This window comes from Azolla caroliniana, unplaced genomic scaffold, assembly GCF_043228905.1.
Source record: "Azolla caroliniana isolate FFs.n. ecotype wild unplaced genomic scaffold, voAzoCaro1.0.p SCAF_15, whole genome shotgun sequence".
Lineage (NCBI taxonomy): Eukaryota > Viridiplantae > Streptophyta > Polypodiopsida > Salviniales > Salviniaceae > Azolla > Azolla caroliniana.
In genome coordinates, this window is record NW_028230450.1 from 509161 (window position 1) to 652624 (window position 143464).

Consider the following 143464-nt stretch of genomic DNA (forward strand, 5'->3'; position numbering starts at 1 on the left):
GTGTGGGGCCGGTTCATGCGCCTTGCTTCGTCGATTCCGGTTCTGGCCGGTTTTCTTCACGACAACGCATTATTGCGTAGCGTCTTCAGTATTCCCCCTCAAGCTTGGCATGTCAGGGATCATCAATCTGAGATCGGTCATAAATTGTCATAGCTTGTCGGCTCCTAAGGCTTTAGTGAAGATGTCAGCCGTTTGAAGATTTGTGCTAATGTGTTGTAGGTTGACATCGCCAGCTAGAACGCGCTCTCAGATGAAGTGATAGTGCACTTCGATGTGCTTTGTCCGCGCATGGAACACCGGGTTCCGAGCCAGATAGATACTGCTCATGTTGTCGCAGTAAAGGGAAGTCGGATCCTCGATGGGTACGCCCAGATCCTTCAAAATCCTCTTGAGCCATACGACTTCACACGCAGCTACGATTGCGCCCGTGTATTCCGCCTCCGTACTCGAAAGAGCGACGATAGGAGGCTTCTTGCTACTCCAGGATATTGCTCCGCTGCCGAGGGAGAAAACAAATACGGAGGTTGATCTTCTATCGGCTTTGTAGTTGGCCCAGTCGGCGTCTGTGTACCCCTCGAGTCGTATTGGCACTGTAGTCTTGTAGAGGATGCCGCAATCCATTATGCCGCTCACGTATCGTAGAACTCGCTTAGCGCAATCCAAGTGAGCATCACGCGGTGTTTGCATGAATTGGCTAAGGAGCCCGACCGGATAACTGAGATCGGGTCAAGTGATCGTGAGGTAGATGAGACTCCCGATGAGTTGCCGATACTGAGTCGGCTCACACGCTTTGGTGCCGGAGTTCGCATCTAGTTTTAGATTGCGATCGAGTGGGGTTGCCACCGATTTTCACTCAGCCATACCAAACTTGTATCACAAGTTGAGGATGTAGTGTCGTTGAGAGATCAGGATTCCGGCCGGAGTTCGAATTACCTCGATGCCGAGGAAGTAGTGGAGCTCCTTCATGTCCATCATCTTGAACTTGTCGGAAAGGAGGGATTTGACCTTATTGATTTCGACGAGGTGCTCACCTCCAATGACTAGGTCATCCACATATAAGATGATGACGATCAGACTTGCGGAATAGCTTCGTATGTAGAGGGAGTTGTCCGATTTTGACATACGGAAGCCAATTTGATGAAGATATTGCGTTATCTTCGAATGCCAAGCACACGGTGCTTGCTTGAGGCCATAGAGTGGCTTCTTGAGTCGGCATACAACTTTCAGATGGGTGCTCAAGTTGAAGCCGGGTGGTTGTATCATGTACACCTCCTCTTCTAATTCTCCTTGTAGAAAGGCGTTCTTGACATCCATTTAATGGAGGTCCCACCCTTTCGTCGTGGCAAGCGCAATTACAATTCGTACCATCGTCATCTTTGCCACCGGGGCAAAGGTCTCTTCGTAGTCAATTCCGTGCGTTTGTGCGTAGCCTTTCGCTACGAGTCGCGCTTCGTAGTGGTTGACGGAAGCGTCGGCATTGTACTTCACTTTGTAAATCCATCTGCATCCAATCACCTTTTTGTGTGGTGAGGTGGGAACAAGATCCCACGTCTCGTTCTTGTGTAGTGCCTGCATCTCCTCATTCATGGCTTCGATCCATCGTGGATCCTTGGCTGCTTCGGAAAAGGTTTCCGGCTCCCGTACTGTTGCTACCTTCATCATAAAGGTGTAATGGTACGCCATATAATCGTTGTAGCCGAATCGGCTTACAGGGTTCTTTTCACGGGTGGATCGGCGGAGCTTTTCATTTGCAGAGATCGGGGCTTTCTTAGCTCCAATTGGTACATCGAAGCCGCCGAACTAACTGTCGAGTGAGTGAGTCGACTCATTGTCGTCGAAGCGATCATCTTCGTATTCCGACATTTTCGCCTTGCCTTTGTCCATCTTCGGGCTAGGCCGTGATGTCCTTTGATCATTCAAAGGCTCTTGTGGTCCGCTCAGTCAGATTGTGATCGGATTGTCTTCGAACATGCGCGTAAGGCGATCTTCATCCTCTATTTCTTGTTCGGCGGATTCCAGGTTGAGCGGAGGCAGAGTCGAAGTTGTCTCTTGTGCGTACTAGGATGCGGACTCGTAAAAAACGACGTCTCGACTTACTCGAGATTTTCGAGTTGAGGGGTTGTAGCACTTGTACCCCTTTTGCTCCACTAAGTATCCTACGAGGATACATTTCTCCGACTTCGGGTCAAGTTTTTGACGCTTCTCGTCGGGGATGTGCACGTACGCTATTGCGCCGAATATCCAGATGTGCGATAAGTCCGGCTACTTTCCGAAGTATTTTTCGTGCGGAGTGATCTCGTGCACGTCGGATGTTGTGCACCGATTCATTAGGTAGACGTCCGTATTTGCAGCTTCGGCCCAATATGACTTGGGCATATGCTTCTCGTTCATCATGGCCCGTGCTACTTTGAGGATGTGCCGATTTTTGCGCTCGGCTACGCCGTTTTGTTGCGGAGTGTGTCAGCAAGTGAATTCTCGCCGAATTCCTTCCTTTCGGAGATACGCCGTGAAATCGTCCGAGAAGTACTCCTTGCCGCCATCCGATCGAAGGCAACGTATATGTCGGCCCGTGGCTGTCTCGACTTCATTCTTGAGTGTTTGGAAGTATCTGAACACTTCGCTCTTTTGCTGCATCGGGTAGATCCAAGTGTGCCTAGAGAAGTCGTCGATGAAGAGCACGTAATATCGGCATCCGCCGAATGTAGCTGTCTACATTGGTCCCCATACGTCGGAATGGACTACGTTGTCGTAGTGTATTTCGTACACTACGTGAAAAAGTAAAAATAATATAACCGATTTAATTACATATAAATAAATAAAATAAGAATATTAAGATATTTATCACCAATAAATAAAATAAGAATATCAAGATATTTATCACGTGCATAGGGCAAGATTCGAACCCTGTACCTCCACATAGCCAAACCTCAACTTTACCATTATGCTACCTTATCTTTAGTGTTCTATAAATAGATTTAATAACTATAAGTGCTTTATTTGCGCCTACCTTTATTAAAAAGGTAAATCATGCATTTTTAGAGTGCGTGAATATTTTATAGAAAAACGCAAGCAACTAAAAAGTGACTCATGCACATCTAGCGTGCATGAGCACTATATTTAGCAAATAAAAGCAAGGATTAAAAAAGCATGTAGTTATGCTTAGTCTCTCCCATCACTACATAAGGATGGGGAGCACAATGTAATAGGTGTGTGAAATATTTGGAAATTGGATATATTTCCGAAAACACCAACCGATTAATATAATCGTGGGATTCACGAAAATAATATAATCTATACTTGTGGGATTCACAAGTTTCTTATATCTTTCTTTCAATCTAAATACATATTTTTATCTAAATATTGATTAATCGAATACAATACACTCGTGGGATTCACGAAATTTCTATCTCTCTTTCTAATAATCTATTCATTACTAGCCTCATCTCATATTCTTCTTTCTCCTAGTCCAAAACCCCAGTGGTTCCCACCCGACTCACGCAACGATCCGGAGCCGAAAGGCACGACACAGTTGGTGAACCCGACGTGAAGGCGGGTGGCAAGGAGATGGAGAATCAACAAGAGGCAATGAGCATAACGATGATGATGATGTTCGAGCGGATGCTAGAAGAACAACGAGTGATGTCGGAGATCACGGGGGCAGTAAAGCGGCTCGTACAACGAAACAGACAATTCAACGGAAACGATGTGTCACGCTATCTACGTGACTACAAGGCGGAGATGATACGATGTGGGATACCGGAAGGATTGCAAGTGACATCCTTCAATCGGGTGGCCACGGATGAGCTACAAGAGAGAATCCACAAGATACGGCAACAAAACTCGACATGGGGGTCATTCGAAGAAGCTTTACGAGAGGCATATGATTACAAGAGATCAAAGGGACAAGATCGGCGAAAATTCGACGAATGGGTGGCATCGGAGAAGACCCACCAAAGTGCAACACAAGCATTCCTAGAGTTCGAGCATCGTTTTGCTCGACTCTCGGAGCAGGAACAAAGATTGGTGGGGGAGGACAAAGTCCTAATGTTCGTAAGATCGATTGATCGGAAAGAAAGGAAGGACATCGGGATTGAACTCGAAGACGATGACGGTGCGAATGGTCTTACCGAAGATTGGGCCGAAGTCCAAAGGGTATGCCGGAGACATGATGAGAGGAAGATGAGAATCTTGTCAACAACATGGCCGATGAAGGATGGTCGATTGAAGACAAACGATGGAGCCGATATGAAGGCCGAAATACAACATGATGGTGCGACGGAAGAGGGTGTAAAACAAGCTACCCTCTTGTCTTGCGAAAGAACAACGACAAAGGATAAGGCCGATAACCCAAGTGTAGAAGAAGATTTCGGAATACAAGTGTCCGAAACATCGGGTGAAAAAGGGGTAAGCATAATTGATGTTTGCATAATTGATGCAGTGAAAGAGAGCAAGGAGGACTTGATTGAGGAGGTCGCCACGAAACATGACATCGAATCGAAGGTGGCTATGGACGAATCAATGGCGGATGGCCATATCGAGACTTCCCCACCACTGATTCTAGAGACTCCGGCGGTTGCGTTCGAAAGGCAACGTGAGACCGAAGAGACGGAAGGTGGCGGAGAGAAAACAAAGGTCGAAGTCGATGCATACGAAGGAGAGATAGCCGAGAATATGGCTATGGGTGAAACAATGGAGGATGATAATACCGAGGATTCCTGCCCACTAATCCTAGAGACTTCGGCGGTTGTATTCGAGAACCAACGTGAGACCGGAGAGACAGGAGGTGGCGGCAAGAAAGGTAAAGTCGGAAGCCGTTTCGGATGGAAGGTGATCCGGACAGGATTCCGATCTGAAAGAAAGCCGAACCGGGTAAAAGAGGATTCGACCAAAAGTCGACCCGAAAGAAAGCCGAACCGAAAGGAAGAGAATTCGGCCGAAAGACGACACAAACGAAAGCCGAACCGGGCGAATGAGGATTCGGCCGAAAGACGACCCGAAAGAAAGCCGACCCGAAAAGGGGTCGACTCGGTCAAAACCGATCGACTGAGTCTGACTTGGTTGAACGCGAATATGGATGGAAGCCGACCTAGCCGAAAGCCGATCGGACAGAAGCTAATCCGACTCAATTGGAGGTTGGACCGGTCGAGGCTGGTGAAAACGAGGAAAAGAAAGCCAACCAAAACCGAAACCGATAGATCGAAACCGAGCCGGAAGGAGACCAACTCAATCGAAACCGAACAACCGATTCCGATTCGGCCGAATACGAATCCGATCGGAAGCCGATGAAACCGAAAGTCGATCGGACGAGAGCGATCCGGAAAAAAGTCAAGGTTGATGAAGACAAGAAAGAGGCCAGTAAAAGACACTACCACGAATGACAAGGGCCAAGAATATGACGAGAGAGAACAAAGAATATGGTGGATCGGATGGCGACAATGGTTCGGGTGGAAAGAATGGGTCTACTCAAAATGGAGAGACAAAGTTGACATAGCGGGACAAACGGAGGATGAAGGGGAGACAACGAGCATCGGCAACTTCGGCACATACCAGAGGATGTGCGGGTTCGGAGGGGGCGAGTGTCGTAGTGTATTTCGTACACTACGTGAAAAAGTAAAAATAATATAACCGATTTAATTACATATAAATAAATAAAATAAGAATATTAAGATATTTATCACCAATAAATAAAATAAGAATATCAAGATATTTATCACGTGCATAGGGCAGGATTCAAACCCTGTACCTCCACATAGCCAAACCTCAACTTTACCATTATGCTACCTTATCTTTATTGTTCTATAAATAGATTTAATAACTATAAGTGCTTTATTTGCGCCTACCTTTATTAAAAAGGTAAATCATGCATTTTTAGAGTGCGTGAATATTTTATAGAAAAACGCAAGCAACTAAAAAGTGACTCATGCACATCTAGCGTGCATGAGCACTATATTTAGCAAATAAAAGCAAGGATTAAAAAAGCATGTAGTTATGCTTAGTCTCTCCCATCACTACATAAGGATGGGGAGCACAATGTAATAGGTGTGTGAAATATTTGGAAATTGGATATATTTCCGAAAACACCAACCGATTAATATAATCGTGGGATTCACGAAAATAATATAATCTATACTTGTGGGATTCACAAGTTTCTTATATCTTTCTTTCAATCTAAATACATATTTTTATCTAAATATTGATTAATCGAATACAATACACTCGTGGGATTCACGAAATTTCTATCTCTCTTTCTAATAATCTATTCATTACTAGCCTCATCTCATATTCTTCTTTCTCCTAGTCCAAAACCCCAGTGGTTCCCACCCGACTCACGCAACGATCCGGAGCCGAAAGGCACGACAACGTCGAGTAGACCTTTGCTCACGTTCCGCTCTTTCAGGAATGGGTGTCGGTGTTGCTTGCTGAATTGGCACACTTCGCATACACCTTCAATCTCCTTCTCTTTGAATGTCGGGAGTCCGATGACGACTCCTTTCGATTTTATTGCTTTGAGCTTTTGGAGATTTATATGGCAATCCGCTTGTGCCATAACTCTATGTCGGAGTCGGCTTTCATGCCCATTGTAAACATGGCCGATTTCATTTCGTGTGAGTCGAGAATGAACATTCGACCCTCTCTTCGTCCACGTGCGATGAGTCGGCCCTCTTTTTCGATGAAGCGACCGCCTTGATTAAATCGAACTTGCATCCCTTGCTCTACAATTTGGCCGACGGAGACCAAATTCTTTGTCATGGTCAGTACATGCAAGACATTTTTAATGTAATTTTGCTTACCTTCTTTTCCGAACAGAACATTGCCGATGTGCCAAATCGGGTGCATAGTGTCATCTCCGGTTTCGACATAACCGAGTCGCTCCGGCTCTCGAAGTTCGAGAAACCATTCTTTATGGGATGTCATATGGTTTGAGGCTCCGGAGTCAACAAACCATACATCCTCCGGATTGAGGGCACTAGTTGAGGTAGAGGCTGACATAGAGTTTGCTCTATGTTTCATCATGAACATACCGCCACGGTTAGAGTTACGTGCATACATTCTGCCACAATCTTGGTAGTCGGAGTTGTTCACGTACATTCCACTATACTCTTCATAGTCGGAATTGTGCGCGAAATTCGTGAGTTGTCGGCATGTCGGCTTGTGGAAGCCGATTCATGCATCTTCTTTCGGCACTCTTCTTCGTAGTGCCAAGGTTTCCGCAATATCCGCATTCGGTTGCGTTTTGACAGCTCGAGCCGAAGTGGAAGCTCCCCCTTCTTGCGAAGGTTCCTCGTTGGCTTCCGTTTTGCGGCCGAAATTGGGAGTTGTTATCATAGGTCGGACCTCGTCCACCTTGTCCTTGGCCGAATCGGCCTCTCGACCGAGTGTGTGTAGAGCATGTGGCCTTCCGACTCATTGCTCCTTGTACGCACGTGGTTTTCTTCGACCAATAGCATTGATTGGAGCTCGAAGAAGGAGGGAGATTTCTCCCGTGCTAGAACGGCGGTTCGCATCGCGCCGAACCGTGGTGCGAGGCCGCCGAGGTATACTTGAGCCATCTCATCATCATCGATATTTATGCTTATTGAGCCGAGCGAATTGCAAAGCCCCTTGATCTTCGAGGTGTATGTCGTAATGGACATGTCCCTTTGTTGAATGTTGTTCAACTCTTGGCGAAGTTGAAGCCTTCTTGTAGTTGTGTTCGCGGCGAAAATCTTTCATAGATTTTCCCATGCCTCCTTCGGCGTCTTGGTTTCGCGAATGTAGCCGAGCATATGATTGTGAACACATGTCGTCAAGCAATACATCATGGGCTTGTGGCTTGCTCCCATGTCGCGTATCATGGAGTCGCTTCGGCGGGTCGGTCTTCATGCGCTCCTTTGATGTAGCTCCAATAGCCTTGTCCGACAAGGTATTGGTGCATCTTGTACTCCCAAGATGCGAAGTTGTTTCGATCCAACTTCTCGGTAGGGAGAGCGCTCCCCATTTGAGTATTCATTATGTCGATTCTTCTTCTTCTTCTTCTCTCTTCGAATGCGAGCTAGGTAGCGAAGCTACGATGGCGATGAGCCGGTTCTTGGTCGTCGGCGTGGAGCACAACACACGATCACCATGAGGTGAATTGGCTAGATCGAACTACCAAACCTTGCTCTGATACCATGTAAAGAATCGGGTAAGATTCTTGTGTAGCGGAATAGGTGTGAACTCTGTGTGTGTGTGTGTGTGTGTGTGTGTGTGTGTGTGTGTGTGTGTGTGTATGACAAAGAGAGAGAGAGAGAGAGAGAAGGAGTGAAAACACAGAGTATACGCAAGGGTAAGTATATTCACAAAGGAGAAAGACTCAACCAAATAAAAGGTGGGAGGAGGGTGCTTTATATAGTCACCCTCTCTCTTCATTAACTACAAGACTCATGGAGCATGGGGAATGTGAAAGCTCATAAGTTATGTGTCATAGAATATGATTCTATGACTCATACTAAATGCTAGAATACAAAGTGGTGACATAATGGTGACTCTTGACCGTTGGAGTGTCTATTCACTCTCAGGGTGAGTTCATGTTACCGGCCGACAAAGGAGTCCACAGTGGGAAACAGAGAGTTAATTAAGTAGTAGGAATGTGGTTGTAATTAAGCTATGAGTGTGGACGGACGGACCGGAAACGGTATGCCGTTCCGAATCCGGACCGATCCCGAACAGGTGCGGATGGCACCGTTGTCGAGGTATTCCTCGTGGATGTGTGGAATGAGGCGGGGCCTCGGGAGAAGGGAAAGGACCCACTACGTGTGGGCGTAGATTCACAGGCACACGGCCCTTCGACACAAAGACGCGAGTGGGACACGACGCAGAGAGACACGAATGTATGTATATATATATTAACAAGGACAAACAACAAGAAGCACGAAGTCGGTTACAATCGAACAGGCCAGCGAACAGATGCCGATACCTGTTCGTAAACGCTCAGAAAGAAAGGAGTAGGTTGGAGGTGCTGCCGGAAGCACTCGGGCATTCCTCAGAGCAGCGCGAGCCTCCCGAAACCCTGCACAGAAAGAAGCTACGGAGTATGGAAGAGAGAGAAGCCTTCGGCCCACAACCCGACAGTACTTCGTCCTCTCCAACCGCGATTCACCACTCCTCGTCTCCCTCGTTTTATGGGCAAGAAAGGAGCCGTTTCCCATTAACTTCCTACCTACCGAATCTATGTACCTAATTCTCTCTTATGTACTACATGAGACGCACGTGCATGAAGAGCCGGTTCCTACGCTCCGGTGCATCGATCCCGCTTGTGGACGGTTTTCTTCACGACATCCGCCCCCACCTAACCGCGCATCCACCGGCATGCGCCAAATTGAGTTGGGACGGAGAAAACCGGTCCAGCCTTCATTCCCCGCCCGTCGGTTCTTCCTCGGTTTCAGATCGTTCATCGTCGTGGTACAGGTTAACCGGATCCGGCTCGTCGTCGCGACGCTTCTTGAACGATTTGATCCGCTTCCCAGCTACCGGTATCGCCATTCTCGTGCCGTCGAGCTCCGCCAGATGGTACGTCCCGTTGTCGTTGGCGCTTTGTACCACGTAAGGCCCGAACCACCTTCTTGCGAACTTCCGTGTCGCTCGGTGCTGGTTGTCGAGGCTGCTGTCGTAGACTAGCACCCAGTCGCCTTCCTCGATCTTCTTTGGTCGGAGCCGGTGCGTTCGGTCGAACCGGGCTTTGTTCCTCGTCCTTGCCACCCGAAGCTTTCCCGCAGCCTGCTCCACGTCCTCCGGTCTTCGCTCGAGCTGCCGTATGCGCGCCGCCAACAGTTCCTCCCGGCTCATCTCGTCTTTCCAGTCCATGGTTGCCCATGAGGAGATCGTACGTTCCATCGGCATGATCGGCTTCTGCCCAAACATGAGCTCTGTCGGCATGAATACGGTTACCGAACAGTGCGTAGTTCGGTCCGCCCACAACGCGTAAGGCAGCAGCCGCGGCCAATTCCCGACTTGACCTCCGCATGCACAAACTAACGCCTTGACTATAGGTCCGTGTCCGTGCTCCACCTTCCCATTCGCCTCCGGATTGTACGCAGTGGTAAGCGAGAGCTTGACTCCTAGCCGGTCGAACAGCTCCTTGGCCTCTTCGGCATCCAACTCCCCACGATCAGCCACGATCTTCCTGACGCACCCGTACCGGCATATCACGTCCTCGATTAGGAACCGACATATGGCCGCGGTCGTTTTGTTCTGAAGGGCTCAGCCTTCCACCTAGTTCGTCAAATCTTCCCGAGCCAGGACCAGATACCGCATCTGTCCTACACCCATCGGCATCGTCACCAGATCTACCATCCATTTGAAGTGGATGGTCGGAGGGTACGTAGGGTGAAGCTCATCCCGATGTCAGACTATGGAGTGCATCTGACAGCTCTCGCAAGTTGTCATGAACCGTTGCACGTCCCGGTACAGTCCTGGCCACCAGTACTTCCTCTTTATCTTCTCGAACGTGGTCCACGTTCCACGGTGTCCAGCCCAAGGGCTGTCATGGTAGGCCGTCAGCAGCTCCTCCTGTTCTTCCTTCATCGCCACCACCCGGAGCGGGACGCCGTTCCTCTTCTTCGGGTGCTTCCATAAGTATCCGTCCCGGAGAAAGAATCGGTATGTTTTCTTCCGGATCTGGTTGGCCTCGTCCCTCGTCCACGACGCATTCGGCGTCATTGTTCTCAAGAAACCACCGATCTGGAGCCACTCGCCGTCGTACTTGCTCTCGTCGAAGCCGTTAAGCGCCGGAGTGCTCGTCCCATCGGTCGTCACGTACGTTGCCTCGAAGAAGTCCACGCCGACTTCTTCGTCCTCCGAAACCATGCCGCCCTCGTCATCAAACCTCGCCCTTGAAAGCATGTCGGCCATGGCATTGTCCTTTCCGGAAATGTGTCGTATTTCCGGGTCCAGGGACTTGATGTATGCCATCCATCTGAGCATCGCCAGGTCCGGTCTCGCGCATCCGGAAACCATGCCGAGAATTGGGAGGCAATCCGTCTCGATAATCACTTCTATCCCGATCAAGTAGTCTTTGTCGGCCTTTACTGCCGAAACGATACCCCAAAGTTCGCGTTTAACCTGGGCGTACCCTCGTTGTCGCTCACTGAGGACCTTCGTGCCGAATCGGATCGGGAACCGAATGCCGTCCTCTTCTTCTTGGTTGACGACCCATCCGATCCCGGTCGGACTCGTATCCACCGTTATGTATACCGGGGTATCCTTCTCATAGACAGCTTTCCGGAGCGCCGGTGCTGCCGCAAGAGCTTCCTTCAGCTTCCGGACCGACTCCGTGTGCTCGTCTCGCCACTCGAATTTTCGTCCTTTCTTCAGCAACCCGTATAGCGGCTCCGCAACGTGGGCGTAATGCGGGATCCATATGTGGTAGAATGTGCACGCCCCCAAGAACCTCCGAACTTCCGTAACCGAGCTACAGTCGGTCTTCATCACGGAGATGGCTTCTACTTTTGCCGGAGACGGCTTCCGGCCATATGGTCCGCATAGGTGTCCGACCACTAGGATTTCTGATTTCCCGAAGGCCGATTTCTCCCCGGAGAAGGTGAGCCTCGCAACCTCTAGCCTTTGTAGCACCTTCTCGCAGTCGTCGATGTGTGTTACCACGAATCGCCGGCATCCGTCCGGCCCGAGTGTCTCGTCCTTCTCTTCCACCGGGCACCCCTTGATCGGGATGTCGTCTAGAAATGGCATGGTGATGTCCGGGATGCAATCCCTCAGTACCTTGTTCATTGCATTCACCATGTGGGCCACCGAGTTGGTCCCTCCTTGTGGCAGGGTACACATTCGCACTAGGCCGAGGGGAGTTCGCATCGTCGTAATGTCTCTGCTCTCCACGGCTAGCTGGAACTGGTCGTACCCCGACTACAGATCACCGACCGAGTAAATCGACCTTCCGGCGAAGGCTTTCTCGTGCCTTCCGAGCATTCTCCGAAACCGGTCTTCCTCTGCCGGCAGTAGGAACCCGCCCCCACCGATTTTGAGCTCTCGGAGCGTCCCCTCGGTGAAGGTGTGTCCTATGCAGACTGGATCTCATAGACTGGGGTCCGACGCAACCCCTCTGATTCGGGACTCGCTGCCCTCCGGTAAGGGTGCCGCGACTGGCCTTACCTTCCGGTCCACCGTCTTGTACTTCGTGCTAACCCGGGCCGTCCGATCCGACCCGAGCCCCTGACTGAAGTTCGCGATGACTTCGTACATCTCTTCGGAACATACCAGTATCGTCCGGTCTTCGTTAAGGTCTTCTCCGGCTACCTCCCTCAGCATTCCCAAGGTGTCGTCGAAGGAGACCGCCTCCATGGCTCCGCTGACTTCCTCGTCCGGGCCGAGAACTCCGCACGCTCGAAGTCGCTCCTCCGCCCTTGCCCTTTCTCGGCCAACAATGCTGACTATCATACACCCTCCGTCGTTGGAGAAGAAAAATTTTCTACCTATCATACAAGGTTTCTTCGGTTTCCCGAGTGTCTGGACTGTCTCGGCCCCCCGCCTTGGTAACCCTCTCTAAAAATCCTCTCGGTTCTCGCCACTGAGGGATTCGCGGTTTCGCTCGTGGTTCGGCCGCACCGTCAGAAATTGGACCGAATGGCGACCATCCTGGCTTTTGACCCTCGCGTAGGCCGAACCGTTGTCCAGCACCTTGGTCTCCATTCGCGCCGCCGTGATGTATGGTTCCCCTAATATGACTGGGTGCGAGGACGTCTCCTGTACGAAGAAGTGTTGGTCAATCTCGACGTCGCCGATCTTGACTCGCACTTTCGGGCAGGCCCCGTGCAGTTCCTCGGTGGCGCGCGTCGCAGTCCGTATCTTCCACTCATGCTTGGTGTTGATCGGCCACTTTCCCTTCTTATAGAAGTCCATGGACATCAGGTTTATTTCCGAACCGTGGTCCACCAGTGCCACCACGGGTTCCTGAACATCTCCGATCTTTACCGGGGTCTCCGTGGTCGCTCGGGCCCAGTGTGGCCTCGAATAGTGGTTCTCCGCCCACTCATCTTCCAGCGCCAAGTCGTCGATGTGCGTCGTCCGCACCTCCACCGGTCTTTCCGGTTCCGTCTCCGTCGACAGCCTCTTCCGCTTCACCAAGTCCACAATGGAGTCGTGGAACTCCTTCTTAGCGATCCCTAGCACCTCCCGCAATGACAGCTCCACTTTGCTGTCGAGGATCCGTTCTTCTAGGACTTTTTGTAGGTCCGTGGTCCTTTCTATTTCCGTCCCCAGTCGGTATCCGCCCTTCCTGGGGTTATCTTGCGCACTGGACCCACCGGCATCGTTCCGTCGTTGCCCGAATCGGGTCTCGTATCGTTGTGAGGGACTGGCCGCTCCGGCTTTCCCTACTCGTTTGTCTTCTACCAGGGCCTTGTAGTTCCGGCAGGCGGCTTCCACGAAGCCCGTCTTCTTCTCAACCGGGTCGCTCCACCCGGTTATTTCCCGGACCCGTCTCTCAGCGCGGTCCGCTTCATCTTTCCTCAGCCGTGCGCCGGCGAGGCCTTCCAGCATTGCCGACCAAAATCCGTCTTCGCTCTCCTTTCGGGCCTCGCTGCCCCCGACCCGAATACCGGCCGACGCCGAGTAGTGGATGGCCTCCACGTGTCGGGCCGCTGCCTATTCCATCAGTCCCTGCATACCTCCTCGCCCGTCGTTCCGGTTTAGGGCCCTTTTGGTATCGCCGGCGTGCACCTGGCTTTCCACTAGGTGCACCACCCGGTTCCTCAACGCCTCTGCGAAATTGCCGCAGTCCTTCCGAATGTGGCCGACCTCGTCGCACCACATGCACCTGTTCCCTGCTACCGGTCGTCGGTCACGAGCCGGTTCGCCGCCTTCCCTTCGAGTCTGGGCGATCTGGAGATCCTTTTTCGCTCACGTCAACTCCTCTAGCGCTGCTCCTCCGGACGAGTCATTGACCATGCCGATCGAAGCCAACCCGGTTTCGAGCCACTCCCGGGCTTCTGCCCTTCGCCCTTGCGGTGCTGGTTCAAGCCTCCTTGCTGTGACAGAGCCCGCACCGGCCGCCCCGTTATTAGCCCATTCTCGTCGTTTGTCGAAACGGCCACAGACTCTCTTAACCGCAGCCCAGTCGGTCGTCAGCTCGTCCTCGGTTTCCAGCAAGGAGCCGACTTGATCCCGGTCCCGCTTGTCCATCGACTTGACGAACAGTAGGACCCGGCTCGTATCCAGAATGGTTCGGTCAAGCGCCGAAAGGCGCGCAAAGCGTTCTTCGAACTCCCGGAGGAGTGCTGACGTGTTTCTTCCCTTGCCGGGGGACTCCACCCATTCCATGAAGTCCCGTTTCGAAAGCCGGAGCGCGTCGTCCAGCCCGTATTTTTCTAGGAGTCGGCCTTCGAACTCCTCCCAGGTACGGCTCTCCGCCCGTACCTCGAGCACCTCTGCATGGATGCTCGGCATCGCCACTCGAGGGAACCCGGCAAGACGCCTCTCTTCCGGAATGTCCCGCATCAGCATTTCTGCCCCAGAGGACGCCAAATACTTCGTGGCATCCTTTCCGCTGAACCGGCCGATCGTACCGACGACCGCCTCAATGGCTCTGTCGAGGGCGCCGGTGTCGCGAAAATACGACGAGGATACGCGAACTTGAGGCAGGACCCCGGGGCCTCCGACCGAAGGATAATCACATGTGTACGTTTATATTTTTAACAATTAACAAAAAGAAGAAATTTAAGAATTTTCATTAACAAAGGAAAAAGAAATTACAATATGTCCCAAGATTGGGATTTAGAAGTTTTAGGTTTACTAAGATTAATAGAAAAGAAAAATTAGGGGTTTTGGTAGATATGGCTTTTGTAGGGAAGATTAGGATTAGGTTATATGAGTATTATGGCTTCCGTAGGGAAGATTAGGGTTTTTGAGTGTTATGGCTTCTCTAGGGAATTTTTTGGTTTATGAGAGTTATGGCTCCCTAAGATAAGGGAGTTGAGAAGGACAAGAAAAATTAAGATAATATGGAGAGTCTCCCCTAGTGTAGGAAAAAAAAATGGAATAAAAATGGAGTTCTCTCTTGATCATAGCCTTTTCACTTTTTGTTGCATGGCCTCTACTTTTAGTTGCCTAGCTTTTTCTTTTGGTTGCATGTGACTGTCCACATGACCTTTACTTTTTCCATGCACTCCCTTCTTTAGTTGCTTGCGTCCACATGGCCTTTACTTTAGTTCTCTTCACTTTACTTTAGTTTGTTGCATGATCCAATCTTTCGTCCGTCCGCGTCCAACATCGTCCGGTAGCCGGTTCCATTTTACTTGCCGGTCGGTTCCGGTTCCGATTTTGCTTGCCGACCGGTTCCGGTTTGCTTGCCGGTTCCGGTTCCGGTTTTGCTTGCCGGCCGGTTTCCGGTTTTGCCTTCCTATTCCGGTTCCAGTTTTGCTTGCCGGCCGGTTCCCGTTTGCTTGCCGGTTCCGATTTGCTTGCCAATTCCGGTTCCAGTTTTGCTTACCGGCCGATTTCCGGTTTTGCATACCCGTTCCGGTTCCGGTTTTGCTTACCGGCCCGTTTCCGGATTTGCTTACCGGACCCGTTCTCCGGATTTGCTTACCGGCCAGTTTCCGGTTTTAGGGATTTGGCCACCATCATCCATCAAGACAAAGTGGCCAAAGTTCTCTCAGCACAAATGAAAAATGAGGGAGCTCAAGGTGTTTATATAGCCAGGGCCTTAACTTTCCTATCTATGTGGGATAGTTCTAATTTCTCTATCTAATCAAACTTCATTTTCCCATAACTTGATATGTATTTCTCCATTTTGTATATAGTAAAATACATTTTGAAGCTCTTGAGTATATCCATCTTTCTATAGTAAGCTACTAATCTAATCTATAATAATTATTTCATTATTTTTTTACCTAGTGTGTGAAGATTCACACGACACCGGTGCCCTTGCATGCGCTCAATATCCGATCCACGGCCGAAGCCATGGTCTCTGCAAGATCCGACCCCCTCGACACAAAGACGCGAGTGGGACATGACGCAGAGAGACACGAATGTATGTATATATATATTAACAAGGACAAACAACAAGAAGCACGAAGTCGGTTACAACCGAACAGGCCAGCGAATAGATGTTGATGCATGTTCGTAAACGCTCAAAAAGAAAGGAGTAGGTTGGAGGTGCTGCCGGAAGCACTCGGGCATTCCTCAGAGCAGCGCGAGCCTCCCGAAACCCTGCACAGAAAGAAGCTACAGAGTATGGAAGAGAGAGAAGCCTTCGGCCCACAACCCGACAGCACTTCGTCCTCTCCAACCGCGATTCACCACTCCTCCTCGTCTCCCTCCGACACCGGAAGTCGAAGAGGAGAGGCCTCCGTCACCAAAGGAAGAGGAAAAACAACCGACGACGGAAACTAATCGGGAAAGACCACCGACGCCGGAGAAAATTCCGAAACAAGCACCAACACTACCAACCCGCACACTGATACCGGACGACGACATGCCGTTCCAGTACTCCAAGTATAGAGATGATCCGGACGTGGAAGCTCATGTGCACGCCTTTGAACAGACATGGGAAGCCAACCATGTGTTCCAGCGATTGACCCCGGAGGAAGAAGAACGCTCTAAGATAGCGGAATTTGGCGTCACATTGGAGGGACCGGCAGCAAGATGGCGCCGGACGCAGGACCCGTCTACCATCAACACCTTTGCAAATTTAAAAGCTAAATTCTTGCATTTTTTTCAAAAGGAGGTGGACCAGACCGTAATGGTAGGCTTATTTTATACCATCTGGCAAGAGGCAGGGGAGAGCATTCCCCAATTTGTCATCCGGTTTCAACGGATGCATAGTCAGCTTGCCCGCGCACCCCCGGAAGAGGAATTACGGACTATATTCCTAAACGCGCTCCGGGAACCCCTACGCACGGTTTGCCCGGTAATCGACTTCCGCACAAGTACCATCGACCAGGTCATTGACCGGGTGAGAGATGAAAAAGACAATCTCCTGGCTCACACTAGGAGCACTTCAACGGGCGTTACCGTCCGATGAAGACCTCCGGTTTCGGCAAGCAATACAATGCACAACTTGCTTGAATTCCGAACACTCGGCTCTAGAATGCACTATGAGGACGCAATGTGTAATCTGTCAATCCAAGAGCCATACGACGGATAGGTGCGAGTATAATCTATTGAACCGGCAAGCGCCGCCCGTCCGACAAATTGAGCCACGCAGCAGCCGGGATGAAGAAGACGAACGTTGGCGGCGAATGGACCGCGACCGACCGGCACAGGATGTCCGGTATGGCGATCGACGGGAAAATGATGTCCGGTACGGTGATCAGCGGGATAACTATGACCGGCATGATCGGTACCAGGATTACAATAGACGATACGAACATTACGACCGGGAGCACTCCCCCGGGTATCGTTAGCAACGGGAGGTATACGGCAGATATAACGGACAACCCCGTCAAGAGTACCGTAATAAGAAGAGCTATAACAAAAAACGACATTTTAAAAAATGCGGCTATCCCCGGGATCCGGAACAAGGAGCTCCAAGCAGCCAACCGGTACAAAACCCCGCCCGTACCGTAGGACCTGCCCCGGGTACAACAGACAATGCCGAATCTAGCAATACCCGGAAGGCCTACTGCTACTACTGCCGACAGGAAGGCCATTATAGTAACCAATGCCCGGTGAAGAGCTATGAAAAACGACCGGCGGTAAATATGGTAGTCCCTGAGGTGGCAGATCTGCAGCAGGTGACCACAAGGTCGAAGGGCATGGCCAAAGAATGGGAGACACAGGAGACCATCCGGAAACAAGCAACGGAATGGGTAAAGAAAGCAAACGAGCAGAATGTCACAGACTTACAGCGGCAAAAGGAGAACACCGCAGGGCTTGCCGGCGGTAGTCACTCCGAGAACGAGACATGGCAGGCGTTGCAAGAATGCTAGATTACGTTACCACTAGGAAGACTCCTACAACTCGTGCCAAGATTCACGGAAGGACTGAAGACGGCCATGACGGCCATGACGGCAGGAGAACCATCACCGGCACCGGTACTCTTCTCGAATCTGGAGGAGGGACCAACGGTGGTGGACACCAGCAGTCTGGTAATCACTCCCATTGTAAAAGGGAAAGAACTCCCCGGCACAGTTATAGACGGAGGCTCTGGGGTAAATGTAATAAGCCTCCGGACGTGTGATGACCTAGGAATCCACGAGTGGGAGCCGTGTCCGTTCTGGTTGCGGATGGCCGATACAAGCTCAGTGCTGCCGACAGGATTAATACGGAAATTAGAAGTCACCATCGGCGGTCATACATTTCACATCTCGGTCGTAGTGCTACAATTACAGGCACAAGGCGCATACCCGCTATTGCTAGGGCGGCCATGGTTGAAAACGGCACATATCAAACAGAATTGGCGAAAAAATATAATTACCTTCCGGCGAGGAAAAGCCAAGGTACGGGTACCAACACAGCCAAGGACGAGCACTGGCAAGGAATGTACACCGTTGTATGCGGAATGCGTCAACATGCTAGAAGGGTTAGCGGACGAAGAAGAAGCTCAGTACTTGCAGGAAAACCCGAAGATCATACCCCTCTTCGAAATTGACATTGCTGAAGCAGTAGCACCATACTTACCGCAACCGGAAGAGGCTGAACCAGAACCGGATAAAGACGCAATCCGGGAGTTACGGCAAGCGCAGGAAGCGTTGGAACGGGAAATGGCCGTTTCACAGCACGTGAAAGCGTCGCAACTGGAAGAGGTGAACCTAGGCACCACGGACGAAGCAAAACCGGTGCACATCGCCAAGGAGATGAAGTCCGAAGACAAAACAGCGATGATAACACTTCTCACGGAATTTTGCGATGTGTTCGCTTGGTCATACGAAGATATGCGAGGACTCGACCCTCAGTTATACCAGCATCAAGTGCACTTGAGCAAGGACGCAAAACCAGTGGCACAAGACGGTACCGGATGAATCCTAATTATGCCGCCAAAGTCAAGGAGGAAATCGACAAACTGCTAAGAGTTGGCTTTATCCGTCCAGTAAAGAAAGCAACATGGCTGAGCCCGATCGTAGTCGTACCGAAGAAGAACAGAAAAATTCGAGTTTGCGTAGACTATCGGAAACTCAATGCGGCTACGGTAACGGATGTGTTTCCACTTCCATTCATAGATGGAGTGTTGGATGCCGTCGCCGGCCATGAGGTCTATAGCTTCCTAGACGAATTCAGCGGGTATAATCAGATCCGGATGCACCCCGACGACCAAGAGAAAACGGCATTCGTCACCGAATGGGGGGGTCTTTGTGGCCATGGTGATGATGTTCGGACTCAAAACGGCATCGGCAACATTTCAACGAATCATCATTTAAATCTTTGGTGAATATATACCGGCTTTTATGCAGGTTTTCCTTGACGATTTCGCCGTCTATAGCTGGGAGGAGGACCATTTTCAACACCTCCGTCTTTGTCTAGAAAAGTGTAGAACGTACCGGCTAAGCTTGAATCCGGCAAAGTGTGTATTTGGCGTGTCCAGTGAAACTTTATTAGGACATATTGTGAGCTAGGAAGGTATTGCAGTTGACCCGGACAAAGTGAAAGCCATATTAGAAGCACCGGCGCCGGCAACGGCAAAGGCATTAAGCCGGTTCTTAGGCCAGATCCAGTGGCACAGCCGGATGCTCCGATACTTGGCCGACCTGGCTACACCGTTGCATGCCGCCGTACATCGGACACCATTCCAGTGGACCGACATTGAGGATAGGGCGTATAAGGCCCTCAAGGTACTATTGTCGCAGGCACCAGTAGTGCAGCCTCCGGATTGGAGTAAAGAATTTCATGTGTTCGTGGACGCCTCCGACATCGCAATCCGACACCAGTTTCTGAGCACAGGATTGCCTCCGGAAGAGATGAATCGGGACGAACGGAAACGCCTGGCGGTGCAAAGCCGACATTTCTGCTTACTGCAAGACACACTGTACCACAAGGGCGCGGACGGCATATGGAGACGGGCGGTGCGCAGCGATGAAAAGGAACTGATACTGAGGGAAGCCCACTGCGGAGTTGCCGGCGGTCACTATGCCGGAGATGCGACGGCCAGAAAAATATGACAAAGTGGCCTATGGTGGCCAACGACATTAAGAGATGCGGTACAGTACGCAAAAGAATGTGACCTATGCCAGAGAATGGGCCAGCCAACGGAGCAGGCTCGTATGCCACACCAGCCGGTACTACCACTCGAGCCATTCCAAAAGTGGGGGCTGGACTTTGTAGGACCGTTCAAGCCACCGGCAATGAGAACGGGTAATCGGTACGTTATCGTTGCTACAGATTACTGCACGAAATGGGTGGAGGCCAAAGCTTTACAGGATAACACCGCTGCGTCAACGGCGAAGTTTCTATATGAGTACATCTGGTGCCATTACGGATGCCCAATTGAATTAATAAGTGACCAAGGGGGGCACTTTCTAGGCCAAGTAGTGGAAAGCCTGACGACATTCTATGCCGTTGTCCACAAACGGAGCACACCTTACTATCCACAGGCGAACGGTTTAGCGGAATCAACAAACAAGACGCTCCAGAATATCCTCCGGAAGATCGTCAACGAAAACCGGATGGATTGGGACACAAAGCTACATAGCGCGCTTTGGGCATACCGGACGGCATACAAAACGAGCATCCGAACAACACCGTTCCGGTTAGCGTTCGGACTAGAGGCGGTCATGCCGGTAGACTTCCAAGTACCTAGTTTATGGAGCCAGCTACGGGAACGGCTGAACGAGAAGGAGTCGGAGGCAATAAGGTTGACAGCGTTGTGTGAGCTCGAGGAACAACGACTGGCCAGCATCCTACATTTAGAATTGGAGCAACGGCGACGGAAAGCATTTGTCGACCGGCACAGGAAAGGTATCGAAAAAATGTTCGCAATCGGCAAACCGGTGTTAGTATTCCAAACCCGGATGGGCAAGATGCCGGGTAAACTACGGTTTAGATGGACCGGACCGTATTGGCTAACACGGGAGTATAATGGGTCCTACCAGTTAGGGACACTTGCCGGCGAAGTGCTAGGCAAATGGGTCAACGGATTCCGGTTGAAGGCATATAGAGGATCGATGCCTAAGAACCCATTTGAGCAAAGGACCAACACCAGTCAGGGAAACGGCAACCACCAAGACGGCAGAGAAGGCGAGCCGGTAACTGGGGAGAATGAGGCCGGTAAGGGTCCGAGAGGACCAACGGACAAGTGACGTCACACTAATAATAATAATAACTAAAATAAAAATAATAAAAAACAATCATGCAAAAGCGAGGAATGAATGGATGAAAGAGCGAGGAGCGAAAAGGTACGTAGTGGGCATTTAAAGCGCCACCACAGGACATAATGCTATTTTAGTACACGACATGCACACACTCGAAAAAGGCGCCAGAATGCACAGACAAAAACCACTGCGCGTAGAGACCCTCTACTTTCGCGAACCCAGGAGCACAGAAGCACCAAGACGCTGCAAGATCATCAGACGAGAACCTGCGCACAGAGAACCCCCGCCTTCTGAACTCTCTCTTTCTCAACCTCACTCTCATCACCATCCAACCTCGCCACCACCATCCGACCTCGACACAGACATGGACCCGCAAACGCTGTCGGAAGCCGCCAAGACATGGCTAAAGCAACACGGGCTCGAGGGCTTCTTGATGGTGATGGAAGTACCGCCACACAAAGAAGCCGACAAAGTGATCAAAGAAATCGATATAGAGGTCATAATGGCAAAGGCGATTCGAGCATTAACAGGCCTTCCGGAGGGAGGCATACTCACGATCGACAATCCAACCCCGGAGCAACTCATCAGGTATTTTGGTGAGTACTCTCTAGCCAGCAAGGGCTACCGGACACAAGGCGGCGGAGATATGATGTTCCGCAAAATTGCTCGTGTGCTCCATGAATACGGCCACGTGTACCCTAGACCCCCTGTCATGCCGCAAAACCGGGTAGGGATGATCATCGCCACCTATGAAGGGATCAAGGTGGATTGGCCGGTATTGATCGCAGACGGGTTGTGTGCGGCGATCGAGATCGTCAGAGGCAAAGACGGCAAAGAAGGCCGAGACGGACGGAGGATATGGCACGCCGTAACGCAGTGGCTCACCTTGCTTGTGCCACCCGTCCAGACCATCCAGCCCAAGAAGCAAGGAAGAGTGGCGGACGGCACCCCAAGGACGGCTTCCAAACGGCAACAGTTGTTGGCCTCTAAGGCCACTAAGCGAAAGGCGGCGGATGCAGAACAGGCGGCAGCAGGAAGCGGCAGCCGGAAGCGACAAACGGAGGCGCAGGAGGAACCATCGGCACGCCCCGTAAAGGTCACACTCCGCTGACCGGTGAATAGAGAAGCGGACCCCTTGGCAGCAAAACTCAATGCCAGAGCTCAGGAGGAGGAAATAGGAGCAGCCCACGGAGCACCTCCAGCAACGGTCGTCGGCAAGGACCGTTCAGACGGAGGGAACACCGGCTCCCCTTAGTGAGACTCCCACGCCAAGGAAGGAACCGGAACCGGTGCATATGGCACCAGAAATAGAAGCCCCGGCACCACCGGCAACACCGGCAAGTCCCATCCCGCCAGAGCCGGAAAGGTCAATGCAGCCTCCCTCGGTCAGCCAAGAAGCAGCGCAAGGGGAACCAGGACAGCAGGGTGGTCCACGGGCGGAAACGGAACTGCAACTCGGGGCAACCAGGCGGGACCACCCCTCTACAAGTGAGCCCATCTGTCAAACCTCCGTGCAAGCACAACAAGGTACCGGTAGCTTGTGGCTCCGGTGGATAGGCGAACAGATAGCCGGAGCAGTGGGGTATATTGAGGTGGAAGAAAGAGCGCAAAGCGAACGGTTGCTCGTCACAACCGAACAACTAGAGACGGCCCGGTCCAGAATCCGGTGCCTTGAAAAAGACTTGGATCAGGTCACGATAGAGATGGCCAAAATGGCCTTAACGGCAACACAGATCCAATCACCGGTGACTCCGGCAAGTCTACGGAATAAAGAAACGGAACGACCTGTACATAGCAATAAGACCCCGGCAACGAAAACAGTTCTGGCGAGAGATGCGGCGCAAGCCCAGGAGTTTGCGGAATTGACAGATGAACTTGCTGCACAAGAAGCGCTAAGGAGCCGTGAACGAGAATTGAAGACGGCGGCCGAAGCCAAATTAAAGAAGACTGTTGAGAACCTCCGCCGGGCAGAGGAGAGCCTCCGGAAAGGCCATCAAGCGTACGACCGGCTAAAGGAGGAGAAAGACAAAGTGCTGCAGGAAAAGGACAAGCTACGGAAAACGGCGGAAACAGAGATTGAACGGCTAAAGGAAGAGCTCCGCCAGCAGAAGGACCGCGAGGACCGGGCCCGTCGTCAGATCAATGCACGGCTCAAGCAAAAGACAGATGATTTTGAGCACCTGCACCGGGACTACAAACGGCTGGAAACGGAGCATAAAGAACGGATGGCCGAGCTCCAACAGGCAGTTGATCGGGCCGCGACGGCGATCGCCGACGAACGGGCGGAAAATACAAGACGCTTGGACGAGGCGGAGAAGGTCCGGATGGAGCTCCAGAGGCAGCAGCAGGAAGACAAAGAGAGCGTCAACAGTATTGCAGAAATTACAAAGCACATATCAAAGGCAATTGACGCATTACAAGGCGTAGGCGGAGGACAACGTCAAAATCATCAAACAACTGAAGGAGGAACGGCAAGCGGCGGAATCCAAATCGCAATTGGGAACGAGCCGGATTCAGTCCATCCTCCGGGCATGGCTGAATTAGACAAAACACTTGATTGATGAAAGCTCCGTAAAATGGTGGACAAAGTGGGCACAAAACGCGGCGGAACTCCAGTTGCTACGGGCAGATGTGGCAAACCGGCGAAAGGAAGGATATGACTGTTATACGTTGACTTCCGAGGACTTCACCACCATACGGGACGAGCTGGTCGACGACTTCCAAGTCCTGGCAGATGAACAGCTGGCGCAGGTCAGGCAGCTCGTAGCTCAGCTAGACGATGATAGGCTGGACGCTCAAATCCAGTTTGAAAGCTACGAGCGGTCCCAGGTGCGGGAAGAAAAAGCACGAGAAGCGGCAACGGTTAACCTTAGTGATGAGGAACCGTCGCCGGCTGAGGGCCAGCCGGGTACCAGTCAACCGGAGACCACTACGACGCAGGGAGCAACGACGGAGACGCCGGTGTCAGAGCAACAAACGGAGGAGCAGCCGCAACAACCACCAACGAACCCACCGCAGCAGACATCAACAGAGCAACAACAACAACAACAACAACCACTTCCAGATGAACCATTGGAGCCTCTCGAACAAAGCATTCTGGACATTTTGGACGAAGAATAGCAAGGGTCGGTTGCGGATTCGACGTACAAGGTACTGTCCCACGGGCATGCCATGTGTTACCGGCCGACAAAGGAGTCCAGAGTGGGAAACGGAGAGTTAATTAAGTAGTAGGAATGTGGTTGTAATTAAGCTATGAGTGTGGACGGACGGACCGGAAACAGTATGCCGTTCCGGATCCGGACCGATCCCGAACAGGTGCGGATGGCACCGTTTTGTAATACAGACCGGAAACCTATTTAAAGGCCCGGATACAATGTAATAGTTGGCAGTTAATTAATGAAAGCTTAAGCGTTGTTATCTCTCTGTGTTAATTGTCGTTTTGTCTTAATTGTTATATCTTACGCGTGTGTTATGAAAGACGATCCTAATAAGTAACTTAATTAAGTCGGATTAAGCGTTGAAGTCTAATCCGGTTGCCGTAACACCCTTTGGTGAAGTGTCTCCCGTAGACACCCTGTGTTAGGCCATTGTCCGGCCCGAAGAGTTAACATATCACACACTAGACCAAGTTGAGCTTGATTCTCAACAGGTTCCTTTGTCTTCCGCGTTCCGATTCGGTAAGGAGCGCTTTGGAGTCGGAGCTCGTATCCTTGTCTTTCCGATGCGCCTCCTCATCTAGCAAGCTCGACTTCACTCTTGCTAGGGATAACCGTTTCCCTTCCGGCTCGGCATTGCCCAACGTCACAACCAACGTCTCCCAGTTATTCAGGAGGGAACCGAGCAGGAGTAGAGCAAGCACCTCATCGGCGAGAGGTACTTCCAGCGAGGTTGCTTGGTGTATCAGTCCCTGGAAGGCATTCATGTGCTCCGCCATGCTGGAGCCATCTTGGTACCGGAGTCTTACTAGCTTCCGAAATACCGAAACCTGATTAACAACATTTTTGTTTTGAAACATAATGTCAATCTTCTCCCAGAGCTCATGAGCCTTGCTCTCTTCATTGAAGTTGTTGTATAGACTCATGTCGATGAAGCACCGTATGTACGTTGTTGTCTTCATGTGCATCACCTCCCATATCGTGGCATCGATTTTGTCCGATCTCTTGTCCCCGAACTGAACCGGCAACCAAAGATCTTTAACCACGAGCATGTCCCTCATCTTCGACTTCCACACTGAGTAGTTGGAGCCAGTGAGCTTGAACATGCCTCCCAACGAATCGTCCATTTTTCTGTGTCGTTTCGCTCTGATACCACTTTGACGAGAAATATGCGGAATAATCTCCGGCCACAACCGAAGCGTAGATCACTTGATGACAATGAAACACAAAAGAAATGGGAATGGAGGTAAGTACACAAACAGAAAGAGAATACACAGGATGTTAACGTGGAAAACCCTAAGAGGGAAAAACCACAGGGAGTCCACAGACTCCAAACTAATACTATGTCAAGGTGTACAACAGGGAGCACAGAGGCCATGACCTCTTGCTCACAATCTTCGCCAAGCGGCGTTTACAACAGAGACACAATCTCTGTATATCACTCTCTCTCTATCTCTCTCTCTCTCTCTTACGCACTGTACAGGAGTTACACCAATAACTCTATCATCATCTTTTGAGTTTGCCCTAGGTCATATTTATACTAATATGACTTTCGGGCTATTTACAAATATAGCCCCAGTGGGCTCTCTGGAACATATTTACATATATGTCCCTTCCATCTGATGAGAGGTTCTCACCGGGTCTTCCTTGTCGGGTACTCGTCATCCGGTTCTCACTGGGTCTTCCTTGTCGGGTACTCGTCATCTAGTTCCCATTGAATATGGCGGGGGGTTGGCCGCTTGTTGCAATTATGCCAAGTGTAAGGCTCAATCAAGTGGGGAAATATATGTTGGCTATCATGGCATATTTTGTTTCTTGAGAGTTATCTATTAAAAACATTTTACATGTTTGTTATCATATTTAATTAAGACAAATATTTTTCTTAACTAGTGACTAAGTTTGTGGTAACATTATTTTGATTAAGTTTTCCATGGTTCCATGAAGTGAAGAGGTAAGTGCTTTTATGCATTGAATTATGAAGTGGTATTTGCAATTTAGGACTATGTCGTTATCTGTCTCGCAAATAGTCCACAGTGAGGACGTCAACCCCCACGACTCAAGTGTGAACCTTGGAAGTGCAAGACTCTAGGGTTCAATGGACAATAGCATGGAGCGGCATCACAAACTCTATCAAGTATCCTTATAGATGCCATCATATTTTCTAGAGAAAGATGGCCAAGGCCTTGACATTCATGGGTGTTGGGCCATCCAATATTTTATTGGGCTTTGGTAGTAACCAAAGTAGTGCCCCTCCTTTTGATGATATTTAATAAAAGCATCTTATTGGATATATAAATGCTTGACCCTCATTCCAAATGCCAGAAAGTTGTTGAGGAAGACTTGCATGAATGCAAAAAAAATCAATAATGGTCCTCTAGAACAAGGTTGAAAGGGACTAGAACAGGCAAAACATCATGATCACTACCAATTTGGTGATGAACAAGTTCTTCTCTTGATATTTCAACGTTGTGTGCACCTGGTTATAGTAGCAAAACCAATTCAAGAAGTGATATGTTAGTGGTCAGGGATCATATCCAAGATGAAGTCAATAAAGGGAATTATAAAAGTTGGGTTAGAGAGTGTTATAGTGTTACGTTTCCATAGTCAACATATATCCACGACTTCCCATTCTTCTTGGAAAATAGCTTGGTGGTGTTGTTGAGAACCTAAAGACAACCATCATGAAGAAGCTTACTTAACACTTATCTTGGGCTTGTTGTATGCATATATGTTGTGTAGGTACTACTTACTAGCACTATAAAAATGGAAAATATTGTTAAGATGAGGAAAAAATTAATGGCACTTCCTTAGAGGATACCCACTTTCTTATTGATCATATTAATGACAAGCAAAAGAATAATGTATTAAGGATGCTTAACCACACTGATCACCTTAGAGCGAAGGACATGAGACAAACATTAAATACCATCGTTGTATCATACCATGAATATTACCTTATGTTACACCTTGGTTGTTGAGTAACAGATCCGAAGAAGAGAGGTTATCCTCACCAATAGAGCCTTGACAACATCTCACGATGTCATAATTATAAATGTGGGTAGCTAATCCCCTTCACATAGCTCAATACCTAAGGCTCCCAGACCACTATATGTTCCCACGTGTCATAGGTCCTTATCGGTTTGTTCCAATTCCTTGGATAACTAGTTTCCAATTACCCTAGCTTGAGCCCACATAAACTAGATAAAATTGGTTCGTAAGGTTATTTCTATAGAACATTTAAAGACCTGAGAGGAAAGGTTTTATAGAGAGAGGAAAGGCAAATCTACAACATTGTCTTATCATCCATCATCTTTACTTCATCATTTAAACTATTTACATGCGAATGGGTTCTATATTTTTAATATTTTTATATTATAAAAAGATACTTCCCATTAGTTAGGTAAAGTGTCTTTACACTCCAATATGTACAACAGAAATGTCATCATAGATATTCAACCACATTACCCTAGTATGCGTTAATCATGCTTCAATGTGTAAAAATTCAAAAAAATACCATGAACCTTCTTGGTTGGGCTGCCACGGTGGAAATAACCAAAGGATACAATCACTGCTCTATGGTATGACCTGATTACAAATATACGATTTTAATATGAAGGGTGGGAAGGATCTTCACACGCAGTGGAAACTGTGAGACTCTCCTTTCAACAATCATGGTCAAATTCGCCCTTGGTGGATTATGTAGATGGAGTGGTTAAGTGGTGTTACACCATGCCAAAATGGTTATTCTATATTTTTAATATTGACTCTTGATTAGGAATGGACATGAGATTTATATTACATACCTCATACACACAATGTAAATCAGCAAAATGAGATGAAGTGTGTACATTCTCTATATATGTATTGTAAAATGATGAGATGGAGGCACCCCATATCGCAAGATTTATTTTTTGTAATATATTCAAACCTACTCTCTAAACATATACATATTCTAGATTTTAGAAAAATGTCAAGCTATCCTGAGTAATTATATTCATGATTGGAAACTAATAATGTAAGAAATGTGTCATATGTTGGATTCCATGTAAGTATATTTTTATGAGCATTATGTTTTCAATTGTTAGAATAGAGGATCATAAGACACAAGTCAATTATGAAAGATAATATTCTTAGAGCTACCACATTGCAAACTGAATTCATATTAATTGTAACCTATCTATCTATTCAAACTATTTGAAGCTAGAAGGAATATTATAATTTACCTTTAATTATAATGGATTTGGATATATCAAAATAGGTATATTACACTTTTAGCGTGGAAATACTCCTCACCCCAATAAAATATCCAAGTTCTTGTGCCGATCGTTATCCGTCGTGAGTTACTACATAATAATGCAATGATGTTTAAGTGTTTTTACTAGATGACAAAGAAGATAAGCCATTGTGGAATTATAGCAGGCTACTAACTAGTAACAACTAAAAATGATGATCCATTACGTGCACAATAAATATTTTTGTCACCTAACATGCAACACATGAAATTTATAAATGTTCCTTTCGTGCGGGAAATCCATGGAAAGGAAGATAATGATGTTGAAAGGATGACATGGACAACAACAGAAGTTGGAACAATAACATTAGATAATACAGTTGTGCTTGAATTGGCGACAGGTGTGGGTAACATTTAATGTTGGATGTGATCCTTCCATGGTAAATTACAAAATTTGGCACAATAAAGTAGAACATGGAATATGTTTCACGAACCAAATTCTACTCAAAAGAGATCTCAATAATTGTTTTGGTGAGGTTAATGAGCATCTCCAATAGATAAGTAATGAGATCCCATCAACACCTACTTCCACTATGAGTGTGGGAAAAGGTTGGGGTATGGAAAAAGGGTAGCATAGTTATGTTGAAAAGTTTATAGTAGAAATGTGACTAAAAGAAGCAAGAATATGGGGTTATTTAAGCACGACAATACGATACTAGATTAGACAAACAATGAAAATTGTATAAAAGTGTCAGGGAGAATCCTTTTTTTGTTCTTGCCACGTGTGAATCAACAAAATCTTGATTCTCTAGTCATATAAGTAAAAAGGAATTTATGGGTGTGTTGGAGAGAATGCGCAATGTGTGTGGAAAGAAGGGAGTAGGATTGAAAGGGACAACGCCATGCTTATATAAGGATGAGGAGGCAATCCATCTTTCAAAGCAACTCGAGGACACAATTTGTGGACTTGATTTGATGAACTAATTAGGAGGTGGTTAGAGAGATTCCATCCTTTTTAATTGATAAGAATGGGAGCAATTCTTATGAGTGTCAAGATTATGAGGAGTAGGAAAAGTTTAATATTTCGAGGGGATCATTAGAGAGAGGAGAGAGAGAAAGAGAGTTTTGAGGGGATTGCAATTTCAAATCGTAAACCATCTCCATTCATAAAAAAAGTGTGAAACATTCTCATTGTGTGTTTAGTGTGCGTACATAAGTGCATAAGGCTGAAAACAGAGGGATGGTGGTGGCAAACTGCAAGTTGTCATCATCGGGTGAGCCAATGGTGCCTTCGACGACGACAATTATAGTGAAAACAAGTGAACTCGACCATGTGCCAAAGAGCCGATCGAAGGAGGTCTTTGTGTGTACGTCGAAAAGTACTAACAACAACCATGATAAAGACGACACAAGTGGAGACGATGGTGGATCATCAAATGATCAAGTGGTGGTAAAAGTAAGCAACACATCGACAATGAAGACCGCGGTTCCATACACGACAAGCACTGCAACAAAGCTGAGGGCGATGGAACGGCCAATAGCTTTCGAAGAGGACAAGAAGTGGAAGAAGTTGGTATTGAAAACAGAAGTGTTGGCGAGTGATGTCGACGAGGGACCCAAGTCAACGGTGTTCCAAGCGACACTCAACTGCTTGAGCTTACTTTTCGGTAAGGAACCAAAAAAAGAGAGGAAATAGAACTGGGGTGGATGGGCGTAAGGCGAGATGTAAATGTATGTGGAAATGTGAGGTGGGGCGGGCATGCAGAGGAGGCAAGAAGTAACTTGAGAGGAGAGAAGATGTAGTACAAACATAAGGAGTGTGTGCAGGGTTTGTTAGGTGGGGGTATTAGGTAGAAATGTTTTTTTTTTTAAAACACACAGTTGCACTTTCACATAAACAAGAACCACCCCCCACAATAAATAAAAAGAAACCCAAAAAGAACTGTTTACTTTTGGAATTCCCTGATTTGGGCAGATCCCATGAAACAGGGTTTTCATATGTGTGTGTGCATATGTCCTTGTCTGAATCTGTTGGTGATGCAAGAGAAACCTCCATGTCCACCACCATATCTGCTCATGAACAAACCAAACCATTACTCCACACACACACACACACATGCATGTATGCATGCATGTTGTGTACCTTTGATTGACCATCATCCCTATCATCATCATCATCACCACCAACAGAGGAACCTCCATGCCCACCATGTCTGCTCATGAACAAACCAAACCATAACTACATACACACATACACATTAAACATGCATGTTGTGTACCTTTGATTGCCTATCATCATATCATCATGGCATCATCCTCATGGCCTCCTCCATGGTGCAGGGCTGGGTATATTGTCTTCCCCTTATGCCATCGCGCGGGCGGGATGGGCGGGCGTGGCCGTCTCCCTTGTTGTGGCGGCCACATACGCCTACACGGCATGCCTCATGGGTCGGTGCGTGGCCCTTCACCCCGACACATGCGGCACCTACCAAGACATCGCCCGTGTGGCGCTCGGGCCACGCATGCGCCGCATCATCACCGCGCTCTTCTACATAGAGATCACCGGAACCCTACTCGGCTATTGCATCTCCATCGCCGACAACCTCAACTACATCTTCCCCCACCCGGGATTCAGCCTCCCGGGTCTTAGCGATCGCAACCTTATGATAGCCCTCGCGGCCCTCATCATTTTGCCATCGGTTTGGCTCCGGGACCTTAGCGCCCTCTCCTTCACCTCCATTTGGTGTATAGTGAGCTCTTTACTTCTTCTCTCCGGGGTCGTCGTGGCGTCCACCGCGAATCACATCGGGTTCACACACCCCCTTCCGGTCGCGCGCGTTGGGGGTGTGCCGGTCGCGGCCGGCCTCTATGCCTTCTCCTATGGTGGCACCAGTGTCTTCCCAAGCATCTACAAATCCATGAAGGAACCCTCTAAGTTCATGCTGGTAAGCAAAAACACTCATAATAGATTCATCCATCAAATCATTGGTTCGTTCGTTCTTAGGGGAATCATGTGGCACCTATACATCCATTCAAATATACTTAAGAGGGAGAATATTAACATTGAAGGCCCACAACATATATAGGTTAACATGCTTTCTTGATCTGCATTCAGGCACTTGTGCTTAGCTTTGTCATTGCGACGGCATCGATAGTTGGTCTTGGTGTCGCCGGAGCCTACATGTTTGGCGAGCACACCGAATCCCAGGTAACTCTAAGCATGCCTTTGCACTTCATTAGCACCAAAATAGTGCTATGGTCGACCATTGTCACTCCCATATTCAAATTCGCACTCCAATTGTCGCCCATCACCACAGCTTTAGAGAATCAACTCTATCGTCGTCATAACAAAGGCTCAAAAATGGTGTTGGTTGGGATCGCAACCCTAATGCGGTCTTCCGTTCTTGCTGCAATTGTTATTGGGTCCATGGTTTTTCCGTATTTCCAATATATAGTGGCCTTGGTTGGGTCTTCCATGACCATCGCTATATGTATGATCTTCCCATGCATTTTCTACTTGAAGCTCTTTTGGCACCACCTCAAGTTGCAATCCATAATATTGATATCAATCCTAGTGTTCTTCGGCATGATAGTAGCCGCATGTGGCACTATTGTGGCTTTGCAAGGACTCGTCGATAGCAAGAGAAATCACACGTCGTAAAGTTCGATGGTGTCCACCGGTGCTACAACACAACACTTTACAATGCTTGTCTCTTTTGGGTACACAGGATACACCTCAATGTTGGCTCTTCTATACATATATTAATCCATCAAATTTGAAAGAAGATTAATTAAAGCCTCTATTATTCATTGTATGCATGTTTTATCATAATTTATGTAAAAAATAAGAAAGATGTGTTATGATATATCAAAAAAATTGTAAATAACACTGGATTTCATCAAAAATAGGTCATCTCATGCTTAAATATTTATATTTTATAAAAGGTTTTTGACCTGCACTCCAAATTACATAGTTTTAATTTAAATCTTTGTAGTTTTAACTTCTAGTTGTGTTTTTTTGTTATGAAATGTATGTGTTAAACACCACATCAGTCCACCCCCATATTTTTGTAGTATCGATTGCATCCAATGTTTAGTTCTAAATTTTGATTATAAGCTTTGACGTTAATTAGTTTAGATCTAATCACATTTCATTAATTGTTACCTAAGTTTTACCATTGACTCATGTACCATCCATATGAAGCATTGATTCCGTCCTGCATATGGTAAAGAAGACAACACATAATAGGTTGTAGCTTTATAGCCATAATATTATCTAATATGAAGTACTGATTGGCACAATAAATTTTGGGCGGTTTATAAGCACATGCAAAGTCATTGATTGGAATGTATTAGTCATCCTTGCAACCTACAGGTGAGGCCGGCTTGAATGTTTCTTGCATTGCATTAACTCATCAATATGCATCATGTTCACACTCTTCATGTAATTGATTCTAAATGTGAATGGAGTGAAATCACCCAAATTATCAATGCACATAGTACTAAATTAATGTCAGAATTTTCAAGATTACCTTATTAGTATATAGAAGTGTTAGCACTATAAACAAGATAAAGGGTCGTGTACACTTTTCAATTTGTTTTTTCCTATTTCTCTTATAGAACAAAAATGCTACAGTTAGTGGTGAAAATATGATTATGTAAATGTCAAGATGCATGAGTAATGGACATGGTGTGGAGCCAACAACTCAAATTGTGGGTTGCTTAAATTGCTATTAATATAAGAAATGGTTTATGAATCAATCTGGGCATGCCAACTATTTTGACTAGTAGACAAACCAGCATGTAGAAGCCTCAAGCAATGAGTTGAGTTGATTCCAAGGAATGTGCCTTTAAAAGCCGCATGCAATGAGATGAACCCACTCCTTGAAACATTGCTTGCCTCATATGTTCTTAATGTAGAAATTGTGACTCCTCTCTGTACAATGTATGTCTTAAAGAGTTGACATTAGGGTACTTGAGTATTCCCACTAGGAGAGTCTTGATTTGGATGTTGGATAGTATAGAGACTGGGTGTAAATTTGTATTGTCCATGAAGAGGCCAATTTTGACCTATGGCATTGAATAAACATATCATGTTATATCCATGTTGTGACTCCTTCAGGGGGTTTACTTTGTAGTAAAGACTCTCTCTCAAAGTAATGCATGAGTTTTAGAAAATCTAATTCTTCTTTTCTTGCAACATTGTTTACTATTTCTTCTAGTTTCTATGAACTAAATAGGGCATGACATTGTGTACACACTTGATTGACTCCTAGGTTTCTCAAGAGGTACTTGAAGAAACCATTATCCATTGTCAAATGGCATCTAACTTGTGCACACAATCGTGCTACAACTTCTTTATGCCCTAATGACATTCTTACTTCATCATTCCTTTCCAATGCTCATTTCTTGGTACTGTGTCAAAGGTTTCTTGAATTTCACAAAACAACAATAGAATGTTGTTGCTTGAACTCAACTTTCTTCCATAATTCTCTTAGACTAACAAAATGATAAACAACTGAATGTGGGTTGTTTATTGTTTGAGTTAGCCGATTGCATTGAGCCAATGCTGAATATTTCCACCATGGATGAATCACAGTAGACTTTCATGATCAACGCATTGTCAACTACGATTCCTCCTGAAATTGGGAGACATATTTTGCCATTGGAAATGTTGCAGAGAGCCTTCAAGTTTGTGCAGTTAAGCACGTGTATGAAAACCCTACCATAATATCACATGATAAAATTCTAATTCTAAGTCATGTACTATTTGATCTAGTACCACTACATTAACATCGACTTCCAAATGTTGATAAGTTCCAAATCTAGCTTTAAAATCTCCCACGATCAACACTTTTCCAATCTTCTCATATGTAAGAATGTTGCCACACAAATCAGCGAAATATCACCATGATCTAACTCATACAAAGTATAATAGTTGGACTCTTTATGAGGTATATAAGTAGTACATGTCAAATAAATGTTATCTGTGTATAGTGTTACAAACCAACAACCAAGGAGAGAAGAGAAGTACTACATTGTGTGTTTGAGATGAGGAGCCCATTCAAGAAGTCTACTATATGGGCTATGAAAGTTTCAAATATGCCTAAGCTACTTATCATTACACAAACATATGAGTTCATTGCAACCAATGTACATAAAAGAATATAAATTATAGAACAAAATACATATTTTATCATCCATGATTAGGTGAAGTTTTACCTATAGACCAAATCAATATGTCATCTTGTATGTGACTCATTTCTAAGTGGGGGATCATTAATCCGTAGGAAAAGCTCTCAATGTGAAAATAATGCCAACACACATGTGCTCACTCTTTTTGGTGGACGTTTAAGTATGACACTTACATTATCATATGCTCATCTAACGAGTCATCATATTTCATAGAGATTAGCTTATTGATGATTCCATGATGCGACTTCAACACCTAACTTGTGAATAAGTTCAAAGAAGTGTTAAGGCTCTCCAAGTCCCAAGGCTCATGAGGGTAGCGAGATGTGCTTGGATACGTTTTGGCATTTTTATGTTGTGTTGGGGGTTAATATTTGCAATGCAATATAATTTCCAAATTGTTCATTGTAGTATCTTGCCACTTCATAGTAGGGCTTCTAGTTATCTATCCTCAATGATCACATACTTCATAGCATCACCTCATAGCGTCAATGCATCTTTTACTCCCCATCTCGTAAACCATTCATAATGCCAATAATGGTTGTTATGATTTGAAATTTTGTTTATTATTGGGATTTGAATCCTGTATAATTAGTTTGTAAGCCATTGATCATCACTCGAGCATGCTTTCTTGGTTAAGAACTTAAGATGTTGTGCACATACAAACATCTTAACCCTAAACCCTAAAATACATCACCATTCATGACAAAAAATAAAAGCCAATCTTCATGTCATGCTAAAAAATAGTACATCTATTGTTAATTCTAGTACACCTCAGGCAATAATCAAACTTCCTCATGATCTTCTTCAATTCTCTTAGTGTCTTAAATGATTGGCATATGAGATTCACCACAAAAGAAACCATTCTGGGAGATTACATTTCCAATTGTTGACCTCTTTCTTTGTAAACTATCGTGCGCCTTGAGATTGGTAAGGTTAACAATCTAACATAGTTAGGCTCACGCTACGTAGCCCATGTCAAGCTTTATCCTCTCAAATTATCCTTTGGAGTGCTCAAACATTCTAGTCTTGGTTCTCGGCAATACTATGTTATGATGTAGAGTATGATTAACATTTAAAAATTGGCAAGAATATATTACCACCTAGCATATGATGTGCGTATGCCTGTATTTGCACATGGTCATGTTAAAGCGCATAAAAACTAACACCAATGGTTGGATCTCTTACATTAAATTTAATCTAGCACTTGAGAGCTTGTGTGTGCATTCTAATCTTCTCTTGGCTCATGTATAGACTATGTTCCTAAATTCTCAACACAACCTTGCATATATTATGTCACTATTTATTTATTGAAGAATGATTTTCCTTATAAGGTATTATTTTTATTCTAAAGTTACTCTTATTCCTTTGGATTCCTTGGAATTCCTTGCTTTACAAATACTCAAGTGTTGTATTTGGAATTGAGTTCCACAGCAATGAGCAAGACCATATTTTCTTGATTGAAATACTTCCAAGCAACTTAATACTATGGGAATTTTGAAAAGAGACAAGATGGTGTCATATTTTGAATCAGGCAATGAGAAAGAAGACACTTACTTTATCGAAAATACTTAGAAGTATGCAAATTTTGAATAGAGAACAAGGTGGCCCGACAACATCTAGTACATGTGTTGCTCCTCAACATTGCTTAGTACATATAGCAATGGAGACGAGTTGTTGAAATTATGAGGAATTGTATTGTGTCATGCATTGAGAGTACTGAGAATTGTGCTCGAATATCCGATGTCCTAAGTAAAACACCGAGCTTATGATCATAATACCCTTTTGAGTAGAAAGGATTCTCAAGTGAGGTCCCCATGTGGACAATGCCCGTGTTGCCACAACACTCATTGTCCATTTTGCCCCCGGGACACGGGACACGTGCGCCCTAATGATAGTACTAGAGTATGTGGGCAAGGTCCTCCTTGTACATGGAATTAGCGTGGACATCATATCATGATTGACAAAGAAGAAGAAGAAGAAGATATAGCATGGAGACACTAATTGATAAAATCAAAGGTGGCCTTTCTTGTGGCAATGTATTATGCTTAAGAATTGTAAGTGAAGGTGGTGGTGGTGGGTATGTTGGGCATGTTTTGTCCGGGCGCCAAGATTCCATTCGGATCCCAACGCTGCTTCAAAGACCGGAAATGTGCCCACCGGGCCGGGCCGAAATGCTCCGCCCACACGTTCTCGCCGCCGCATTTGAAGTGTGGGAGGTAGTGCTTGAGTTTGATCCCGGCCGCACGGGCGATTCGCACGACCTCCTCGTTCTCCTCGGCCGCCGCCATTGCATTCGATAATGAACCTCCTCCGGCCCCAGCCCCAGCCCCGGGACCGTCACCACTCATGAAGCGCAGCAATGCCACCATGTAGAACACCTCCTCATCCTCCGGGATCACTGCGGAGCACCGCCGATCCCTCGGCCATCTGCATAGTAACCCATAAGAGTATCAATACAAAAACAAAAAAGACCTTACTATTTATTTAATCACATCCACATTTGCTCCTCCATCATGATCATGATCAAATTATCCTCCTTACTTGCTCCTGAGCATTGGGTAGACAAGCATGGGCCCGCCCACTCCTCTACGCAGCTTCTCTTTGAAGATGAGGGCATCGAAGGTCTGGATTTGGGAGGCCGGAACGAAGAGGCAGAGCCATGGATGGGGGGAGCCGTCCCACAGACCCATTCCCCGGAGCTTCTCTTCCCCGGCATGGACTCGATCCAGGAACTCTCTGTACGTCACGTCCATCTGGAAGCGCAGGCCCGGCACGAAACGCAGAGGCCGCAGAAGATCAGCGGTTCGCTAACAGAATAGAATAGAGTCATGAGGAAAGAAGAGTCGCATTCTATTAATGTCATCACCAACAAATGAGCGAGTCTGATTGATTTATAATCCAAATTTGATCGTGATGAAATGGAAGCTATGGGTGATCATACATATCATTCATATATATATATATACCTGATCGATCTGATTCAGCTTATCACTTGATTTATAGTACTTGGCGACCTCCAGGCAATACAGGACGGGGGCGGCTGAGCTACTAGGTATGAGGTGAGGATTGAAGAAGTTATTGAAGCTCTTCGAAGAAGAAGAACTTGAAGAAGACGAGGTGGAGGAGGAATCCGAGAAGAGAACGGTTGGCCAGCCATTCACGGGGTCGTTGCTGTTAGTCACCACGAAGCCTTCCACATAATCGAAGCCCAAAGAACCTGCAGAACTGTCCCAATTGGCATTATTGATCTTACTGCTATTCTTATTATTATTATTAGCCACGGTGATGAGATGCTCTTGATCCTTTGTGAAGACTTTGAAATCGGTGTATACTAGGCGAATCCATCGAACCTGCATAATTTACGTTAAAACCTTATATATGATGTGATGTATACTGACCGAATTAATCTTAGTGATTGATTAAACACCGTATAGTAGCTCTAATCACAATCCAGAATCAAACCTTCTGAGGAGCCACTTCCAGAAGGATGCGAGCCTTGGTAATTATGCCCAGTTGGCCCAGTCCACCGAGCGAGCCATAGAAGAGATCTGGATTACTGGTGGCCGAACAATTCCTCACTTCGCCACTAGCTGCATTTTTCCAATGATTCGCATGGAGTAGTATCAGATCAATGGATATCCATTAACGCGCGCAGCAATTGAAAAGCATTCTCATGATTCACGATGCATAATGATTCGTGATTCATAATGATTAGCGATTAAGAATGGTTCGTGATTCGTAATGATTCATGATTTTCATGAGCAGCTACTGATTGTTATCGTAGACATTATTGGATTTACCTGTGATGACATCGAGGCGAGTGACGTTGCTAATCTGTGGGCCATGGCGGAAGCACTGGCCTCCTACTCCGGCGTTCTGAAGCGTCCCGCCGACGGAGAGGTAGAGGTAGTCGGTCCAGGAGCGTGGCGCCAGGCCGTACTGCTTGACGGCGGCATCCAGAACCTCCACCCAGAGGCGGCCGGCGCACACCTCGGCGTACAGGCTGCCATCGGCTTCTCTGCCCACGCTCAGAATGGGGGGCTCCTGGAGGCTCTGCATCTCGATGACGATGCCGTCGGCAGCTTGGGATTGGCCGTTCACAGAGTGGCCATTCCCACGGGCGGCGACGCAGAGCTTGTGGTGGGCCGGATGATGATGATGATGGTGTGTGGCGAGGAGGGAGCGCTGAATGCTGGGGATGGCGAGCATGAGGCGCAGGATGTCGTCAGGAGAGGAGGGGTAGATGACGGCGCAGGGTAGCTGCCGGAAGCGACCGCCGAAGTCCCTGGCGGCGGCGGCGTCCAGCTGCGGGCTGTAGAGCTTCATGTTCACGCGCGCCAGCGGCTCTGCCGCCAGCAAGGCGCTCTGGATGGCTTGCCGGAGATCGAAGGGCGGCGGAATAATGGCGCCGCCGCCGGCGGCGGCGGCTGCAGCAGGAGGAGGGGAAGGAGGAGGAGGGGCATTATTAGATGAGGAGGAGCGAGCCGGCGGAGCTTGGCCGCCATAGCCAGCAGGGAATCGCCCGCTGTGGTGGGAGACGGCCGCCATGGATTGCGTTTGTGTTTGGGCTTGCGCTTGGATCTTGATCTTGATCTTGCCGCCAAGAAGCACGTGATGTCTGTATTTTGCCAGCCGTCAAGAAGCACGTGACGTCTGTCTTGGCCGCCGCAACAAGCTGCACGTGACGTTCGCTTTTGCCGTCTAAAAGCACGTGATGTATATACCTTTGCCGTCTACAAGCACGTGACGTCCGCTTCACCCAGTACCCACGCAACCAAACAAAACAAAACAAAACAAAAACAGGTGGAGGTGGAGGAGGAGGAAGGTTCTTCTTCTAGTCAAGCCAAATTGTGGTAAACACCAAGACTCAGAAAAAAGAAATAAAACCACACATGCGCACACACTCAGAGCCTTACTCCTTTATCCCTGACAGTATATACATATATATATATATATATACACGTTATGTGAGAGGAATGAGGAGGAAGGAATGGAGGGAGGGCTGGTCATGAATTCATATCATCAACCTGAGGGAGTAGAGTACGGCGCAGTATTTCCCACTGAAAACGATGGCCGTTAGAACCTTAAAGAATCAGGAATGGATAGATAGCCCCATCCATGGATCTTGATTTTACTACATATACATATGTATACATAAATACATAAGTCCGCTGTAGATATTAGGCTTCCAGGTGCTTGCTTATAGCAGAAGCAGCAGCATTAGGACGAGGGTTAGGGTTAGGGTTAGGTTAGGGGGGCCTAGTAATGCCCTTCCCTCCTCCTTTATATCAACATCAATGTCAGCCGCTTTCTCTCACTTTCTCTTTATTTACTCACTGAAAAATCACAAATTTAGATCTTACCGCACCACAAGCGCTACTATAATGTACATATAATAAAACCTATTATACATATATATAATATATCTACTATTAGGCTATAGCTATATATGTGTAGATGTAATATGTATGTATGTATATCTATATGTATAACAGTATATATGGACAGACACAATGAGGAAAAAAGACCTATAATCTATACTAGCAACTCTTCTGTAGAAGATCCTTTCCTTCCTTTTTTCCTCACCCCCTTATTTTAACATGGCCTAGTTTATAGAATAGTTGCTTGTCTTTTTGGTGCTTAGAAGCGGACTGCAATGGATCGACTCAACCTTAAATAATTAGAAAAAACAGGCCCATTCAGATCAAAATGTGTGCGCGTATATATTTATCTCCATATTTTACCTACATATATGTGTGTGTAGTGTGTAGTTAGTGTGTGATGTGTTGTTGTCAAGTGCCTCCCCTCCTTTATATAGGCGATGAGCCTTCCTTCTCTTTGCTTCTTCTTCTTCTTCTTCTTGCTCTTGCTCTTGCTCGTGGCCTATTCAACAATCATGTGTATTTGTTATTATATGGATATTTGAGGATTCTTCTTGTATTATTGGTGGTGGGGAGACTATTAAAGAAATGGCAACAAACAATATGTGTCCGTCTCTCAACTTTCAAGAACTACTACTACTACTAGAGAAGTGTGAACTACTACGAAGTTGTATTGCTACTCCTACTAGCGAAGTGGAAACTCGATCGAGAGAGAGAGAGAGAGAGAGAGAGAGAGAGAGAGAGAGAGAGTGTGTGTGTGTGTGTGTGTGTGTGTGTGTGTGTGTGTGTGAGAGAGAGAGAGAGAGAAAGAAAGATATATTAACATCTTCTAAGACCAAAATTGGCCCATGCTTGTAGTGTAACAACTTACCAATAGGGTAAGCTAGAGAGAGAGAGATGCCACTTTTTCTTCCTTTCTTTGCATCATGTGGTAATGCTTTGCCAAAGTTCAATATTATAGCCATTCATGGGAATCATCATCATTTTCCCCTTCCCCCCTCCCTTCCTTTCCAACACCTTTTTTAAGCTCCCTTTTTTCTCTTCCTCCTAAGTGAGTAGGGGTATCTCATTATGAAGGTTTTGCACCTTGATTGCTCCACAAAATTATTGATGTACCAAACTATAAAAACAACAACATTTACATCATTACACTTCAAGTCACCAATGCAACACCATCTCCTCAATGCAATGAAAATAGCCCCCACCGATAATTGTCATCTTCAGTCGGTCACATATTCCATTTTGCTTTGTGTAGGAAAATTGATTGAGGAATTTGAGGTATTGCCACTTGGGCTTGTGTGAATGCCATACATTGTACCTCCATGCCTACATATATGGCACACGTATCTATTGCATCTCCACTACGCTTGACAATATGTGAATTTCAATTCAATGAAACATTTGTGAGTGAATATGGTGCCCTTCAATTATCCCTATGATTAGAAGTTAGAATACACATGTACATATATCATTGAAGGATGTATATGCATGATGAAGCTGAATGTCCTTGGTAACTCTTGTCCTAAACTTTGATAATAGTAAGAGAAAAGCACTATAGACGAAGATACTCATGAGTCATTCAAGCTAATATATTCAATATAAATATAGTTAACATGTCACATTACACATATTCTCTCTCTCTCTCTCTCTCTCTAGATTCCAAAATCATTTCACCTCTTTTCGAAGATTCACATCCCAATATCGCTCTAGTGTATGTAACTACGTAAGAGAGTTTTTATGCCCACAAAAATATCTTTTATAATGCTCTAATCATATAAGAGGGTTGCAGAGGTCCAACAATATCTTCGGGCAATATGGTTACTTATTACAACACTAGAGGCTAAAAATTTACAGACACTCATAAATAATGAATTGAGGGTTCGTTGTAAAGTTTTAATCACTTTTGCTAGTATAAAATTCCAATCAACCATCTCGATGCATGTAATTTTTAATCACTGTTTGGAGTTATGTATGAGCATTTATCGAGACAACCTCCCACTTAAAAAGGAATTTTTTTTAGAGATGAAAAAGCACACAATTTATATATCTAAGCCAAAACAACCTTGCATTAAAAAATGAAAATGGGAAAAAAGAGAGTACGAAAATATACACATCTAAGTTCAAGTTAAGCATTAGTCAAGCTTGCTCTTGGTAAGAGACAAATACGCAAAGAGCTCATAAGAAAGACTTTTGGTGAAGGGGTCGAATAGATTATGTTAAGTTGTGTTGTTAGAACAACCTCACCAACATTAGTACAAAATCTGAACTCTATCTTGGGCCTTCTAAGCATTTATATTATTATCAAATGGTCTTACTTCCACCAAGAGGAAAGAAGCTTCTATCAGGAAACTTTTGTATTTTTGGGAGAAAATCTCACAACATTTTGCATCAACTCTAGGTACGTAACATTGAGTGCACATCTTAAAGTCAAGCAGAGTCATGCCTCATACCGAAGTCTGTGTGACGCTAGACCATTATCTACCCTGTGGTCAATGACACTAGTACTAAGGAATGATCATTACTAATTCCGAAACTACTAATGATAGTTAACCTCTATGACAAGCTCTACTAACCTCCATCACAGTGGAAAATTAACTAAAACACAACCGTGTTGTATCAAATAACTTAGTTTAGACAGTCAATTGGAATAAAAGAACACAAAGAGAATAAGCATATCTCTATTTATTAAGTAATCATGCTTTCACACAATTAATTAGTTGCTTAGAGTAAAGCACTCACCAATAATATTGTGTATATGAGAGAGAGAGAGAGAGAGAGCTTAGATGGATGTAGCACAATTGGTAGCATTGTCTAGCAAAGACTGGAAGGTCACACATTTGGAATTTACATTCCACAATGCCATTTGGTAAATTAAGAAAATATTATGGTGCAATAGAGGGGGGTGAAAGTTGAGCCTCTAATCTACCGCATAAGATTAATAGCCTAACAATTGACCACTAGGGTAAGTTAATTACAAATAGAGACTGGCAGAAAGGAAGAAAGAGAGAGACGAAGAAGAAGAAGAAGAACGCTCAAAGTCTAAAATGGGGAAGGTGAAGAAGAAATTTGGAGAAGCCAGATTTTGGGATTTTATATTTCCCTCAAATTTAAATGATTTTGCCTTTATTTATTCACATTGTTCACCAAATGAGTGCATAGTCTTAGATGCAGTCGTTCATTTTGTTGCATGGTCGAGTGGAAGGGTAGCAAGTGATGGGGGAGAGAGTAAGGCTATGATAGGCAAGATTATGGTGAAGGTGATAGGTTGTGTTGGAGGAAGATGATAGGTTTCATAAAGCGAGTGTGGGCTCCATTGCTGATGTTAGAATGTGGAGGTTTGGCAAGGGTACTTATTGCATTAACATGGTGGTTGTAAAGAACTCCTTGAGGTTGCTCCAAGAGTACATGTTTTGGTCTTATGATCACCATACCAAACCTAAAAATGTGAAAATTCATAATCTAACCAATGGGATTATATCCTTGCAAGAGACTGGGTTCCAACTTAGGTTGGGATTGGCGGTTGCATGGGATTGTCCAACCCAAACCTTGCTTGGGACAGTTGGGATTGCATAGCTTCATTCCAACATTGCTTGTTCCTTCTCTTGCTCATGCCAACACTTGTGCCAACCTTGATCGGTATTCCATGGCGTTGTGTTGTCTAGTTTTGGGGTTCCCTCATGACTCACTTTGGGATTGATTTTTGGTTGGCCCTGTTTAGGGACACCACACACAAAACAATATATGCCTTTTTCCACTCACATGCTCTAGTGAGATTCAAATGTGATTTGGATCACGATGTCGAGGTATTCCTCGCGGATGCGTGGAATGAGGCGGGAACTCGGGGGTCCTGTACTGAAGAGCAAGAGAGGAAGGAGAAGAGACCCTCTACGTGCGAGCGTAGATCCACAGGGACACGGCCCTTCGACGCAAAGACGCAAGTGGGACAGCGACACAGAAAGACACGAATGTATGTATGTATTAACAAAGACAAACAATCAAAAACACGAAGTCGGTTACAACCGAACAGGCCGGCGAACAGATGTCGATGCCTGTTCGTAAACGCACAGAAGGAGAAGAGTAGGTTGGAGGTGCTGCCGGAAGCACTCGGGCATTCCTCAGAGCAGCGCGAGCCTCCTGAAAACCTGCACAGAAAGCAGCCACGGAGTTTGCGAGCCAGAGAGAGAGAGAAGCCTTCGCCCACAAACCGACAACACTTCATCCTCGACTCTCCGCGATCCCTTCCTCTTCCTCGTCTCCCTCCTTTTATAGGCCAGGAAGGAGCCGTTTCCCCTTTACTTCTTACCTACCGAATCTACCTGCCTAGGATTGTCGAATACATGTGTATAATGGACGTATTCACACCATCCCGTTTTCGGCCATTTATGTAATTAGCATAAAGGGTAGTTGCCCTAAGTCGGTCACTATATATAGTGACCTTGTAACCTCTTTGTGAGGTTGGTTGTTGTATTGTTGCTTTATGAAATAAGAAACTCTTTTGTGTGTGTCTCTCTCTCTCTCTGTGCAACGACCTACATTCTGTCATACACAGGGAATAAACAGGAATCGAGTGCTTCAAGATCTTCCGCACAGACGACATTGCTTCCAACATCTGGTATCAGAGCCTGCACAGTAGTCGGTCCTTCAATCCGCTGTCGGTCGTCGTCTCTGCATTCGGTTTCCTGCGTCATTCGAAGAAAGAGAGAAGAAGAACAAAAAACGAGGTTTGCACCTCATCGCGTTAGATCCCCTTGCTTGGAGTAAGCCAGCAGGTTGTACTCTGTCCCTTGTGATCGTAACCGCTCGAGGTGAAATCCCCTTGTGCAACTTTGACAACAACCCAAATTCGTGCTTCATCTGGCTGATCGACATTCGGGAGGATCAGTCGGATCCGTCTCTCTCGTCGCTGCAGTCACCCGAAGCCGAATCGGTCCAGATAATCGGTTTCAATAATCGGTATTCGGCATATATATCCGAAGCGAACCGGGCTCACTCCGACTCGGCAACATTCGGGAAGACCAGTCGGTTCTGTCCCTCAAGTTACCGGAGTCATTTCGAGCAAGTTCAACAATACATATATCCGAAGCCGAACCGACTCGGGTTCAAATCCGACTAGAACGATATCGGGTGAGCCAACCGGCTGCACTCCAACAAGGTTCGTAGTCAACTCCGAACCGAGCTTCGTCAACCGAAACCGAATTTGATGGCATCAACATCCGGCTCGTCAGAAATGAGTCTCCGAAAGTTCGATGGATCGAATTTCAACTTCTGGAAGGAACAAATGCAGGACTATCTCATAGTCAAGGGGCAAATCGATCCCATCGAAAATGAAGAACCTCCAGAAGGATACAAACCAATTGAGTGGCGGAAGCTGGACAGAATCGTCCGCGCCACGATTCGGATGCACCTATCGGAATCGGTATATTTTACGGTGCAATCGTGTATGACAGCATTCGAACTGTGGAAAACACTGTCGGACACTTACGAAAAGAAGGTCGCCGCAACGAAGATGTTTCTGATCCGGCGCCTCTACAACTTGCGGATGAAAGAATCCGACTCGGTCCAAGCACACCTCAATGAGTACGAAAGCATAAGCTCCCAAATCTCATCACAGGGGACGGCAATCGAGGATGAACTCAGAGCAATGATACTCATGAGCAGCCTTCCCTCATCATGGGAAACTTTCGTCACAACCGTGTGCAACGCGTCAACCACGGCTGTCAAATACTCCGAAGTCACGAGCGCAATTCTGACCGAAGCAGCTCGGAGAAAGTCTTTCGCCAAAGACTCAACAGACGACGCTTATGTAGTACAAGGTTCGACAGACCGATCGAACATACGAGGAAGAGATTCCTCACGACCGCCGAACAATCAGCGAAGACGGAGCCAGTCACGGGATAACCGAATCTGCAACTATTGCAAGAAACCCGGACACATCAAAGCCGACTGCCGCGCACTCAAGAACAAGAACAACAAGAAGAGTGGCCGGCATGAGGAGATCAATTACGTCAGCTTCTCAGCTGATGTACTACCGGACGACCCGAATATACTATCAATAGAAAATCCTGTCGGATCAGAAGTTCTGCTCACGACTGAAGAATCGAGCACATGGCTCTTAGATTCGGGTGCGTCATTTCACGTGACTCCTCATCGATCCCAATTTCGGCAATATACGATCCGTCACTCCGACTCAGTTCGGGTCGGCAACTCGCAACACTGTGACATCATTGGAATCGGCACAGTAGAGCTCAACCTTGCAGGTGGCTCTACACTTATACTTCACAATGTCCGACATGTACCCGAGCTCTCAAGGCCATTGATCTCAGTCGGACAACTAGATGAAGACGGCATTCGTGCCGGTTTTTCTTCGGGAGGGTGGACACTCCACAGGGGGAACCTCCTGCTTGCTAGAGGACCTAAGATACACTCATTGTATCCGTTACATGTTACGCTCAGAGAGGGTAACCTGTTTTTGGTGAATATTCCTGTGTCATCACTATGGCACCGAAGATTAGGACACCTCAGCAAGGCCGGCATCACGCACCTATCTAGAGCCGGATACATCCCCAAACTCTCCTTCTCGGACCATCAATTCTGCGAGCATTGCCAGTATGGCAAACAAGTAGCCGCATCACACCCGACATCAGCACCAAGAGAAACGAGACCTCTCGATTTAGTCCATTCGGACGTCTGTGGCCCAATGCCGCATCAGTCTCTAGGCGGTGCCTCTTACTTCGTCAGTTTTATTGACGATTCGACTCGAAAGGTGTGGGCTTATCCAATTCGCACCAAAGATCGTGTCTTCTCGATCTTCACCGATTGGCTCGCTATGGTAGAAAATCAAACCGACCGAAAGCTGAAATGCCTTCGGACAGACAATGGGGGAGAGTTCAAATCCGATGAATTCGTCAAATTCTGCCGACAACGCGGCATCCGACGTGAATTTACGGCACCACACAGTCCGGAGCAAAACGGGATTGCCGAACGAATGAATCGGACAATCCAAGAAAGGATAGTTTCCATGCTCCAACACTCCGGACTATCGGATGGCTTCTGGGCAGAGGCTCTACTCACGGCAGTACACATAATCAATATGTCGCCAAGTAGACCTCTAGGACTTCAAATTCCTCAGGAACTATGGATCGGCAGTAAGCCGAATTACGACAAGCTGAGGATCTTCGGATGCGAGGCGTACGCCCTCATTCCGAAAGATGATCGCCGAAAACTTGCACCTCGGTCCAGGAAATGCATTTTCCTTGGATATGGATCAGACGGCGAAATGGGATACCGACTCTGGGACCCCGAACGCAGACAAATCGTTCGAAGTTCGGACGTTGTGTTCAACGAGTCGGCTATGAATCCATCAGTCGAAAAACCGATCGAAGTCCGAAGGGTAACATTCTCCGATGTGCCGACCCTTCAAGAAGGCCCCGCTCTCAACACACGGTCAGCTTCACGGGTAGCTGAACCTTATACTACCGACTCGGACAACTCTGACTCGGCACAGCCGAATGATTCGGTTTCGGACCATCCGACCTCGATACCCGATGCGACCAGTCCAATCATACCTCGACGATCCGAGAGACTGTCGCAACCTCCGGAGAGGTATTCTCCTGGAATTTTCTTCACCGACGCCGGCGAACCGACGTCTTACGAAGAAGCATCGACATCTGTCGATTCGGCCACCTGGCATCTGGCGATGGAGTCGGAAATGCACTCCATCCGGGCAAACAAGACTTGGGATCTGGTTGAATTACCTAGGAACCGACGTGCTCTTCCTTGCAAGTGGGTTTATCGACTAAAAGAGACGTCTGATTCGACCACCCCAAAGTACAAGGCCAGATTAGTTGCGAAGGGCTTCCGACAAGAATATGGCGTCGACTTCGACGAGATTTTTTCACCAGTGGTGAAAATGACAACCCTTCGTTTTCTGCTCGGCGTCGTGGCAGCCGACAACTTGGAGCTGATTCAGCTAGATGTCAAAACCGCCTTCCTCCATGGTGATCTCGAGGAGGAAATTTATATGGAGCAGCCAAAAGGCTTCGTGGCAACTGGCCAAGAACATCTAGTCTGCCGACTCAGGAAGAGTCTATACGGCCTCAAACAGGCACCGCGACAATGGTACAAGAAGTTCGACGACTTCATCCAATCAATCGGCTTCTCCAAAAGCGATGAGGACCATTGTCTCTTCACCAACACAGCTCGAGATGGATCACCCATCTTCCTCATCATTTACGTGGACGACATGCTAATTTCTGGACGCCACGCGGGCGAACTTGCCGATCTCGTTCGGCAACTGCGGTTGAAGTTTGCCATGAAGGACCTCGGTCCGGCACGACACATCCTTGGCATGAAGATTAGTCGGCATCGCGATAAACGACATCTTTTTTTGTCTCAGACCGACTATATCGGACGTGTCTTGGAACGCTTCAACATGCAATCAGCCAAATCTGCTTCAACCCCACTCCCTATGAATCTTCGGCTCTCTCAGCGAGACTGCCCGACATCCGGTTCGGAGGGGGAAGATATGAAGTCGGTACCGTATGCACCGGCAGTCGGCTCCCTTATGTACCTGATGGTCGCGACACGGCCTGACATCTCTCATGCCGTAGGAGTCGTTAGTAGATTTATGCACAATCCTGGCCGATCGCATTGGAACGCAGTCAAGCATGTGTTCAGATATCTGGCTGGCACAAAAGACCATGGCATTCTTTTCGGACCGAACCGAACCTCAGGCGTAGTCGGTTACACCGACTCGGACTTCGCCGGCTGTATAGACAGTCGGAAATCAACAACCGGATACTGCTTCAAATTCGGCAATGGAGCAATCTCGTGGAAGTCGAAACTTCAGGAGTGCACAGCGACCTCAACGACCGAAGCAGAATATGTAGCTGCGTCCGACGCAGCAAAAGAAGCTTTGTGGCTCGGTCGGCTGGCGCACACGTTTCGACAAGTCGAACATGACTCGGCTCCAGTTGTCTACAGCGACAGTCAAGGTGCTGTTGCCTTGTCGAAAAATCCGGTTCACCACAACGCCTCCAAACATATCGACGTTCGATATCACTTCGTTCGGGACTGCGTCATTTCAGGGAAAATCGGTCTAGAGAAAATATCCACAACCGATAATGTCGCAGATGGAATGACCAAATGTCTCTCGGCAGACCGTTTTCGGTCTCTTCGGCATCAGATGGGCGTAACGACAAACCAGTCCGGTTAGAGCCGGACACAGAGCAGGATGGTTCCCGACAACCGACATCAGCTCCTTAATGATCGGCTTCAACTGTTCCGACCCGACCAGTTCGGTCTTCTGTCTTCGGATCCTGCCGACTCGAACAAAGCTGATATGTCCGAGAACCTAAGTCTATACCTGTAATCTTAGATAACCCATGTATACGCCCATTACGGGGGAGTGTCGAATACATGTGTATAATGGACGTATTCACACCATCCCGTTTTCGGCCATTTATGTAATTAGCATAAAGGGTAGTTGCCCTAAGTCGGTCACTATATATAGTGACCTTGTAACCTCTTTGTGAGGTTGGTTGTTGTATTGTTGCTTTATGAAATAAGAAACTCTTTTGTGTCTCTCTCTCTCTCTCTCTGTGCAACGACCTACATTCTGTCATACACAGGGAATAAACAGGAATCGAGTGCTTCAAGATCTTCCGCACAGACGACATTGCTTCCAACAAGGATCTCCTATGTACAACGTAAGGCGCGCGTGCATGAAGAGCCGGTTCCTACGCTCCGGTGCACCGATTCCGCTTGTGGACGGTTTTCTTCACGACATCCGCCCCCACCTAACCGCGCATCCACCGGCATGCGCCAAATTGAGTTGAGACGGAGAAAACCGGTCCAGCCTTTATTTCCCGCCCGTCAGTTCTTCTTCGGTTTCGGATCGTTCGTCGTCTCGGTCCAGGTTATCCGGATCCGGCTCGTCGTCGTGACGCTTCTTGAACGCTTTGACCCGCTTCCCAGCTACCGGTATCGCCATTCTCGTGCCATCGAGTTCCGCCAGATGGTACGTCCCGTTGTTGTTGGCGCTTTGTACCACGTAAGGCCCGAACCACCTTCTTGCGAACTTCGGTGTCGCTTGGTGCTGGTTGTCGAGGCTGTTGTCGTAGATTAGCACCCAGTCGCCTTCCTCGATCTTCTTCGGTCGGAGCCGGTGCGTTCGGTCGAACCGGGCTTTGTTCCTCGTCCTTGCCACCCGAAGCTTTTCCGCAGCCTGCCCCACGTCCTCCGGTCTTCGCTCGAGCTGTCGTATGCGCGCCGTCAACAGTTCCTCCTTGCTCATCTCGTCTCTCCAGTCCACGGTTGCCCATGAGGAGATCGTACGTTCCATCGGCATGATCGGCTTCTGCCCAAACATGAGCTCTGCCTACATGAATCCGGTTACCGAACTGTGCGTAGTTCGGTCCGCCCACAACGCGTAAGGCAACAGCCGTGGCTAGTTCCCGACTTGTCCTCCGCACGCCTGAACTAACGCCTTGACGATCGGTCCGTGTCCGCGCTCCACCTTCCCATTCGCCTCCGGATTGTACGCAGTGGTAAGCGAGAGCTTGACTCCTAGCCGATCGAACAACTCCTCGGCCTCTTCGGCGTCCAACTCCCTGCGATCAGCCACGATCTTCCCGACGCACCCGTACCGGCATATCACGTCCTCAATCAGGAACCGACATATGGTCGTGGTTGTTTTGTTCTGAAGGGCTCGGCACGAACCGATGCACGTCCCGGTACAGTCCCGGCCACCAGTACTTCCCCTTTATCTTCTCGAACGTGGCCCACGTTCCTCAGTGACCAGCCCAAGGGCTGTCGTGGTAGGCCGTCAGCAGCTCCTCCTGTTCTTCCTTCATCGCCACCACCCGGAGCGGGACGTCGTTCCTCTTCTTCGGGTGCTTCCATAAGTATCCGTCCCGGAGAAAGAATCGGTATGCTTTCTTCCGGATCCGGTTGGCCTCGTCCCTCGTCCATGACGCATCTGGCGTCATTGTCCTAAAAAACCCACCGATCTGTAGCCACTCGCCGTCATACTTGCTCTCGTCGAAGTCGTTAAGTGCCGGAGTGCTCGTCCCATCGGTCGTCACATACGCCGCCTCGAAGAAGTCCACGCCGACTTCTTCGTCCTCTGAAACCATGCCGCCCTCGTCATCAAACCTCGCCCTCGAAAGCATGTAGGCCATGGCGTTGTCCTTTCCGGAAATGTGCCGTATTTCCGGATCCAGGGACTTGATGTACGCTATCCATCTGAGCATCGCCAGGTCCAGTGTTGCGCATCCGGAAACCATGCCGAGAATTGGCAGGCAATCCGTCTCGATAATCACTTCTGTCCCGATCAGGTAGTCTTTGTCGGCCTTTACTGCCGAAACGATACCCCAGAGTTCGCGTTTAACCTGGGCGTACCCTCGTTGTCGCTCACTGAGGACCTTCGCACCGAATCGGATCGGGAACCGAATGCCGTCCCTGTCTCCTTGGTTGACGACCCATCCGACCCCAGTCGGACTCGTATCCACCGTTATGTATACCGGGGTACCCTTCTCGTAGACAACCTTCCGGAGCGCCGGTGTTGCCGCAAGAGCTTCCTTCAGCTTCCGGACCGACTCCGTGTGCTCGTCTCGCCACTCGAATTTTCGCCCTTTCTTCAGCAACCCGTATAGCGGCTCCGCAACGTGGGCGTAATGCGGGATCCATATGTGGTAGAATGCGCATGCCCCCAGGAACCTCCGAACTTCCGTAACCGAGGTACAGTCGGTCTTCATCGCGGAGATGGCTTCTACCTTTGCCGGAGACGGCTTCCGGCCATATGGTCCACATAGGTGTCCGACCACCAGAATTTCTGATTGCCCGAAGGCCGATTTCTCCCCCGAGAAGGTGAGCCTCGCATCCTCTAGCCTTTGTAGCACCTTCTCGCAGTCGTCAATGTGTGTTGCCACGAATCGCCGGCATCCGTCCGGCCCAACTGTCTCGTTCTTCTCTTCCACCGGGCACCCCTTGATCGGGATGTCGTCTAGAAATGGCATGGTGATGTCCGGGATGCAATCCCTCAGTACCTTGTTCATTGCATTCACCATGTGGGCCACCGAGTTGGTCCCTCCTTGTGGCAGGGTACACATTCGCACTAGGCCAAGGGGAGTCTGCATCGTCGTAATGTCTCTGCTCTCCACGGCTAGCTGGAACTGGTCGTACCCCGAGTACAGATCACCGACCGAGTAAATCGACCTTCCGGCGAAGGCCTCCGCGAACTCGTCTATGGTCGGTCCGATTCCTGCGTTCCGAATGGTCACTCTGTTGACCGGCTGCAGGTCCTGAATGAAGCGCAATGTTCCGTTTTTCTTTGGTACGGTAAACCATCGGTTCGAGTATGGCGCGCTCGACGGTTCGAGAATACCCATATCGACTTTCTGCCTTAGTAGCTCCATCAACTCCGGGATGTGAGCTCTTGGTACCGGAATCGGCTTGAGATTCCACGGCACATGCGGTACCATGAATATCACCATCGGCTCCACGATCGTCGGGTCTACGCACCCGATCTCTTCCGGCGAGAACGCGAAGGCTTTCCCGTGCCTTCCGAGCATTCTCCGAAACCGGTCTTCCTCCGCCGGTAGTAGGAACCCGCCCCCACCGATCTTGAGCTCCTGGAGCGTCCCGTCGGTGAAGGTGTGTCCTATGCAGGCCGGATCTCGTAAACTAGGGTCCGACGCAACCCCTCTGATTCGGGAATCGCTGCCCTCCGGTAAGGGTGCCGCGACTGGCCTTACCTTCCGGTCCACAGTCTTGTACTTCGTGCTAACCCGGGCTGTCCGACCCGACCCGAGCCCCTGACTGAAGTCCGCGATGACTACGTACATCTCTTCGGAACATACCGGTATCGTCCGGTCTTCGTTAAGGTCTTCTTCGGCTACCTTCCTCAACATCCCCAAGGTGTCGTCGAAGGAGACCGCCTCCACGGCCCCGCTGATTTCCTCATCCGGGCCGAGAACTCCGCACGCTCGAAGTCGCTCCTCCGCCCTTGCCCTTTCTCGACCAACGATGCCGGCTATCATACACCCTCCGTTGTTGGAGAAGCAGAATTTTCTACCTATCGCACAAGGTTTCTTCGGTTTCGATTCTATTGTACAGCTGTGGGGTCTTTCCCGAGTGTCCGGGCTGTCTCGGCCCCACGCCTTGGCAGCCCTCTCTAAAAATCCTCCCGGTTCTCGCCACCGAGGGATTCGCGGTTTCGCTCGTGGTTCGGCCGCACCGTCAGAAATTGGACCAAATGGCGCCCGTCCTGACTTTTGACCCTTGCGTAGGCTGAACCGTTGTCCAGCACCTTGGTCTCCATTCGCGCCGCCGTGATGTATGGTTCCCCTAATATGACCGGGTGCGAGGACGTCTCCTGTACGAAGAAGTGTTGGTCAATCTCGACGTCGCCAATCTTGACTCGCACGTTCGGGCAGGCCCCGTGCAGTTCCTCGGTGGCGCGCGTCGCCGCCCGTATCTTCCACCCGTGCTTGGTGTTGATCGGCCACTTTCCCTTCTTATAGAAGTCCATGGACATCAGGTTTATTTCCGAACCATGGTCCACCAATGCCACCACCGGTTCCTGAACATCTCCGATCTTCACCGGGGTCTCCGTGGTTGCTCGGGCCCAGTGCGGCTTTGAATAGTGGCTCTCTGCCCACTCATCTTCCAACGCCATGTCGTCGATGTGCGTTGTCCGCACCTCCACCGGTCTTTCCGGTTCCGTCTCCGTCGACAGCCTCTTCCGTTTCACCAGGTGTCAGGAACTCTATTAAGGCAGAGAAGGAATTAGTACTAAAAGAAGGATTAGTACTATTGTTGGGGAATAGTACTAAGACAGAGAAGGATTAGTACTATGAGAGGTGTCGAACTTTGAGAGAAGGAATGAGTGAGAGAGAGAGAGAGAGAGAGAGAGAGAGAGAGAATGATGATGCGAAAGATATATGTATTATATGACGGAAGATATACAACAGTAGTTAGAAGGCTTAAGACTGGCGTTGAACCGATTTGGTTCGAACTAATGCCTTGCGCCTCCTTTTATAGTGTCTTCAGGAATACTCCTGAAGTTTCTAGAATGTTCCAGAGAAATCTGGAATATACATCAATTTCCCAATAAAACCTAAATGAAAATAATATCCTTCAAATTACAATTCATACCCTAATGGTAAAGTCTCGACCCGTGTAACAAAAGGTTATGGGTTCGAGTCTAGTTATGACACTATCCCCCCTTTAAAACGACGAGTTTCACGAGTCGTTTTGGATTGAGGACCCGGTTTCTCGGGATATCGTCGATGGAAGTCTTCTAGAAGAGCACGAGCATTGGTCACATTCTCGATCGGTTCCCAAGTACGCTCGCTGGGACTATATCCTAGCCAATCGACTAGATAGTAGAGCTTGTTGCGAACAATCTTGGAATCGAGGATGGCAGCGACCTCATACTCAGGTCCATCTTCGAGCTCGATAGGAGGTGGAGGTTGTATAGTACGTCCTGGGATAGTGCTCTCGTGATAGGGTTCGAGGAGAGAACTATGAAACACCGGGTGTATCCGAAGTTGCGGAGGTAGCTCGAGACGAAAAGCGACATCATTAATCTTCCCGATAATACGGAAAGGACCTAATCGCCGATAATCCAACTTCTCACATGGGCGAGTAGTCTTGATGTGTCGTCGTAGCAGCCACACCCGATCTCCAATGTTAAAACTGGATGGAAGTCGATGACGATCTGCGTAGTCCTTGTGTGATTGTTGAGCTTGCTGGAGTTGAGTAGATAAATCCGCTTGTATCTTGCGTAACCGCTCCAAACGATCCTCCGCGCAAGGATTTGTGGACACTTCTGGGGTTTCAAGGACACACCACCGGGGATGATATCCCGTATAAGCGTAGAATGGCGTGACTTTAGTCGATGCGTGGATAGCGTTATTATAGGCAAATTCGGCGAACTGAAGAATATCTGCCCAGTCATTCTGATGATAGTTGAGAAAGCACCGCAGATACTGCTCCAGTGTTTGATTTGTTCGTTCGGCTTGACCGTCGGTTTGTGGGTGGTAGCCGGAGGAGAGGTTACAAGTGACCTTCAGCATTTTAAAAAGGTGCTTCCAGAATTTTGACACAAACTGGGGTCCACGATCGCTGATGATATTATCAGGGAGTCCATGATGCCGACATACTTCCCGCATGACAATTTCGGCGGTGTCTTCACTAGATATTTCTTTAGTACATGGTAAGAAATGAGCCATCTTCGTATATCGATCCACCACTGTGAGAATCGCACTGAATCCCTTAGAGACTGGAAGATCTGTAATGAAGTCAAGAGCAATGGATTGCCATGGCTTGCTTGGAATTGGTAATGGTTCTAATAAACCATATGGATGATGTCTTGGCATTTTCGCTCTGCAGCATGTATCGCAAGTCCGAACAAGATCTTCGACAAATTGTCGCATACGGGGCCACCAGAATGATCGTTGTACTAAATCTAATGTTTTAGTACTACCAAAATGTCCTGCTGTATATGTGTCATGGCAGTTTTGTACTACTCGAAGGCGGCAAGAACCATTAGGAACATACAAAAGTTTTTTAAAGAAGAGTAATCCATCACAGTATTTGAATTGCCGATAATCCGTACCTGGTGATTGTGATTGTGAACATGACGCTCGAGAGGGGTCAATTTGTGCTAGTATAGCTTGGGCGAAAGCGTCAGTCTTCAAGTCCTCACGTATAGTATTGGTAATGTCGGAATCCACGGGCATGTCAAAGACCTGTGCTGCTTGCAGTCGTGCTGGACCCAAGATTACTTGCTTCTGGTTATCGAAAGCTGGCTCACCGGGACGTGGTGTTAGATACGAACGCCGTGATAATGCATCTGCCTTCCCTTGGTGCTTCCCCGGACGATATGTAATTTTGAAGTCGAAGCGTGTGAGGAAGTGGGCCCACCGAGCTTGACGTCGATTCAGTACACGAGCATCTTGAAAGTAGGCAAGGTTCTTGTGGTCACTGAATACAGTGACCTGATGAGGAGATCCCTCCAGGAAATGCCTCCATTGCATAAAAGAATCAACTATTGCTAATAGCTCTTTATCATGAATTTCGTAGTTGATTTCGGCGGCGTCAAACTTACGGGAGTGGAAAGCCACAGGATGTAGCTTCTCGTCGTTACCCTGTTGTGACAGAATGCTCCCCAATGCGAAATCCGATGCATTAGCTTCGATAATGAATGGTTTTTCCGGATCCACATGACCTAAAATTGGAGCTGATGTAAACGCCTTCTTAAGACTCTCGAAAGCCATGTCCGTCTCTTTAGACCAAATGAATGATTGTCCCTTCCTGGTGAGCTGTGTGAGAGGCAGCACAATTTTTGAGTAATTTTGTATGAACTTCCGGTAGAAATTTGCAAAGCCTAGGAAGCATTGCACATCCCGCACCGAACGCGGAGTGTGCCATTCTATCACCGTTTTGACCTTGGCTGGGTCCATAGATATGCCTTCTGAGGAGATGACATAGCCGAGAAACTCCACTTGGTTGCACCCGAAACTACATTTCTCTAACTTTGCATACAGACCATGTTCTCGAAGTCGTTTTAGTACTAATAGTACATGAGAATCATGTTCTTCTTGGGTCTTTGAATAAACCAGTAGATCATCCAAATAGATGATCAAAAAATCATCCAAGAGATCTCGAAATATATCATTCGCCATGTGCTGGAAGACTGCCGGCGCATTAGTGAGTCCGAACGGCATGACCGTATACTCGAAGTGCCCATATCTGGTGCGAAACGCGGTCTTCCATTCATCTCCTGGTCGGATCCGTACGAGGTTATAGGCTCCTCGTAAGTCTATCTTCGTGAAGAACCTGGCACCGTTGATCCGTTCTAAAAGACTTGAGATAAGGGGAAGAGCATACCTATTTCTTACTGTGACCTTATTCAAGCCACGGTAATCTACAACGAGTCGAAGCGAGCCATCTTTTTTCTTGACGAAGAAAATGGGTGCGCCGGCTGGAGATTTCGAATGCCGAATGAAACCGTTCTCCAAATTCTCCTCTATATAGGCTCGAAGGACTTCTAGCTCGGTTGGTGACAAATTGTAGATCGGCCCCCATGGCGGCTCTTTTCCCGGTTGTAAGTCGATGGCGCAGTCGTACGGCCGATGATGAGGAAGTGTGTTGGCTTGTACTTTATCGAACACATCAGCATACTGACGATACTTCTCGGGAAGTTGAACGGTGGACTCCTCTTTGGTGGTGCTGGAGGGTTGTACTGATATTGCAAAGAGAAACATTTCCTCCTTGCGCCCTTCCTCACGCAACTGACGTAGCGAAATGGTTGCAACCTTCTGGGTAGATCCTTGGGTTTGTCGCAACCGGATTTCCCTTGTCCTCCAATCTATGTCTGGGTCATGTAACTCGAACCATGGTAATCCTAAAACTATGGGATGTTCTGGAATACTAATAATATTAAATGATACTACACATGTTAAGTTATCTAGGACAATATTAACGGGTTCCGACTCTTCTATGATATTACCAGAAGCAATGGGACGACCATCAATGACTACTACTGAGGCTGGACATGGGAGCTTTCTGAGAGATATCTGATGAGCTCGGGCAAAATTCCTATCCATGAAGCAAGAATTAGCTCCGGAATCTAGAAGGGCTAAGGTATGTACTGGAGGGGTACTTTTAGTACTAACTGCTACTTGGGCTACGAACACATCACTAACTTGCTTAGAGGGAATGGAACCACTAATGGGCTGCACAGATCTAGGGCTGTCCAACCAAACGGCTCCTATTTTGGCTGGACTTAGTCGTTTAACTCTTCTTCTAATTGGCTAAGGACATCAAATTTGTTTGCGAGATTCAGACTATTAGTACTATTAGGACTATTATGACTATGAGGATTATCAGAGATTCCTACTGAAATAGACTCGGGTTTAGTATAGTCAGAACTAACAATGACTTGGTTTACCTGCCTTCTTGGTCTATGGGGACAGTTTATCGCGATATGCCCTGGTCCACCGCAATAAAGGCATAATCGGTTTGTTCGGCGTCGTTGCTTTTCCTCCTCCGATAGCGGCCCACGACGACGTGTAGTGTCAATTTCCATTGGAGTTGGAGTACTTACTGGAGGCGCATTATGTGACTCCCTTTGAAAAGGTTTCGCTACCACTGAGGCATAGGTAGGCTCGGATCTTGCCCTCGGCATCTGAAATTGTCGTTCCGAACGTCGCTCGAAGAGGCGGTTGTCACATCTGACCGCTCGACTGATTGCTTCTGTTAATGATTTTGGCTCTTCAGGGAAAGTCAAGAGTAAATCCTTGACATCGTTGCGTAGACCATAGCGGAACTGCTCCATCAATGCTTGATCATCCCAGGGGATATCGGCGGCGAGTAGGCGGAAATCTGCAGCATATGCGGAGGCTGGACGGTCACCTTGGCGTAATCGCCGGATTTTGTTGATTGCAGTCCTTATGCTGTCAGTATCTCCAAAACATGCTTTAAACTCACTTATGAATTCTTCAAAATTATTTAGTACTGGAGATTCCTTTTCTAATAGCGGAGCGAACCATGCTAATGCTGAGCCATTTAACAACGTGCCTACTAAACCCACTCGTGATGCATCGGTGGGATATCGGGACGGATGCATTTGAATAACTAACCGTACCTGGTTAAGAAACCCTCTAAACTGCGATCGCGTTCCATCGAACTTCGTGGGAAGGCCAATCTTGGGTTCTTTATGAATCCCTTGTGCTCCGTGCCCTTGTTGTTGCATTGCTACGATGGTTGCTTCGAGTTGTTGCACGCGTAACGCAAGTTCCCCATGCTGTTGTTGCGTTTGCTGCTTTTCTAAGGAAATTTGCTAAAGATCCCCCAACAAGCGTTGATTTTCTTGTTCCAAAGCATGAAACTTCTCTTTCAAGCATTGAAATTCCGAGAAAACGGATTGATACTCTTCAGCGCTAACGGTGGCCATGGGATGAAGGAAAAGGGAAATAAGAGACTAGTAGGAAAGGAGGGAGACAGAAGGAAGAGGGAGACTAGTAGACAGAAATCGGTTCAAACTGTCAGGAACTCTATTAAGGCAGAGAAGGAATTAGTACTAAAAGAAGGATTAGTACTATTGTTGGGGAATAGTACTAAGACAGAGAAGGATTAGTACTATGAGAGGTGTCGAACTTTGAGAGAAGGAATGAGTGAGAGAGAGAGAGAGAGAGAGAGAGAGAGAGAGAGAATGATGATGCGAAAGATATATGTATTATATGACGGAAGATATACAACAGTAGTTAGAAGGCTTAAGACTGGCGTTGAACCGATTTGGTTCGAACTAATGCCTTGCGCCTCCTTTTATAGTGTCTTCAGGAATACTCCTGAAGTTTCTAGAATGTTCCAGAGAAATCTGGAATATACATCAATTTCCCAATAAAACCTAAATGAAAATAATATCCTTCAAATTACAATTCATACCCTAATGGTAAAGTCTCGACCCGTGTAACAAAAGGTTATGGGTTCGAGTCTAGTTATGACACCAGGTCCACAATGGAGTCGTGGAACTCCTTCTTGGCGATCCCTAGCACCTCTCGCAATGACAGCTCCACTTTGCTGTCGAGGATCCGTTCTTCTAGGACCTTTCGTAGGTCCGTAGTCCTTTCTATTTCCGTCCCCAGTCGGTATCCGCCCTTCCTGGGTTATCTTGCGGGTTGGACCCATCGGCATCGTTCCGTCGTTGCCCGAATCGGGTCTCGTACCGTTGTGAGGGCCCGACCGCTCCGGCTTTCCCCACCCGTTTGTCTTCAACCAGAGCCTCGTAGTTCCGGCAGGCGGCTTCTACAAAGCCCGTCTTCTCCTCGACCGGATCGCTCCACCCGGTTATTTCCTGGACCCGTCTCTCAGTGCGGTCCGTTTCATCTTTCCTTAGTCGTGCGCCGGCAAGACCTTCCAGCATTGCCGACCAGAATCCGTCTTTGCCCTCCTTTCGGGCCTCGTTGCCCCCGACCCAAATGCCGGCCGACGCCGAGTAGTGGATGGCCTCCACGTGTCGGGCCGCTGCCTCTTCCATTAGTCTCTTCATTCCTCCTCGCCCGTCGTTTTGGTTCAAGGCCCTCCTGGTGTCGCCGGCGTGCACCCAGCCTTCCCACAGGTACACCACTCGGTTCCTCAACGCCTCTGCGAAATCGCCGCAGTCCTTCCGAATGTGGCCGACCTCGTCGCACCACATGCACCTGTTCCCCGCTGCCGGTCGTCGGTCACGAGCCTGTTCACCGCCTTCCCTTCGAGTCTGGGCGATCTGGAGATCCTTTATCGCCCGCGTCAACTCCTCCAGCGATGCCCCTCCGGACGAGCCATTGACCATGCCGGTCGAAGCCGAACCGGTTTCGAGCCATTCCCGGGTTTCTTCCCTTCGCACTTGCGGTGCCGGTTCAAGCCTCCTTGCTGTGACAGAGCCCGCACCGGTCGCCCCGTTGTCAGCCCATTCTCGTCGTTTGTCGGAACGGCCACAGACTCTCTTAACCGCAGCCCAGTCGGTTGTCAGCCCGTCTTCGGTTTCCAGCAAGGAGCCGACTTTATCCTTGTCCCGCTCGTCCACCGACTTGACGAACAGTAGGACCCGGCTCGTATCCAGAACGGTTCGGTCAAGCGCCGAAAGGCGCGCAAAGCGTTCTTCGAACTCCCGGAGGAGTGCTGACACGTTTCTTCCCTTGCCGGGGGACTCCACCCATTCCATGAAGTCCCGCTTCGAAAGCCGGAGCGCGTCGTCCAACCCGTATTTTTCTAGGAGTCGGCCTCCGAACTCCTCCCAGGTACGGCTCTCCGCCCGCACCTCGAGCACCTCCGCATGGATGCTCGGCATCGCCACTCGAGGAAACCCGACAAGACGCCTCTCTTCCGGAATGTCCCGCATCAACATTTCTGCCCCGTAGGACGCCAAATACTTCGTGGCATCCTTTCCGCTGAACCGGCCGATCGTACCGACGACCGCCTCAATGGCTCTGTCGAGGGCGCCGGTGCCCTCGCGTGCACTCAATATCCGATCCACGGCCGAAGCCATGGCCTCTGCAAGATCCGACCCTTTCATCTTCTGCTCTTCTGCCGCCTCTTTCACGTCGATTTCACCAAGATGTCGAGGTATTCCTCACGGATGCGTGGAATGAGGCGGGACCTCGGGGGTCCTGTACCGAAGAGCAAGAGAGGAAGGAAAAGAGACCCTCTACGTGCGAGCGTAGATCCACAGGGACACGGCCCTTCGACGCAAAGACGCAAGTGGGACAGCGACACAGAAAGACACGAATGTATGTATGTATTAACAAAGACAAACAATCAAAAACACGAAGTCGGTTACAACCGAATAGGCCGGCGAACAGATGTCGATGCCTATTCGTAAACGCACAGAAGGAGAAGAGTAGGTTGGAGGTGCTGCCGGAAGCACTCGGGCATTCCTCAGAGCAGCGCGAGCCTCCTGAAAACCTGCACAGAAAGCAGCCACGGAGTTTGTGAGCCAGAGAGAGAGAGAAGCCTTCGCCCACAAACTGACAGCACTTCGTCCTCGACTCTCCGCGATCCCTTCCTCTTCCTCGTCTCCCTCCTTTTCTAGGCCAGGAAGGAGCCATTTCCCCTTTACTTCTTACCTACCGAATCTACCTGCCTAGGATCTCCTATGTACAACGTAAGGCGCACGTGGATGAAGAGCCGGTTCCTACGCTCCGGTGCACCGATTCCGCTTGTGGATGGTTTTCTTCACGACAACGATTGTTAGATGGTGATGTTGATTACAATCAATGAATGGGGAGGCTTGCTTTGCATTTGAGAGAACACTAATCTAGCCCCTACCAAGCGATACCCTAGTCCAATCCTAGCTCTTGCCAATTGGGCACGAGTTTCCTACTTGAAGTATGATACAAGAGTTGAATCTCATGATTGACAAAAATCTCGGCCCTTGATATGATGCATTTTTTGTGTATCCTATAATATAGTGATGTCCACCATGCTTCTCCTCATATGGAGAGTCTTATAAAGTTGAACATCATTAATAAGATGGTAAATTACCAATATGTGGGCATTTGAGATAGCTTAGGGTCATCTTTAAGAGACCTAATAGACTTATCCTTGGGACAATGCTTCCATTTAATCAATAGTCGGGGATTAGGCATGTCATGCGATATATGTACACCATGTAATCTCATTGATTTGAGAACAAACTCTAATTCTAACAATTTATACTCTAATAGCGACCAATCTTGAGGTTTTTGATGGTTTTGGTTCAACACCATAGATTAACATAAATGGTTAGAAGTTAGAACTATTATAAATAGATTCAATATGTGGGAGATGCAGATGGCATCCAAATCAATCATGTTTAAGATATAATTTATTCGACGTTGAAGACATATTTGTAGAAAGAGCATGCCAACTCAACCTTGACTATGGCAATTAATTATGTAAGACTTAATGCTAGCCTATAATGCACATGTGATGTAATCATGCCATAGCCAAGAAATAGAGTTGCTTTAGAGTTTCAAACTTGGATGGTTGTATCCATGTGATTAACTATAATGGTGTTTAACATCACAAATTAGGTTACAAGTTCTTGTCAATACCCCTCGACATAACACCTAATTATGAATAAATTACTTATAAATGGTAGTAGATAATAGATATTAACAAACCAAGCATGCTCCTTGCATTTCAAAATAGGCGAGGCTACATCAACAAGGACAAGCAATCGTGATTCAACCAAGGCATTGCATATGAAAGCATGATATGAAAGTATTATCTTTATACATCGTGTAAGAGAGATTAGGTATTCCCATTAATTAGCAAATTATCATATACGATTCACAAACACAATGTGTTGAAGTTCTATATGTAAAATATGTGAACATGATGGTGTAGTTGTAAAGGCACAAAAACTTATGGTCAAGGGTGCAAACCTCAAGAATGGGTGTTCTTTATGAGAATTCTTCATAGTTTTAAGTTCAAGGATACGTTCATTGAACATTATAAATCACTTTCCACAGTGCTCGGCAACTTTGGTGAACACTTCTTAATCGTCACTCATTTTGTCTCAAGTGCAAATGAAATAATCGAAGGCCTAATGTTGTGGTTGTCAACCATTGTGCTACATGCGAAAGAAGCAAATCGAAGGACTATTAAGTGTTGAGAATTGAACTCAACTTCCCTTAGAGACAGTGTTCACACTAGCCAGTGGACATCATACTAGGCTAGTTTTGTAATTTGTAAAAAGGGCACTTGCTCGAGACTAGTTGGTATTTGGCCGAACAAGAACTACGAACAAAGATCGACTCAGGCACATGTTCGAAGAAAGTCCGCTTACGACAAGGCTGAGTGGACCATAAGAGCCCCCAAGTGACCAAAGCACATCTCTCTCTCTCTCTCTCTCTCTCTCTTTGTTGTCCTACGAGTGTACACACAGTTCACCTCCGCTGCACAACATCACCTATGCCTCTCATTCTTTACACTAAGTCATTGAGACATAAAGGAAGTAAATTGCAAGACAACAAAGTCGTTGAGATGTAAAGGAAGCAATCAAAGTCTTGTAAAGCCACAAAAATAGCAGAATCACTCGATTGTATGTAAAAATCATTTCATGCAACCCAAGGAAGCGCGAGTGCTCGAAAATGGCAACAAATGATCCCTCTCCCCCTTCCCGATCGGCACACTCCATGCCTAAGTCACAAAATGTAGAGGAAGCAATCGACAAACATGTGGTAGTGGAAGGACTTGAAGGGCGTGTGGAGTACGAGGACTCACCTTGGATGGAGATGGGAGGGACTACAAAGAGAATAAGACGTAAAACCTCATGTAAAACCTTGGCATCTATCTATCGATTCATCAATATATAAAGCAAGATTTCCCCAAGAGAGAATAAGACTTAAAAGCTCATGTAAAACTCTGGCATATATGTATCTATTGATCGATATATAAAGCAAGATCACCCCGAGTCTCGAGAGAGAACGAGACTTAAAAACCTCGTGTAAAACCATGGCATCTATCTTATCTATTTATTGATCGATCAATATCTATCTATCTATCTATCTATTTATTGATCGATCAATATATAAAGCAAGATCAACCCCAAGAGAAAATAAGAGTTAAAACCTCATGTAAAACCTTGGCAATCTATTATCTATACATACATAAAGCAAGATCACCACAAGAGGAGAGAAAGAAAACAGTTCTTTCTTTCTTTCTCTCTCTTTCTCTTATATCCTCCCTTACATACCTATATACATACACAGACTGTGGTTTCCTCTTCGTCTTTATATGTACGCAAGCGAAGGCAGAAACCTACCTTACATCCACACGTAGAAGGGGGGGAAATGGTGATCGCCTGCAGCCGGAGCTCAGTACCGTTCTGCCCGCTCGCCTCTACTTCTTCATCCTTAATCTGCAGCTCCTCACCATTTCCCTGCTCATTCCTGCCTGCTTCTTCAGAAGAAGAGAGGGGGAGGAGGATCAGGAGGAGGCTCCGGTGTAAACGGGAGGCACATACGTTTCTGTTTGCGCTATCCGTTTCTAGTTATGATCCACATTCAGCAGAGCGCCAGTCTGAAGAGGAGAATGGAAGCATTGTGGAACGGCGGCTTGTGTCTGGAGAGAGAGTACTGCAAATCTCCAAGGCAGGTTAGTCTATTTCTGTTTCTTCCTTGTTCTTGTCTCTAGTGCATCCTTAACTTTCGCCATCACCCGTCAGTATACAGTTTTTAGTTTTAGCCACGATAATAAAAGTCACAGAACCCTAACTATGTGTTTGTCAGAGAAAAAACGTCTCGAATTTTTCAGTTTTTTTTGTGGCATTTTATATAGGATTTCTTACTGTAACATGCTATCAAATGTTGTAAAAGAAATGTATTGAACACGCCATTTCATGTAGCATATCTTACTCCAATGGTGTTGCCACACTGTATTCTCAGCATCTTCATCTTCATTTGTTGGAAAAGTGGTGTATTGTATACATCAAATTTATGCCGTTTTCTCTGTAGCTTCAAATGTAGCTGAGGTAAAAGTTACGCAATGCTGCATAAAAATGCTACACAGAAACCAAATCCTGTTCATAACAGAACCATAAAAACTTATTTCTTGCTTCCAGTCGACAATGCGTATCAGAATGCAAGTGAAAATATATTCATAAGTTGATTATACATAGGGAAATGATCAAATTTAGGAATAATCAATTTATATAATTGATGTTGAGTTAGAATAATTCTCCTTCACTTGATCTGGTCAAATTATACCATATACTGGGGCTGTTAAAATTTACTGTATTCCAAATCTAAATATACAGTCTCTGGCATCTAAGGGCAATGCTTTCTATGATAGATTTCACAGTGAGCTCTATACTGGACAAAATCAAGAGGGGAAAGCTAGATCTACGGCCATCTTATCAGGTGAACATGCGTGTGCTGGTTCTGTTCTCATATATGTAGTCGACATTATATAATCTGCAAATTTAACTAAAGGGTACAGGATAACTGGTTCTGTGTAACTGAACCACTGCATGCTTGATTTAATTGTGCAGAGAGACTATGTATGGGACAAGAAAACTGCCAGCAAACTTATCGAGTCTCTCTTGCTGAATATACCTTTACCAACTATGTTTTTCCATGAGCGAAGCCAGTGAGGATCTCGTTCCAACTAATGTCATTCAAGGTGCACTTGGTTGTAAACAAATTATAACACAGTAATAATATGCCTATCCATTTTCAGGGGGCATTTGGAGGTTGTTGATGGCAAGCAGCGTTTGACAAGCATTTGGTGATTAGCTTTTCTCTTTAGAGTTTTTTTCCTTATTGCATTTATCTATTTTGTGGTTCCACAGGTTCAACAGCATGAATTCCAGTTCAGTACAAGTTGTGGCTGTAATCAAAATATACTAGCACTGATTTTGTGGCTCACTGTGGTTTGTTGATCAGGTGTTACATGGAAGAAGAAAGGTTTCCAGATGGCACAGAGTTTGCATTGACTGGTCTAGATGTATTGGAGAAGGTAAGGCAGATAATATGTGTAATTTATGTTGACCAATGATGAAGGTCTTTCTTACACAGAAACTCATGATAGTTTGGAATGCTTAAAAAACAAAAAATTGGTTTAAAATTTCTCATTTCTGATTGCAGTTAAATGGCAATAAATACTCTGATTTAAACGATTCTTTGCGTGAGGTATCATTTTACTGAAAGAACCTATGAACAACACTTGTTCTTCTTCTTTTGTGTAACCATGGTTGTCTTTGATGAGAGTTACCGCCATGGGTTTTACCTTTTATATTTGATGCATCGAAAATCTTCTGCAGGTCATGCGGGATTTTGCATTGAATGTTCACACCATTTCCAGGAATTCAGATGATGATGTTGTGTTTGAGGTAACGAAGAATATGATACACACAAACAGCTGTTATCTTCATAGAGCTTAAGTTCAACTATGTTTCATAATTTATGTAGGTGTTTGAACGGCTCAATATGGGTTCAACGCAGGTATTTTAGTGAAATTCGTTTATGTTATCCAACTCTCTAATTTTGTTTTTCGTATAGAAATTAAAGTAGATACCATTTCTTTATATTCTTGTAATTTGTACTCTCAAATAGAAACTATAGTGAAATGAACCTAAATGGAACTTTCCTTACTGGCTTTGAGCATTTTAATTTCATAAGGGGTAGAATATTCAGTCAGTTTGGATATGCTTGCTTCTTCTTAACTAATAAATTACATTCCGATACATTGAAACACAAAATGGATTGTGTTGACCTGCCCAATTTGGGTATAAAACAATTTTGAATGAGCATTTGCCATTTGCACTAAATTTACAGAAAATCAAATTTCCTTTGGCTGTTTGACTTGTTTATCATATTGCTTTGATCACAACCTCAGGTAATCTCCATCATGAAAGCTCATCACTGAAGTTGATGCGAGAAATGGTTCTAATGCTCATTATCTATTTTTATATATCTGGTATTTATGAAAAATCATTGCCTCTTTAAAATTGTTGTGGAGTCGTCTTTGTGTGCAAAAACCATCTACTGCATCAACTTGCAATGTTAAACACAATATGTGTTGCATCGATTTCATGACCATGGAACTGCAATCCACATATTTTTTTATGTTTTGTGCTAAATGTTCCTCGCATTATCTCTTGATGTGTTTTTTACAAATATTTTAATGTTTGAGATAAAATGTTTGACTAGGTGTTTTCACAGAAGTGCTATATATAGATAATTTGAAATACTCTAGAAAAACCTCTTAATCAACTGGTTACTTTCATCGTCATATTTGTGCATTATTTTTCTTTAACTGATTTCACAAGGGATCTATTATATTTATTTTTTATTTTTGTGATGGCTATATTTTCACGATTTCATTTGAAATTGTCTGGAGAAAAACCTTTTAATCAAAATTTCACTTTCATCATCATATTTGCTACTTTATTGGTCTTAAACTATATTGAAAACGTCCATTTTATTTACTTTTTAGTTTTATGATGCTGCCACTATTATGACTTTGCTTGCAGCTTAATGAGCAAGAACTTCGGAATTGTGTCTTTCAAGGCAGGTTTGAAATTTTTCTACAGCTGAGATGGACAAAATTAATGAATGCAGATATATTGTGATTTTACTTTTCCGTTACATGTTTCAGAGGCACTTTTCCCCTTTAATTGAAGAAACAAATCTTCCGCTATTTCAGTTACAACGAATTTCTGAATGATATGGCTCAACATCCTGATATGCTCAAGGCATTTAGACAGGATAGCCCACATAAAAGGTATTAGATAAGATATGATTCAGCCATGTGAATATTATATTTTGATGGATTACGTTCTCTCCAGCTTGATGGCCTTCATCACATTTTACAGGATGCGCGATAGGGAATTTATCTTGCGTTTTTTCTGCTTAAGGCGTGGCGGCGTCGAAAAGTTTACTTTGCCCGTGAAGAATTGGTTAAATGATGAAATGCGCTGGTAATCTGCCTATCCCTTTTCATTCTTGAATCTTAATGAAACCTGGAAGATTTGGTAATCAACATGTTCTTTTCAACTCTTAAGGCATTTTAATCAAAGCTGAATGTTTTTGGCAAAAACAAATGAATAATGCAACACTTCATGAATATAAATCTCACTGCATTCCTCCGAGACAAACATGTTTGTGCACATATATGTGTGCCTGTACTTGCTCACATATGTATGGATGCAATGTGCATGGATCCAGATTCGTGAATGCATGCCCAACCTAGTGCTCATAGTTTTGGATACTCTTCGTGAGTATTTGTACTTGTTGGATGTAAGTCTCACTGTGGGGGTTTGATGATATGTCAAATTGGTGATGATTTCTTTTCACATGTGAGTTCCATTTTGCAGTGTAGCTGTTGTGTGTGCCTAAACATGGGGGTCTCGAAATGAGCCCAAAACACAGTCGGAAGAAGAGAGAATAAGCAAAAGAGAGGTTTTATTAGCATTACTTCAGCATGATTACAAAATATATTAGTTACAAGCTCCTTGGAGCTAACTATGATTGAGTGAGAGAGGGAGAGGGGTTTCAAAACTTAGTATCAAGGGAATAATTCAAAATGAGTAGAAGCTTCTCCATATATAGGCCAAGGGGTGGTTGTTGGGCTACCCTAGCCGTTATGCCATGAGGTGGCTACTGGGATCCCTTGTGGCTGATTGTTGGTACTGGGACATTGCTGCTTTTGTAGCAGGGTCTGAGACTGGGTCTTTCATGAGTCCCAGTTCAGATTGGGACTGGTAGTCCCAACCCAAGGGTGGAACCCCTTTTTTGGGACTGGAACTGGGACTGGGACTGGACCGAGATTGGGACTGGTTCCCTTCGTGGGTCTCAACTCCTCATGCTTGTGCCAACCTCAATTGGGACTCTCTTGTCCCAACTCGTTTTTGAACTTCTTGAGTCTGTCCTGACTCACTTCGGGACCATGTTCCAGTTGGGACTGTTTAGGAGCACCACAGTAGCAAAGTAAATACAATTTGATTTTGATATACATAGATATGCATGAGTGCTAGAACTGCTGGAATGAATTTATGTGGGCTCTAACCACAACAGCGTTGTGAAGTGTCTTAGAAGGTTGATTTCAACTTCACAAATATTCACATTACAATGCTACATGTGTCTATAATAGCAAATTACAACTTTATGGTTTGACCAGCATTTTCGATTGAGTACATACATGCATTCTCACTTAGCATTCCGAGGTTATATTTATCATTCTGCAGAGCTTTTTGATGAACTTTGCAGCTTGTGGCATACTTGGTTCGAGGGGACAATTTTGACTATTTTTTCTTGGCCACACTTACCAGAATTTCTATGGGCGCACTAGAGACATGCCTCCTTTTGGGAACCTGTATCAATTATCATTACCTTTTTCGATCTATGGTGCATTTGCTCACAGTTTATTTGTAGTAGTAAGCAGCTATCCGCCATTAGCATATTGGTCCACAATTGGGTACCCATTGCTTAGAGGTGAAGGATGCATTTACTTTTGCTTTGCAAGTACCTCAAGCGAAGAGATGCCCTTTACTCCGTGTTTGGACAATGATACTACTGTTGTTTTTCTTTATTAATTCCACTCTCTGCTGTTGAGTGCCATTTGAACATCTTGTTGCCATATTATAACTGTCGCTAGCTATATCTGTGAATTAAGTTTGATGTATTCAGAAGAATTGAAGAACGAGATTATTTACACTTTTATATGAACTAACAATTATTTGGATTTTGTAGCCATCAAAATCTTGGGGCTGAAGAAAAGAAGGAAATGAGTTTGGATTTCTCACGGTGCATCGCTCTCTCTGTTGAGATTTTTGGTGACAGGGTCTTCAGGCAACCAAGGTACAGTTTGAATACAATGAATTTCAGTAAATCTTGTCGACTTCTAAATGTTGTTACAGATGTGGTTTATCATAAGTAAGCTAGCAGCCAAAAAAATGCATGTATAATGCTATATAAATTGATGGGTAACCTTGCAATCATACACATTAATGGGTTTGATTTCATGCATGCGACATTGTCTGCATCAGTGGTACAGATTTCCTCTGAAATAGGTATCAGGTTACCTGTTCTGGCATATCTTTTAGTGGGACCTAAATTGGGTTTTGCAGTTATGTTTCAAGGAGGAAGATTTGGAAGTTATTGATATAGACTGACATTTGGTGTTTCCATTCTACCATTTTTTATTTTATTCCTTCGCTGCAAAGTCTTCACCTGGATATTTTTCTAGGTATCATGTTTTAGAATCAGTGTATAGTGGAAATTTAAGCTACTATATTTCTGTAACTTTCTTTTGAATATTGATTCATAGTCTTTGTCTAATACACATTTTTCTGTATTTGTACAAGGCACTAGTAAGATTTGCAAGGCATGGTCTCTCTATTAGCACTTTTCGTACCTATAGACAACGCCATTAGATTTTTTAATGCTTTACCATTGATTAAATTATTGTGCGGCCATATTTATCTCTCAAGATTAGTGCTAATGGCTAATGGCTAATGGCAGGGGATTGAAGTATGATGTTGACGTGAATGCATGCCTTTGGGATACAGTGATGGTAACTATTATTTTCATGATTTGCATTCTGTAATGGAAAGCCTTTGTCCTTACTTCCTCGATAATTAGTTAGTCTTAACCATTTTCCTTCCTAGCTTGGGTTTCTGAAATACAAGAACATAGTAGCAGTTCGTTCAAAAAAAGATATTATTGCCAATGCATTGCACAAGCTGCTCGTTGAGGTGCGTTGTGATCTCTAATCTGGAATCAGAATAGATGTTGCTCCTGAGAATGGACTCCATGGTTCCACCATTGAAACTAATAATGATGGCTTTATCTTGTTTGATATTTAGGATGACGAGTTCAGGAGCTATCTTGTTTCCAATCCAAGAGCTTTAAAATTGCGAACTCAAAGATGGACAGAAACTTTGAGAAATATTTTAGGACCTCCTTGACATCAGGTGAGATGTTTTAAAATTTATTCACTGTTATTACTTTGATTATAAATTTGGGAATGCCTGTCAGGAGAGCTATTGTGGTTCAAGAATTATTCCAAGTGTGTCAAACATTTAAGCATTCAAGAAAATAATTTAGGGAAGGCATCAGTGCTAGTACTTAAAATGGCGAGGAACTGTAATTGTCGATATTTGAATCTATATAATATAGAGAAGTCCCCAGTAAAGGTTACATACGGACCATTATACCTCAAGACCATTAAGGTGCCATACTCAGGTATGGCCAAGTGCCAATGCCTCACATACCATGTGTTCCTATAGTCAACGTAGATATCTCTGAAATGTTTCTTGTGCATGTATGTACATCTTCAAGCAATATTTGGCATGCATGGAGATGAGAAAGGATGGTTGGAAGCAATGTTATAAATTTTCAGTGTATATGCCTCTGCGATACATGCATTTATGGTCATTGTAATGCAAAACCATGTGGTTCATACTCAATATCAACTTATGGATCTCTGAAATGTTTCGTCTGCATCTGCTGGTGTCTTCGATCAATACTTGGCATGCATAGAGATGGGAACGGATGGCTGAAGCTATGCTATAAATTTTCTATGTATATGCCTTTACATATGCATTTAGATAATAATGTTTAATTACAGTCGCTGTGACACAAGATCATGCAGGACTGTTGACTGGAGATATAGAACTTTCCAATCTCATATGAATGTGGCCTCGGATTGCTGACGATTTTATCCTAATGATTTCATTCATTCTTGTTCTTGTAAATAATAAGTGTTTACAAATATATTGTTTTACAGGTGGCCTTAACTGTTTTAACAAGAGATCTTTCTGCAATGATGCTTCCAGCCCTCATGATTGTGACCCCAATAAGAACATGATATGTTGTCCCTTACGACAGCTGCCTCCAGGCCACACTTCACTTGCATGTGGAACCAATTCCTCTCCCACCACACCTTTTCCATATTCATTCAACAAATTACAAGTAGACCCACCAATTGATCACTAATCCATTCTTATTTTAAATTTGTTACATTATTGAATGTAAATATATCTGTCAAGTGAAATTGCAATTTATGAGTTGTGCCTTTATTAGTTTTTGAAGTACATCTCTTTATGTGTTTGTCATTTGCCATGAGTTTTTGAATTTTCACTCCCTCCATTACTCCTTACGCAAGCTATGCATTATAGATTTCTTTTTGTGTTCAGATAAGTGTTCATAGCTATGATTCTACAAACCATTGTCAATAATGTGGCACAGTGTCTCTCTTCCCAATACATTTGTGACTTCAAGAAGGCCCCAAATGGATAACTTGCTAGGATTCTGTGCTATGGACCTTCAATTTTGAGCATTTTTAAATTAAGTGTATATACCTTCTGAGTTTGAAACATGGACATTATGCAAAGCACTACGGAACTGTATGATGTTTTGCAACTAATTTGTAAATTGTTAATTCGTTGACATGATTTTCTTCATTGTTTAAGGTATTTACTGTGAATTAATTGGAATGCAATGATGCAATTTTTGTGATGAACAAATTGATGTGGTATTGGTCTGTTGATTCTAGACTTCTATTTGAATCTTTTGTATGAAATGATTTATCACTGACTCTTTAATTACTTTATATGAAAGAATACTGTCTTTGAAATATTTGAGGGAAGAAACACAAAGCAAATGAATGGAGAAACTATATAGTGATATATTGGGGTTTAGTTGTGAGTGAGTGCTCCAATGTGTCTTAAGCAGAAAACCTTTCTTTGAGACAAAAAATGTGGTTTGGCATCTGTTTGAGTTGAGCCAAACACACAGGGTTGTGGAGTGCAAAAGGGTTATTCAAAAGTAGGGAACTAGGAGGATGTAAAAATATTGATCGATTTAGGACAGCAAGCCACACAAATAGGAAAGCCCAAAGAAACTGAGATCTTGTTCATTAGCACAGCCACTCTAGAGTTGTCTCTCTATGTATTCACTCTAACTTGTTTCTCTATATAGCTACTTTGATTGTGTTTATGTAGCCACTATGGGCTGTACTTTCTAATTTGTTGGGGATATGTATTTTTTTTGTGCTAATAATGAATTAGTCTAGCATTATGTTGCATAAATATTCATAATTCATAGGTCTTGGTATGACATATCTTTATAAATTCTTGTCTCTTGTTGGGAGCATAACTATTGTTGTTCACTTGTAGTTTAAATTGTTGTGTAGGATCTATGTATTGATGGAGTTAGCTCCTCAATGTCATTTGTGGAGTTCAGACCGGCATATACCCTTTTGATGGCGAATTGGGTAGAGATGGTTGTCGGACACCTTCGAGCCTCACACTCACTTAACGATTAATAGATGATTAAGCATGATATCTCTCTCACTCTCTCAAGCTCGCTCTCATAGACAATAGGGTAATAAATATAGACAATAAGAGTAATGAATATGTTTATTAACCCTCTTTGCTAAGAGGTCTAGCACCAACAAGGAAGAGAGATTAGTGTTCTCTAACTAAACACTTCACTAATCTCTCTTAAGCTTAAAGTTTACAGGGAGGAGAGGAAGCTCTACCTCTTAATCAATAGGGAGATCTTTACAAATGAAAGAACCATTACAAAGCCAACACCATGTGGTTTATATAGCATTTACATTTAGGGTATGGACCTTGCACACTTGGATGTCCTTTAACCCTCTTTCTTCTTGTCATTCTCTCTTCGTAGGTCCTTTAGCCATACTATGTCCTTGTTGATGCGCTCTTCTTCACGACTGGTCGTGGTGCTATCCAAGAGCTTAACAATTGTCATAGGAATTCATATGGAATCTCTCAAAAACAATATGCTCACTTCACTTTTTTGTAATATAGTGGCATGTCCTAATTCTTCTTGATCAATAAATGAGAATACATTCATGATCATAGTAAGAATTGGGTCTTGGTCAATATGGTACATTAACAAATATCCATCTCATATTTCTATGTTGTTTAGTGTCTTCTCTTAAATATACCTATGTAATATCTTGCATGGATAATTCTGTAAAACATTTGCATTACATCTTATTTGAATGTGGATTGCTAGGTGTCTACTTTACTTTTTTCCCCATTTGACTTTCTCAAAAGATCAACTCAATTTTAGACAACTGATCTCGAGATTCACATAATTTGTTCTTCCCGGTCAATTCTCTCCCGTGCAGTGCCTCCTACCTTTTATTAGTTTCTATATGTTTCTCTCCTCTAACTTGAAATAATTTTTTGAACTTCAAACACAGCACGAGGGCACCTTTGTTTCCCCTTGACTTTGTGAGACATACATGTAAACAAAGATGATGTATAAGAACATTCAACCATGACACATACATAATAGTTGTCTTTATATATATAACTGAGGAGTCACGAATAATTCAATGGATCCTCTTTGTTCCACGAAACACTAGTCTCGAAAGTGCGAATTACCGGGAGCATATAACTTTGGAGGTCAGAGAGTCTCAAAAAAGTGTGAAATAATTTGGAGGATATGCTGGTGGATATATATAGTAAAAGAAACCAAACTCTAGTCAGAAATACAGTAACAAAAAACAGAGACAGAAACAAAGCAGGGGATTTAGATGGATATTTAAACCAGGAAAGAATACGTTTATCCCGTGTGCTTCTCTGCCATGGATCATCATCAGAAGCTTTTGTCCGTTGCAATAGATGCTGCAAAGTTGGCTGGGAAGGTAGAGATATATAGATATATGTATGTATTTCTTCCATTGTTTCAACTAAGTTCTTGTATATTAATAAGAAGCACTTCCTGGTTCTGCTTTTGTCTACAGATTATCGCAGAAAATTTTCATTCAGAAATCAAGACAATTGAACATAAAAGTCAGGTTGATAATATACATTCACCCGCATGACCAACTCTCATTATGTAGCTTATCTTTATGCTCATCGTTTATGAATTTGATTTCGTAAAGACACTCTATTAATTTAGACAATGCATGTCTGCTTCTGATAAAGTATAATCCATGACATATATGTAATATCAACACACGCATTCATATATGTCCGTGCTTATATGTTTTTGTATATTGCATATACATCATTGTGATAGGAGGATCACAGGTCTTTTATAGCAATTAATCGTTTTAATTGTCCTAATACACTTCCAGAATTCTAGACGTAATAATGATGCTAGCATATATTCATGTTATACTTTGATGCCTAAATTCCTTTATTGATGAATATGCTGTAGGTTGACCTCGTGACAGAAACAGATAAAAGATGTGAGGAGTTAATTTTCGAACATATCAAGAAACATTATCCTGATCATAAGGTGTGTGTGTGTGTGGTTAAACGAGACTTTCCTTGTTACAATCTCCCAATACTTTCTGTGTCATCTATCAACAGTTGATTGGAGAAGAAACAACAGCTCTTTCTGGATCATTTGAAATCACTGATGTTCCAACATGGATAGTGGATCCCGTCGATGGGACAACAAATTTTGTACACAGGTGTGTTTCAAAAGAAGTTTTTGATGATGGTATATTATTATTGTTTTTAAACATCAAAAACTTATCTACCCTGTCGTTAGACATTATATTTTAGTCTTGATGATGGTATACTTATCTGCTCTGCCATTAGACATTATATTTTAGTCTTGATTTGTACCTACACTAAGTGGCTGCCTGAATTAACTGGTCTGTGATCAAGTGCTATCATATACAAACCATGGGTATAGTGTACAAATTAACTTCATACTTGAAGAGGTGGAAGGCAAGTGGATCAGCCCATGAATGTTCTCATAGGGTGATGCCAGTATGGCATCATGTTATCCATCACGAAATCGTCTGGGGGATTGGGCAGTGGCACCATGTATCCTTCAATTTAGCCAACAGCTCTTATGGGATGTTCATGTATCATAGGGCATGCGGAAGTAGCCAAAAGAAAAACTTTGGTCAAGCAATATCCCTTTATGAGTTTCTGGTTGTGTACATTCTGTGATATTTTCATACAGGCTATAGAAGAAACCTGACATCTGCTGTATAGAGAGAGAGAGAGAGATATTAACGTCTTTTAAGAGGCCAAAATGGCCTATAAGACCAAACAAGAGATTACATCTTAAGTGTTGTCTCGTCTTTGTTATGTCCTGGTTTAGAGCCCATTTGTGTATCTTGTGATTGATTTGTAGCATTAGGAGTGATGGGGCTAAAGAAAGTTGCGTGAGAGAGAGATCTTACAACATAGTTGGCATTCTAAATTGCCACTTGTACTCTCACTGCTCTAAGTACTTGGAGAGTTTTGATAGGAGGATTGCCTTTGGGATTAGCTCTAAAGCGTCGTGGACTAGCAACAAGTAATTGCTTTTTTTGCACTGTTCAAATGGAAGATCGTACTCATCGACTTATATAGTGTCCGATTGCTTGTCAGATTTGGAGTTACATTTCTCAAATTTAGCAAGTTTTATCACAGTGTTATTTGACACCTAGACAGTGGGTGTTTGCACAATTTACACAGGTAGACCCAAAATCAGAGATGGAGATCGGTTTTCTATTTCTGAGATATTGGGGATTGCGTCATAATTGGAACATGCGCAAAGCTTTTGTATTCGGTGGTAGACATGGAGTGAAAGCTTATCTACGAAAGCTGAAGGGAGTCCTAATGTGACAATTTTCTTTATTGGAGCAAGTGGAAATTCTTTCCTCAGTGGAGTGTTTGTCTTGCCTATTGGCAATTCAACATGTTCCACTACCCATGTAGTGTAGTTGGCGGGTAACCATACTCCATTGTCATACCCATTGTAAGTAGTGTTCTTTACACACATTTATTAATATAATTGTGTGTTTTCACCAAGAGAGAGAGAGAGAGAGAGAGAGAGAGAGAGAGAGAGAGAGAGAGAGGGAAAGATATATCAACATCTAGTAGTGACCAAAATTTGCGTATTAGACACTTACAAATATGGATGAATTGAGGGAAAGATATATCAACATCTACTAGTGACCAAAATTTGTGTATTAGACACTTACAACTATGGATGAATTGAAGTTACCCACTTTGGAACAAAAATAATTCTCTAGGTTTCCTAAAGATCCATGAGCATGATCTTAATGGATGATCATAATCCATGAAAGAGAGATTATTGTTCAAGGCAAGCAAATACAAGAGAGGGGACAGGTAGTAATGATGATGCTATTTTATTTCTCTGTGGACAAGAAAAAATGAACGCCATACATGATAGGATTCTCCTCTGACGGATCAAAGTATGGAGCTTTTATCAGCCATGGGTGGTTTTTAAGTGATCATCAATGCTAAAAAGATGGGGCTTTCTCTTGTCAAATTGTTCCATTTTATTATGATTAATGGGAATAGTGACCTTATATTGGCATGTGCAATGGTGTGAATTGTTTCTTATCAATGTTATGGCTCTGGGAAGTTGTGGATATATGTTATATATTTGTCTAGGCATTTGCTACATTCCACTCTTGATGGCTAGATTGTGGTTGTGTGCTCTGAGGATGATTGCCTATCTTGTCTGAGAAGGTGGTTGGGTTTACTTGCATGCCATTCGATACTGTCCCAATACTTGGGACTCTATGAGGGATTTGTTGTGTTGTAGTTTCATTATTAATCAGAGAGAAAGAGACAGTGAGAGACAGTGATGATAATGAGAGAATATCTTCAATTTTTCTTAGGTTCCCATTTGTGTGTGTGTCGATCGGCATAGTAATTGGAATGATTCCGACAATTGGTGTTGTTTACAATCCAATACTTAATGAGGTAAATTTTCACCCACTTAAAGAGTTAATTTGATATGATAGTCTGATTTTTGTAGGAGGGATTGCTTTATTTGAATTTTAATGGAATAGGAATTCAGTGATAGTGTTGAGAGTAACACATCTTCAATCCCTATTCGTGTGGTGACTTATGAGGAATAAATCAAACAACACCAATCAACTAATACAATAAACAAAGGTTTATGTGGAAAACCTCCTCAATGTGAGGAGTAAAATCCATGGAACCAAATGGTTCACTCTTAATCTTCCACCAAATGTTGATTTTATGTTGGAAGTTTCAGTGCCTTCTATGTAGCCCTGGTAAAACGGGTTATCAGAGGATCAATCCTGTCATCATTGGAGAACAAATCAGTGAAAAAGTGGGACAATTTTCTTATCACTAGCTATATTTTGGTATTTTCATTGAGCCCTTACATGATAATGAGGGTTGTTATTCCTCTTGTTAGATACTAAACAAGGATATTTCGTACCCAGTATTAATTTGGGGAAGATTCAAAGAGGACCGTTTGGTTGTGTGGTTTTTATTCACAGCGAATGGGTTGTGATTCACCTTGTTAGATACTAAACAAGGCTGTTTTATACCCAGTATTAATTTTGGGACGATTCAAAGAGGAGAGTTTGGTCTTGTGGTTGTTATTCACAGCGAATGGGTTTTACATGTAAACCTGTGTGCTGTATTTGCTGAATGGTTTTGCTTGATTTCTTCCTCATAATTTACAAGAAGAGGAATTGAAGGTGTGTTATCCTAATTTTATAGTGCTAAAATATAGCAGGTCTCATGGCCAATTTGATCCTTTTTTCTGCTATGCCTAGTGGAGAATCTTGGAATCTGTACATGTGGGTTTAGTTTCGGAATAGGTTTAAACTGCCAGCTTCTGTTTTAGGTTTTGGGCTCTATTTATTTATCAATGAATGCCAATAGGCTGTTGACATCCTTGTTCAGGAGCAATTTAGTTGCCTGGATGTGAACGTATGTCGTATTGCATCTAAAATCATGTGTTTTTTTTCACTGATATAAAGTTTCTCACGTGGTGAAATTGGTGTTCTGATTTATTTTCTACTGCCTGCAGAGCTTGCACAGACCAATTTTAGTATGGACATACTAACATAGCTACTCATTTTGACCACTGCTTAGTTCAGTTTTTACTGTTTTGTTTCTATCTTCAGAGTGTAGATCTCTCATTGGTGTCTATATGCATCAAATATGTCGTATCATATTTCATAAGACCTTAGATAATTACTGAACTGTGATGTATCATGTTTTCCAGCACTTTTTAAAGTAGATATGGAAACCTTTTCACAAGACTACTAAAAATGTCATCCAAACACCTACAGGATCAGAACTTCTAGGCCTGAGGTTCATAACCTGTCACTTTAACTTCATATATGAAAGGAAAAATATATGGTCATGTTCTTTTGAGTCCAATGAATGATTTCTGTACGACGCATCATCATCATCTATCTATCTGTCTCAAGGAAAGATAAAGGGGAGCCTCCAAATAGTAGATATGTCATTCAATGGATATGGACATTCTTGAATAGGTTGTACCGTTTGTATTTGAGTATAGGAATGTATTGGAAGAAAGAATTAGATTCTGTAGAAGCTCCAGTGCCATTTGAATGCTAGATGTTTCTTCACCATGCTCAACTATATAATCTAGCTTTGCTTTAATATTTTGTTTGCATAAAGCAGTTTTGCAATTTGATGGCAGATGTTTACTGCAGTGCGTGGACAGGGGGCATTTTTGAATGGGAAGCCTATATCAGGTGTGCTTTTATTTCTCCTTGTAATTCTTTGTCCAGAAAAGTGTATTCTTACTGCCAATGCTTTGGGTTATTTGTGAAGTTTCTGTGCAAAAGAGCTTGGGAAATGCACTTCTTGCTACGGGAGTGGGTACTAAACGGGACAAAGCGAGAGTGGATATGATCACGAATAGAATTAATAGTCTTCTTTACAAGGTGTGAAACTCTTCAGTATTGCTTTTATCCATATGATTATTTGTTCAGGCGGAGTTTCTTAAATAATGTTGTTTTACTTTGGAAAACTCTTTATTCTTACATTCCTTAGGAGGTAACAAGTGTGCACTATAGATAATTAGCTTCCACCTCTTTGATTAATGAATTGATTTCAGACATGCCATGCATTTTTTCATACCCCTTACATGTCAAATAAATTGCAATAACAACATTGGTGATACATGTTTTAGGTCTCAAAATCTTGAAAACACCCTTTCTTTTAGGGGTGGAGATTTATGATAAATGCTTGCAGATTTGTTTATACGTCTATTATATTATAAGTTTTTGAAAGACCTTTCTCATTCTTAGTGCTAGATTTCTCGATGCCGTGCAGCCGTGCAGTTACATAGGTGTAGCTACCTAGTTTATGTACATTTAATTTTCTACTAAATTTACGAGATCAGATTTACCCGTCAGAAGCAGTGATAGCAATTTAGTGCAGTGGTTCATGTACTAAGTGTTGCTTTTATAAAAGTGGCTGCAAAGTGCCATCATTTTGATTATAAGTCACTGTTACAAGTTTGTAGCTAAATGGCCAGGCAGGTTGGTTAGCAGAACATGATTTAAGCACTTCTTCATGCTCCTTTGCTAAAAGAGAGAAGAAAAGAAGACCATGCTAGCTCTTATTGTTGAGTTTTCTTGTATGAAACATTTTCAGAGGAATTCTGCTTATGGTGCTCTTAAAACAACCTTTTGAACCCATACCATTCATTCGGCTGAATTATGTTTCAAATCGTGGTAACAGGTTCGATCCATCCGCATGAGCGGTTCAACTGCATTGAATCTTTGTGGGATTGCATGTGGAAGGCTTGATATCTTCTATGATATTGGCTTTGGAGGTCCTTGGTAGATTTTCACTTTTACATAGCATCCATATTATTATCTATTTTCTTTAAAAATTTATCTTACAAAATGATCATACACATACTCATAACTACTGAGGTAATGATCATATATACAATACTATTTACAAACTGATAATGTATATGTAACGATGAATGTAAAATAATGATCAGGGATGTTGCTGCTGGAGTGGTTATTGTTCAAGAAGCTGGTGGGATGGTTTTCTCTCTGTGAGTATATACTTCGAAGTTTAATAAGAATAAAGCTCAATGAATCCTTTAGGAACGTATCAACTGATACTAATATGGCTTTATGGACAGATCCGGAGAGCCATTTCATATTGAAGCACTCTCCCTTGCTGCATCAAACAGCTATTTAAAAGACTCTCTTGTGCAAGCATTAGATGAAAGCCGTCCAGACCTATAATAAAACCATATTGATACCTTTGTATCTGTAGGAGCAGGGTTGCAGTTCACACAAAATGCAAAGGGTTTACATGAGATTATAAAAACTTCCCAACTTGAAAATATTCTTGCATTGGATACTACAGTGTCATGATTCATCCAGCCTCTGATGATTGTCAATGACAAATGATTTCAGAAACAGACAAGATTCCATTTAGAATAAAAACATGTTTAAATTACACGTTTAGTATTCCTTAAATGTTTTATGGCACAATGTTGATTTGACCAGAACAACCAGTTTTCTTTGTAGAAAATAGAAACTGAAATTTATAGGATCAATGCTCAATGCAAGATTTGGCAGATGCTTCAATACTCGAGGACTGGCAAAAACAACAAATAATACTATATGCCTTGAAAATTGTAATGTTAGGATAATTATTTCCCAAAACAACAAGTCTTTGATTGATATTACATCATTTAACTTTACAAATTACTATCTTGATAAAGGTTCAATAGAAATTACAAAATTTTCTGCTGTTATAATGCATACGTCATTTTGGCAGCCAATACAGTATTTTGAAGCAGCATAGCAATGGTTACAGGTCCCACACCACCTGGAACAGGACTTATGAGAGATGCCACAGTGCAAGCTTCAGCAATACACACATCACCCACAAGCTCAAAATCTCCTGATTCAGGACTCTGTGTTCATTCAATATTGCATACAAACAGGAGTCAATACTCGTCATTGTCAGCCATAAATGGATATTGAAATTTATGTGGCATTAGTATTTTTACCAAAATGTGATTAATTCCAACATCCAAGACCACAGCATTTGGTTTCAGCCAGTTAGCTCGAACTAAATTAGGACAGCCCGCTGCAGAGATAATTATGTCTGCATCGCGGGTATATTTTTCAGGATTTTTTGTTAGCATGTGCACTCTTGTAACAGTTGCATTATGGTTCTGCATCAAAAAACATATTTATTATCGGCACAGAATAGTAAGAACTGGAATGAAGAATAGATCATTCTAAACCATTTATCACGACTCACGCCGTATTCCTAAAGAGACAAAAGTGTCCATGAGATACGAAAAAGTTCCATCATGATCATATACATACCTCATCTTTCTCAGTTCAACCAAACTCACTGTTCTCTGGTGAAGGTTCAGTTGCCTGGCATGTCCTTTAATTATTACATCTACGTCACGTATAATCTATGTGTGTATCTAACAGACCCAACGATCTAATCAAATCAATGAAAGGTGAATCTAGTGTAACCACATTATGCCTAGCTCCTTTCATTAGAGGCTGTGAGCTTCTGACTTGCATGGGAGAACTCTAGCTTTCAAAGATGTGGATGAATGTCCAACCCCCTATTCACTGGAAGCTGAATAACGATGATGGACCATGTCATCTTGACCCAGGTTAGTAAACCATCCCTTATTGCCAATAAAAAGGTCCTGATATTCATTGCATCTACCCTATATAAGACCCCTAAATCTTAACATAAATTAAGGTAATAGCTGATGGCTAGCTTCACCTGAATGCCAAGAATAAGCCTCACAGACCTCCAACAAGCCAACTTCCATGTGAAGAAGTGGTAGTAAATGCTGTATTAAATTAAGTTCCAATGCCTATATGGCATCCTAAATACCTACCGGTTTTGTGGAGTGTAAGTTGGGTATTCTAATTCATTAACCTTGATATCTGCCAGTTCAACAGTACATCTAAGGCCGAGTAAAAGATCTCAATGCTGAAACAATATAAAAGCCCAAGTTCATTGTTCCATATCTGTAACCGTAGAGGTAGTATAAATTCTGTTGTCGTTTTTAGCTTGCTTTTCAGTTTTGAGTTTCATTGAATAGAACTATCTTTTTAAGTTATTCAGAGCCCAAACATTTGAAGGCAAGAACATTGGGGCATTGACAACAGGATGTGAAGAGAGTTTTTGGTGCATGGCTGCTGACAAACATTGACATCTTACACATCTAGATTTCTTGCCTTTGGTGGCTTGGAGCAATTTGTTAGAATGGTGGGTTTCTCAAATTTTCCAATTCGCTGTTGTGAGTAATAACAATAGGGCTTCGTGTAGAACCATGTTTCTTTATTCCTGTTTAAGTGAGGGAGTTCTATTATTTATTTTCTATGTGGCTCTATGTTTAGGTTTTCAATAAAAATAATGCCTAATTTCAGTGTCCTTTTCTAAAAACCTTCACACGATGTCAAATGTAAAGCTTTTTTTTTAAATGATTTTGTAAACCATAATAAAACAATAAGCATGTCCTCGTAAAAATAGAGATAGACCTTACTTGCAACATCAATGAAATAGGAAGCCCGGCAATATTGCTGCAACCTATTACCACTGCATACTTTCCACTCAATGGAACATCTCTGTCCAAAAGCAACCGTAAACAAGCTTTTGCAGTGCATGGAACAAATAGAGGTTCTTTTTCCCGTAATGCTAAGTTTGCAATATTCAAAGGATGACAACCATCAACATCTTTCTCCAACTTTATCGCACCCAAAATTCTTTCTTCATCCAAATGCTGCAAAATGACGATCTGATAAGAAAATCGTATATGAACTTCAAAATATAACCTGTTACACATTCTGTATTGTTAAGGTTAGAATGCTGTTACAAAACTTCTATTGGGCCAATTCAACCCTTGTTGATGTACCATCATTAGGAATAGGGATAGACATTGTCATTGTATCAGGTCCAATCACTTGGAGAAAACCCTTCTTTTTCTAGCTTTCCAAGAATATAGAAAGAGCTTGGTGACTTTTTAAATGTATAATCTGAAACTGAAGAAGGCCCCCACCTCACCAAAGAAGAGAAAAAGAGAAGTGGAAATTATACAATACAAGAAAATAAAAAACTACCTATGCCACAAAATAAATCTATCTAAACTTGAGCGTTCATCTCAAGAAGACCGAATTTCGTCTCTCTTGCTATATTTCATTAAAATTCATGATCGTTGACTAAACTTTAAATCTTACTGTGAAATTATAGGGATGCCTAACACTTCATCAAACATCTAATCTGAAGTTTCCTTACTAATCTCTGTAAGACTACATGAAGCATATGGATTTTATGTATTTGAAATGACCAAAAAGAGAAGAGAACCAATAAAAAACCAGTAGAGCAAGCAAACAATGGATGACCATATTTTGCTGCATAAATTTGGACAGAATTTGTGTTATCAGTATGTGCATTTACCTTTGGGAGAGGAAGCTGCACCAGTATCCCGTGCGTGGAAGGATCTTCATTATATTTTCTGATGGTAGCTAAAATTTGCTCTTCAGAGACATCCTCTGGCAGCTTCTCACACGCCGAGGATATTCCTACCTCCTCACATGCAATTGTCTTGTTTTGAACATAAAGCATCGAACTTCTTTGAGAACCCGCAACAATCACTGCCAATCCAGGTGCTTTCCCAACTTGTGATTTCATCAGTTTCACCTCCTTTGCCACCTCTTGTTTGATGTCATCTGCCACAGATTTTCCATCGATAATGGTAGCTCTACTTCCTGTGCAAAAATTGAGGTAGGTTCTAGCAAGTATATCAAAGGTCTAACAATTAAATAATCATAAGCTAAAAGAAAATATACTGAAATAACCTTCAGTTTTTTTCCATATTTCCCCAAATCTTGAGTTTCAGTAATTTCCCAAATGCCCTTGGTCACCCCCAAAAGAGAGAAATTTGGGGTTAGCTGAACATATATATGTTATAATAGCACATATGGTTTCTCTTTCAAAGGTGGACTATGGGTGTTTCTGGAAATAGCAAAAAATCAGGGGCAATCGGGGAATAAAGAAAAACATTAGGGATAGTTTAGAGTTTTCTCCAAAATTAAAATTGTGAATATTTTAATGATATTGAGGAAACCCACTTTTTCATGTTCATTGCATGATTCGCACCATACTACAGATATAGTCAGATTTTAACATGTAGTTTTTTTCTTCAAAAACACAAAAAAACATGGAATTCTGTACAATGTCATCATAATAACTCTTCATTAGTTTATGATCCTTAAATTTAATTCCCGACATATGTGAATTGAACAACAAACCATGACTGCACTACATACTCACTTCACCTACCATGGAACCTATATAAATCAGGGCAAACCCATCCTACACAGTATCGTATCATTCCTAAAGAATGGAAAGAGGTGAAAGACGTTACAATATACAATAAAATATAGCTTTTCCATACTTCAGAAGTTCAAAATGCATCTATATAAGAAAATTAACTTGAAATGACAAAAACAACAAAAACATATACCGCATGCAAGTAAACCATCCTATTTAAATGAAAACTGAATATTTACGCATCATAATTCAAAGAATGAATCCATAAACAGGAAAGACTGTATCAGAATCCACGGGATATCATATGCCTTTTAACATTGTTTCCATCATATGGATTGTTGGGTATCGAGGTTCAAGAACTATCAATTTGCACATTTATCAACATCCTTTTACACATAACTCTGTTAAGAGCTTCTAGGAAATATTTTGGTAACTTAGCCACTGTGAACTTGTACAAGCGCCTTAGAGTCATATTCTAATAAACAATATACTTTTGCCCCTAGATATATTGTTATGGAGCTACAAAACCTACATGCCCTCTCCTTCTGTGTTTTCTCTGCACGTCAACCGATTTTTCTCTCTTATTGCTCCTACCCCAAGTCCACTATCACATATAGGTCGTACTTAAACAAACCTCTTGGCCCCTCCTTACATATGCCTGATCATCATCACAATATCTTCTATCTTTGGAAATGTTCCAAGTCGTTTTGGCCCAAGGATATAGCCTTTGATGTCTTTATGTGATCGTATTTTCATCATCAATTGTACCTCATAGAGAGTTCACATTTGCATGCTCGTTTTGGCCCAAGGATGTGACCTTCCTTTCCTTTTTTAGTTCTTCTTTAAATTGTTGATTCTGCATTATGACAAGCTCATATGTTTCATGATAACTTTGGCCTAAGGACATGGCCTTCTGATGCGCACTGCTGCCTCATCATTCATGATAAATCATCATATCCTACCTTTCAATCTCCTTCTGAACCAAAGATACAGCCTTTGATTTCTTTGAGCAGCATTATCATCATGGTAAAAATCTTATCATTCCATACTTCCCATACTTGTTTCACCCAAGGATATGGCCTTCACTCTTTGATGCCTGTGTTTCGCCAAAACAAATCACGGACGTCATAACATTTACCATGAATGATGGTGCATACACGCGATCAGAATAGCATTTACCATGAATGATGGTGCATACACGCGATCAGAATAGCATTTACCATGAATGATGGTGCACACAAGCGACCAGAATAACATTTACCATGAATGATGGTGCATACCCGTGATCAGAATAGCATTTACCATGAACGATGGTACATACACGCGATCAGAATAGCATTTATCATGAATGATGGTGCATACACGCGATCAGAATAACATTTACCATGAATGATGGTGCATACACGCGATCAGAATAAGGAATTCAAATGCCATATAACGGGGTCCAAGAAAACGAGCCGGAAATACAGGGACAGGATAGAATTTCCCACGTTGATACAGGGGGGAGGGGAGAAATTAAGTATCTGCGAGGGAAGTGCGAGCAGGGAAGAAGGACGGAAGAAATAAGTACGTACCGTGATGAAGATGGTTCTGGGGCGAGATGGAAGCTGGGCAAGGAGCGGTATGGAGGAGTGCGATGGAAGAGGGAGGAGGCGGAGGAGGAGGAGATGGTCTCAGGACTCTGGAGATGGCTGCTCGACAGCAAATCCTCCTCATTTTTTACTGTCGGGATCCTCCTGATCAGGGCTTCACCATATCCAAATCCCACGAGGTCCTTCCTTCTCTCTCTCTCTCTCTCTCTCTTTCTCTCTGTGGCGTTAATACATATTTCTTTCTTTCTTTCTTTCTCTCGATCGATCGATCGATTTGAAGAAGTTGTCTGTGTAAATTGTTGGGGGGGGGGGGGGGGGGGGTTTGATCCAAGCTTTGGGGAGTTTGTGGGCGGGCGGCCGGACAACCGAGCCGTCCGAATGGCCGTGACATATTACAACATACATATATTATACCATCTCTATGTTGGCCTTCCATCCATCGCTTTTACGTTAACTGTATATCTTGTTGATTCGATCTCTTTTTCAAGTTTTCTCGTCGGGACCTATGATTCTATTTGCATGGACCTATGATCTATATTATTGCAAGTGTAATTATGAGTAATAAGCTCCATAAAACCCGATGATGTGTATGTCCATAACTACATATAGATGCCAACTTGAAATCCTCAATGTTGATTAGCTCTAAATAAATCCTCGTGTCAAATAATAATTGATGTAGAATCAAATGTTACTACTATCCTAGAATTCTTCACGATGGAGAAGTTGATCATCATCTAGAATCTAGATGATACATGGGGGAAGGGCAAAGTCTTATGTGCTTGTTATTGTGAAGCCAACTATCCCTCTATTTACTCTTTGAGTGATTGGTGGTTTTGCAAATTTCATTGCATTTAGAAACTTTACCCTTTTGAAAATTGTTGGATGTGTTCAAAGAGTGATAAAAGGAAACGCTATGAAGTGGCCTGAATCAATTCTATCCACGGCCTGACGCGAATATATGTGTTTTTTGAGTAATTATTAGTAGGTCCATCAATGTAATTTTGCTCATTTCTATGTGCTATTTTGTGCAATCAATTATACGGGCGATTCGCTAACCCCATTTCTCTCATCTACGATTGACAATTGACAACTGTTCGGTTTGGTTTGAGAGGGTCAAAACCAAACCGTTTTAATTTTTTGAAACCTGAACCGAACCGAACCACGAAATCGTTTTAATTATTTCAAACTGTTAAAACTGCGGTTTCATGGTTCGGTTTCGGTTTTTGACTTAGGTCAAATTTTAAAATTTAAATATTTCATTACTTTAAATTTTTTACATTTTAAAGATGCTCCTTTTATGTGAGAATAAGGTCTAAAAATGAAAAGATTGTTTAAAAATAAAATTTAAATTAAAAAAAAAACTGTTAAACCGTTAAAACTGCAGTTTCTGACAGTTGAAACCGAACCGAACCATTAAGGCGCGATTTTGCGGTTCGGTTCAGTTCAAACCACTGAACCGTTGCCGATTGTTAGACTACGATTAGGCCAAAGGGCATTGATGCACCCAGAAAAAAACGAAGAACAAAAACTTGGGGCCATTTCCCTGGAAATAAAGAAGAATACACTTAAGGGTATTGGTGGAGTTTCTTTTTACCCAGAGAAAAAATTAAAATAAAACGCGCCTAATTTCTTCTCGCCTTGCCGAATCGCCACGTGTCCTATTCCCTGCCGACGTGGCACGGATGCCACGTGTCTCGCCCCCCCCTCCCCGGCTGACGTGGCATGGTGGTGGTCTGAGAAAGACCTGACGTTCCACCTCCGCCCCTGCTTTTTTGAACCCTGCTGCTCACGTGGCGCTGTCTGCGCGGTCCGACGTGGCATCCATCTGACACGTCAGACACCTTCTTCCTCCTCCTCCGCCCTCTGTTACCACTTCTGTCGAACATGTCTTCTTCGGCTATGGCCGCTTCCCTCGAGAATCTGGACACAGCCTACTGATTCCGATGGGATCTCTCCAAGATTCCTTCTCGGTATGTAAATTTTCTTACGAGATTTCTCTCTTTCCTTCGATCAAGTAGATGTTGCTGTTTCTTCACTACCTCCTCTGATCTCGGTGCTTGTAGTGATAACGCTCGATTAGAATCGATTTTTCTGCTCATAACTATTAGGCCCACCTGTGGAAACAGCCCTCTGGTTTGTGCTGATTTTTTACCATAAAATGCCTGTTTTTAGTGATAACGCTCTATGGCACTAGAGAGCTGTGTAATGTCGTCACCAAAGTTTGAACCAAGCTTTAAAGCTCTGGCACCGGAAGGAAGGAAGGAAGGAAATGTGAGTGACAATAGTGCAGAAAGTTGCATAGCATTGTCACAAAAATGACAGATTACCTGGATCCAAACCTTTGATACAGGAAGGAAGTAAACGAGAGTGAAATTGCTGCAGGAAGGAATTTGCTGAATCTGTTCGTGGAAATGACAAATTAACTGCAAATTGGTATTATAGAGAGCCATATAATGGCAGCAAAGTTTAACCAAGTTTCAAACCATTCGTTTGGAGGGTAGAAAACGAGAGTGACAAGTTTGCAGCAGATTGAGTGCCTTATTGTCAGAGCCAATGCTCTCTCTAGTCTCTGTTTCTTTCTGCAAACTTGTAGCAGTAGAGATCTACAAACCTGGTTACATCTGCAAGGACTACCGTTTATGAAATTTCTACTCAATAGTTAGTAAATACCCAGATTAAGAAAGAGTTATGCTTTCATGATAAAGATTTGCTTTTGGTAACCACTGAATGATTTAATGGATAAAGGAATAAAAAGAAAGAAAGCTGGCTCATTTTACCTGACTTGAGTTAACTTACTAGAGTTGTCTCTTCGAGCATTTGTCTGCATCAGAACATGAAAATATTTGTAATATTCTCAGTCTGTTTTTGATTCATATCAGCATTGACTGACATCCGCTCCCTTTTTTATTTCGTTTCTGTTTCCTTATGTTCATAGTCTGATGAAGTGGAATCAAAAGAAGTTGAAGCTAAAGAAGATCATATTGTGCCTGAAATAGGCTTGCAAAAGAAGAGTTTGTCTAAAGAGTCTTTTGAAAAGACCAGCAGTGATTCATCCCTACTTACTGATCTGGTAACAAATCAGATGCATCAAAGTACAGTTGTAATAGCCTCTACCAAAGAAGCGCCTATAATATCTGAAGGTCACTATCCACAATCTTCTGAAAAGGCCACTGGAAACATGTCTACACATACCAATAAAGTACAAAGTTCACCTCATCCAAAAACCTCTGCCAATTGTGATACCAGCTTCAAAACAGAACCTTTTCCTGACATAGTTCGTGATAATATTCCCTCAAAGGAGTGCAACTCTAGTTTTTTAAAGAATGAGGCAACCGATTGCATTTCAGAATATGAATTTGAAGATTTACTAGAGTTGTATAATGAGGGTGCAGCGTATCAAGATGATGTCGCTGATGTTACACGTAATGCTTGCATGTTTTTACCTTCTGATACTTATGAACAAAGAGAGGATCTGAAGTTTCTAGAAGAAGCGAATGATCAAGTGAGAAGGGACAACCTTCTAGAGTATGGGTGGGGGAACACAAATAGCATGGAAGACATGGACAAACTGCTTTCGTAAGCACTTGTGAGATCAATACGATTGTGCTGTTGCTAGTATACATAGCAATATTCTTGAATGGAGTATAATTTGATTTTGTTTGTGTTGAATAAGCAGAAATGATTCCAGGCCATTGAGAGGATATGGTGAAAGCTCTGATGGGATATTATGGGAGTCACCCTCACCTATAAGTCCAGGAAGAAATTATCAGTCTGTTGATATGCCTACAAGTTCTCAATTCATACAAAACGGTGATAACAAGACCAAAAGGAAGTATCTTCCCTGCCAAGGAGTACCAGCATTTGTTAAGGCAGAAGTTGACACAGGATGTGTGGAACAACAGTGTGCATTCAGCTATGACCAGATGCAACTTATATCAAATGTGGAGGCCTCAGAATTGGAGTTAAATGGCATTGAACATGGTGAAGAAAAGGTATGGAAGATTGAACTTGTGAAAACTTCCCTCAGTCTGACTGAATCAAATTATATTTAACATTTAATCAACATTGTATATAAGGTGTTGCAGATTCAGGAAGCAAGTAAAGGTCCTAGCTGGGTCGAAATGGAAGATGAAGAAGCCTCTGCGTTAAAAGAAGCTAGTCAGGTGGGTTCATGGAATACTTTGAATGTGGTGCATGTGCTACTTGAGTTTTTGAAGATAATAAGACTAAAAGAATATGCATACAAACCCAAAGTGGGAGCTTCTCCACATTTGGGTGAGTTTACTGGGAACTATGTGCCATTTTGACGTTACATATTACATCATTTTCATTTGGATGTTCTGTGGGATGGATTGGGAGTTCCATTGAATGGGAACCAATTTGAGTGGTATGACATCCAGACAGACCAAGCATATGGTGTTCCATGAGAGGGCCAACCACATCTAAGTTTGGTGCCCCTATGGAGCTTATACCCATTGAAGCATTGTCAAACAATGGAGAACCATGCAGATCTCTTCACCAAACTAATTCAGATTGGATAGATGGGGAATGTTTCGGTTGATTCGAATTGATTGGGTCACAGATGGGATGATTGTCATGAAATAGTGATAACACTTGATTTTCAAAGTTCAGGCCCTGGGTTATGTATATATATATATGTATGTATATATATATATATATGTATATATATATATATATATATATATATATATGTATGTATATATATATATGTATGTATATATTATATATATATATATATATATATATATATGTATATATATATATATATATGTATATATATATATATATATGTATGTATGTATATGAAAAGCTTATACAACACATTTCTCGTTTTAGATCAACTCTTGTTCTGATTGCACCACGGTTCTTGTCTTTGCTACAACCTGCTGCTGAGCTAGCTAGTAGATTTCTACACAGTGAAAAATGCCACGCAGAAGGCCATTTTTCATTTTTCCTGCCATCCATCTCAATGTTCTTGTTTGCATACTCTATATGTGGTCTAGTTGTAACCCTTCAAATGTAAATTTTCTGTTTCAAAATAGCATTATGCTTAGTTTTGTTTATATTATCTGTGGGAATTTTCATAACTATTTATAAAATAAAGCTTTACTTTTTATAGGAAATAAAGAAGAGGGAGATCTCTGCATTAGAAGAAGAAAACATGCTCCTATCTAAAGGGGGCAAAAAAGTGAGCGATCCTGGCAATCTATGTAATGCATGCTGTGCTCTAGGCCCTGGCCTTTTAATCTTCCATGTATAATTGTGGTTGGCCAATCTTACAGAGCAATAAAGAAAGGAGGCATGGCATCCGACTCCAGAGATTTCCAGAATGCCTGAGAAAACATACCTCTGGGAGCAAATTGCCCTTGAGATTTTCATCACATGCTAAGAAATCCTCAGTTTCATCTATGCCCAGTTCACAAGATTTGCTTCTTTCTGGCACAGCTGTGCCACAACTCCAAAATCGATGCGTGCAAGCTACGCCTCATGGAGGATTTGGATTTCTTTCACAGCATCATATGCCTGTTCCTACAGTAACACAACTGCTGAAAGCATCTCAGACTCCTAACATGATAGACAATAGTATTATCACTCCTGACGATAAGATTGAAAAACTATGCAGGCAGAAAATGCAAGCACGATTGGCAGTTGAGCAGCAGCATCAGCAGCTAATGCATCTTATGCCTGACCTGGCAATGCCAGATAAGTTTCTAGCACATCCTTCATCAAATGATGTGAAGGAATGCATAACTGGTTCAATGAATAGCAAATCACAAGGTGCTGAACCATTGGTCTATAATGATGAAGTTATCTCTCCAAGAGCAGTAGAGGATGATGGAGATGGGTCTTCAGCTGCAATTGTGCTGTTGCAGCTGCTGAATATTGCGTCGAAAGTACTCTCTAATCTATGCTTTTGTTTTCTTTAATCTCAAATTCAAAGATATTTATATCTCTTTCACCATGTTGCACACAGATGGGTTTGAGAACAAATCTCTGTTTACGTGATGGCTTCCATCGTCTTGCTGGAAATGCACAACAGCGGGTCATAGCCAGTGATATTCGAGGAAGAAAAAGTAGTAATTCTGAACCTTGTAACCAGTGTGAATCATCATCAAGCAGTGATGAAGCTTGCAATGAAAGGTGGATTTTTACTGAATAAATTCAAATGATCATAACAATTAAAAATACCTTGCTGCGAGAATGCTAGCTATTGTTGCTTGTGCATTTCAAACTCAACATCACCCTGCCCTATCTTTTTCTTCGCTGATTTAACTGACAGTTTATTCTTTTGTGCAATGGCTGTTGTAATAAGTAAACAGACTTTGCGAGCAGGAATCTCAGTATTTCTTAGAGTGATTCTATCCTCAATCTTTTATCCACCTAGTACCTAAAATTTTGCACGGAAATTTTCTTTATTTGGCATGATGCATGTGAAATTCATTGTACTAAATTCTTGCATCACGCATGCATTGTGTTTTCATGGAATCTTAGTTCAATTCTTGTATTGCAGAACAATGATGGTGGAAGATCCTCTAGAGACACAAACTAACCCAGTGGATAGATTCATAGCTCATCTCTTGTTCTACAAATATTATCCATCATTACTTTCAGAATCTTTACCATCATGTGAAGTTTCATTGGCAAATGCTCCAACAGAGAGACATAATTTGGGTGGCTCCGAAGATCCGCTTACTATTGACAGCACACCTAAGAAGCAAAATTATACACATGGATCTTGTTCTTCCGTTATGTCAGGCATACATCAAGATGCTTAGAAAGCTAAGAAACTTAATATGTCGAACTGTAATCAGTTTTCCAACAAAACATTGATGTTGATAACAGGGCACCTGTAAAATCCTGCTAGCTACTTAGCTATCCAAGTATGTGAGTGGCATATGCTATACTATCTGTCAGTTCAAATGCAGTTAAAAGTGTTATTTCAACAAATATTTACTACAATGCACCCTTCGGATTTCTTTCTTTCTTTTACTTCTGGAATCTGTAGGAGAGAAACTTTATAATCTCCTTTCTGTACATTGTTAAAGTCATTGATCGTGTAACCTACCTATATACCAATCTGTATTCCTGTATTTCTAACCTTCGCTGTATTCTTTGTGTTTTGATAGATAATTCTTTTTTATCCTGTGTTAACATGTGAATGTTAGCCTAGATACTCCATAGACCATAATTTCTTAAACCCTATACCTGTGTTCATGATTTGAATCAAATGAAAGAAAGTATGGTAGAATTCAAACTTGTGATATTTGCATAGATATGTTTGCTTAACTGGATGAACAAGCATGGGAAAGTTAATGGTGTAATTAAAAGATTGTTGTATAATGGCCTTGTTAATATAAATTCTGCAAGATCTATACAATGGGAGGATAATATGAAAATGGTTCATCCTTGTATCATTGATCCACTGCTTTGTTATATCAACATTTAGTGAGATTTGTGGTTGTCTAATTGGCTGACAATCTAGGAGACTTTCTAGTACAAACTGTAATGTGGCTTTTTATATCGTTCCCTCATAATGTTAGATGACTTGCATGTCATAGGCGTGACAGCTCCACAATAAATGTTTGTGTTAAAACGTTGAATTGCATACTTGCATGTCCTCATGTTCAAGAGCATACATTGTTAGATGTGAATAGAAAAAATGTGGTAAGTTGTTACAAGCATAGTCCTTTGGGTAGCCATACAAATGTTATATATACAAGTGAATGTGTTTGCATGTACAATAGGTAAAGATTGTGGGACATATATGGACATATAAGTCTGCAGAATCATAGGATATTTTAAGTAAGGACATAATATGCAAATAAAAGGAATTAATGAACGAGAGTTCTCAGAAAAAGATATTGGTCTCGAACAATTGCAATTGCTTCTCCCTTATTGTTGAATCAAACAATGAGCGTTTGTTTATATAAAATAATCTCATCTTCTTGAGCATATACTCCATTGCTAATCTCTTTACCCAAGTGAATGTATGCATTATGCTTGAGTAACTCTATAAGTGAGTGGAGGTGCTTCGTACTCCTCCACTAGGTTACTACTCAAGGGTAAGTGACTAGTGGATCCTTAATGGAGTGAGAGTCTTAATCATATTTTGTTGATCATCATTGGGAAAATGATATTGTGTTGTCTTCTTGTCAGCATCTAATCAATAGTTGGTGTGAGTGGGCCACAATTGCTAGATAGGCCCATGACAACTAATCGTCAACACAAATCGCCAAGATCATGTTGTTAATGTCAAAACATGTCCCATTGGCTTTTTTGCCTTGGGGATGCTATTCATCTCACTTGAAGTGGAAAATGAGGTATCGAGAGAGCAGACAATTGTCCTCCACATGGATGGATGAGCTTTTGTGATGAAGTATACTACTTACTCATGGTCACTCGTAGAAGAGATGGATCCCTTCCTTTCTTTTCTTTTCTTACCAAGTTGCATAGAAGTCACAACGGCTTGGCTCAAGGCTGAATTGAACCGTTAAAACATTTATAAAATAGTTTGGCAGTTTGGAGGTTTGGTTTGGTTCTGTTAAGGTTTGAGCCGAGTTAACTGGTTTGAGGTCAGTTAGGCAAGGCTCAAGTCGAACTTTAAGGCCTAACCAGTTAAGACCTCAATGGTTTGACCAAACCATTTATTAAACTAGTCTAGCGTTAAGCGCTTTGACAAAAACTCTCAAACCGGTTAAGGCTTAACTGGGTTTGGGTTTGGACAAGGCCATACCACTTAAGCCGAAACCAAACCGTTGCCAAATCCAAGCCATTGGAACATAAGAGTTGAAATGATTGAATTGATTGGAGTTTTATTATTATTATTATCATCATCTATTAAAAACAAATGTTAATGTCAAATATGTAATAATTTGATAATTAATGGAAAAATGGGAAAATTGATAATAATAGTTTTTTTTTGGTAAGAAATACAGAAAAACAGAGGAAACAGAGGAAGCAGAGGAAACAGAGGAAGCAGAGAGCAGAGAGAGAGAGAGAGAGGGAAGGCGTGATGAGCGTGATCGACCTCCTCACGCGCGTGGATGCGCTGTGCCAGAAGTACGAGAAATACGATCTCGACAAGCAGAGGGATCAGCAGCAGATCTCTGGAAGCGATGCATTCCTCAAGCTCTACACCGTCTTCGAGACGGAGATAGCCGCCTGTGCACAGGTCTCCTTGCTCCCTCAAACCTGATCCTTTCTCATAATTATCATCTCATTCCGTGTAATTCAAGTTTCGCCTCATCTCATGTCATGCCCATCCCATGCCATTTCGTTTGATCTGTTTTGTATTTTGTTATCTGGCTGAACCTTGCAGAAAGCCAACGATTCCGAGAACGAGAAGAACAGAGCCGTTACTGCTACACTTAATGCCGAGATCCGGAGGGCAAAGGCAGAATTACGCAATGAACTTCCCAAACTCGAAAAGCTTGCAAATCGCAAGGTTTTGTCTGATCTATGAAGTGTATTCCTTAAACATTATCATACGAATGGAAATCTTATTATGAATGCTTAAGAAAGATCCAAATAGAAACACAATGCCATTTATGAAATGAGAACGGAATCACAATGTCATATGTTTTTTACTGCAAAATTCTTTATACATCCTCCCTTGGATAGAGCACCCTCATCCAGCTTGACTAGTTGTATTTAAAATGAAACCTTTGTATGCACAAATAATCATACATTATCTGTACAATCTCCTTATCTGCCTCGAGTAGTTGTACTCGTTTTAGAACAAGTTTGTGTTTGCACATTTTGTACATTATCCTCATTAGTCTCGAATAGTCTTATCGTAATCCAGAAATTTAGGTTGATGCAACTATATCTATATGATCTGTACATTCTCCTTATCTGGCTTGTGTTCATATATATCACATATATATACATATATATGATGTATACATTTTCGGGCTTCTACTTCACATTGGTGTGCACCGAAAGAGAGATATTATATTCTATTGAGAACATATGAAATTATCTATGTTACCAAGTCAGATATATTCAAGTTGATGAGTATGGTTTATTTCAGTGGGTACAAAGTAAAAAATTACAATATTGATACTGAAACCAACTAATAACTAAACTCTTTCTTCCACGTTTCAGTTACATCCAAGAGTTATAATCCGTAAGATCATGCATGCCACCTGGAAATTTCAATTAGTAGATGTGATTTATTATTCAAGAAGGGATAAAATAGAAACCCTGTATTATGCACATATCTTTATATGGATGTGTGTGCGTATAGGTGTGATGAATGTGTTTGCTCTACTCAATTCTCATTGAAAAATAGAGGAAACAACAAAAAGCCCTATATTGAAGCAGCTACTATAATATCTTGAAAACAACAAAAAGTATTATATCGAAGCAGATGCTATAATATATTGAGAACAGGTTGAATTTCTGCTTTGTTTCTGGAAAAGATGTCTTCAGTACAAAGGTATAAGACACTGGATAAGCCTCTATTTCTTTCTATAGACATAAAATACACCATGTAAAACCTTGAGTAAGAGAGCACTGAATAGCATAAACAAGTCAAATAACTCCATATCATTGTAAATATGAGTCTGAAAAGATGTAATTGTATTTTATAATTTCTGCACCGAATAAATGTTCATTAGTCATGAATGTTGCTCATTCCCTTACATGGTTCATTTCAATTTTGTAAACAATTTCCAGAAAATTGTATGTGCAAAGCTGGTTTAATTGTGGAATATTAGTGGGCTTAGGGAGTTCTTGTTAGTTGTATACATTCTATCTCTTATTTTTTTGAGTCTGATAAAATTCTGATGTTATGTCCATGAAATGTTTATTATGACATTGCTCTCCCTCTGATATTTATTGCTATTTTGCTATATCCTGGGCTCAGAGATATCTTCCTGTTCATAATCCAGGCACTGTGAATTTGGTTCTCTATTGCCTAATGGTGTCTTTGCCTCTGCATTGTATCAAACTATGTCTCCATATTTTGCATACTTTACAAGACTAAAGCTCAAAAGTATGGCTGTTGTATCAAACAACCAAACCTTGACCATAGTTTGATGAATGAGATGTGTGTTCACTTGATTCCTAGGTTTCCAAAGCAACAACCTTATCATGCCTTTCTTGATTTGAGTGATTGTTTTCATCCCTACTGGAAGATGCTGTCCTCGTTGCCTCGGTATGCTGGTAAACTTCTGCCGTTCTCAGGTTTACTAATTGAAGGTTCACTGTGAAGCCCTAATCATTGCAAAGCTATTCCAATGTGCTGAAGTGGGACTACAGTCCCTCTGCTTGAAATGAGCACATCTGTGTAAAGCAGGATCAAGCTCAATGGCCCATAGTGTGGCTTTGGTTCTCCCTCTTCATGCAGTTTACTGAGAGATATTTCTTGTAATGTATTGCTACACTTTATAAGTTTAGAATAATTTGAGTTCGTAAATATAAGTGGGACTTATTGTTCTTATTAAGGCTTTTCTCAACTTATAATAAACAAACCACTGCTGTGTGTATGTCTTTAGGTCAAAGGTCTGAGCAAAGAGGAGATGGCAGCACGCCCAGATTTGGTGTTGGCACTGGCCGCTAAGATTGATGCTATACCGGATGGAGCTATGGGATCAAATAAGCCAAGTTCATGGGGAGCTAAAGCTGCAGGGAGTCGTATGGAAATCAAGATCGACAACACAGACCCAGGTTGTGCATGGATTTCATTCCTCACTTTTCTGCTCATTCAGAAACTGATTGCTTATGGGCTGCAGATTATATTATGCACCCTGAGCACTATCAACAGACCAGTGAGTCTAATCAGTTTCGGCAGGAATTTGAGATGCGCAAAAGAAGACAGGTAGGTTTCTTTATATTTATGAGCACTGAGTGACCTACTAATAAGCTGGTCTATGCATCTTCTTTTTGCTTCTTGTTTATGGAAGACACGTTTGCTAAGTGAAGAAATCTCATTCCTAACAAAGAAGACAGGTAGGTTTGTTGAGGTCTAGTGTAAGAATCTTAACTAACATTAGACAAATTAAAAGAGGAAATAAAGAAGAAAGGGTGCTAGACTGCCCAACCATCCCCCTAGCGAAGGTGAGAGACAGATCTGAGTCCCCTGTCAGCATCCCATACCACTGAGTTGGACATGGATCATACATTGGATTTGAAGGAGGAACACATGTATGTAGCTAGAGCTTTGCCACAATATTAGAGTCTCTATGTAGTCCCTCAACCCCTCCTTCATGAAGATAGCTAGCTTTCTTATATAGGCTCAAACCCTAGGCTCTTGTCTGTTTCACACTTGATTTCGTTATTTGAAGTGGTCATGTGAGGAAACACTCAAAAGTTATCTCCCACTGTAGGATTGAGTTCATTCCTAGTGAACTGCCCCACATCTACTAACCTTAAGGTTAGAGAACTACTGTTCGTTATAGCATGTGGTTATGATTGTAACATCTAATCTCTAGGCTTAACTTGGAGTAGTTCTTCAGAAGACAGCTTTTATAATAAAAAAAGGAAAATTTTAGAACTTAGGGTTGGTGATGACAATTCCACTTACTTGAATGGTATTGACCTGGCAGGATATTATCACATAGGTTTGAGAATCTATTTTCTTGAGCTATCCTAGCCTTTCCATGATGAATTTGTGTTTTATAGCAGCCCTACGTTTGTGGAATTTGAGAACATCTCTCTAGCATATAAAAAATGATCTCTTCTCCTTTTCTACCTCTCAAGGATGAAGGATTGGATCAAATCTCAGAGGGCCTTGCAACATTGAGAAATATGGCAGCGGATATTAATGAGGTATTGTTGGTTGTGTGAACATCAGAAGGCCAATGCCTGCTAACTGTTTCCATTGAATTGATATGATCTTTCATTAATTCTCCCAGGAATTGGATCGGCAAGTGCCATTAATGGATGAAATTGACACTAAGGTCTCTTCTCTTAATACTTTGGGAGTAAGTTTATCTTTGATAGCTGTTTACAGCTAACAATACTGAGATTTTCCTTATGACTAAAGGTAGATAAAGCTACTTCTGATTTACGTAATACAAATGTGAGACTCAAGGAGACAGTTACAAAGGTAAGTCTCTTACTCTGATTTCTACTTGTTTATTTGAAGCTTCTGGTGTAATTTATTTAGTTTGTATTTCTTTGTAGCTGCGCTCAAGTCGGAATTTCTGCATTGACATAATATTGCTATGTGTAATTCTTGGAATTGCTGCTTATCTGTATAAGTGAGTTCTCTCTCTCTCTCATCAAATGAATGTTTGTGTCAATGAACCCGTATGCAAAAAATAAACATTCATTCTCTACATCTAAGTCTTTCAAACTCCATACAAGTTCTTACTTATATAATGAATTTGGCAATTGTCTGTTTTGCAGTGTTTTGAAGAAGTGACCATCTTATCAGCACAGCTCATGTCTTTGGTGTCTACTGAAGAAGTGACATGATCATTTTGGTTGCTCATGCTGTTTGGGTTTTGAATATAGCAGCTCATGTAATTGTTTGTCTGTGACCCTGTTCTTATTATGCACCAGGACACCTTTTTCTTTACTGTTTAATGGGATGCACATTTAAACATCTATTAAATAGATATTGATAGATTCTTTGGTTGAATAGCTTTTATAAACATTATTTGTCATGTCCAAAGCTTTTGGGTGGGGTATCATTTTATCATCAGAGAACCGCTACATTTGGGAAAAACCAGTTGAACTTCTATGTATTATGGAAAAACTTTTTAATCTATTCTCAATTGGAAACACTCCAATCCACCTAAGTTGCACTTACCAATTGACGGCCAAGCCTGAAGTAAGGAAGTTTTAACCTTTGTCTGATATTCCATTTATATAAATGAGACTGCATGTTGAGTACAATGTACATGGGTGTTAGGATCATGTCCCTAAAAAATGCTACCTCTTGTAGAGTTGAGTTTGATGATTAAACACCCCCCTCGAGTTCAATTGTTTCTTGTTAAGCTCAATTGTCTTAGTGTAGTTAAAGTTTGGATTGAAGTTGCTTGAGCTGTCGGGTTGTGGTCTTCACATTGCTCACATGTACTCAATTTGAATTCGGCAATGTCGATCTTGCCAATCCGAAAAATGTTGATAAAAATCTCGAGGTGTTGGGTTTTTCATTAGGGTTTATCAATTTTGATTTTGCTTCAAGTGTCAAGCCTTACCCCATTTCCCTTGTCCTTTATCTGTGTGCTCCTTGGTCTTGGTCTCAGTAATTGTCCTACCTCAAGTTGTACATATTGAGTGATCCAAGGCCTTGATCCTTCAAAAGTGCTGCAATTTGTTGAGACCAATTGCCTTTGACAATATCGACCACCTGATTGTTGGTGTGGATGTATTTGAGGTCTATTTCTCTAACCAATATTTGCTCACAAATATAATGGTAGTGCACCTCATCGTGCAAAACATACAATTCTTTATGACCTAGATGTTGTTGAGATTGTTGTAGTGGATCAATATTGACTCGATTGATTCGTGGAAGTCTACAACTACACCCCTATACTCCACTTCAATGCTCTTGTTTCTCGTTGCTTTAGGAGATCATTAAGCTATCGAGTGAAAACATAAATTTTGATGTGGATATCAAATGCATTACTTGCCCAATCAAAATTAGTGAACCCTTTGAGTCGAATCAATGCTCTACGCTTATAGAAGATACCACATAAAGTGTTCCATTGACATATTATAACATTCTTAGCACAATCCATGTGAATGTCAAAAGGGATTTGCATGAATTGGCTATGGAGCTAGATAGGGTAGCTGGGGACATAGAATTCATAAGTAATAAACCTCCTCATTATTTGCCGACATTGCATTAGCTCATAGAACTCATTAGATTATGCACTTAGCATCCTATTTTGATCGAAGGGTGTTGAGATGGACTCACATTTGATCACGATGAACTTGCTGAGAAGGTTCAACATGTAGTGTCATCATGAGATTGGTTGACTGTGTCATCCATGTTTGTCTTGATCTTGAATACTCAATGATAATTGATTGGCTTCTTCTTATGTTTAGAGGTAGAGACAAAAACCCAAAGATCGTTGTTGATTGATACTCACATCTCATTCCTCATTGTCTCTATCCACTTGGGATCTTGGGAAGCGTTGGTGTAAGTCTCGGGTTCTTGGCCCATTGTGACCTTCATCATGAATGCATAGTGATGCACCATTTACTCGTTGTATCCTAATCTCACTATCGGGTTCTTCTGCCGGTTTGATTGATAAAGTTTTTCATTGGCCACTTCTAGGGCCTTCTTTATTCCTTGCGTTCTCATTAGACACACCATACTTCTTGTCGACTAATCGAGACGACTAATCTGAGTGGTCACTTGAGGTTGTGCTCTTGGCTCTTGCTTAGGAATATTGCATTTCTTTATTTTGTATAGGTCTACCACTGAGGTGACACCACAATAGAGGTTTCTTCATATAGTGCAACACTTTGATTACTCGATGATACCTAAGGTCCATTTAGTCGGAGTGAGCGCAAGGGTCTCTACCTGTAATGGCTCTCGATCCCTCTTCTTCTTCACTCATTGCAAGGGTCATCGGTGTTAGTATACCATATATAAACTTATTCATGACTATTGAGTGGTGGGGTTAAAACACTTATACTACTTCTGCTCATGTGACTCACATACATAGTATGTATTTTTCGGAGTAAATCGTGCATAACTCCTTTTAATTGCATTGATAATTGTTTACTAACATTTATTTGGCCAAGGTTCGTGTACAATAACTTTATATCAGACTCAACCTTGAGTCCCTTTGCATACACCACTTTGTTCATCTCAATCATGTTGAGGATAAACATTCAACCTTGTCTTCTTGTATGAGCAATAAGTTGGCCCTTGCTATCGATGAAGCAACTTGCCTGGTTGATTTGTACTTGTATTCATTTCTCAACAATTTAGCCAACCAAGACAAGATTCTTTGTGATCATTGGGACATGCAATATGTCCTTGACATACCCCTTGTTATCATGCTTACTAAATGCCACATTTCCAATGTGCTCAATTGTGTTTGGGGAGTCATCATTGGTCTCCACCACTGGGTTTCTCTAGTTCATGAACTAGACATTAAGTCTTAGGAGTCCATGAACCAGACATTATCAGGTTGGGAAGTGCTCGTTGTCATGCTATTTGCCTGATGTTAGATGACAAACATTGGACCTTTGTAGTCTTAGCCATCTATCACAAAGTAGTTTGTTGTTGTCGAGGTGAAGCGACTAAGTCATTCTTCTTCTTTTGGTACTTTGCTTCGAAGTGGTTAGGTTCCTGCAACACTAGCACTTGGGATTGTTGGTTTTGCGGGTGGATACATGATGGTGTTAGCTCTCCCTTCTACCCAAATTCCCTTGGCTATCTCCAACTTGTGCATCTCTTCCTTGTGGACCTCATGCATCTCTTTGTTGATCATTTTTGTCCCATGATTACTACAGTTATGACCTCGAACGAGATCATACTATATATACAACATCTGCCCATTAGATGTTGTGCTTTTCAACTGCATGTGGTTCTCTTAGACCATTAGGATGGATTGCAAGTAAAAAAAGCTCGAGGGGGTTTCCCTTGTTGGTATGGAAGCTCAAAATGTGCTACACTTATGTGTGAGACCTTTGAAGTAGATTTGCAAGTCTATCTTGTTGTTGTCAATTGCGACGTTAATGAAACCGAGTGAATTGCACAAGCCTTTGATCTTGAGGACGTGCTTCTTCACGAACATATCCCTCTCTCAAAGATTGTTTAACTCTTGCAGAGTTAAAGTTTTGGGGCCGTGGTTGAAGTTGTAAAAATCTTCTCCATGTTTTCCCAGGCTTCCTTTGGGGCCTTCACGTCTCGGATATAACTTAACATGTGATCTTGCACTCATGTTGCCATGCACTACATTACTAGGTTGGTTCCTTGCTGCCACATGGGATAATCAGGGTTTATGAGATCGGGGGCTATATCTTGAGCACCCTCAATATAATTAACCCTTCTTGACCAAGTATTAGTGCATCTTGTACTCCCATGATGAGTAGTTTGCTTGTCCAATGTCTATAATGTCAACACACTACACCAACTATGTTGATTTAGCTTGATTCGTAAGCTTCATTCCTTGACATAATCCCTTATGATGCAACAACACCACACCAACAATGACTGTTGGGGGTTGAGGGAGACGTTGCTAAACATCTATTTTACATGCAATAGAAAATAGACAACAGAGAAACAACAAAGACAAAACACACACAACTCAGAACATAATTTAAATTTGGTGGCACACACAAAAAAGCCCTTATGATATATTGACCTATATACATCCTAATAAATGGTAAAAATTACCTTTTTGGCCTTTGCCAGTATGTATCAATTGTCCATTAAAAGCCAACAGAATCAGTGAAGGATTTTTTCTTCTTCTCATGAACTACTTTTTATCACTAGATTTGGGACATTCATTTTTGCTCAATTTAACATGACATATAGATAATGGTGTGCTCAGAGGTTTTGCGCTCTCCATATTAAACTTCTGGAGTACTTTGCATACATGCTTAGATTGAGACAAATAAAAATAGATTCATTTCTTCCAATCACTAGTAATATGCATGTAAAGGATGTGTTTTGCATTTCCCAAAATTTTCATGTCAAAAGTTTGACTCAATTTTATTCTTAGCTTGGATGACTCATCCTTGTTTTTACCGGCGATGAACATGTCATCAAAATAGAGCATTAAAAGTACATATAACTCATCTAGATATTTCTTCGTATATAGGCATGAATCTTCATTGCTCAGGATCAAATTTTTGATACTGCTTTCAAGGAGACTAATTAAGACCATATAAACTTTTCTTGAGTTTACATACCAAAGGCATTTTTCAATGAACTTCATAACCTTTTGGTTGCTCTTTACAGATCTCCTCATCGAGATCTCCATGCAAAAAAACAATTTTTACATCCATTTGAAATAACTCAAAGATCCTTCTTTGTGATTAATGCGAGCATCATGCGCAACGTAGTCTTCTTGATTACCATAGAGAAGATTTTATGGAAATCAACTCCTTATTCTTGTTTAAAGCCTTTTACCACAATACGAGCTTTATACTTAGGAAGAACATTATCGGCTACATATTTGTAATTTACACCCATTTATATGGTAGTGCTTTCCTACCTTTAGGCAAAGTTAGTAATTGAAACAAAACATGGGGCGATGCGACGTGCCACAACAAAAGACTTGTCGGCACTGTGCTGGGATCAAACCCGTGTCACCCGAGTGCTAGGCAAGAATACTCACCACTATACTACAATGACATAGTGGCCCTTCAAGTCGTTGGCGATGTTGCCGAGGATTGAACCGGGTTTGCAAGTTGGAATACTGACCACTATATTGCAACGACATCGGGACCTTGAGACATCTCTCTATGGGAACTAGAAACCACATAGGGGACAAAGTGATGATCCACACCAAAAACCATGTTGGCGCCATTGTCGGGGGATCAAACTTGGGTCACCCACGTGATGGGCGACAATACTGACCACTATACTACAACAACATCGTGAGCTTCGGGACATCTCTTTATAAGAACTGAAAATCACATGAGGGGTGAAGTGACGATCCACACTAAAAACTCGTCAATGCAATGACACTAAAAACTCGTCAACGCCATTGTTGGGGATCGAACCTGAGTTGCCTACGTGACAGATAAGAATATAGACCATTATAATTCTATAACAACATAGTTTTGAGACATCTTTCTTCATGGGAAATGCAATGTCAGATCAAAAACCTTGTCGGCGTCCTACTACAACAATATGGTGACCTTTGACATGTTGCTCATGTAACTAATGGAAGCAACATAGGGGGCCTAGTGACACCATTCTATTGCAATGGTGAGTGCTCTATGAGTATTCCCACATGTCATGTGGACGACCCGAGTTTGGCCCTCGGCATCGATGACACATGGAGCGAAGGGACGTCTCACTCCCAAAACCCTACTAACATCGATGCCGAGGGCCAAACCCAGGTCGTCCACATGACATGTGGGAATACTCACCGAATACTAACACGTTCGTGTTCATTTTGAGAACTCCCTTACAAAATTTGTGAAGTAAATGACATTTGCAAGGTTCAATTACCATCAACACAATTATTAATGGTTTTTTGTTAATCAAGGAAGCACATGTTCACCATAAGGTATCTTGTTGTGCAACATACTTCTTTACAACATTGATATGCATCTTTTACTCTTGTCAAAACAGAGATTTTAGTACAATTCAAGTTCATGTAAACCCTAAACCTCTTTTATTTGAAAAAAAAGAAGATTTCTAAACATGAACTCTATACATTGTATTCATTTGATGTAAAAAATAGAGTTTTCATCTCAATTCCATACAACGTATCAAATTCATGTTCAAACTTTTTTTTCCCAAATTTAAAAAAAATAAAAATAAAAAAAATCAAACTTGACTTGATGAAAAAACTAGATTTTTCACCTTATTCTTTTTTTTTGAGTTTTTTTAAATTGTTGTTTTTTTGGGAAAAAAAACTTTAAACATGAATTCGATACATTGTATCGACTTGTGATGAAAACTCTGGTTTTTTTATCACTTCAACTTTTAAAAAAAAAAACAAACCAAAAAGACCCAAAATAAATAGAAAAAAAAACCAAAATTGTTTTTTTTTAAAATCCCCCAAAAAAACTTTTAACATGAACTCACTACATTGTATCGAATTCATGTCAAAAAGTCAGCTTTTCGACACGAACTCGATACAATGTATCGAGTTGTACTTGAAAACCCTGTAACTCGATACAAAAAGACCCAAAATAAATAGAAAAAAAAAACTTTAAACATGAACTTGATACATTGTATCGAGTTCTTGTTGAAAGCTTTGTTTTTAAACACAAATTCGATACATTGTATCGAGTGCATGTCAAAAAGCTGAATTTTTCAACACAAAATCGATACAATGTATCGAGTTCTTGTTTAAAGTTTTTTTTTTCTATTTATTTTGGGTCTCTTTGTTTTGTTTTTTATTTTATTTTGAAGTGATGAAAAAACTAGAGTTTTCATCACAAGTCGATACAATGTATCGAATTCATGTTTAAAGTTTTTTTTTTTCCAAAAAAGAAAATCATACAAAAAAAAACATGAACTAGGTACATTGTACTGAATTGTGGTGAAAAATCTAGTTTTTTCATCAAGTCAAGTTCGATTTTTTTATTTTTTAAAATTCGGGTATATTTGAAAATGAGGAGGAAGAGTCACAATTGTATATTAGCTATAGTAGTGATTCTCATGAAAGGAATGATGATAGTGATGCAAATAACTCCTAAATGTATTTTTTGTGCAACGATATGTAAGAAATTTAGACAACATTTTATCGAATGAAATAAAAAAGTTGATTGTTTTGAAATCTTTCGCTTATGATTTTGTTAGGATCTAAAATATTACTAATTGTAATTTCTCCTTAAAAATACACAAAGTTACTTTTCGTATTTGGCCAAAATTTGGCATTTTTCAATTTTGCCAAATGGTGAAAAATTTTAGCTTTTTCATCAAGTTTTTGAGAACATGTGATATTGGTATCAAGGTGTTTTGTGAAATGGCCAAAAAAGCCCCAAAATCAAACGAAATATTCCTTATCCTTCCATTTGTGCGCGATCCTTCCACTTGTGAATGTGAACATGTTTACTCACCATTGCAATACAATGACATCGTGACCTTCAGGATGTCTCTCACCATGGGTAATGGAAGCAACACGGGGCGAAGTGACCTCCCACTCCTAACACAACATCGGGGATCAAACCCGAATTGCCTACGTGACAGGAGGGAATATATATTACAACGACATCGTGACCTTTGAGATGGCTCTCGACATGGGTAATGGAAGCCATATAGGGAATTACGCGATGTCCCACACATAAATTTCTAGTTGTTGAGGATTGAACCCAGGTCACCTTGGTGATAGGCGCAAATACTCATCACTATACTACAACGACCTTACGTGTCTCACTATTGTCATGTACAAGGGATTTTCATAATAGCATAATGTTAAAGAAGGGTTACACAATCTTAAGTCGAAGGGAACCTCTTTTTCGGCAAAAAATGTCAGATTAAGAGGGAACCTCAATAAAATAGGGTTTGCAAACATTTGAAAAAGTTACGATTGATTACAATGGTGGAAATGAATGTTCACCACTAATTATGAAACAAAGATTAAAATAAGATCAAGGTGGGGTAGGGTGGGGGGGGGGGGGGGGAGCTTTAGGTTTAGGCATGTCGAGTGGGGCACCAAAACCGTGACTACCTCTTGCGTTTATGATGCTTTGTATCAGACTAGTAGTCTCGGGTTGCTCTGCTCTCCTTTCAAACGACCAGTGTGTGAGCTTGCCAAACCTCTCCTTGAAGCCTCCAAAATGCTATGAATAAGACCTCCCAAAACGCCAAAACCGAAGAAGAAGAAGAAGACTAAAATGTGCCCTCTTGCCCTCCTTTAATAGGAAGAGGGGGCCTCACTTGCATTAATTGCATTTATTCGGAATAAAGTGCTCAATAAATTCATGTCATGCTACATACATTTGAACTCTTTTACTACTATCTTTCCAGCTATTTCCCCCTTTCTTTTCTCTTTCGCCATGTTTTGCACCTTTATCTTTTCCTCCTTCAACGTCCATTCCCACCTTCAAGCATGCCACATCATGACATCCACCCCCACCAAACCACACATCCTTTGATATGTGCCAAGAATGGCAGGGTTGAAGGTGGTCAGACTTTAATTTCATTCTCTTTGTTGTCCTCGTGACCCATCGTTTGTTCGTCTTTTTGTTCTTTCTCAAGGTCACGGAGGTTCGGCTCGGCTCGTCTTCATGTTGCTTCTTGAAGATCTTCACTCTCTTTCTCGCTATTGGTACCGTTGGCCTTGTTCCTTGAGCTTGGCCAGGTAGTAAGTGACATTATCTTTTGCGTTTGTCACCATGTATGGGCCAAACCACCGTCTCATGAAATTCCTCGTCAAGTTATGTTGATTGTTGAGATTTTTATCGTACACAATCACTCAAGTCGCCTAGTTCTTCAATCTTCTTGGGGTGAGCACTTGCACTCCTCATTTTGCCACAACTGTTGGGTCATCTTGAAGTATTTCAATGCGAGATCTTTTATCTTTTGACACCATGTCACTTTCACCTTTGTACCTTGCCCTCCCTTCAATTGGTGTCGTACATTGGGATAAAACCTAGGTTTCTGATTGTTGTGGAAGTTCGTGGCTTGTGGGTCAGCTTGAGCGGAACCACTGGGCTCTCAGACAAGAGATTATTGTGAGGGCCAAATGGACTGTGCTTCGTCAGCTTCAGGCACTCCTGCTAGATTGTTGGCTTGGCCTTCATCCTTTCACGTCGATTGCTCGTGTAGTCCAACGTTTCTTGCAGCCTTTTATCGCTTTGGATCAGTCATGACTCAACCGGTTGGTCTAGCATGGGCTATCCGACTTGATCAGACTCGGCCTTGTCCGATCCGGTGTGGCCAACCAACTCAAATGTTGTCCAGATCGTTTCGACGCTAGCGAAACCTTCACCACGTCATACGAATGACCTCGACCAACACATTGTAACCGCGTCGGCTCCCTCTTGATTGCCGCGAAGCACTGCAGACATAAGATTGAGGGCACATGCACATACACACAATCTGGTAGAGAGAGAAAGAACAACAAAACAATCAACACAGATTCATCACGACGCGATTCATATATATACATATATATGTATATATATACATATATATGACAAACTAATTACAACCGCAACATCGAGTCAGCCAACATTAAACTAATATACAACGAACATCCATAGGCAAGCCTCCAGTCGGATGGCTCTCAAGCTCGCGGCTACGAGTGGAGGTCTTGCACCCTGCTCGAAGTAGAAACACCGACCCCTAAGAGAGTTTGAGCTCAAAAAACCCTAATGAACAAAGAACCTATCCATTGAAAAACCCTAAACCCCCAAGAGAGGGAAACTACGAGAACCTAACACACCGAGAAGAACCAAAACTAGAGAGCCCCCCCTTGAAGAGCCCCTTCACCTTCTTTATAGTTCAAGGAGGGAGGACTGTTACAAAAAGGGGGCCAAATATTCCTCTCATTCCAGAGGATAATATTTGCCTTGATTTTAGGAGGAGTGATTGAAGTGGTACATTAAACTCCTCTTATCGCTTTCACATTCCCTCACTCCCATATCCCCGTTTTATTCGTCCTACCTGATTTTCTCACAGTTGTCGAAAATCTTCACGACGTCGCTTGACAAGAGGGAATACTCACCACTATACTGCAATGACATTGTGACCTTTAACACATCTCTCACAGTACCTAATGGAAGCGACGTAGGAGGCCAAACGACGTCCTACACCTAAAACCCTTATGGGCTCTGTTGTAGGGGATCGAACTTGGGTCGCCCACGTGACATTCTAGAATACTCACCACTACACTACATCATGACCTCCGAGACGTCTCTCGCCATAGGAAGTGACAGAAGAGGCCAAGCGACATCTCGCAACCAAAACCCCTCGACCATTGGTTCCGTTGTCGGGGATTGAACGACATCACCTTTTTCATTGTTGCCCAAAGTGTTAATGTTCATACTTGGCAGACGAGAAATACTATGAGTAAGGCTCCATCACAAAAAGGGTGAACTTCTTAGTTTGATGTGGGGACAACCTCAAGAATTAAGAAGAAACGAAAGGGAGCAAGAGGTAGGGGCACTTGTCCGCAAAACACGAGACTTATAAACCTCATTAGGTACACATTCTTCATTCCTCGGTAGATCGAATTATTGTTACATCTTATGTTAGGATACACATTGGACCCCTTCACGTACCCATTCTTCGCTCGGTAGATCTAATCATTGTTACATCTTATGTTAGGATACACATTGGACCCCTTCCCTTGGGCACAACTCCCTCTACTACGTAGAGTTCTACTGTATTGCTTCTCCAAACCTAAAGACTAGGGTGAGAAGATGAGGACCAAATCATGGGAGGAAGAGCTACTACCAACAGCGGAGATCATAGTTATGGTGTTTTGAGGTCCTTGCAGGTATGCTTTATTTGTTACCAGAAGGTTCATGAATTTATTTGCACCTGAAGTCTGCTCTTTGCACATACAAGTGGCCATGTGTGCCTCTTCCCTTTTCTCAGTGGAGAGGCCACCATGGTCTATAATAGGACTAAGTTTATATCTCCATCAAATGTGGATGCATCGAAAGCACATTGTTTGGAAGCGGACTTAGAAGGGCTTCTTGAGTTTTCCAAGGCTCCATCCATCAAAGATATTCTTTGTATGCTTCAAAGATGTAGGAAAAGGAAGAATGTGGTATCAGCAAAGTTTTTGTTTTCATATATTTGTGGCCAAGGGCTCCTCGATGACAGATCTATCGGTAATCACCTTATTCCACTTTTTGTGGACTGTGGAAGCCTTCGAGATGCCGAAATGGTTTTTAGTAGCTTGTCATATCGTAATGAGCATTCGTGGACATCTCTTATCCTTGGTTATGCACAAAGTGAGCAATTACAACATGCTTTTTGTCTTTACCAGAGAATGCAAGAGAATTCCATCCTCCCTACTAGCTACACATTGGTTGGGCTTTTGCAATCTTGTGCTCAGTTGCAAAATAGTGAATTTGGTCAAGAAATCCATATTGAAGTTGTGCAGAAAGGGTTCGATGAAGATCTATTCATTCATAGTGCTTTGTTAGATATGTATGTCAAATGTGGATCTATATTGGATGCGCAGAATGTTTTCGACCGAATGTCCAACCGAGATGTGGTATTATGGACAACATTGATTGCAGGATATGCCATGCATGGACCCATTGAGGATGTACTGAAAAGCTTTGAAAAGATGCAAGATGAGGGGGTACTACCAAACACTTTCACATTTTCTTGTGTCTTAAAGGCTTGTGGCAAAACAGAAGCTATAGATGAGGGGCATGGTACGCATATGCATATAACATACAAAGGGTTCGAAAATGATTTCTTTCTGGGTAAATCAATTGTCTCAATGTATGTGAAATGTGGTGCACTTTCAGATGCATGGGGAGTCTTTACGAAGCTTCCTGTACAGGATGTTGTGTCATGGACTTCATTATTGGTAGGATATACTGATGATGGTCCTAGTGAAGAAGCATTTAACTGTTTCAAGGAGATGCAAGTGCAGGGTATACTACCTGATGCTTTTTCCTTCTCAAGCATTTTGAGAGCGTGCAGTAATGCAGGAGCCATAGAGAAGGGGTTTGAAATACATAAGGAAATCATACATGAGGGTTTTGAGAAGGATCTTGTTGTCGGAAGTGCATTAGTCAGTATGTATGTCTTATGTGGATCTTTTGTGGAGGCACAAGAAGTGTTTGATGAGTTGCCTCAGCATTGCGTAGTAGCATGGAATGCTCTCATTGGAGGGTTTGTCGAGTATGGAACTGCTGAGAAAGCATTAGATTCTTTTGATAAAATGCAAGGTGATGGAATCTTTCCAGATGCATACACATTTGCCCATGTCCTAAAAGTGTGTGGTCTATTAGGGGCTACAGATAAAGGACAATCCATGTATATGGAGGCTGTATTGAAAGGGTTTGAGAGAGAGTGCTTTGTTGGCTCCACTCTAGTTGGTATGTATGTGAAGTTAAGGCTACTTGAAGAGGCACGAGCAGTCTTTGACCAACTGGAATTTAAAGAGGTGGTTGCATGGACTGCTCTTATCATGGGCTATGTGGAGCATGGGCCTGCCAATGAAGCATTAGAATGTTTCGAGAATATGCAGAGTATGGGTATTCCATTGGACAATTTCACATTTGCGAGCATGCTAAAAGCTTGTGGTAGCATGGGAGCCGTTTTGAAGGGTTATGAAATGCACAGGGAGGTTGTGAAGAAAGGGTTTGAGCTTGATCTATATGTAGGCACATCTTTGCTTGACATGTATGTTAAAAGTGGTTCCCCCCAAGAGGCTCAGGTCATGTTTGACAAGTTAACAATTCGAGATGTAACATCGTGGAATGCTCTTATAAGCGGACTTGCAGATCACGCGGGTAACTTGGCGCTTAACTGTTTTGCAAGTATGCAGCATGAGGGTGTAAAGCCAGATTCGATTACTTTTTCTTGTCTTTTGACAGCATGCAGCCATTCAAGCCTAATAACGGAAGGTCGGGGTTTCTTTAAGACAATGATTGAAGAGTATGGGCTTACACCTACTATCGATCACTACACTTGTATGATTGATCTTTTAGCTCGAACAGGTAATTTATATGAAGCTGCCAAGTATCTTGAAAGCACACCATCACCTCCTTCGATAGAGACATGGAGAGCCCTTCTTTATGCTTGTAAACTCTATGGGGAAACAGAGCTGGGGTCAAGATGTTTCCACCATCTTGCTCAAATTGATTCAGAATTTGCTGCATTAGCTGATGGCTATAGTGGTTCTGAGGCCTGGGATAATGTCAGTGCAATGGATGGGTACTAAGACATCAAATAGGTAGAAAATGTACAGTATTGTAGCTCTGTGTCATAAGGCGGTACAGTTTTGTATCAAAGCTACTGTATTTCTATTCATTCCATAATTAGGACAAAGATTTGCAGCACAACCTGTCAACCTCAGAAGTTCCTTCTTTGCTTGTTACAAATTCCAGCAAGATTGTGATGGAGAATTGAGATATCAGACTCTTTGCAATTCCAGCAAGTGCACATATATATTCATACCCATCACATTCGAAATGCAGGCAACCAGTACCACGTTATTCCAAAAAATGCATTGCAAATAAAAATAATGAATAGTTGTGTATAAAAAAAAATATGCATTGCAAATAATAAAAAATGTGATTATCATAAAAAAAGGATCAAGCATTTTTCCCAAGAAACAAAATTGAGATCTTCAATTTTCTGGAGAACAATGTCATTTATAATAACATGGGAAGTAAATTAGAATTAACTTACACCAATTCCTAAAATGAATGTCGAGCAAAGGATTATAGAATGCTTCAAATTGTCAAAGGTTTTTAACACATTGTCTGCATATATACATACATGTTCGAGTTTCAACATCTGGTTCCTACATTTGATTTCAGCACTTGTGAAGAGGAGAGTTTTTTATTGCACCACATCTCAGTTACAATTGTCTGCCAATTTGTTACTTGCATAGATGCCTCACACTAGAATAGATAGATTGCTGGAAACAAGCATACATAAACTAGATCAATTAAAGATTTACTCTCTCTTCTCATTTGGTATTATCATACAACTTGTACCTTCAATGAGTTACTTCACTGTTATGGAGTACTATTTATGACCATTCGTTTTGGACGCTGTAGTCTCTGGGCACTACCTAGTGTACCTCTTTGGGAATATGGATATGGAGATTTGCTAAGTTGTTCAAGCTGCAAATTAGTTGCTTCTTCTTGCAGAAAAGCTAGCTGTAACCAAAATAATGATCATCTTTTAGTTGAAACCACAACCTGGTTGGGGCTTACAAGGCTCTATAAAGAACATTTAGTACTTTACTCACTCTTGCATTGTTTTGTCGTAATCTATCCCTCATACAGTTTATAACTGGACTCAAGCTGCAAATGTAAAAGAAGAGATTATACTAACGCAGTTACATTAAGTTTTGTAAAAATATAAAACAGAAGACACTACTTGCCAGTACTCCATAAGCTTGCAAAGTGATGCTTGATATGTTGCTGAATGGTGAATTAAGGTCAATGGATGAACTTTTCCATTCCTGCAACAAACAAATTTAATAGTTTTCTTCCTTGGTGTTTATAAACCTCCTTAAACAGAAATGCGGTGTTTATAAACCTCAAACAGAAAGGCAAGCAAGAATCTATGATAAATGTTATCACTCATCCAGTGTAATGTACTTGTGTTTGCAAAGTGTAATGTACTAGTGCCTCTTGTTTGCAAATGTAGTGCTGAATTAAATCTTTAGAAACCCGTTTACACTAGTTTTTCAAATTTTGTTTGTGAAATATTAGACTGCCTCATCAGTGCTAAAAATTATGCTATTGAAAAGCAATGCATACAAGTGATAAGAATTTCAATGGGTTCATACATGCGATAGGGGCTTCAGTGTCAAGTTGAGAACAATTTATAACCTACAAGAATAATACAGAAAAAATGAACCCTCCAAAATGAGGTATAAATAAATCGGTGCCTTTCAAGACACTTATACGCACATTGCAGTTATACAGACCAATGTTGTCAAATAATGTATCGGAATAAAAATAACCACACCTCATGCTTTGTAATAATGAACCAGTGCCTTCCAAGGTGCTTACAGAGACACATTGAAATTATACAGACCAATTTTGTCATGTAAAATATCAGAACTGTAAACAATCATACCTCACACTTTGTAATAATGCCTGGTTGAAAGCAGTTTTCTCTTCATCGAAGAGTATTTTCTGCAAATTGACCAATGAGCTCAATGGAAAATCAACTTTTGCAAGTGTATGGCCAGGAACCACCTGTAATTGAACTTCTTTCCTTGTAAATTCTGCATTACTGAACAAAACAAAAAGTCAGCCAGGCTGCCATGCATCTTACACCTTATTGTACATTCTATGTTTCAGAATACATGCTGGTCCAATGAAGCATGCCTTACATATTAAAATATACGTCATGCATAAATGAAAATAACAGCTGAAAAGAAAATGAATAAACAAAGAAACACATGCAGAAAATTCACAAGCTACAAGTGTTGTTTGCAATTTCAATATTCAAAATTCAACTTGAAAGGACAGGGCAAAAGCTATGGCATGCTAACTCATATCAGCAATCTAAGATAATTATGAGAAGAAATAAATCAGGTTATTATTCACTCTGTCCAGAAAATACCCTTTCTATGATTCCTGTAGACAATGCAACCAATTCTAAATTTGATTGTTTGCAGAAAATTATTGGGGTAAGGCACCTGCCTCATCTCAATACTAGATAGATGCATAGCCTCTTGCATTCCTGTTGTCAAATCATAAGAATCAATCTCTGTGCTTGATATTATTTTTTCCAGATCCACATTTTCAGAATGTTCGAGCTTGTCTGATTGGGCATTTCCTTTTGAATTTGTATTTGTTAAAAAATCATTTAATGTTGTTGCATGAGCATGATTTTCATTGATCACCTAAGCAAAGAATACTTAACGTTAGAAAAAACCTTTTTCCTGGACTGACATCAGTAATACTCAAATAAGAAGATGAAGAACTTTACAGCATGTGCTCTTTCAACATCTTTGTCCATTGCAAAGGAAAAATCAGGTGCACTTCTTTGTGAATAAGTTGTTCCAGGAATCAATTCATGAGAAACTTGGGTGCTATTATTTCTCCATCCTTTTGATGCCTGGAATGCAGTTGCTTGAATTCTACCAACCTGCAGCAGCCACAATCGATGTTACAGTTTTGAGTTGCTTCTACATTATATCCAAACTCTCTCAAACCATCAAATCTATCAATCAATGTACAAAGCAGAAATTCTGAATGTTTCAATCTAGGTAGAAGAAAAGTAATAGGTAAATGAATTGAGTGAACTAGATAAAAACCTCATTTCCATAAGTTACGAATTATTTTGAAAACTATGTATTTCAATTATGCATAGATGACTTAAACTAGGTTCTCACGTATTATTCACCATGCAACCTATTTAGTTGACATTGAGTAGATGTCTAATTAAAAGACATTAACCATATGCATAACATTCCATAACATAAACACCATGGCATCCAGCCTTTAGAAGAGTTTCCGAAAGTTCGGCATCTTAAAACTATATACTACCATGGCAGTGCTAACAAACAACATTCATGACAAGTCCACTTACCAATGACTTTTTTATTCATGAATTTCCTCTAAACATTCCCATCACATTAATATCCCCAAACCAAAAGATATAGTTTAATTTTTTGACTTCAATAAGGGCAAACTAGCAATAATATAAAAATATAGACCTTGTTGCTATCTTCATTGAAACATGAAAAAATGAGACCAATGAAACCTGGGTCCAATAGCTGATACATTCCTTGAGTTTTCACATCTGCAAAAGAAGAAAATGGATAGGCTATCAATCATCAAAGACCTAGCATCACAATTAATTCTTTCTAAACAGAAATGGTCAAGTTGAAGATAATTGTCATTAACAAAAAAGATAGCTAACCAACGTTTCCATTCTCAATGCAACTTTCGTTCCTTCAAATTTGAGACACAATCTATACATCAATTCAATTTTGATATGCATACTGTACTTAAGATGGTTTCTAGCCATAGACTGTGGACCTTGCACAATATTAGTTCACATGCTCTATCTCAAATGATTTCATCACACAAGGATTATTTAGCATAAAGGTGCTCAATATAGATATATATACATAGAGACCATATGCATATATACGTACATTTATGTACATGTGCATGCGAACAACCAAAATACTGCTAAACTTCATTAGATGTTTGCTCTTCTTGTTAGTTAACAAATGATACAACGATTATAAGTTACAACTGACTTGAATTAAAAAACCTTTACTTACCAACATGAGAAGGGAGAACTGTAATGTGTGGATGTGAATGGTACCATCCAATAACTCTTGTGAGTCTCCCTGTCTCAGCTGATATTATGTATTTGGCCGTCAAGAAACGAGTACTTTCCCAATAAGAAACAAAATAACACAGAAAGTATATGTACAAATGATCATCATAAAATATTAAAGGATATCTCTGCTTGAGCACTGGCAGCTGCAAGTTGTTCTGGATTTGTTTCTACTCGATCTTTCCGACGATCGGAGCGAGTTTGAGGAGCTGCACCCCAAACAAGAGCCATGCCATGACCACTGCTTGAATACTGTACAAAGAACTCTCTCATTCTAGAATCATTCCATCGCATGTATTAAGATCATTATCATATATCTTCAGTAAGGATAGCATGAATTCATGCATACTTGTAACCATGATTTGTCTCATAGGTAGACTTTGGTGTCCAGTAGATTTTAAAATTTCTTTCTTTCTTTCTCCCTACCCCTTTCAAAGTCTTGTCCTACTAAAACCATCTTCTTCACCTCATCCAAGGTTGAGAAGACATCTTGCACAAATAGGAGAGATTCCTATATGATTTGGCATGTTTCTAGTTCATATACCAAATAGGCGACAAAATTTTGCTAGAGAAGATATTCAATTTCACTTACATCTACTTTGTTTTCATTTAGGTTTTGTTTTCTAAAAATCTCTTAGTGAAGACACCAGAGATTTTTACTCTTTTTTTCTTTTTTCCTAATATCAATATAATGAATAAAACTGTTCAATTAATTCTTTTCTCTCTTTAGTTCAGAAACCTCCTCCTTGTAATAAATTTCTATCATTTATTGATTGGTTCATTTTCTCTCCTCCTCTTCCATGAAATTACTTCAATTATTTATTACCTTCTCCTCCTCTCTTACATAATCATTAGGTCGAATCGTAAACCAGAGCTCACAACAAACAATCTTATTTTTGCCAAACCAATATATTAATAACTGGCAATCCAAAAGCTTTACGTTTATCAATGCAGAACAATTTTTGTATGTTTCCAATGCGGCCAAATTTTGGTATGTTTCTTGACCCAAAACTGGATTATCATAACATTACATATGGATAATAAAACTCTTTCATATGAAAAAAATAGTGGGAAAATATAATGTCGAGAACATATCCTTTATAGGTTGAGAAAAACTTCTTTTATGAGGTCTGAAGTTTGAAGTTTGATTTCTCCTTGTTTTAAATAAAAACTCTGTTTTGTTTCTTTTTCTTGTTGTGTTCCCTATATATTCCTAAATGGCATTTTCCATTACAGAAAGACATGCACGGGGATCTCCCTCATCTCTGTGCTTACTCTAGTGGTTCGCTAATAGGTTATTGAATAAATATCATGGGTTCAAAGCCCTACTTTAAAACATCTTTGTTACACCATATGCAATCAATCCTAAACTACAGCTCAAATCAATTTCTCAAAGCATCTACCTCACAGCCTCCAAAACCAGTTGACATACAATCATCTCATTTCTCTCTCTTTCTCTCCTAAGGTACCTCTATGTCGCCAAGCAACAGCCCCATGATTTCCTCTGTCTCTGTGGAGAGAGCATGCGTGACGCACGTGAGCCACACTTCCTCTGAGATCCTCACGCCAGTCAGCGACATGGCTATCTTCCGATTCAAAGCAAAACACTCCTCAGTCTCTGTATTTCTCTTTCTCTCTCTCTCTCTCTCTCTCTCTCTATATATATATATATATATATATAATGTATATGTATGTATATTATAAGAGTAAGAGAGCTCGTGTGGAAAGACTTTATGTATTTCCAAAAGATGCCCTTCACCATCCTCTTCATTTATTTAAAGACCGCGCATCGCCCATGTGATAGAAGATAAAATCACGACGACTTTAAGGAATTGTAACAGCGCACTTCGGACACACCTTGGCCGTTTAGAGGAGATTTTAGAGATATCACACATATTTTTCCCAGTAGAACACACTAGAGCCCAAATAGAGGACTCCCACGTGTTAAAGGTTTTCGTTGAGAATCAGTATTTAGACAAACCTCACGTGAACACATTACTTGAGGGTCTGGAGGTGTTGCAATATTGTTTCAGAGAACACTACATAATAGGATAGAAATACTAAGAAGAGACCTAGAAGCATGTTTTATGTGGGGGAAAGTCCTCATTACCGAGGACTAGGCAGTATTTATTGTCATTTGTTACTTTACCTCGAAAGGATCCCGTTATAATATGGTAGGAGAATCGAGAGTAGCTTATCAAGGAGTACCACATGTGTCTTCCCCATACGAACCTTTATCAGATGACATAATCTGATACTCTTGTCAAGAGGAAGTCTTCCACATAGGAGATTTCAATGCGAGAACCCAATCCCAACAGTGCACAATATTTCAAATGGATAAAAACCTAGTAATGGTCAGTGTTGATCCCTCAGCTATAGGCATCACATGTAGATCAAAAGAAAAAGGTGCGGACGCCACAAGCTTTGGCCATCATCTGCTCGAAATTGGAAATCGGCACTAGATGATCATATATAATGGTTTAGCAAAGTGCCTAGGCTCCGAAGAGGTCACATGTTTTCCGCATGGAGGGGAAAGCACAGTCAACTATGTAATAGATGCTCGGAAGCTATCCACATGATCAACTCCTTTCTAATGGCTCCATGCCTTATTGGTGTTGACCATAGCTTCTTATACTTCGAGTTAAAAAGCAATATCTCCAACACCACCAACTTTGGTCAACCAAGCCATCACACCACAACACATTTCACACATGAGCTCGTTTGACGTCTACTCTCAACATGTTCAAGCTCCTCTCTCCTCTCTTGATTCTTTATTGCCTTTAGATCATCTTACTACACAATTCACACACATCTTTCATTCTGCGACGATTAGTAGTTCCCCACACGCAAAACACTCCAAGCATGGTAGAGTAGGATCTATCCACAAAAAAGATGGTATGATGTCACTGTGGATTGTAGAGACTTATATAGACAACTTAAAGTATATGGACTTAGTGGTGTTATCACCTTGTAGAGGGTTTTCCACCTTAGTGGAACATGAACATAGTGCATCATATACATAAAGGATGGAATCCCATGGACATAAATACATATAGGACCATTATGATTGGTCATATGTTTGCTAAACTATATGGTGCATTGATGGAAGCAAAGCTCAACGATTGTATGGAGACATTAAGTATTCCAACACCCAAATAGACAAACTTTAGACGAGTTTTTTCTACTATTGACCATGTCTTCACATTTAGATGATTAATTGACCAAACCAAGGCTCGCGTGAGGAAATTATATTGTTGTTTTGGGGACTTCCGCAAAACCTTTGACATAATCTCTACAGAGCAATTGTTTGTCAATAGGCTAAAAAGGTTGGAGATACCAAATGACATTATTTGGGCCATTAATGCTTTATATGAGCAAGTCTTTGGGCGTATCCAATGTTTGGACGGTCTATCCAATTGCTTCTAACATCATTGGTGTAAAACAATGTTGTCCCCTATGATCGACTCTGTTTGGGATCTATATTGATGAGATTACTAATTTTATTAATCTTAATGGAGATAGTTAATTTCTTGCTTTATGCAGACAATATAGTTTTACTCATGAGTTTGAACACGACCTATAAAGGCACCTTAATTCCTTAGACCAATTTTGCACACAAAGAGGACTAGTAGTGAATCTTAGGAAAATTAATATCCTTTTCTTTGACACATCTACCCAAGCCATGATTAAATGTCACCCAATGATCTCTAATAAACAAGTTGAGGTGGTCAGATCATACGTATATCTTGGAGTCACTTTTAGTGCTCACTCACGTTAATTATTCAATGACATAGGCAGAAAAAATAGATTAACAAGAGGATACACATCCCTCTCACTCCTCGAGAGACAATTCCAGTAGTTGTACTTCCAAGAGCCACAAACAAAGAGGTGGCTCATGGAGAGTATTGCACCATGAGATGGTCAAGACTCAAATTAGAAGTTTTGACCATTTGAGCAATATCTCCATCTAGCATTGTATGAACAACATTGCACGAAACATAAGATATATTACACAACAAAATATGATAAGGAAACTTTGTCGATGATACTCATTTCCAAGACAGAGAAGACTTGAATAAGATGTAAACCAAGAATTAAATAAATTGTCATGATCAAACTTTTTTGAATATGGTGCATTCATCTTTGTACTAGCAAATTATTAAGACTTACAAATCACCATTACACGTGCCTAGGAATGAGGACGGGGGCAAGGTTTACTAGTTTTGTATGTGTTGTAAGTATTCTTTCATTAATGGAGGCGTGGTTAGCATTACTATGAATCATGTTTGTCTTTATATGTGTACTCATGACAATTGAACCTTTATAAGGACTTAATTAGCTTCTTAATTAAAGTTAGCATGAGGAAGCGTGAATGACAATTCATGAGGTTACGGTTTGCGAAGCTAGTGGCTAGAGAGAGATTGCCAACTATTGAGATATCAAGCTCAACTAGGTTTAGTTATTTGGTCAATTATCTAATGTAGTAGTTATATAAATAGAATCTAGTTAACTTTAAACCATTAAATAGGACCTTGTACTTAAGTGGGATACATTCTAGATCCCCCACTCCCAAGTATATTTAATATAACACTTACATCCGTGTACCTATATTCTCCTCATACATGTGCATCATTGCACATGAGATGTCTATATACCTCATTGTGGGTATTTTTGAACTTGATGCTTATTAATATAGTGAGCTTGGTTATCTAGCTACACTCTTGTTAATCACCCCCCATCTTGTCTTATTGTTCATAAGTGTTATCTCTTCCTCTCATACTCACACATACACACATATATCACATAATCTTCTGTTGCTTAACCACATACGTGATTAACTACTCACATAATTAGATAATAATAAACCCTTTGTTAATTACCTAATTATTAACAAAACCCCTCTTGCCTAGCTCTCCATGTATAGAGTTTATGTTAGTCTGAACCCATTGGCCAACACACAAGGCAAAACTCCACCAATCCCAAGGCATGTGCTCGATGTAATGCACCTAGAGTGATCAAAGTTATGTTAAAGGGAATATTCTTAAAAAAATCAACACATAAAGGCACATGATGTTGGCAACCCAAGCACATCTAGCATTTTTTTTAATTCAAGTCTAAATAAGATATTCTTGAGCCTGACTACCTTTCATCCACTTCAATTTTTATTAACCAAAATTAACAAGTAATTCAATGAGAGAGAGAGAGAGAGAGAGAGAAGCAATGGAAGATATGACATCACTTGCACACAAAAGATTATGTTGCAATTGAATCAAAATTTACTTGCATATGCTCTAAAAAAGGGATGCAACTACACATGTATTATCTTGTCTATATGATAAAATCCACAATATGTGAAACCCAATTGGAATGCATTATGAGGTCCACAACATTGTATATTGAAAATGGAATTTACTTAGCAATTGTCTTGATTTGAACCATGTTTGGCATACATAAAGACAACAACTGAGAGATACCACAAGATCTATCTCTAGTCATTTATTTACATGATGCATATTTAGCTTTCAACCCTTCACAACACCAACAATGTTACCACAAGCTTTCAAGCCACAAATGATTGTGACAATATTAGGATAAACTCCTTTGTCAATTTGCATCCTTTCAAATGTTTAAAGTCAAACTCAAGTTATTAATTCTTAATCACACTATTGGGATAATGAATTGATCATAAAAAAAGGCCTAAACTCTTCAATTTAGCCCCTCATCTGTCTTGTCGGGATGCCCTTGGTGTCTTCTTCTATTTATGCTACTCCCTTCTCCTCTGAGAACACAATCACTTGCCTTAGAAACTTGCAAAAAATCTCACCATTAGCTTCAAGATCAAATCTTGTCCTTGGTATAGGATCCAAATTAGAAGCGTTGATTCTAGGTGCATTACACCGAGGGCACATCTTTCTCAAAATCAAAGACATGCTTCCTTACCTTGTTCTTCCAATAAAGTAATTACAATTTGATACAAAATCAAAGTTGAACGTAACTGATGTTGTACCAAAATGCTTCATCTTTATCACAAACTTTATTCTAAACTACATGACCACTTGGTGCACATGCATGAGCTAGGAAAAGCATGCAAGCTACATATGTCCTCTCATGAGTTAATATGTCTCTCCATAACTACACCGATTCATTTTACTCCATGCACCATGAAGAAAATCTTGATTAAATAGAATCGACAACGAAAACTTGTGTCATGTGATTCGAATTGATAGCTAGGCCAACCGCCCTCTCGAGTGATGATGAAATTCTTTGACAAAAGTTGGTTCCAAGTTCGGCCACTTGATGTGTATCCCAACCAATCCACAAGATAATACAATTTATTCTCCATTATCTTAGGGTCAAATATAGTTGCAAGTGCATATTCGGGTCCATTAGCAAGTTGAATGGAAGGTGGGGGGAACCACACAATCTAAAATATTACAAGTATCACAAGGATCCAATAGCGAACTATGAAACACTGGATAAAGCCTTGTATGTGGAAGTAGGTCAACTTTGAATGCTTTGACAATTTGAAGCAAAATTCTATATCTTGATTACTAACCTCTTTGTATATGTTTCGCCCTAAAATTCATGAAGGACATTGGGCCACATGCATGAGCATGGAATGCATGCAAGCTACATGTCCTCTTATGAGTAATCATGTATACATAACATAGGGCCAATAATGATTTGCAACTTGGTCTATGTTCCACAAGGTCATGGATTGAAGTCTCTTGCACGTAGATTAAGTTTTTCACAGTTGGGTTGCCACAATGGTCTACATTCTACCTCTTCCTCTTTGGTTTTTCTTTTCCTTCCACATAGACATACATCCTTAATGCCAATACAAATACCAATACCACCATCAATCAAATGGGTAAGAAATGACACACTCATATTGGGATGAAACAGTAAGCGTACATTTTACATCATGAATCGATGTATGATTGCAACAGTACATAATGTGACTCCACATGATTGCTTCTATAGAAGGAAGCCAAACCTCTAGCATTGCAAAAGGTTTGGATGCATTGCATATGTGCATGCCCAAGATGACATATAGACCAATCTTGATCCCGAGTTAAAAAAGTGCACGAGGCATCCTTCTCTGAAGTTGGCTGTAACTACTGCATTTGAGGATAACATTGACACTGAACACATGACCATGCCCAGATTATGGCATTGATGAGTAGCCCAAACAAGCTATCTAGCATTCACCCCAGTATTGTGGGAGAGGAACCACACTATATTAACTCAACATGCTTGATTTTGTGAATTGATGATGGGTTCCATGAGCATATTGTGAGGACACCTAGCATAAAAAAGAACCTACAAAAGGCAAAAGAGGAATCTTGAAATGTCACTCTTGAGAGGAATCTAGTTGTGTGATTCAACTACAACAACATGGCACAACAATTTCTTTCATGGTGAAAGTACCTCCACACAAGAACATTGGGTCTACAATGTAAGCTCTAATACCTTTGTTGATTGTTACAAAACTTGGTCCCTCACCAAGGGTATCACAACCCAAAACATTCACTAGGATGAGACTTTTGCTCTTCAAGCAAAGACAAACCGTGCAAACCTAAAAGTAGCCAATTATGATAATGCCTAGTAAAATGCTATTGTGATAACCTTTGCAACATACAATTGGCACAACATGATAAAAACCTTGACAATGTGCATTCTCATCATGATTTAGGTCAAAAAAGAGAAGATAAATCATTGTAATGGTGTATCTCATGAGCATATACATCCCAGGTACCTTCAAATTAATGATGATAGACATGCCGAACATTATTCATGACAACGTATGATGTGATAATACATCACATCAAGAGCACATCAATTATAATTTGACTTCAATATCAACTACTTGAATATACCCAATTTTCCACATTCTTGACTTATAATAATGAGGAGCATTATTATTATTCATCGATGACATCCTACAACTCCTAGCCAATGGACACATTTAAGGAACAGATCTAGCCATGATGTTCTAAAATGCTGACGACGTAGTACACTCATCATACAAAGTCACCACCCTTCAATACCTGCTCTCCATGTCGTCAAGGACTTCCACCAGACTTAACTAAAAATAACAGTGGTTAATCCAGCCTTGCTTAATGCAGTTTAGAATTATGAAACTATACACTTAAGAAGGCATTTTGAGTAGAGTAAGTGAACAGGTGTTAATATGAGGCAACAAGATGTCTAATACAAAATCAGACACTTTTATTTCCGAAAGTGAGAACAACATCATTAATGGAGAGTCAAATTTCCCTTGATCTAAGGTTACGATGGTTAGTTACTACAGGTTGCATGAAATATTTCATCAGTACTCCAGAGTTATGTATACATTCAACAAGTAGAAAGAATGGGTCCAAACAAAGACAACCCACCAGAAAAGGTGTATTATACACACTCATAGAGATATATCCATGACGATGGTGGGCATATAGGATGTGCAGCATAGAACACAAGACAGAAATTGGTACATGGTTCACATGCTAGTGAGAAAGGCGTGCATTTGATGGCATACCAAATCTCCTTTCAGCATTTTGTTGAAGATCAACGTTTTTATTTGGAACTGATAGTTCACATCAATCTAGCATTTTTGTCCAATCAAATGGATCCCATGCCCCTCGAAACTCTGCTGCTGCTTTTTTCTGGTGCTCATGGGAATATTGTTTTCTCCTCCTGTACATTTCTTCTTCCGGCAATTTCAACATGCCAATGATGACATTTCTGCCAAATTCGCTTTTGAAGTCCTTTTCATTATCAATTACATGAACATAACCTGAATGAAGGCCAAACTCTATGTTGAAATAAGGGAAGTTCTTGGGGATGCATGCTCGTAAACCACGTCCACTGGTGTCAATCAGCTTTTTTGCATTATGCTGACTCCATTCATCCTCGGCCTCATCAATTGCCTGTAAGAAAATAACAGTCAGAACACAATATCTGATGCAATATTTTGTCTTTTGCAAATCCCTTTACCTTTTTAAAATATAGAGGTGCCTGCTTTGCTACATCAGGAGGTACAGGGATGCATTCTATCAAACAATGGCGGCGCTGCCGTGCCAAATGCATCGCTGTCTCCATGAAAAGAACTTCTTCGTTTCGACTCGCAAACATTTGAAGAAGGCATTTTTTGAAGTTTCGAAGTTCTTCCCATATAGAGTCATCTACATTTCGAGAAGATGTTTCATGCTGGAATTCAAAATATATGTATGGTAGTTAGCATGGAGTAAAAAAATCACATGATTCAAAAAAGAATATAAAGAACTGACTATCATTTCATAAAAACATAAGATAAGGGCAAGATGATTTGTAATCAATGCAAGAGACATGCAATTGACAGCAACATTTTACAAATTATCCAATTCGAGGTTGTATGTAGAATAAAACACCAAAGCTGCCTTTTAGATGTTGATGTCACCTAGCAAATATTGCAGAGCAGATGTTCATCTTTAAAATCCACCCTATCTCAAACAAATAACAGATATAGGCTTTCGTAAAGTCATTTTCTGTTTCAATACCTGTCCACCCAGATTGCAGTATGGAAAAGAAAATAGCATGCATACAGATTGCAGTATGGAAAATGAACTAAAAAGTTCATAAATGTAAGCAACCAAGTAATTATTTGTGTTGTTTTTCATATGACTTGGTTTTTCGTGAATGTACCTGCATGGGAACAATAAGGCAATGCCCTTCTACAAGGGGCTCCCATGGTGTCATCATCAAGTAGCAATAATTCCCTATGGAAATAGTCAGATGAGTAGAACGTGATGGATTGTTGAAACAGAACTGGCAACGCTCTTCTTGAGTAATGATTCGCTTGTGAGACTGGATTGCTCGCTTGGCTTCTATATCCCTCGGATCCTTCGATCCCTTTTTCTTTGATTTCTTCAATTTTGAATCTTCAAAATGACCACTTCCAAACTCATATTCATCATCTACACAAGTCAATGAGCTGTATTTCTTATTCTGCACGATGCTTTCCATCAAACCATCATCACCACTCTTGTTCTTATTTGATCTATGTTGATAATCACCGATTATACTTTTCAAACTTTGGTTGTACTTTGGAGGGTTCATGTCATCCTGCACGCTGCATGTCGTAGATCAAATTAATTTTAAAGAGTGACATTTTTCAAATAAACCTTTTCTGATGAAATGCAAGAAAAAAATGGCCCTCTGGAAGGGTAACATATCTTTTAAATCTGTGGATGTGATTGGACAACATAGCAAATAGAAAAGATAATTAAAGACAGCTAGCTCAATCTTACCCTGACTTGGTGACATTGTTCCCCAGCTCTGTAATCTGGACTTCCTTTTTCATATTTTCTAACTGCTTCTACAAACCAAAATTCTCTGTTAGGCTAAAGCGGACAATGTTGATAAATACAGTTAAATGCTTTTAATGCATGTTAAACTTTGGTAAATTAACCCTTTCTTACACTTTTAATGATTCATATATAGAAGCTATGGTATTAACAAAAAAATACATGATCAGGAAATTCATAATACTCTTATATGAATTTACTTTCCAAATAGTACTAGAAATTTAAGTACATCACTAACTCATTTGTGTAATATGTCTTACAGTTCTTATTAATTACTTGTGAGATTGGGTACAATTGGTTTGGATTTACAAATATGATATGCAGTTTCAGAAAAAAAAAAAAGGTTTTAGAAAATAACTAACTTGAATCTGCTCTGCTTCTTTGATCTTCCCAGACAACCGAAGTTGCAAAGCTTTTGCAGCTAGTTGATTTGCAGTCATGCCCACAGTTGATATGGAACCGACATTCAATGGCCTTACTTCACCTTGTACATCTGCATTCTGGCTATCAGGATTACACATAGTCTCAGCGTGTGTCTTTGTTGCAGAGGCTTGAAAAGACTGTAAAAAGCTTCCATCATTTTTGAACTCATTCATGCTTGCCGCAGCTGCTTGGAAAATTTCAGTATTTTCCACAAGCATTGAATTCGTTTTCTTTTTTTTCCATGATAAGGATTCCGATTCCCGAGGTACCCTCATTCTCATATCATGGGTCCGAACATCTTTTAGGTAGTCCCGGTTAGAAGATCTTTCTATATCCTTATCGTGTTCTTTAACGTGTTCTTTAACACGTTCTTCCAACTTCATATCGCCAGTGCTGTGCTTCCTGTCTCTTATTGCATGCAAATGAGCATGTGAATGTGCTACCTTTTTCCCTGCAATATTTGCAGTCATCTCAGCGATGGAACCCCAACGCTCCTCGACAACCTGCATAACCAGAGCGAATTATTTAACTGTGTTAAAGAAACAAATTGCATGGCCACTCAAAAAAGAAAAGAGTTGTACCAAATTTTCTTCCACAGAAATGTACTGCCCACCCACATTCTATACAGATTTCCATTGGAGCAAACATGAGGCCCGCGTTTAATGCAAACTAATTATGGCGCTCACACATACAGAATGAGGTTATATGCTGAATCCCAAGTATGCAGCTCATGTGTATGCAACCTGTTCCTCTCCTTATAAGATTTCTGGTTCTGATCTTGTTATCCATGCTTGAGAGGTGTTAAACATCATCACTTTACTGTAATGAAGGTTTACCAGCAAACTTTTGTCTGCACAAAATGCTTTTAAATTGTTTAGATGTCTTTATTGTCCCTCTGGAGAGTCGGAGATCAACACTATGTCATCAGCATATAATAATATCTGTATGGCTATAGCCACTAAACTAAGCATGCGCTTGAAACACCCAATACCTCCATGTAATGTGATTCTTGTTTTACTCCCATCATGCAAGCCACAACTGCTAACAACCCATTGGAGATCACACTTTTCTCGACACAGATTCACACAGTGCATAGATTCCCCATTGCATAGATATGGGGATGCCCACCTGCTGCATGAGCCAAACACATGGTACAATTTCAAAGGCTTTGTGAAATCCACAAAGCAATAAAAAATCCTCTTTTTATTATCTTTGCTCTCCTCAATAAAGGCTCAGAGTGTCAATATTGATCCAAAGTTGTGAACCCATTCCTCTCTAGACAAACTCAATTGTGACTCTAGGATCGGATAATATAGTTAGCCAAGTAATAACCAACCACCGATCATGATTTTCCAATAATTGCTCGCTATCATGGCGTCTTTGCTCTTGAAGATTGGTAGAATGGTATGTTTTTTCCAGCTAGTATGGAACATAGCTCTATTAAAATGTGTGCCAGGAACAAGAGCATGGTGTCATGGGCATGGATAAAGTGTTCACCTACAAATTCATCATGATCTTGGGCCTTTCCAATTTGTAACCAATCAACGGCATTTCTTACATTTTGTGGAATTAAAGGGTAGATTCATGAAGTAACAAATAAAACATAAAAGATCCTTGAAGGGCATAATAACTTCTCTTATCAACCTAGCTCTATTATATTTTATAAAAAACATTTAATAATTACAGCGTTTAGTTCCTGAAACTAAGTTATCTGCCTAGTCAAAATGCAGCAGGCAACCACTCAAAGCATCAGAAGGAAAATAGGATGAGTATTGATAAGCTCTCAATGGAAGCCCTGCTAGATGTCAGCTATAACACTAGCTATCCTAATCTGCACACTAGATCTTCATCGACTCATCTCCCAGGATGGATGAACAGAAAGATAAAGAATGGGCTTAAATCCAGACCTTGTGAAGAGTGCGCCCTTCTCTTTCAGCTTGTTCCTTAGCTCTCTTCAAAGCTTTCAGTCTCCAACTAAGACCACCATCACCAACAACTGCATGGCTACTCTGGGGGAAATTCAAGGTCTCCACATTTTCTGGCGGATGGCCGTCTCCACCATCTTTCATGTACGGATTGAGTTCCTTGGGGTTTACTTGAAACTTCTACATAAATAATCAAATAAGCACAAATAATTACAAGCCAATAATGTGTATAAATCAGCAAAAAAATTTACCTCTTCAATTTCAGTTTCAAAAGCAACTGGCCCTTTCTCAATCTCCACTACTTGAGGTGCTTCCACCATCCATTCCAAGCCCATTGATTTACGGGCTTCAATGGCTCTCTTCTTGTCACCAGTACGTTTTGCATCATCGTCAGAACTTTCTATAAAATTTACAAAACTAAAGTTCGTTACATAATTTCAAAATCAAAATGGGAAAAAGCATGTGGAACTTCAGAATAAGGAACACATTGGCATATAAATTTTGCAAGAAACCACTAATATATCTCTTTTATTGCATTTTTCCAGTAGATTTGCATGAAACCCACCTTGATTGTAAATTTAGTAACTTGGTATAATCATTCAGATATATCTTGAATATTATTCTCATACCCCATTGTCAATCACTTACATTTGCTAGTTGGAGAAACGGTGTTTTAATTTTCGTTTTTACTCATCTGTAATAGCTATACTATAGATTCTTTTTCATCCCAGTATGTATGAAGATCAAAATACTCGTTACCTGCCTCTCTCTCTTTCACACCATTATTAAGTCCTTTCATCAGTGTAGTTTTTGTCTTAGTTTATTGAACTCCCACCATATCTACCTCAGGTTGAGTCCTTTCAACAAGGTAATTTTGAGTCTTAAATATAATGAATTCCCTCCATTATGCTTTTAGCCATGAATTCTCTATTATCATTATTGAACCATTTTTCATCCTTCATCCTAGAGGTTTCTTAAGACTTCGTCATTCCCCTATGTTTCTTACTCTCATATCCCCAAGAAATTGAATAATGCATGCAACCATGCAGATAGAGTTTATTACTCAAATGTAATTTTTGTTCTTCAAACCTAGAATCCCTATAATAATGCAAAGAAAAATGTAGAGTTTCTACCTGAAGAAGAAGAAGAAGTTTTCTTCTTCCTTCTCTTGGATTTATTCTTCTCCCGCCTTTTTCCATGCTCTTTAGATGATTTCCTTCCTTCTTCTCGGGATCTTTTCGGTGACTATTTGAATTACATACCATTCAGTATTTGTTTTGTAAAAGAAAACTTTCAAGAACAATGTGGAAAATTTGAGACAAAGAAAATGATTCTCACATGCTCTCTGTTTGATGTAGCCTTCTCACGGGAAACAATGCGTAAACCGCTCAACATGCTTGAGTTTCTGTACATGCATAAAGATGTATCAGTGTGGACATTCATTGCCTGATGAACATAGTTATGACAAATGAAAATTCTATTACTTCTTTATAGACTTCCCAAACAAGGTAAGGGTGTTATGCCTAGCCTGCCAAAATTGATGTAGTTTTTCACCAATGGAGACAATGTTGAAGTTTCTAATTCTAAACGGTCTTAAATGCTAATCAGTGCATAGAAATAGGCCATCAGTATAGGCACTCTCCTATTTGTTCATTAATTGTATCTCTCTTTCAACCTTGCAGCAAAAGATGGAAAAAATAGGAGGAAATTTTCTGAAGTCAAAGGGAGCCAGCAATGGTGAAAATGAGAAGGAAGATCCTGCACTCAATAATCAAAACAAAAACTCAATTGAACAAAACAAATAAGTTAAAATAATGGGACATTTATCTTTTTGGAAGGAAAAAGAGAAGTTCACTAAGTTCTCCATTCAAATGCATATTGTTAAACCCAAAATCAACAGCTCTAAGCTGCACGAGAGAAAAAAACATTCTGGTTGAAGCAATGCTTGGTGACACGACAAAGAGTGGATGTGGTTCGATTTTCTATGTGAAAAAATATCACAATAAGGACACCACCAAACTAATGGTCCAATTTTCTCCTGCCCCAAGTTCTCCATTCAAATGCATATAGTTAAACCCAAAACTAACAGCTCTAAGCTGCATGAGAGAAAAAAACATTCTGGTTGAAGCAATGCTTGGTGACATGACAAAGAGTAGATGTGGTTCGATTTTCTATGTGAAAAATATCCCAATAAGGACACCACCAAACTAATGGTCCAATTTTCTCCTGCTCCAAGTCCAACATTACAAATAGGTGGTATAAAAATGAACCTCTTGGCCTCCTCCTTTCAACTGTTATCAGAAAGATGTTATAAACTTATATGTCACGTGACAAAAGGGATGCATAACAAAAAGAGAGTGTTGCTGCTGATTCAGTTCTCCAAGAGCTTCAATTCATGCTTCTTCGAGAAGTTTCATTGTGAGAACAGGTCCAAAATATGAGGAACCCATAAGTATCTATTGTTTGCAAGTATTCCAGTGTAGGAAAACTTCATTACAACGTCATATGCAGATCCAGTTCAAAATTGTTCCACATATTCCCCTTGGAGCCTATAACCCTCCTATGGTGGTTATTTTCACATAATAGCAATTTTTCTAATTGTTCTAATTAAATTTCATTTTTCTGGTATTTAATTATTCATTTTTGGTGAAAATTGCCCAACACTACAAGTGATCTTAGATCATTCTGCGAGATCAGAAGACTTGAAGACCCAAGATTTGATTTATGGAGGGTTAAGATATGTGGCATATTACTTAGGAATGTGACCATGCTATGGCAAGTGTCAAGCCAACTACTTTGACAAACCTTATATGATCTAATTTGAATAGGAAATCATTGCATATACTCCAACGATTGTAACACATGAGAGTTTTGTGACCCTCAAGGATCACAATGCTGCATATGAAGTTTGGGAAAAGTTAAAAGCAACATATGAAAACACTACACCTCATTGAATTCATTTGATGAGAAAGCTAGTGTACAGGCAGTTGGATTAATGAGAGACTGCTAAATAGCACATATCCACTTTCATTGACATATTGAAATCATTTGCCAGATTTAGGCCTGCAAGGCTTTGATGATAGGCAAAATGACATATTCCTTATAATGACTCTTCTTGACTAGTGGGAGACATTTGTAGTCTCTTGGTCTAATAACAACATTATGATTGATGGGGCTAAAGCCTCTATCTTGAATGAAGTGATAAGATGGGACGTCAAGAGTAGTGGTTTTACAAAAAATTAATAAGAGCAAGAGCAAAGGCAAGTCTAATGTTACATGCTACTAATTTGGTAAGGAAGGCCACAGGAAGCATGATTGCATGTGCTTTAAGAAAGGACTTGAACATGGAAAGAACGAAAATGACAAGAAGGATGCAAAAAAGACCAACTATGGTGATACAAATATGATCATTGTCTTCAGATGACACTTCGACACTCCATGTGCAAGATATGCAAATTGCTGAATGTGATATTATTGATGCATTGCTCATTGTTAATGATGAATGGAATCTAACCTAGATTGTAGACTCAGGTGCCTCATTCCATGTGACTCCTACGAAGGAGTGCTTTGCCACTTTTCCACATAACCAACAACCAATTATGGGGATAAAACAGTTAAAATCACCAACAAGATTTGCTTTTCATTGTCAGCTTTTATATTTTTGTTGTGTACTACCATTCTAAAAATGCCCCAGAAACATGTCTGGTAAGAGTTTCTTTTTGTAACCATATCATCCATGGGTCACGTTTGCCTCTAGTGGAGGTTAATATATCGTCATCATAATAGTCTCTCAACATCAAATAGGGGAGAAGCCAAGATGACTTGGTATTGTTTGAGTACATGAACCATACATTTGAGGAATATTTGCTAAAGATGCTCTTTGAGTCTACTTGCATCTACTCTTGCATCATAGATGAGTTTATCTAGTCTATTTATTTTTCTCTTCATGGAAATTTGGGGTTTTATTTCCTTTCTCTTTTTCTTAATATCTTAATAGTGAATACAACCATTTATTTGATTCTCTCCTCTTTTGACTAAATTTTGAGAAGCTTTGCATCATTCATTGGTTTGCTCATTCTTGCTCCTCCTTTGCCATGGAATTAGTCTTATTATTTATTATGTTCTCTCTTCCCCCTTATTGAATCCTTAGGGCGGGCAGGTTGTGAAGAAAAGCTTGCCAAAACCAATCTTATCATGTATTTTTTCCAGCTATATATATGAAAAATCAGTCTTTCAAGATCTTTACCTATATCCACGTTGAATACAGTTTGTTCATTTCTCCACAAACCTAAATTTTGAATGTTCCAAAACTAGATTCTCATGACATAGATATAGATACAAAAGAAACACCAGTTTATGTTAGAAAAATAATGGGAAACAACAAATCTAGCAATGATTTTGTGGTGTTTGAGGAAATTATTTTTTTTCATCCCTCAAATGTGAAGCTTGATTACCCCTCGTTTAGATATCGAGTCAATTTTGTTTCTTTCATTTCCATTTCTTAGAGATTATATATACATATACATATACATATACATATACATATACATATACATATACATACGTGAGGTTTTCAAATTACAGAACGGCATGCAAGGGTGTGTGTGTGTGTGTATTAACCAGTTTCGGTGTGGCCAGACCCTCTCTCTCTCTCTAGGCTTAACCTAGTGGAAAGCTATTAGGCTATAAACATAAGGTCCTGGGTTCGAATCCATGCTTGAACTAACGACCTCACGATACCCAAAACGATTGATACAACTCTCTCTGTGCACATATAAATTACCTCTATGTCTCCAAGCAGCAGCTCCCAGGATTTCCTCTATTTCTTCTGTGTGGAGAGAGCATGCGTGACGCACGAGAGCCGCACTTCCTCTGAGATCTTCACGCCAGCCAGCGACATGGCTATCTTCCAATTCAAAGCAAAACACTCCTCAGTCTCTGTATTTCTCTCTCTCTCTCAATCTCTGTGTTATGTATACATATATACAAGAGAGAATTCATGAACAAAGACTTTATTTATTTCCACAACATACCCTTCACCATCTTGTATGTGTGAGAGATCTCATGAATAAAGGCTTTATTTATTTCCACAACATGCCCTTCACCATCTTGTATGTGTGAGGTGGATTCTATGGTCTGCTCCGGTTTGGTTTGGTCTGGTCACCTACATCCTTTCTCTCCCTTTCCACAGTTAAAACCAAAGGAGAGGGCCATCCAAGTACATACTTAAAGGAAATTAGGGTTCTCAAATAAGTAAATGGAAATCACATGATATCATATTGTCGATTCCGCAAAGCCTTTGACATTGTCCATAGAGGGCAATTGTTTGATAGGCTTAAATTCTTGGAGATATCAGATGACATTATTTGGGCCATCTATGCTTTCTATGAGCAAGTCTTTGGGTGCATACGATGTTCGGGCGGTCTATCCAATTGCTTCACTAACACCATTGGTGTAAAACAAGGTTGTCCCCTATAACCGATTCTTTTTGGGATCTACATTGATGAGATTACAAATTTTATTGCTCATAAGTGTTGGGAGACAGGTCCCTCCGGATGGGAAGGAAGAAGAACAGTGCCGACGAACAAACTCGGCCGAGGCCGAAACGGTATGAGGAGTACCCGGCTACAGAGAGCCGGATGATACAGTCCCGGTGAAGACCGGATGAGGAGTACCCGGCTACGGAGAGCCGGATGATACAGTCCCGGTAAAGACCGGATGAGGAGTATTCGGCTATGGAGAGCCGGATGATACAGGCCCGGTATGAACCGGATGAGGAGTACCCGGCTACGGAGAGCCGGATGGTGCAAAACCGGTGAGAACCGGATGAAGAGACATATTCGTAAATATGTTTCTGAGAGCCCATCGAGGCTACATTTGTAAATAACCGAAAAGTCATATTAGTATAAATATGACTTAGGGCAAACTTTTTTAGTAACTGTTGTTGTTGTCATTCTTCCTTGTTGGTGCAAGAAGAAGAGAGAGCACGTAATAGTGTACAGAGAGAGAGAGAGAGAGAGAGAGAGAGAGAGAGGTCGTTGCCTCTATTGTAACCGCCGCGTGTGGCGAAGATTTGTGAGCACGAGGTCGTTGCCTCAGTGAACTCACTGTTGTACATTCTCACATAGTGACAGTTTGCAGCCTGTGGGCTGCCGTGGTTTTTTTCCCTCTTTGGGTTTTCCACGTAAACCTGTTGTGTATCTTCCTCTCCTTTGTGTCGTGTTTTATTTCCCGTTTTCTGTGTATCATTCTACGCTCGGTTGTGGCCGAGCGTCGCACATAAGGAACGTCGGGTTCCTGTCAAGTGGTATCAGAGCGAAATCGACACAGAAAATGGACGAATCATTTGGCGGCATGTTCAAGCTCACCGGCTCCAACTATTCAGTATGGAAGTCGAAGATGAGGGACATGCTCATTGTTAAAGACCTCTGGCTGCCGGTTCAGTTCGGGGACAAAATCGACGCCGCGATATGGGAGGTGATGCACATGAAGACAACGGCGTACATACGGTGCTTCATCGACATGAGCCTGTACAACAACTTCAATGAAGAGAGCAAGGTTCATGAGCTCTAGGAGAAGATCGACATAATGTTTCAAAACAAAAATGTTGTTAATCAGGTTTCGGTATTCCGGAAGCTAGTAAGACTCCGGTACCAAGATGGCTCCAGCATGGCGGAGCATATGAATGCCTTCCAGGGGCTGATACACCAAGCAACGTCATTGGAAGTACTTCTTGCTGATGAGGTATTAGCGCTACTCCTGCTCGGTTCCCTCCCGGATAGCTGGGAGACGTTGGTTGTCACTTTGGGCAACGCCGGGCCGGAAGGAAAACGGTTATCCCTAGCAAGAGTAAAGTCGAGCTTGCTAGATGAGGAGGCGCGTCGGAAAGACAAAGATACGAGCTCCGACTCCAAAGCGCTTCTTACCGAATCGGAACGCGGAAGATATAGAAACCGTAGTCCCCAGAACCGGGAGAAGTCGGGGACACGGTCAAAGTCAAGGGGGAGGCCTACTTGCTTCTATTGCGGCAAGCCGGGACACTTCCAAAAGAACTATCGGCATTTCCGTAAAGACAAGGAAACCGACGGTACCGATTCGAAGCAAACCCCGGACCGGAACGGTAAAGACCGGAAGGGGACGGACCGGAAGGGAACGACGGCAATCGCGGCAAGTGAAGAAGAGTTGATGCTCATCACCGAGGAGAGTGAGATAAACCTTGCCGGCGACGAGATGACCTGGGTGGTAAACTCCGGAGCGTCGTTCCACCTTACCCCGGACCGGAAATGCTTCTCATCCTACTCAGCCGGTGACCACGGCTGTGTCCAGATGGGGAATGAAGGTACATGCCGAATTATCGGCATAGGAGACGTGTGGCTCTCAACACCAACCAGATGCAAGTTGCTGCTAAAGGATGTCCGACACGTTCCGGAGGTTCGTCTGAACCTGATATCAGCCGGTCGGCTAGATGATGAAGGCCACACTAGTAGCATCTGGAACGGGGTCATGAAGTTCAGCAAAGGGAGCCTGATTGTGGCTCGGGCCCGGAAGGTCAACACGTTGTACCTGATGAATGCCCAGTTATGTCCGGAAGAAGTGAACGTGGCATCCGACACTGCCGGTGAGCTGTGGCACAAGAGGTTGTGTCATATGAGCGAGAAGGGGATGAAGAGGCTTGCAGACGACAACCTCATTCCAGTGAAGAACGTGCACTTAGAGAAGTGCACTGATTGTCTGGCCGGTAAGCAGAACCGGACCTCCTTCCGACCAAGGCCACCGATGAGACGTAATGCACCACTGCAGTTGGTGCATACGGATGTGTGTCAAGTAGACATGAAGTCACATGCCGGAGCGCAGTATTTCGTGACGTTCATAGATGACCACAGCCAGAAGTTGTGGGCCACACCGCTGAAGACGAAGGATCAGGTGTTATCCCTCTTCAAAGAGCTCCACGCGAGAGTGGAAAGAGAAATCGGCCGGAAGCTGAAGGCGGTTCGAGCAGACAACGGAGGAGAATACCGGGGGTAGTTCGAGGAGTATTGCCGCTCGAAGGGAATCCGACTCGAATTTACCGTGCCGAAGACGCCGAACGGACTGGCCGAGAGGATGAACCGGACCATAATGGAGAGGGTCCGGAGTATGCTAGCGCATGCAAAACTACCCAAGAAGTTTTGGGTTGAGGCACTGTCGACGGCGACATACGTGATAAATAGATCACCCTTAGTACCCTTGGACGGAGACACACCACAGAGAGTGTGGACCGGTAAGGAAGTATCCTACCGGCATCTGAAGGTGTTCGAGTGTCTCGCGTACGTGCATGTAGCAAAGGACCGGAGAGGAAAGCTAGATCCAAAGACCCGGCCATGCATATTCCTCGGTTATGGTGACGATGAGTTCGGCTACCGAGTGTGGGACCCGGTCGACAAGAAGGTATTCTGGAGTCGAGATATTATCTTCATGGAGGACAAGACACTCGTCGACTGGGAGTCGGAGAAGAAGATAATGAACTCCGAGTCGACCGGTAAGGATTGACTCTACGATGAGCAGACCCAACCGGCGAGAGACCGGTTAGCACTTAAAGAACCAGCCGGATACGGTGAGGATTCCGAACCGGTAGAAGAAGAAGTAGAGGAAGCTGAGACCGGAACCTAGACCCCGAATCGGATTCGGATGAAGAGCAAATGGAGGAGCTGGTTACCGAAGCCCGAAGTCGTAGATATCCTCTCAGAGAGAGAAGGGCCCTCGGAGATTTCCGGATGCAGAGCATGTGCTGCTGACCGATGAGGGGGAGCCGGAAAGCTTCGAAGAAGCGAAGGAAGACACCCACAGCCGAAAATGGTTAAGTGCCATGCAGGATGAGATGGATTCCCTGCATGAGAACCATACGTACGAATTGGTGGAGCTGCCGAAAGGAAAGCGAGCACTCCGAAACAAGTGGGTGTACAAGTTGAAGCCGGGAGATGCCGGCAACCCCCCGAGATACAAAGCCAGGATCGTGGTGAAGGGGTTCCAGCAGAAGAAGGGCGTGGACTTCGACGAGATATTTGCCCCGGTAGTAAAGATGACCTCCATCCGGACGGTGCTGAGTATAGCAGCAAGCATGGACCTCGAGATAGAGCAGCTGGACGTGAAGACGACATTCTTTCACGGCGACCTCGAAGAGGAGATCTACATGAAGCAACCGGAAGGATTTGTGGAGAAAGGGAAGGAGCACTTGGTATGCCGGTTGAAGAAGAGCCTGTACGGACTGAAGCAGGCTCCCCGGCAATGGTACCGGAAGTTCGACTCCTTCATGACCGATCAAGGGTACCACAAGACGCAGGCCGATCACTGCGTGTTTGTGAAGAAGTTCGAAGGAGGGGACTTCCTGATACTCCTCCTGTACGTGGATGACATGTTGATTGTCGGACGAGACCAAGTAAAAATACGGATGCTGAAGAAGGCTCTCAACCGGACCTTCTCAATGAAAGACTTGGGTCCGACAAGACAGATGCTGGGGATGCACATCATCCGGAACCGGTCAGCAAAGCAATTATGGTTGTCACAGGAGAAGTATGTGACAAAGGTGCTTCACCGGTTCAACATGTCAGAAGCGAAGCCGGTCGGATCAACACTTCCGGCAAACTGCAAGCTATCCGGCAAGCAAAGCCCGAAGACGAAGGCAGAGAAGGCGGAAATGATGAAGATCCCATATGCCTCTGCCGTCGGGAGCTTGATGTACGCAATGGTGTGTACCCGACCGGATATAGGATACACAGTCGGGGTGGTGAGCCGGTTTATGAGCAATCCCGACAAGGAGCACTGGAACGCGGTCAAATGGATACTCCGGTATTTGAAGGGAACTTCAAATATGTGTCTCCGATTCGGCTCCGGAAAACCTCAACTGGACGGTTTCACCGATTCGGACATGTCAGCTAATGTGGATACCAGCCAGTCTACATCCGGGTATGTGATGACATATGCAGGGGGAGCTGTTTCGTGGCAGTCGAGGCTGCAGAAGACGGTTGCATTGTCAACCACAGAGGCGGAGTACATGGCGGCTGTGGAAGCCGGCAAGGAAATTTTATGGATGAAGGACTTCATCGGAGAGCTCGGTATACGGCAAGAGGAATACCAACTCTATTGCGACAGTCAAAGTGCTATCCACCTTGCTAAGAATGCGGCCTACCATTCCCGGACGAAGCATATCCAGCGGAGGTATCACTAGATCCGGGAAAGAGTAGATGACCAGGAGTTCGCACTGACGAAGATCCACACGGCTGAGAACGGGTCAGATATGCTGACCAAAGTGCTGACACCCGACAAGCTGGATGCATACCGGAAGAGAATCGGACTGGTAAGACACCCCATGCCGGAGTGAAGGGGAAGTTTGTTGGGAGACAGGTCCCTCTGGATGGGAAGGAAGAAGAATAGTGCCGACGAACAAACTCGGCCGAGGCTGAAACGGTATGAGGAGTACCCGGCTACGGAGAGCCGGATGATACAGTCCCGGTGAAGACCGGATGAGGAGTACCCGGCTACGGAGAGCCGGATGATACAGTCCCGGTGAAGACCGGATGAGGAGTATTCGGCTACGGAGAGCCGGATGATACAGGCCCGGTATGAACCGGATGAGGAGTACCCGGCTATAGAGAGCCGGATGGTGCAGAACCGGATGAAGAGACATATTCGTAAATATGTTTCTGAGAGCCCATCGAGGCTACATTTGTAAATAGCCGAAAAGTCATATTAGTATAAATATGACTTAGGGCAAACTTTTTTAGTAACTGTTGTTGTTGTCATTCTTCCTTGTTGGTGCAAGAAGAAGAGAGAGCACGTAATAGTGTACAGAGAGAGAGAGAGAAAGAGGTCGTTGCCTCTGTTGTAACCGCCGCGTGTGGCGAAGATCTGTGAGCACGAGGTCATTGCCTCAGTGAACTCACTGTTGTACATTCTCACATAGTGACAGTTTGCAGCATGTGGGCTGCCGTGGTTTTTTTCCCTCTTTGGGTTTTCCACGTAAACCTGTTGTGTATCTTCCTCTCCTTTGTGTCGTGTTTTATTTCCCGTTTTCTGTGTATCATTCTACGCTCGGTTATGGCCGAGCGTCGCGCATAAGGAATGTCGGGTTCCTGTCAATAAGGGAGGCAACGGAGTAGTCCTAGGGGGTACACAAGTCAATCTCTTGCTCTATGTGTATGACATAGTTTTACTCTCTAAGTCTGAACACGACCTACAAAGGTACCTTAATGCCTTAGATGACTTTTGGACCACAAAGAGGATTTGTAGTGAATCTAAGGAAAACTAAAGTCCTTATATTCCACATATCTGCTCGGGTTACAATTAAACTTCACCTAACACTCTATGACCAATTGAGGTAGTTAGATCATATGTTTATCTTGGAGTCACTTTCAGTGCTCGCAACGAGCCACACCCACATCAAAACCCTTTCACCTCCCGCTCCTTTTCGAAAGACTTGGATGCAAATGAAATTTGGCCTAGCACATAACCATTTCCTTTATAGAATATGTTACACCATGACATCTTTTGTACAATACTAGAATTCTTTTATCTATGTTTATTTCATTTTTATTTCCGATGAGTACATATCCCATCTTGTTGTAACCAATTGTCTCATGGGCCAAATTTGGTCTTAGAAGACGTTAATATAACTTTTCTTCTTCTTCTTTATTTCTCCCTTGCAAAGATTGATTGAGGATACGTGGAGTGTTGGCATAAAAGTCCCACTTTGCCCATATTGTATCCTGGGTGTGAATACTCAATTAACCTAACTATAAAAGTAGGTAATTGACTCCTGTAAAGTAGTTCAGTGGGTAATGTAAGATTGGTCTCTTGAGCAAAAACTGGGTAATTTCAGTGTTGGACAGTGCACATTCATTCTCTTCTTGCCACCTCGTTGTTAAATTGCTTGATTCATCAACTGATCCTATTTACTTCCCTGTCACAAGTAAGCTCACCAACACTACAAGTCGGCTAAGATAATACCATAGTCTTCTTCATCAATTGGTATCAAAGTGAGCTTTGATCTCACAGCAACAACAACAACACAAGGAGAAAGATTTGGTTGAAGGAAAGGACCAGGCCAAAAATGTCACTACCAACAGACGATGGCATCGACATCCGCCGCGAGAGTGGAAATCCGAAAATGATGCATAAACTTTGCCCTATGGAAGGGGATGATGCAGGATGTGTTAATCATCCGACGACAAGTTGAAGCAATACGGTGTCGTGAAGATTTCCGGTTATAGTGTGAAACCGGGGTGGAATGGGCAAATCGATGGTGTGCAACATGTGCATGTGTATACTAGGAAATGGTGTGTAGAAAGAAGAGGGGAAATTTTATCCCACATTGTAAGGTCCCTCCCTCCTTGGGCTATAAAAGGAAGGGGGGGGGTCACTTATGAGGGGTTGCCTATTTTGAGGGAGAGAGGCATACCACTTAGGTCGAGGGTTTCCTATTCGGTTTTAGGGTTTTGGTTAGGGTTTTCTTCTTGGGTTTCCTTTAGGGTTTTACTATACTTTGCTACTTGCTTATTCTTCTAGGGTTTTTCTCATAGTCGTTTGGTGCGGCCATGGCGGCCACCATTGTAAAGCGTTTATGTTTCCTTAAACTAACTTGTTGAGTATCTTGCCTCCGTCTATTCTATGTTATTGTCTTATTCTTTCTCATCTTGTGTCTTATTCTTTCTCCTCTACTCCCTAGTCCAATACCCTCGTGGTCCCGCCCCTTCTACACGCACGCGCGTAACATCGCGACATCTTTGGTGAACCCAACGTGAAGGGCGACAAGGGAGCATGGAGATAGAAGAAGACTTCGACTTTGAGGAGATGATGGCAAAGATCGTGATGGAAGCCGGACGGAAGATGGCGAAGCGAGATGCGGCTCAACAAGTCATCGAAAGGGTGGTCGATCGAGTCGGCCGGTTCAATGGGAATGAGGTCCCAAAAATTTTGGGAGCCTACAAGGCCGAGATGGCAAAAGGGGGCATGGACGAGGCGATGCGACTAGAGTATTTTCCTCGAGTGGCGGCCGTATCGGTGCACAAGGAGGTCAAGGAGCTACGAGAAGCTCACGAGTCATGGGAGTCCTTTGAGGGAGCTCTATTGGACGCATACGGATACGTGAAACCGGAGTGGGTATGCCGGCAACCCGATGGGGAGCGGTCGGCAACAACGTGGCCCGCAAGCGGCGGAGAAGAGAGAGCGGCGAGTGAGTACGCACTACCGCCGGAAGAGAGGTCAACGCAAAACGGTTCGGAGGAGCTCGACCTAGAAGCACTAATACGGGAGGCATTCGAGCTTGTGAAGGGGAAAATCGAAGCCACAATATTACCGA

The 143464-nt window shown here is 42.6% G+C and overlaps 9 protein-coding genes and 1 pseudogene across 14 annotated transcripts; 6 read left to right on the forward strand and 4 right to left on the reverse strand.

Moving 5' to 3' along the window:
• The first annotated feature begins 29556 nt into the window (after positions 1-29556).
• On the forward strand, positions 29557-32501 carry LOC147854214 (amino acid transporter AVT1H-like). The gene is made up of 3 exons (XM_087331298.1): positions 29557-30268; positions 30942-31546; positions 31717-32501. The coding sequence occupies exons 1-3, from the start codon at positions 29842-29844 to the stop codon at positions 32260-32262; spliced, it is 1578 nt and encodes a 525-aa protein (XP_087187424.1). The 5' UTR covers positions 29557-29841; the 3' UTR covers positions 32263-32501.
• A 4012-nt stretch (positions 32502-36513) lies between these two features.
• On the reverse strand, positions 36514-39359 carry LOC147854215 (cytokinin dehydrogenase 7-like). The gene is made up of 6 exons (XM_087331650.1): positions 38597-39359; positions 38259-38386; positions 37763-38146; positions 37338-37603; positions 37132-37223; positions 36514-37101 (listed from the first exon to the last, which is right to left on the reverse strand). The coding sequence occupies exons 1-6, from the start codon at positions 39342-39344 to the stop codon at positions 36842-36844; spliced, it is 1878 nt and encodes a 625-aa protein (XP_087187776.1). The 5' UTR covers positions 39345-39359; the 3' UTR covers positions 36514-36841.
• A 25077-nt stretch (positions 39360-64436) lies between these two features.
• On the forward strand, positions 64437-72245 carry LOC147854216 (uncharacterized). Of its 2 annotated transcripts, none has more exons than XM_087331449.1 (16): positions 64437-64807; positions 65504-65571; positions 65703-65800; positions 65891-65938; positions 66097-66169; positions 66298-66342; positions 66474-66542; positions 66622-66654; positions 67686-67726; positions 67859-67936; positions 68028-68132; positions 69904-70011; positions 70675-70726; positions 70821-70907; positions 71019-71126; positions 71942-72245. In XM_087331449.1, the coding sequence occupies exons 1-15, from the start codon at positions 64504-64506 to the stop codon at positions 71118-71120; spliced, it is 1311 nt and encodes a 436-aa protein (XP_087187575.1). In that variant the 5' UTR covers positions 64437-64503; the 3' UTR covers positions 71121-71126; positions 71942-72245. The 2 variants fall into 2 exon arrangements, with proteins under 2 accessions (XP_087187575.1, XP_087187576.1); XM_087331450.1 differs by lacking the exon at positions 71942-72245 and adding an exon at positions 71807-71908.
• A 2397-nt stretch (positions 72246-74642) lies between these two features.
• Positions 74643-81395, forward strand: LOC147854217 (inositol monophosphatase 3-like). The gene is made up of 10 exons (XM_087331046.1): positions 74643-74836; positions 74936-74989; positions 75355-75435; positions 75510-75613; positions 77792-77876; positions 79606-79660; positions 79740-79852; positions 80655-80755; positions 80926-80982; positions 81073-81395. Exons 1-10 carry the CDS (start codon positions 74777-74779, stop codon positions 81176-81178), a joined length of 816 nt encoding a protein of 271 aa, XP_087187172.1. The 5' UTR covers positions 74643-74776; the 3' UTR covers positions 81179-81395.
• A 196-nt stretch (positions 81396-81591) lies between these two features.
• LOC147854218 (bifunctional protein FolD 2-like) lies at positions 81592-87047 on the reverse strand. Its single transcript, XM_087331045.1, has 5 exons — positions 86831-87047; positions 84381-84691; positions 83470-83706; positions 81955-82122; positions 81592-81858 (listed from the first exon to the last, which is right to left on the reverse strand). Exons 1-5 carry the CDS (start codon positions 86970-86972, stop codon positions 81694-81696), a joined length of 1023 nt encoding a protein of 340 aa, XP_087187171.1. The 5' UTR covers positions 86973-87047; the 3' UTR covers positions 81592-81693.
• A 1713-nt stretch (positions 87048-88760) lies between these two features.
• Positions 88761-93850, forward strand: LOC147854219 (uncharacterized; annotated as a pseudogene). Its single transcript, XR_015531057.1, has 7 exons — positions 88761-88818; positions 89784-90424; positions 90525-91011; positions 91989-92057; positions 92152-92763; positions 92844-93010; positions 93381-93850. The product of XR_015531057.1 is annotated as an uncharacterized LOC147854219 (transcript).
• A 1977-nt stretch (positions 93851-95827) lies between these two features.
• On the forward strand, positions 95828-100460 carry SYP71 (syntaxin of plants 71). 2 transcript variants are annotated; one of them, XM_087331348.1, is made up of 9 exons: positions 95828-96041; positions 96189-96314; positions 98371-98542; positions 98608-98693; positions 99575-99643; positions 99730-99774; positions 99861-99923; positions 100001-100077; positions 100226-100460. In XM_087331348.1, the coding sequence occupies exons 1-9, from the start codon at positions 95883-95885 to the stop codon at positions 100239-100241; spliced, it is 813 nt and encodes a 270-aa protein (XP_087187474.1). In that variant the 5' UTR covers positions 95828-95882; the 3' UTR covers positions 100242-100460. The 2 variants fall into 2 exon arrangements, with proteins under 2 accessions (XP_087187474.1, XP_087187475.1); XM_087331349.1 differs by lacking the exon at positions 100226-100460 and having other exon boundaries at positions 100001-100081.
• Positions 100461-110681: 10221 nt separating this feature from the next.
• Positions 110682-113441, forward strand: LOC147854221 (pentatricopeptide repeat-containing protein At4g13650-like). Its single transcript, XM_087331658.1, has one exon. It carries the CDS (start codon positions 111034-111036, stop codon positions 113332-113334), a length of 2301 nt encoding a protein of 766 aa, XP_087187784.1. The 5' UTR covers positions 110682-111033; the 3' UTR covers positions 113335-113441.
• Positions 113442-114049: 608 nt separating this feature from the next.
• Positions 114050-119087, reverse strand: BRCC36A (Mov34/MPN/PAD-1 family protein). The gene is made up of 10 exons (XM_087331610.1): positions 118907-119087; positions 117561-117689; positions 117379-117463; positions 116803-116888; positions 116073-116231; positions 115784-115986; positions 115212-115370; positions 114508-114588; positions 114373-114427; positions 114050-114280 (listed from the first exon to the last, which is right to left on the reverse strand). Exons 1-10 carry the CDS (start codon positions 119015-119017, stop codon positions 114137-114139), a joined length of 1212 nt encoding a protein of 403 aa, XP_087187736.1. The 5' UTR covers positions 119018-119087; the 3' UTR covers positions 114050-114136.
• A 6562-nt stretch (positions 119088-125649) lies between these two features.
• Positions 125650-135076, reverse strand: LOC147854223 (CwfJ-like family protein). Of its 3 annotated transcripts, none has more exons than XM_087331307.1 (10): positions 134915-135076; positions 131470-131536; positions 131265-131376; positions 130383-130531; positions 130114-130308; positions 128146-128709; positions 127727-127794; positions 127122-127548; positions 126435-126647; positions 125650-126367 (listed from the first exon to the last, which is right to left on the reverse strand). In XM_087331307.1, the coding sequence occupies exons 2-10, from the start codon at positions 131524-131526 to the stop codon at positions 126038-126040; spliced, it is 2115 nt and encodes a 704-aa protein (XP_087187433.1). In that variant the 5' UTR covers positions 131527-131536; positions 134915-135076; the 3' UTR covers positions 125650-126037. The 3 variants fall into 3 exon arrangements, with proteins under 3 accessions (XP_087187433.1, XP_087187434.1, XP_087187432.1); XM_087331308.1 differs by having other exon boundaries at positions 127727-127788; positions 130114-130311; XM_087331306.1 differs by having other exon boundaries at positions 130114-130311.
• Positions 135077-143464: the final 8388 nt, after the last annotated feature.

Excerpts from the sequence above, each read along its gene's own strand:
- LOC147854215 (XM_087331650.1), bottom strand. The coding sequence starts at position 39,344 with ATGGCGGCCGTCTCCCACCACAGCGGGCGATTCCCTGCTGGCTATGGC. Across the intron at positions 37,224-37,337 it reads TACCCAATGCTCAGGAGCAA|ATGGCCGAGGGATCGGCGGT; the intron begins GTAAGGAGGATA and ends GTTACTATGCAG. Across the intron at positions 37,102-37,131 it reads GCGCTTCATGAGTGGTGACG|GTTCATTATCGAATGCAATG; the intron begins GTCCCGGGGCTG and ends GGGCCGGAGGAG.
- LOC147854216 (XM_087331449.1), top strand. The coding sequence starts at position 64,504 with ATGGTGATCGCCTGCAGCCGGAGCTCAGTACCGTTCTGCCCGCTCGCC. Across the intron at positions 66,655-67,685 it reads TCAATATGGGTTCAACGCAG|CTTAATGAGCAAGAACTTCG; the intron begins GTATTTTAGTGA and ends CTTTGCTTGCAG. Across the intron at positions 70,012-70,674 it reads AGGGTCTTCAGGCAACCAAG|GGGATTGAAGTATGATGTTG; the intron begins GTACAGTTTGAA and ends GGCTAATGGCAG.
- BRCC36A (XM_087331610.1), bottom strand. The coding sequence starts at position 119,017 with ATGTCGCTGACTGGCGTGAGGATCTCAGAGGAAGTGTGGCTCACGTGC. Across the intron at positions 117,690-118,906 it reads TGTTGCTTGGCGACATAGAG|TATTCAAGCAGTGGTCATGG; the intron begins GTACCTTAGGAG and ends TTCTTTGTACAG. Across the intron at positions 115,987-116,072 it reads ATGTTGAAAGAGCACATGCT|GTGATCAATGAAAATCATGC; the intron begins GTAAAGTTCTTC and ends TTCTTTGCTTAG.
- LOC147854221 (XM_087331658.1), top strand. The coding sequence starts at position 111,034 with ATGGTCTATAATAGGACTAAGTTTATATCTCCATCAAATGTGGATGCA.
- LOC147854218 (XM_087331045.1), bottom strand. The coding sequence starts at position 86,972 with ATGAGGAGGATTTGCTGTCGAGCAGCCATCTCCAGAGTCCTGAGACCA. Across the intron at positions 84,692-86,830 it reads CCAGAACCATCTTCATCACG|GAAGTAGAGCTACCATTATC; the intron begins GTACGTACTTAT and ends ATTTTTGCACAG. Across the intron at positions 83,707-84,380 it reads TGCAGCTTCCTCTCCCAAAG|CATTTGGATGAAGAAAGAAT; the intron begins GTAAATGCACAT and ends GTCATTTTGCAG.
- LOC147854223 (XM_087331306.1), bottom strand. The coding sequence starts at position 131,526 with ATGTTGAGCGGTTTACGCATTGTTTCCCGTGAGAAGGCTACATCAAAC. Across the intron at positions 127,549-127,726 it reads AACAATGTCACCAAGTCAGG|CGTGCAGGATGACATGAACC; the intron begins GTAAGATTGAGC and ends TACGACATGCAG. Across the intron at positions 126,648-127,121 it reads GCCTTATTGTTCCCATGCAG|CATGAAACATCTTCTCGAAA; the intron begins GTACATTCACGA and ends TTTGAATTCCAG.
- LOC147854214 (XM_087331298.1), top strand. The coding sequence starts at position 29,842 with ATGGTGGTGGCAAACTGCAAGTTGTCATCATCGGGTGAGCCAATGGTG. Across the intron at positions 30,269-30,941 it reads CTGCTTGAGCTTACTTTTCG|GGCTGGGTATATTGTCTTCC; the intron begins GTAAGGAACCAA and ends TCCATGGTGCAG. Across the intron at positions 31,547-31,716 it reads AACCCTCTAAGTTCATGCTG|GCACTTGTGCTTAGCTTTGT; the intron begins GTAAGCAAAAAC and ends ATCTGCATTCAG.
- LOC147854217 (XM_087331046.1), top strand. The coding sequence starts at position 74,777 with ATGGATCATCATCAGAAGCTTTTGTCCGTTGCAATAGATGCTGCAAAG. Across the intron at positions 75,614-77,791 it reads ACAACAAATTTTGTACACAG|GTTCCCATTTGTGTGTGTGT; the intron begins GTGTGTTTCAAA and ends AATTTTTCTTAG. Across the intron at positions 79,853-80,654 it reads TTAATAGTCTTCTTTACAAG|GTTCGATCCATCCGCATGAG; the intron begins GTGTGAAACTCT and ends TCGTGGTAACAG.
- SYP71 (XM_087331348.1), top strand. The coding sequence starts at position 95,883 with ATGAGCGTGATCGACCTCCTCACGCGCGTGGATGCGCTGTGCCAGAAG. Across the intron at positions 96,042-96,188 it reads AGATAGCCGCCTGTGCACAG|AAAGCCAACGATTCCGAGAA; the intron begins GTCTCCTTGCTC and ends TGAACCTTGCAG. Across the intron at positions 96,315-98,370 it reads AAAAGCTTGCAAATCGCAAG|GTCAAAGGTCTGAGCAAAGA; the intron begins GTTTTGTCTGAT and ends GTATGTCTTTAG.